Raw genomic sequence first — 136,665 nt, forward strand, 5'->3', positions numbered from 1 at the left:
ATCTGAACTGGTAGAGAGTCTAGGGAACAATTGGAGCTGGAGTTTTGGCTCAGGCTCATTGCGTGGCTGGTTCGTATAAAGATCTCATCACACCCAGCAGTGGAAACGTGACAACGAAAAGATGCAAGATTCGATGAGGACGCAGGTGAGACACCCTTAGCAGGCACCAGCTCATGGGCTGACATCACCTCGAAGAGGTGGCCTGCGAGGAGCTTGAATCAGCACCCTAGACACCTCTGGAAGAGTCTCGCTTTGGAGGTTGCAAACCATCAATCTCCTGCTGTAGGAGTGGCTGGAGGGATACGCAAGGGCCTGACCCACATCCTCAAATGGGTTTAGGCAGGAAGTAGGCCCAAATCTTCAAAGGTATGTAGATGACACAGTGCTCCCCCACCCCAATGTGGGGGAAATCTGCAGCCCCATGTGCACCTTAGGGCCCAGCTCCAGTTCCGTGGGAGGGCCCTATTGAGGGGCTGGGGGTAGGAGATACTTAGGGCTGGGGGTGTGTGCATGGGGAGTTACAGGCAGGGTGCCTTTATAGGGAGGCAGTGCTGGGGGGGAGTATATGGGAGGCTAGGGGCAGGATAGCTTTGGGGGGGGCAGGGCTTGTGGTATGTATGGGAGGCTAGAGGAAGGGTGGCTTTATGGTGGGCTGGGGCCGGGGGGTGGTATATGGGGAGCTAAGGCCAGGGTAGTTTTATGGGGGGGGCAGTGTATGTGAGGCTAGGGGCAGGTTGGCTTGGGGGATATATGGGAGGCGGGTGGTGGGGTTAGGGGGTATATGAGAAGCTAGGGGCAGAGTGGCAGGGCAGAGCCAGGGGGCAGGTTTGGGGGGTGTATGGGAGGCTGGGGCAGGGTGGCTTTGGGCGGGGTGGGGGGGGATGTATGGGAGGCTGGGGGCAGGGTGGTTTGGGAGGGGATGTATGGGGGCAGTGCCGGGGGGTATGAGAGACTAGAGGCTGGGTGGCTTTGGGCGAGGTGGGGGGATGTATGGGAGGCTGGGGGCAGGGTGGTTTGGGGGGGATGTATGGGGGCAGTGCCGGGAGCTGTATGGGAGACTAGGGGCAAGGTGGCTGGGGGGGCGGGGTATGGGAGGCAGGCGCAGGGTGGTTTGGGGGGGGGGGATGTATGGGAAGCTGGGTTGGGGGGGTATATGGGAGACTAGGGGCAGGGCGGGGGGATGTATGGGGGCGGTGCCAGGGGTTGTATGGGAGACTAGGGGCAGGGTGGCTGGGGGGGCGAGTTATGGGAGACTAGGACCCATACATGGTTTGGGGGGGGGATGTATGGGGTCAGTGCTGGGGGGGTATGAGATACTAGAGGCCAGGTGGCTTGGGGCGGGGTATGGGAGGCAGGCGCAGGGTGGTTGGGGGGGGGGGTGTATGGGAGGCTGGGTTGGGGGGGTATATGGGAGACTAGGGGCAGGGTGGGGTGGGGGGATGTATGGGGGCGGTGCCAGGGGCTGTATGGGAGACTAGGGGCAGGGTGGCTGGGGGGGCAGGGTATGGGAGACTAGGACCCATACATGGTTTGGGAGGGGATGTATGGGGTCAGTGCCGGGGGGGCATGAGATACTAGAGGCCAGGTGGCTTTGGGCTGGGTTGGGGGGATGTATGGGAGGCAGAGGAGGGGGCAGGGTGGTTTGGGGGGGTATGAGATACTAGAGGCCAGGTGGCTTTGGGCGGGGTGGGGGGATGTATGGGGGACTAGGGGCAGGGCGGGATGTACGGGAGGCGGGGTTGGGGGATGTATGGGGGGCTAGGGGAGGGGCGGGATGTACGGGAGGCGGGGTTGGGGGGATGTATGGGGGGCTGGGGCAGGGTGGTTTGGGGGGATGTACAGGAGGCGGGGTTGGGGAGATGTATGGGGGGCTGGGGGCGGGATGTACAGGAGGCGGGTGGGGGGGATGTGCGGGGGGCGGGATGTACAGGAGGCGGGGTTGGGGGGTATATGAGGGACTGGGGCAGGGCGGGGAGGGGGGATGTACAGGGTGCTGGGGCGGGATGTACGGGAGGCGGGGTTGGGGGGGATGTACGGGGGGCTAGAGGAGGGGCGGGATGTACGGGAGGCGGGGTTGGGGGGCTGGGGCAGGGTGGTTTGGGGGGATGTACGGGAGGTGGGGTTGGGGGGATGTATGGGGGCTAGGGGCGGGGGCGGGATGTACGGGAGGCGGGGTTGGGGGGATGTATGGGGGCTGGGGCAGGGTGGTTTGGGGGGATGTACAGGAGGCGGGGTTGGGGGGATGTATGGGGGGCTGGAGGTGGGGGCGGGGGGTATATGAGGAACTAGGGGCAGGGCAGGGTGGGGGGATGTATGGGGGGCTAGGGGAGGGGAGGGGCAGGGTTGGGGGGATGTATGGGGGCTAGGGGCGGAGTTGGGGGGTATATGAGGGACTTAGGGGCAGGGCAGGGTGGGGGGATGTATGGGGGGCTAGGGGAGGGGCGGGATGTACGGGAGGGGCGGGGTTGGGGGGTATATGAGGGACTAGGGGCGGGGCGAGGTTGGGGGATGTATGGGGGGCTGGTGGCGGGGTTGGGGGGTATATGAGGGACTAGGGGCAGGGTGTGGGGATGTATGGGGGGCTGGGGAGGGGCGGGGCGGGGGGCTGTATGGGGGGCTGGTGGCGGGGTTGGGGGGTATATGAGGGACTAGGGGCAGGGTGTGGGGATGTATAGGGGGCTGGGTAGGGGGCTGTATGGGGGGCTGGTGGCGGGGGTGGGGGTATATGAGGAACTAGGGGCAGGGCGGGGTTGGGGGGATGTATGGGGGGCTAGGGGAGGGGCGGGGTGGGGGGATGTATGGGGGGCTGGTGGCGGGGTTGGGGGGTATATGAGGAACTAGGGGCAGGGCGGGGTTGGGGGGATGTATGGGGGGCTGGTGGCGGGGTTGGGGGGTATATGAGGGGGGCGGGGAGGGGCGGGGTGGGGGGATGTATGGGGGGCTGGTGGCGGGGTTGGGGGGTATATGAGGGACATGGGGCGGGGCGGGGGGTTGTATGGGGGGCTGGTGGCGGGGTTGGGGGGTATATGAGGGACACGGGGCGGGGCGGGGCGGGGGGTTGTATGGGGGGCTGGTGGCGGGGTTGGGGGGTATATTAGGGGCAGGGCGGGGCGGGGCGGGGCGGGCGCGTGGGGCCGGTACACGAGCCCCAAGGCAGCAGCCGCAGCACAGCCAGAGGCCGGCGCGCGCCCCGCGCCCCCTACTTACCGGACGGCCCCGGAAGCGCGCGCGGTCTCCAGGAAGTGACGCGCTCCCCGGCGATGGCGGAAGCGGAGGTTGCTGGGGGGAAGATGAAGCAGTTTAATGGCGGGGGGGCCGGGCTGGAGCCCGAGCGGGGCCGCTTCCCCTACTGCGTGGTGTGGACGCCAATCCCCGTGCTGACGTGAGTGCGCCGCGCGGCGGCTCCGTGTCTCCGGTGCTGCCCCCCCCCCCGGTTAGACATGGGGGGGCGCCTAGCCTGGCCCCGGAGCGCGGCCATGGGGCTCTTCCCTCCCGGCCTGCCACATGCTGCTGCGCGCCCGGACCGCCTGGGCTGCTTATCCCCGGGCGGGGGGGGGGCTTAAATCCGTTCCGAAGTGACACCAGCCCCGCGGGCAAGCGACGCTTCCCGCCGGAGAAGGGTCCGCGGGGGCGGGGAGTGGCGTACGGATCCCTCCCGAAATCCCTCCCTGGGCTGGGACCGACCCCGCGGCCTAGCGTGACTCCCCCGCTGAACACGGGGGGGGGGGGAGAAACGCGGCGGGCTCGTCGCACCGGAGACACTAACGCGTCATCAGCGGGGGGGCTGTGCGGTGCCACGGGGGCCCCTCCTTGTTTCTGCCGACGCGGCTGCCACTCTGGAGCCTGTAGGGAAAACGTGAGCGGAGGGGGCAGTTCATCCCGCCCCGAGTCACAGGAGAGCCCGCTTGACCGGCAGTAGCTTGATGAGCTCGACAGTGTCCTGGCCCCTTTTCCTAAATACATATAGTAGCTGTGAAGCGTGGCTCTGGGTTAGGGGGTAGACATGGTGCATCCTTGGGGTACAATTAGGAACCATGAAGGTGCTTTCCCCTTGCCTCTCCTATGCTTCAAATCTAATAGAAGCTTCCCACTAAAATGGGCAATCACTAGGGCAGCCAGGAGCCCACTCTCAATCCCTGCTTTCTCTGTGGCTTTTCTCCTCACTGAGACCGTATAGCATGTACCCTTGTGTAGTGCAAACCCCATGACTTCTCAGGGTTTTCTATAAGAAGGCATGGTCTCTTGTCAAAGCTGCTTCTGAGCGGCTGCGTGAATGTTTCCAGTTGGCTCTAGATATGCCTAGTGTAGCAGCATGTGGATTTATTAACGGTTTGAAACAATTAACGTATTTATTAAATGGTTCGAAACAATTTGAGAAAAAATATTTACAATTCCTTTGTAATGATGGAAACAACCCAAGCACAGCCATCTCTAGTATGACGGAACAAGTACATGCAAAATCAGCACACTAGAAAGAGGCATTTGGAAGCAATATAACCTTTTGCTGCAATCTGACTAAAACATCCAAAGCCATAATGAAATTATTTTGATTTGTTTGCTAGTTTTTTTCAGAGGCTAGGGTCTAGTTGTAGCAGAGCTGAGACAAGGGAGAAAAGATTTTATGCAGTGTACTAGAAATCTGAATGATAGCCCTTCAACCTTTGGTGAGGAAGAAAAACCATATTACAGTTTTCATGTTAATGAATGATCTAAGGTTGCAGACCAGCTTTCATTCTAACTTCTGTTTTCACCTGCTTAAACATTCCAGGCTTTGTCTCTTCCCAAAGTACTGTTTAAAAAAGAAAAGTGAGGGGAAAAAATCTTTTCAGCTTTTTAATTAGCTGATTAAGGAGCATCTTTTAACAGACTACTGGGTATCTTTGTTTTCCTCTGGATTTCCCCTCCCATATCAGTATTGACGACTTCCTGCAGGATCATCAGAAATGTCATGAGATAGTTGCGATGCTGTGAAATTTCTTGTTGTTTGGTACAATTATCAAATTTTCCTCCTCTCTTCCCAGTCCCCTGGGCCATTCAGTCCCAATATCTGAATTTAGAGTTGTAAAACTAGGTACTCTTTTTAATGTAGACATGAAAAAGTTCCTAACTGTCAGGGTAGTTAAACACTGGAATAGATTGCCTAGGGAAGTTGTGGAATCTCCATCTCTGGAGATATTTAAGAGTAGGTTAGATAAATGTCTATTAGGGATGGTCTAGACAGTATTTGGTCCTGCCATGAGGGCAGGGGACTGGACTCGATGACCTCTCGAGGTCCCTTCCAGTCCTAGAGTCTATGAGTCTTCTGCAATGTTTAGAACAGAGGTGGGCAAACTACAGCCTGCGGGCCCACCCTGCCCAGCCCCTGAGTTCCTGGCTGGGCAGCTTGCCCCTGGCCCCTCTCCTGCAGCCACGCTGCCACGTGGGCAGCTCTCTGGACAGCAGGGCTGTGCGCTCATGCAGGGCAGCGTGGCAGTGTGTGTAGCTCTGGCCGGGAGGCGTGGCTCCAGACATGCTGCTCTGAGCGACATGGTGAGGGGGTCGGGGCCAGGCGGTTGAATATGGGGCAGGGAGCAGGAGGGCGGTTGGATGGGGCAGAGGTTCAGGGGGAATGGGGAACAGGGAGATTGGATAGGGGGTGGGGTCCCAGGGAGTGTGGATAGGGGTCAGGGCAATCGGGACAGGAGCAGGGGTGGTTGAATGGGGGTGGGGTCCCTGGGGGGCAGTTAGGGGCAGGGGTCCTGGGAGGGGGTGGTCAGGGGACAAGAAGCAGGGGGGTTGGATGGGTGGGGAGTTCTGATGGGGGCAGTTAGGGTAGAAGGTGGGAGGGGTTGGATAGGGGGTGGGGGCAAGGCTGTTTTGGGGGCACAGCCTTCTCTACGCGGCTATCCTTACAGTTTTGCCCTCTGATGTGGCCCTCTAGCCAAAAAGTTTGCCTACCCCTGATTTAGAACTTCAGCCCCAACAACATCAGGGCTGGCTCCAGGTTTTTTGCCGCCCCAAGCTCAGGTGGGTCTGGGGCTCGCAGGCGGTGCTGGAAGCGGAGGGAGTGATGTTACTTTCTCCCGGCGCCTGCAGGGGCTTTTCTGCTCCCCCGCCTGGCCACGCAGAGAAGCCCCAGTATAAGGGGTGGCACAAGGCAGTGCAGCCCCAGCTCCCTGGCAGGACTCACTCCTCCCCAGGTAGCAGCTGGGCCCTGGCAGCTCAGCATTCTGGGGATGGGCCTTTGCCTTCCTGCTGCGGCCGGAGGCACGGCGCCCTCGCCTTGTCTAAGTGGCGCAGCTCCGAGAGCGCAACTGCCCCAAAAAAAAGGATGGCCGGAATGCCGCCCCTGGAAGTGTGCCGTCCCAAGCACGTGCTTGCTTTGCTGGTGCCTAGAGCTGGTCCTGAACACCATCATGCCGGTATATGGCAATCAAAACGTGAAATTGACTATAAAACTCCCCCTGTGTAAAAGTGAAAGTGCCTGATTTGTTTTCATTGTCCAAGTTAGTGAAATGCAAACAATAAACAGTGTAAATGGTGAAAAGTAAATAAAAGTCATTAGGGGGCTGGGGAGATTGGCTTAGCCCAGCCTATAAATATTTAGTGCTAAACAACAACTACGGCCTAGTCTGCACTTGAAAATTAGATCAACCTAGCAACAGTCGCTCAGGACTGTGAAAACAGTTGCACCCTGAATGCTGTGGTTAGGTCAGCCTAACCTCCAGCGTAGATGCAGCTAGGTCTACTGCCTTGTAGAGTGGTGAATTAATAACAACAACAAAAACCCTTCTGTTGATGTAGGAAGCGTCTACGCTACAGTGGCGTAGCAGCAGCGCTTGTAGTGTAGACATAGCGTTAGGGTGGGGGACGTAACTCTGCTAGTTCCTGAAGGCTATAAATACCAAGAAGGGAGGAGAAGATTTTAGGATAGCACAAGATAATTGGATAAAAATATAAAGTGATGTCAAGAAACCTTTGGAACAGCAGGACCGTTTAGGCTAGGAAATATTTTTCCTAGTGGTGGAAGCCCATGGTCCGGGACACACACAACTAGTTTTCAATGCAAAACAGCCCTGGTGTCTCTTGTTCTAGACTTAGATTGTAAACCCCTTGGGGCAGGGACCTGTGTTTGTACGGTGCTGAGCATTGCAGGGACCTGGTCCGTGACTAGGGCTCCTAGGTGGTGGTGGTGTTGAAGTATTTGTATTATTGTAAGTATTGGTATAAAGATGGGTTAGATGACCTAATAATTGTTTTCACTGATAACTTAGGAGATTCAGTTTGTCTTCAAGAAAGCTTCCTTCTAGAGCCAGTGCATTTACCCAGATAAACAAAATGGGATTTTTGCTTCAGAAAGATTGAAGTGCACATTCCTTCCTGGTCTCAGATGGTGTGCGCAGTGGTGTATTTTGAGAGCAGCATCAGGCCCTGAGACTCCTGTCCTTGTAATAACTGCAGTTCATCATATTAAAAGCTTAAAGTCTTGGTGCCAATGCAAAGAAGCCTACATTTGTGGAATTGCTTGTCATGGGAGGTGTGGGTTTGGACATTATCTGCTTTCATATTCTCCTACATGTATGTGTGTGTGTGTGTGTGTGTGTGTCTGTATGACCTAACTCTGCCAATTTGTGCTCAGCTAGTTGTCATGTCTCTTCCCCCAACCCCGCGCACCTACATCTAACTTGCTTCCTCTGTCTATTTTGTACCACACCGATCATTGTGTAGGCATTCTAGCAGGGGCGTGTGATCAGGGCGAGACATTTGACTCAGACATTTCATTTGTTACCTTGGTAGATGGCTCTTCCCTGTCATCGGCCACATGGGTATCTGTACGTCGACTGGAGTCATTCGGGACTTTGCGGGCCCTTATTACGTCTCTGTAAGTAAAGTATGATTCTGGTTGATAAATGAGGAGCATGAAGTTGGCCTGGTTCCTGCCTTCCTCAAATGCTTGTGAACAGTTCTCTCGATGTTTCGCATTTCCAAAGTGAAATGAAAGCTTGAAATAATTGCTGCTTAAATCCCTGAAGAGCAGAGAACTGCTGCATGTTTCATTTTTTCCACTGGCTAACTCTGTATTGGATTCAGGGCAGATACAGCCATGTTAGTCACCTTTGTGTTGAGGGCTGGCCAGCGCAGATAAGCTGGCTACTGCGATCAAGGATGGGCTAATTTGTTTTCTTGAGCAATAAGGGAAGGGTGTCTTTGGACCTCTTGTACTTCCAGAGAAGCATTAGATTCCAGTGGCAAGGGTTAGTCTGATGTGTCCCACAACACGGGTGAATGTTGCCATTTTGAAGTCAAAATCAGGAGTCCAATATTAGTGTAACTTAGAGATTGAGGGGGCTAGGAGAAGATGCATTTTACAATAACATGTTTTCATTGGACTGACTGAAAGTCATGCCCACTTGTCAACACACAATTGTACTCACTCTGTCAGGCTAAATTTTAATGTGATGGATTTAGTCTGTCTGTGTAATTCACACTGGGAGACCAGCAGATGTGCTTTTATCAATAGGTAAAAAACTCTGTTACAATTCTGAAATAAAGGGAATCAAGAAGGAAACAATAAGGTATATGTGCCATAAAGATGGAAGATGTAGCAATGTACATAGAACCGAACTCGCATTCCAACAGCCGTAGAATCAGTATTAATGAGAATCTAAATCTGTGTGCATACAAATATGATCTGTGTCTAGGTAAAATGAGACTACTGAGGAAAGAACTTGATAATTTCCAGTAACTCATACCACTAAACAAGCCTAGAGTCTGGCTTTCCAGGAAAGACACGTGTATTGAATTTTGTGTGATCTGTATTCTGAGAGATCTTTCCCTTTTGTGTAGGAAGACAACATGGCATTTGGGAAGCCGGTGAAGTAAGTGCCACTGTTTCTTTTTATTAAACTTTTAACACATTCACATGGAAATGTCCTTAATTCACTGAAACCAACATAAATGTGTTGTAATATGGGTAATGTTCTCCGAGATCAAAGGCCCTAATTCAATGGGGCAGCTAGCGTATCTGTGCTTCCCAGGAGAGAACATTACATTAAATCTCTGATTAGAAGCATGACTGGAAAGTTATGGTATTAAAATGAGAGAGTCCATATTTACATGACTATTACAGCAGTTAAGACTTCATATTAAAGTAGAATTTGTGGCAATCAGTTGCTGAAAGTAAGTGATATCAAAAATTGAGTGAGAAACAGTTCATATTCACATCTTGGTTTTGATGTTATTTGCCACAATGCAAATCAAAATATTTGTTCATCAGCTGCTGATTTTTGTACTTTTATTCAAATAAACAAGTATGTGGATAGAATTAGGGTTTTAAATTCCACATGAAAACGAGTTCAGAACCTAATTTGTTACATGTACAGTAATCCCTTGCTATCCAAGGTGTTACTGCTTTAGGTTTGGGGTGCAGTTAAGCATAGGCTCCTGATGCAGTTCCTTGAGTTCACTGAGCCTCATTAATGGATGACTGTGGGTTTGTCTGCTGTCTCCTGCTTTAAATAGCCCCTTAGTGGGGAAGGAAAGAAAACTGTGAAAGAGTAGAAGGTCTAGCGTTTAAACTAGGGGTTCTGTTGTCTTCCTTGTCAGGTACTGGAAACTGGATCCTACCAAAGTGTACTCCAGCGGTCCCAATGCTTGGGATACGGCTGTGCATGATGCCTCTGAAGAGTACAAGCATCGAATGGTAAGACTTGATGCCCAGCCTTACTAGTCTTGATTTAACCAGGTGCAGTGGAACAGGATTTGCTTTGTATTTTTTCTTAACAAAATGCTTCTCTTCTAGAGCTTAGACAAATCTTGTAATGTTTCCTGCTCTTCTCCAATCTGTGAAATGAAAGTTCTTGATGGATTGATCCTTTTTGTGAAGCAGTTGATAAGAGCTATGTGCTCAAAGCCAGTTCTTGACTGTTTTCTGTGTCATGCTCATGTCTCTGCATCTTCACACTTGCCTAGTGAAAAGCTTATGTTCTTGCACTGGTCCTCCATCTCTGAGGAAATACGGAATCAGAATCCTGCTGCTTACTTAGTGCTGAACGGCAAGTAAGCCCTGGGGAATATACCCTCTCAGCAGCTGGTTCTGAACTAGCATCCAAAAGCACCAGTAGGATTGGGGTCCTGTTGAGTTCTATTAGATTGTCTCCCTGCCCTGGAGAACTTTCTTATCTGGCTAATTTTAGGGGACATCCTGCCCCAGACAGAAATGGGGTGGACCTAGAGGAACCTAATGGAGACTGAAAAATTCTAACTTCATGTCCCTTTCTATTATAGCACAATCTTTGCTGTGACAACTGCCACTCCCATGTGGCTCTGGCCTTAAACCTGATGAGATACGATAACAGCAGCTCCTGGAACATGGTCAAACTTTGCTTCCTCTCCTTCCTGTATGGGAAGTATGTAAGGTGAGTTGCAGACCAATCCAGGTCGAGCAGACAAGGCTAGCTTCTCAAAGTTTCTGAGCCCTCAGTGTTTCTCTCTACCCCAGAGAGACGAGGTTAAGCTTTTCACCTATATGTCTTTCAGTTGTGTATTGAGAAGGGTAGGGCTCAGCTGGCAGCATACCTGCCCTTGGCAGGATGATTGTGGGCTCAGTGCCCATAAGGAATCCTGACACTAGCACAGAGCTAAGTTGGCAGGCTTGCTGTCCTTTTTACCAGGCTGTTAAGAGCAGATTCCCATGACTGGTGAAAGCTCAAGAGGAAAAAGATCACCAGTGTCCTGAGCAACCCTGTACCTCCGTTAAAGGCCAAGGTGTGGTGTGTGAGGTTTTGCTGAGCTTGTGATCTCCTGAGACACTAGGGTTCAATGCTGTTGGGGGCTTGGCCTATGAAAAGTGCAATCTAAAGCAAATCCTAGTCTATAGCTCCCCAGGAAGTCTTTGGCTGCCTGACCCCCGGGTCTGGCCACCGCTTGTAATGTTCATAACTGTGACCATATTTGGCAGTGGCCTGTGTCAGCGAGTCACCCATTTTATTCTCTCTCTTTTATGTTGTAATAGAACAAGTCCCTTTTTTTAATTAGGGCTTCCACCCACTGCTCTTTGGATTTTTCTCCCAGGCCTTTACCACCAAAACTTCTTTCAGCACCATAATAGCGTTCACATGGGCTTTTTAAACAAAAAAACTTTAGCGTCAGTTTCTCAGTCTTGGAGAATGTGATCCTCTCTAGCCACAGAGCAGGGCAGTAGAGTACAAGCTTCCCCAATGCTGTCCTGCCAATGTGTTTTACCCCTGTTGGGAGGAGGCTCCTGGGGCTTTTAGGGGAGTTCAGTCCCTATGCCTTATTCAGTCCTTGGCCCTTATACTCAGATTGCCAACTGTAATGACATTTCATTGCATTTTTGTAACATGGGAATTTATGCCCTAGGACTGATCTGATGTCACTGTCCCCTTTCATATTAGCCACCAAATAACCAGCCAGTGCTAACTGCTGGGCTGGATTTGAACCGACAGCAGGGACCAAGCTGGAAGGGCATATCAAGTGGGGTCCCACACAGCTCAGTTCTGGGTCTGGTTCTGTTTGATATCTTCATCAGTGATGTGGATCAGGGCACAGAGTGTACTTTTACGAAGTTTTTGGGTGATACCAAGCTGGGAGGGGTTGCAAATGCTTTGGAGGATTGGATTAAAATTCAAAATGACCTGGACAAACTGGAGAAATGGTCTGAAGTAAACAGGATGAAATTCAGTAAGGACACATGCAAAGTGCTCCGCTTAGGAAGGAACAATCAGTTGCACATGTACAAACTGAGAGAGGGCTGCCTAGGAGAGAGTGCTGCACAAAGGGATCTAGGGGTTACAGTGGATGACAGGCTAAATATGAGTCAACAGTTAGGATAATAGTTCCTCTCTTTCTGGCCTGCAACTCTCCAATTATCCCCAAACATTTCTCTCCCTCCCTACCCCCATACACACCCTCATTATCCCTTTTCAACCGGGTCTCTCTTGAATCCTCTTTCTCTCTCTTGCAGCATAGGGGGACTCATGAAGACCTGGCTTCCCTTTGTCCTTTTCTTGGGGGTGATCCTGACGGTCGTACTGACCCTTCACTTGCGGTGATGGATACTGTGCTTCCCTTCCCCTTGGTGCACAAGGGATAAAACTTGCTGGATCCAACAGGCTGGGGACACAGGACCCTGGGAGTCACTACAAGAGAAGATGGCATCTTCACTCGATCGTAACAACTCTCATTTTTGCTTCCTGGGACTGGTGTCTGTCTTTCTGTTTTGTTCTGTCATTGAGGTCTCCCAATGTGGGCCTCTGAATTCTGCTGCTCACTCCCCTGCCGGTTGGTTTTGGGAACGTACTCTGTAAGTGATGATCTCAACACAGGGTGATGTTGCAAGGGCTAAACCTGCCTCCTTAGCACAAGCAAATACTCATTGTAAGGTTTTCTGTGATCCCAGGCTGCCTTTGCATTACTACTTATTTCCTCTCAGTAAACGTCATTGTGTGCTTCTTAACTGTTACACTGCCCAGGTACGGGGCAAGTTCTGAATTTCTGAGTAGGAGAGGAGGGATCCCCTTATTGCACAAATCTCCTCTAGCACACATTTTCAAGTGGAGATTCAAGTCTATTAGTGGCCATGTTCACCTACTGCGGCATGTAATGCCGCTGTGCTCGTGGACACTCTCCCTTGTAGCTGGTAGTGAAACAACAAAGGTGCTGGTGCCAAAGTGTTCCTCTGATAACATTCATGAGCATTCTCCTGTGGCAGGACAGCTCTGCTGTAAACTAGCCGGCTCAGAATGAGGGGAACTGCTCGAAAGCATGCATAGATGTCAGGCTGTGGAATGGCTCGTAGCAGTTTGTGCACTTCCAGTAGCATATTACTGCAGAGATCAGAACGTGCACATCTGACCCATGACGTGCACAATGTAGCTCCCTTGCTCCTGCCTTTGCCACATCTTCCTAAAATTGCCACTCTTCTCCTGCAACAGTTTCCTTTTCTGGAGTCCCTAACCCTTGTGTACCACAGCTTGGCCACGCCCTGGCAATAGGCTTGGTGATGTGACAACAGCAGCAGCATGCTGGTGGGACAGTATGTTTAACTGTGGGTCTCTAAAAACCTCTTTGCTCTGCTCTGGAGTGAAATACTTGAATTCCAAGCCAGCTGGTGAGTATAAAATATTTATTAAAAGAAGTGTTTGAAGACACAAAGTTCCTGAAGTGCAGTTAACTGCTTCCCGTAGGACTGGGGCTGTGAAAGGTCTATCTGTCCCATAGTGCCGGGTGGTGACAGTTTTCCTACAGCTGGTCTCAGGTTAATGAACATGAAGATCTATTCACTTCCAGAGTAGATTCATTATTACACTTTGAAAAGGTGGGGATGCTGCATTACACTACCATGGAAGCACTAGACTGTGCCTCATGGGGCCCCGTATGAAAGCTAAAAAGTGATTATTGGTGAAGCTGCCAACTTGATAGCCCTAGAATCTGCTCAATCGCCAGAGTAGAGAGAGCACAGAATTGGGCTGGGCAAGCTTCTCATAGATGTTGGCCAATAAATATGCCTCAGTCCTGAGCTGGAGGGACTTCCTGGGAAAATCTGTTTGTTCATTCCTTAGCCTCTCTGCTAAGGGTGCCACCCAGGGTACCCATTGTGGTGGCTGGCTTCTATGAGGTGGCCATTTGTCTGCTGTGAACTGGGGCAAGCACACCACCTTAGTTACAGGGCAGGGATTAATTTTTCAACTCTGATGCTTTTAAAAGGACAATTCTGTACCTCAGCCAATGAATTCCAGCCTCAAGTAACTGTCATCAGTTGCTCTCTAAATCCCTTGCTTAGCTTCATGCCACTTTCACTGGTTCCTATGCCTCTTGAAAGACGATTCCAAACCACACTTATGGCTTTGAGCTCTCTGTGTGCTCTCCTCCAGCTAAGGGGGAGGAAAGGGGCTTCTCGTGTGCAGCGTCATCTCTTCTTACTGGCATCCAATTCTCTTTATCACCAAACACTTTCCTTTCTAGCCTAGGAAAGAGGCTGTGTAGACACTGCCTTATCTTTCCCTTACACCTGGAACTGAAATCCTCTTCTCTGTCTCTCTCCAGCATTCGGTTATTTCAAGTATGAATGGAGAGCAGGCTGATGCTAAATAAACTGTAGGCTGGTTGGATATGAAAGGTCTCACATCAAAGTGAACCTTGCAGTGTGGTGTCTTACCAAGTTACCTTGTGCTGCTTTGGTTATTACCTGGCGAAGTTACTACCGAGGTAACAAGCCTAGCCAATTGAATAGGAAGGATTCCTGCACTGCTTTCCTGTGTTACTGTTTGAAGTGACCTGCCAAGAATGGCATCAGGGCAGACCTGGAAATCTCTGTGCCCAGAGCTAGAAGCCAACCTGCTTTGTGCAGTAGCAATAGTCCTGATACGCATTGAGTCAACTTGTAGGAGACCCTGATGTCTTAAGTATACAAGTGTTGCCAAAATTGAAGCTTTAACACTGTCAGTGGCTGAAGCAGGAGCAAGTCTATTGACTCCTGTGTATTCAGAAAGCTTGTTTGCCCCCCCCCCCCCCCCACCATGTGTGCACACACCCAGAATCTCCTCCCTGCGAGGAGCATTAGAGACACATTAATAGCTCCAAACTAGAGGATCGTAGGATCTGAAGTGGGGATTGTGCAGTGCACCAGTCAAGTCCTTTAACTGACTGAGGCATCAGGCTGGAAATGAACGAGAGCACTTCGAGTGATGCAGCCGTGACAGAGCTGGGGTCAGTGACCAGCTCCCGCTCAAGCCTTGACCCTGGTTTCACAGACACTGAAGGAATGTGAAGGGGTCACGGACAGCCTAAGGTGGCTAACAGTCTAGAATGAATCCCAAAGCTTAGGTACACTGCAGCCAGCGGAAATATCCTGCCCTTGAGTGTGCAAAGCTGTCCCACTCAGTAATGCTGGCCAGGGGAAACTGGGAGCAACCGAGCTGTGCAAAGAGACATAAGTAGAAAACCAGGGGCCCTTGTCTCTGCTGGTAAGATTCAGACCCACCAAGCTCCAGAAGCAGCAGTGTCAATGGAAGCCCCAGCGGGGATGGGAAATAGGTGGTTTTTTGTGACCAGCTTGCCTAACCAAGAGCTGCCCCTAGAGGGAGCTGCACATCTGATGTTTTCCCTTGGTGTAGACAAGGCTGGACTGGGTGCCCTTGGCTTGTGGGCAGCGAGTGATCGCTGTGCAGCTTTCCTCACGTTGCCTAAAAGTGCATGTTGCCCCTTTTAGAGTAGCTGTGTTAAGGTTGTGGTAAGGTGGTGCCATAGTTCTGTGGCCCCCTATTAAAAACACTCCCACTATGGTCTAGCCCTTCCCCCCACCCTCTCCGCTGCTTGTTTCAAGCAGGTCCGCTGCAGAACTTCTTGGAATTACCTCTGTTCTTTATCAGGGCCCCTGTCCTTGGCATTTGTTCTCATTATTTCTGAGGAGTGTTGGGCTACTTTGTAAATATATTGAACTCTGCTGCTGTGATTTCATAATTCCAGTGGTGGGGAAAATAAACTCCTTTCTGTGTATGTCTCCACGTGCCAGTTCTTTCATTGTTCTGTCTCCTTTTCTTCCTCTAGCTGTCAGCAAGGAGAAGGGGGTGTATTCCCCAGGCCCAGCTCACTCTGCCTTCTCCCTACCCTGCAGGTCTCAGAGCTGCAGTCTGCAAACTGTGTTTTAACTGCAAGTCTGTGATTTTGGCCCACCTCAGGTGTCCTGACCCAAGGTCATTTGAACGCCATCTGCCATGGGAGAAAATGGGGTTCTTGGCAGAACTGAATAATGGCCCAAGCATTATCCAGCCTCAAATGGGGAGGCTCTAGCTTTTTTTTCAGAACCGAGCTGTGGGCAGAGGGTCGGGTTTACCATGTGCAGGGCTCTAACATCTGATGCTACATAAGCAGTGAGATGCTGTGTTCTGTGGTCCTGCAGCTGGCCCATCTGGTGCTCAGTCAGCACAGGTATGTTCTCTTACATGGCTTGTGCTTCAGGCTGGTGCACTGGGGCCCTTCAGGCATGTCTCCTCTCCTCCCCCTAGCTCAGCCGCTCCCAGTCTGTCCTCATGACAGATACAGGCTGAATTTGGGCAGTTAGTTACAGACTGGTTAAAATGAGGAGTGTAAATGGGCCCTTTTCCCTGTTCTGGACTGGAGCTCAAAACTTGATTGTGTCCCAGTCTTCAGTGCAGTTGAGGTCCCCTCCATGCTGCTGATCCTGGTGGCTGGCCCTACCCCATCCCCTCTGCCTGCTGTTACCACTCAATAGGTTTGAATTGCTAATCCTTGGAGATCCATGACAAACTGACAGAGCAGGCGCTGAGCCAACCTCCTGGGAGAAAAATGCTCTTGATGGAAGAGAAGCCCCCTCTTGCTTGGGCAGGTTTAGCCCACTTAGCTGTGAATAGATTCCCTTTTTCATTGTTTAATTTTTCTGCATCCCTGTTTTCCTAGAAGCCAGGTGTGCGACTCTCTAGTTCCTTATCCCGCTGCAGAGCCATCCTCCACTCCCCTCTAGAAAGGCAAAGGTCCTGGTTCTTTCATTTCACCGAGGGGGCAGTGCTGGGCTCGAGAAGGGGGTTTATTGCAGTTTTGCAATGTGAGCTGCGGTCTAACCACACTGTGGCAGGGCTGAATGGAATAGTAGCATGCAAACAGGCCTAATATTGCCCTGTGTATGCCCCACCGAAGCTTCTGAGTTTGCAGGGTTTAAAATGGACCTTGGAGTTGGATTGCTACATAACAGGCAACCAGTTGCCCACTTAGTCTGCTATCCAGTGGCCAGAGCTGGATGGTAGAAGAAAGGGGGCAACCTGAAAAATCGGTCATGTCTACTCTTCCTGGAACTTTAAAAATTCTCCCTCATAAAATAGTACTGCTGCACAGGGTGAAGTCTTTTCTGCCCCACTCCCCTTATTCACTGTCACCGGCTGTGGGGTCTGAAGCTTCCACCTGTGGTCACGTAGGGCTGCATGTATCCACGGAGCCCATAGTCCGCTGCCAACATCTGACTGTAACTGCTCCAAAAAGAGTGTTGCCCAATGGCTCATACTGCCTTGTAGTCCCTGCTCAGCTTCACTTCCTTCCCCTAGTAAGAGAAGGCCCTGCTCTGTTGCCTGCATTGTTGTTTGTGCTGCTAGCTGGCTTCTCTGTAACTTTTTCCCCATGTACCGTGGAGATCACAGGGCTGGTCATATGTGCAAAGGCATCTGCATGGGGCTTCATAAGTCCTGCTTTGCAAAAGGCCCTGTCAAAACTAGGGCCAGTCCTGAAGTACTAAGCTATTTGAGATCCTGGTGAGAGAAGGAAGGGATCAGTGAGCCAGTACTGAATAAGCCCCTTGGAGAGAGGGGAGGCATACATGGAAACTCTTCTCTTTCTTCCAGAGCTCAAATTATTACCAGCTGCACATTAGCCTTTGATTCCCCTCGCTCAAGGAACTTCACTAGTGAGAAGGTTCTGTGTCCCAGTGATGTCACTGGGCAGGCAGCTTTCGATGCTCTGTTCTGGGTTCTGGTAACCCATGGCTGCCCTTTACAAAGCAGCAAAACTCAGAGCATTTGAAGTGGCAGGTGAAAGACTCTCCAGACGTTACCATGGGCTGTTTGGCCTCGGTGTAATGAGACAGTTTCCGTCCACTTGTGGTCCTCTTGTTTACAGGCTCGGCAGAGGGCGAGGACTGAATTGGGCCATGAATGCAGCCCTCTCCTGTATCCTGAGATCTGTTTTGAGGCACATCATCTGGGAAGCTTGCCCTGCTACTGCCCGGACGTACCGGTTCTGTGAATGGCAAAAGGCCTTCAGCTCCCAGGACTACCAGTCTAGCGCCTTCCCCAGTGCTACTCTCATTAGCTTGCATCTTTAGGGCTGTGTCCTTGGTTGAAGAATTTTTGTGGCTAGTTCTTCTCTCAGCAGGAGCAGCAGATCCTCGGTCTGGATAGTTTCTCCTTTGTTGTTTGTTGCAGGGTGTTGTCTGCTTTATGTGGCAGAGCCCACAACAAGGTGAAGGAACCTCACAGCGGCACCAGGGCTTAGAGGTGCGTGACTGGGTAGTTACCCTAATGAAAAGCAGCTCAGTCCTTCAGGGTCACGGGAGTGGCACCTGCCTTGATCCTCCTCTATTAAATGCTTCTAAGGCTTGTTTGTTTTTGCTGGCACCATCTCTACCACTAGAGGTGATTTCCCCCTGGTGACCAAGTGTGCTGCCAACTTGCTGACCCATGGTGAAGCCATCCCAGTTGCTGCTGCTCCCATCCCCAGCTGCTGTTTGTGCTGCTAGAAAGACGCATCTTGCATTTCCGGGGTCATCTCTCTCTTTCAGATTGAACAGTCTCAATCAGACGTGTCTGGCATTTCAAACCTCAGGGACCGGTGCAGCGTTTCCTGCTGGAGTTAGTGGGCTGGCTAAGCAATTTGGTTCATAGTTCAGCTCGTAAGAGGAAGGGATGCGGGTATTTTAAGCCTTTGCTTTGAGAAATCTCCGCTTTACTGTCTCCTGTGTGTTTCTGGGCTGCTGCAATAGAAAGTGGTGGCACAGTATGGGAATGAGCCATACCGCTCGAAACCCCTTTGTACCAAAATACCTGGGTCCACACTGGGGGATTGTACTGCTCGATCAAAATTGATTTCTAAACCAATAAAGCAGTACAACACCTGTGGGTGGATAAGCTTGAATTCTGGAGGAGCGCTAGCTCCAGTGTGGTTAAGGAGGAGACAAGCTTTACGTTTAATCGGTGCTATTTCAATGGATTCTAACATGCACCTGCCGTAGAAACTGCTGGTTCACATCAGGGGCAGGAAGTGTGTTAGTGGAACAAATTTGGAGTCATTTGGTCATGGGACTTCTGAGATACAGACCCTCCCCCTCAAATATACATAGCTAAAATCACGGAAGGCCTTGTCCTCGGGCAGCTAGCTTGAGCCACCATGGCTACCCTCTTGTTTTTAGTGCGCTAGCTCAATCAAAGGTAACGCAGGTACCTCTGCCTGGGCTGGAAATTATCCCTCCAGCAGCCGTGTAGATGTACCCTCAGTGCCTGCCCTCTCTGGGGTGTCTCTGCTGAGAGTCCTATTTGTGTGATAATCACCAGGAACAAATAAAAAAACCTAGCCGCCTATCTAGCACTGTTCTCAGTAGACCTCAAAGTGCTTTACAAAGGAGGGCGGTATCGTTATCTCTGTTTTACAGGTGGGACACTGAGGCACAGGGAGAAGTGACTTGCCCTGGGTTACCTAGTGGGTTAGTGGCTGAGCTGGGAATAGAATCCAGCTTTCCTGAGTCCCAGGCCAGTGCTCTGTTCTTTAGGACACACTGCCTCCCTAGCCTGAACTAAACTGAGAACTAGTTGGAGGAAGTATGACCTCGTGAGGGCTGGGGTCTATTCCTAGCTCTGCTACAGGCTTCCTGTGGGGCCCTGGGCATGGCACTTAACTTCTCTCTGTCTCAGTTTCCCATCTGTACTGGGTGATCATAATGCTTCCCTACATCCTAGTGTTGTGAGGCTGAATACTGCAATGTGTGTGAGAGTCACAGACACAACAAAGCAGAAATCCATTTTAAAATATCCTGTAAATAAAATCTCTCTTCACAATTACCTCCAAGTAACTGATCGTTAATTTCAATCATTACAGCCCTGGGCTAGATTTGAACCGGCTATTTGCAACGGGAAGGCTCCATATGCAGTTTCCAAATGAGAGTGAAAGTAATGAACGGGCTGCAGTGAAATTCAAGAAAATAGGACCATGGAGACATTGAGATGGCATGATAAGTCCCCAGGGCAGTGTCTGAGTGACTTATGTCATCACCGGAGACCCTACTAGGGAATTCATTATTTTTACAACTTTAATATATGGATCTGAGCTTCCATGCATTTTCCAGTCATTCAGGCATGTACTGCAGTGTGCAGTCAGACTCAATGGTAGCTATTAGTGCAGTTACCATCAGGTTACAAACAAAGGGATTTAAAGTCAGTGTGAATCAGGCCATTTGGACTACATCTCCCAGGGAATGTATGGACATGGATGTGCTAAAATAGCCACACTCCATCACTGCAGTGTCAGGGCATGGGAATGTGACCTTCTGATGCTAGGATGGTGGCAAGGCAAGTTACCATAGTGGTGAACCTGGGGGAGAACAGAGGACACACATGGTTGTTCTGTTTTCTCTCTCACCTTAAAGTTATCTACACGTTGTGCTCCTGATGTGGAAAGGGACTAGGAGCCTAAATACCTTAACTCCCATTGATTTCAGTGGAAGTTAAGAACCTAAATATCTTCGTGGATCTGGGCCGAAGTGCACTCACGTCCGCTGGAGCTCAATGTGAGTTGAAAGTGCCAACCAGCGCCATACAGGATTGGGTGCTGACCTACCAAATGCTCTTTGTCAAATCAGCAGGTGGGTTCTACCACCCTGGCGGGCGCCTCTCGCCTTATACTTGATGGCAATGTGAGAGATTCACCCTGACAACCATCAGTCGCTGAGGGATTTTCCAACACCAGACAGTGGCACTAATCAATTAGAGCCCAGTTTACAAAATGAGCATGTAGAAAGCAGTGGGTTATTTTAGGAAATCATAAGGGGCCAGATTCTCATTTATCCTAAGGCTCCTTTACCCTGCCCCAGTGGTGTAAAGGCACTGTAGTGAAAATGAGATGACCTCCTGAGTGGTTTAGAATACCTGTCTGTAAATGAAGCATTTACACCCAGATCTTCAAAGATATTTAGGTGCCCAACTCCCATTGATTTCAGTGGGAGTTACCTTTGAGGATCTGGGCCTTGGAGAGTAACATGTAGGCTCACCTCTTTGAGGTGTACAGGACCCCCCAATAATAATAAATGCTTAGCTGTTATTGGTAAAAGTGACTTTCAAAGGTAAGTATGATGCACATAGAAAACCTGAAAGGTTTCTCATTATTATTATTAATGTTTAAATTGAGGAATGTTCTACTTACAAAGTTTTTAAACCCCCCCAGATTTCTTTTTCTAGAAGACTCTGTGGATGATTGGAAAGCTAATAGAAGTGTGAAATCACAACTTGCAAGGAGGCGATTGGAGGCAGCGAGAGATTTGGTACATGCACTTCGGGGAGGGGGGGGTTGTTTTGTTGAACTCAGTTGTCTGACAAACAGGGGCGAGATGAAAGATTTAGCACCCCAGCCCCTTCAGAAGGACATCAGGAGCTTTCACACCAGTTCTCTAGTCCCTTAAGGAGACCTCCAGCCACACATTTGTGAAGGCACCAGCATACTAGTTCCCTAGTCATCCATAGAGTCTTCTGGGAAAACATGGTAAAAAAAAAACCTCCAAACCCTGAATTTCTAATATTTAAAAAATAAAACTAAGCCCAATTCCCCCTTCCCCCTGTGACATATTTTAAACAAAATCTTTAAAGCTTTTTTCATCATAGCACAATGAAAAAGGGCCCAAGTCTGATTTCTTTGTTCTTGCAGGTCACTTTTAATTGGTGTTATGGGCGTGAGCCAAAGGCATTACATACTCCTAGTCAGTCTCCTGGAATGTGTCTGCCCTGATTCCTTGAGCCTGAGCTATGACTCTTGCTGCCTTCCTCCTCTGGTGAAACGAGGCAGACAGCGTGACTTTGTGAAAGGGAGCGTTTGGACTGTGACCCCACATTGCAACTCATGCACATTTCAGCATCCTCTCTTGCCTCTATCCAGGAAAGGGATGTTGGTTGCAACCCCTCCTGGCCCTGTTTGTGTTCCCCTGGGACTCTACATTGCAGAACCAGATTTTGCCAGAGATGAGTGAGGATAGAGGGGCAGTTTGAGATTAGATATTTATATATCCCTGCTAGAGCTCAAAAAATCTAATTCTAAACTAACCCCTCTGATTTCCAGAAAGGAAACCATCACTTGCACCAGCATAGGTGCCTTTAACTAGAACTCCCTTGGGTTTGATTGAGCTGAGGTCAGTCACTGCAAACCAGCTAGCCAGCTGCTGCCTGTAATAGTTGACGCTAAGCTGAGCTGTGGCCCTGAAATTAGAACCTGTGGCCCAGGAGTCTAATGCAAAACATACACGCACATACATAAGGAATCCATGCACGAGTGGCCAGGATTCACAAGCCCAGCCTCTGAGTGCAGCGGAATACACACGACACAAATGCCAAGTGCCACACTTCCCGCATGGAAGCGCAGTAGGCGCCAGCAGACCAGCATTGGGCTTTGAACTGGTAACTTGCCACACGTGGCAGCGGGACCCAATCCACTCAGTTTTGTAGCTGAAAGTTTCCATGGCCAGTAGGTCTCCTGTGCATCCCTTTAAACGTTCAATGCCCTGCTGCATCCCTGGGACTGTAGGTCACTGCCAGGGAGAAACCCTGACATTCCCTGTGTGAATTAACATTCCAGGGCAAAAGAGAATTTCTTTCCGGTAGTTGGGGGGCAGGACAAAACACACCCAGCGGGAGAGGCTGTGAAAGGGAGGGAGTGCACTGTGTGCACCAGTGGTCAGGAGCCTAGCTGTGGGGTTAGCTGGAAGGCTGGCTTTGATGTGGGGTCATTTTGTCACAGCTGGATGGAGCGGGATGTCTTTCTCATCCAGTTAGCAGCCCCTGCATCAAAGGGCTCCCTGGTGAATGGTATCAAATTGCACTTAAGCATTAGCACATTAAGAGCTTTTGAAATGACAGCAGCAGTGTCTGGGCTGCCTATGGCCCTGGTGCCTCACGGGCTGCATCCCTCCCCTTGTCATGCAGGGCAACCAAATAATCCGTTTTGTTTTCAGGGGAGGGAGGGGGATGGAAGCCCTGGGGCAGGGAAGGCCAAGGAAGGCTGGGGGTTAGGGCTGCCAGCTGTCTGGATCTCACCAGGAAGGTTTCAGACTTCATCCCTGATCAAAAACATGGTAGAAAAGCTGAGAGATCCCGCTTGGCCATGTAGCTAAAGCCCTTCAGTTCCCAGCACATGGGAGCTCAGTGCTCCAAATCCAGCACAGAGGGAGAACTCTGTGATCGGCACATGAAAGGAGAGAACAGGAGAGGAGGGCAGAGAGCACTGGGAATAGCTCTGGTGGGAGGAGATGAGGGGGAGTTTGGCCCAGATGGTCTTATGGAGGCTTGTTCTCAATCTGCCACTTGAACTGAAGTGATGACAGTGCTGAGCACAGCCCTGGTGCCTTCTACTGTGCCGCAGGATTTGCATTAAAGACACATCACCACACCCCTGTGAGGTGAGTAAGGAGTCAGTTCATCCAGCATTGAAGTGCAGCCTCTTCGGGGTGTGTGCAGGGGGAAGACAGCAACTGTTTAACAGTGCGCATCAACACTGCATCATCATAACACTCCCTACCTCTTAGTGCCTTCCAGCGCTTGATTTCAAAGCACTTTACAAAGGAGGTCAGTATAATTATTCCCTTTTTACAGATGAGGAAACTTGCCCACAGTCACTCAGCAGTAGAACTGGAATTAGAACCCAGATCTCCTGCATTCAAGTCTAGTGCTTGATCGACTAGGGCAGGCAGTGAAGGGAAAGCCTGGATCCAGTTGAAACGGAAAGGGGGCTGAATGTTAAAGTGAGCCCGGCCCCAGGCTTCAGGACCTTACTCTTTAGGAATGTTTGTTTAATGGCTGCCTGCAGTTAGGACCTTAACTTTCCAGCTCATCCCTGGGCACCACGAGGGACTCTGGCTCCATGCTGACTCGGCAGGAAGATTCTCACATCACCTGTAGCGATGGTCGCCCTTCCACCTCCTTACCCAGCCCGATCAGCTTGTGAGATTTAGCAGGATCACGGCAGCACAAGATGGGAGGGCAGAAAAGCAGCCGAGAAAGGAGGCTTTATATTAATGAGATCATACTGATTTGTACCAGTCCAAGCAATACTCTGCCAAATGGTCCCACCCTTCCAACTGGCAATTTAGCACATGGGTGCAAATAGGTTTTGCGAAGAATCTCTCCTGCTGGGTTCTAACCCCTTCATCTGTAACACAAGATGGAAGCACTGACACCTGTCTTCTCCTTTGCAGAGGGTGGAGGTGCCCTCTTTGATCCTGGGGGTCTGGACACCCTGGGTAAGGGTAGAAGTTGCTCTGAGAAGACTCTCAAGTCCTGGGTGTTTGTTTTTCTGCTGGTCAGAGATAACTAGTGCAAGGTCCTTGGGTTGAACGCCAAGGTTCTAACTCAAGACCAGGTTGGTCATGCGTTAAGCTCTGCTTCAGTAGCTTGGTATGTAGAGTCAGCAGAGCTGCTGCTCTGACTCCACTGGGGGCAGGCATGAATCTTGATTTTAGTGATGAGAAATCGAAGGATATGTTCCATTTTAAACTAGGGGAGAGTAGTGATCACTGGTAGTAAGCATGACTTTGGGAAAGTCCGAAACCTTCGCTCTAACACCAAGAAACCCTGCTCTGCCCACTTTGTACCAGCACGGTGCATCGGCGGCTTTCTCGATTCCGGGCGCATTCTGGGAATTGCAGATCAAATTACCTTTATCAAACCTTTTAGCTCGAGGGAAACGATGATCCCCCAAGTACAGGGGAAGGAGGTGGATATGGGTTCATCCTGCATGCCATAGTGTCCAGCTCCATGGGGAGCTGGAGCACTGCATCTTGGCGCATAGGTAGGCCTGGGGAAAGCAGTGGGGGAGGAGGAATGAAGGCGGAAGCATTGATTCACTGGCCCTTGCTGCCTGCGGCAGGTGTTGGGGGTGGCCACTGGTACTGCAAAGGTTACTGATTCCATTGCTGCTCTGTGGGCTGCTCAGGATTCCATCTCCTTCCCCCCCCCAACTTTGTGGGACCCCTGCACCAATCCCACCTATTTGGGCTTGAGGTAGGAAATAGGATTTGCTCCACTTTTTCTAATGTTAAACTCCTGCATTCTTGGATTGTGCATTCGTGACATTCACTTCCTGTTCATATCAAGACCCCTCACAAACTTACACTGAGGCTAATGGGACTATTCATGTGAGAAAGGGCTGCAGGATCAGGATCCTTATTTCACTCTGCTTTCTTTTCTTCACTCATCTAGCACTGGCCTCCTTTCTGTCCCTCCCTGGAAGGTGAAAGAACAGTCTCTGCAGCTCTCGCCACCTGGAACAGCTTCAGCGTCGTGTCTCTCCCCACCTGATCCACTCTCCATCTGTTTTCACATCTCAGCTGAGCACACAGCTTGCGTCCCTTGCTTCTGCACCTTCATTTCTCTCTCCCTCTGCTATTCCTTCTTAGCTGTGAAAGAGGCTATACAGAATGAGGTTATAGTGTATTACTGTAAGGTGACCAGATGTCCCTGTTTTATAGGGACAGAGCTGATATTTGGAGCTTTGTCTTATATAGGCGCCTATTACCCCCCACCCCCACCCCTGGTCCTGACTTTTCACACTTGCCTTCTGATCACCCTACATTACTGGCAGGTCTGATCTGTTTCACTGAGTAGGGAAATTCAGATCAGGCTCTAGGGCTAGGAAGCCAAGTCATTCTATCCCTCAGCATCCCTGCTACCAACTTGGTAACACCTTCTGATCTGAGCAGAGGTGACCCTTACCCTGATTTATAATCCTGGCAGGAAACAAAATATTTGTCATTCATCTTTTCCATCTTCGTGGGACAGTGAGTCACAAAGGAACAGTCTGTGACTCCTACCGGCCTCCTGGACATGAGGCCTTTATTCAGAACGAGAAATCGAATGATATTCAGCCCACCTGCTAATTCATTGGCCTGACACACCCCTTAGTGCTTTGTCATAAATCTATATACCTGAGGGGACTGAACAGCTCGGGGCATTAGTGATCCTCTCTCGGAGACCAGCCTGAGTCCATCCTGGGCTGGGAGTGATTAAAAGTCATTCCCATCAGATGGCTGGTTGGTGGCCAAATGAGTTTGGTGAGTCTGACTTCAGTTCAGCACATCTCCATCACAAAAACCATAGTTAGAATTGGCACTAACTGCTCCCCTGCTTGGCACTTGTTGCAGAAAAGCCAAGGGCTGAATGGCAAATGGAAACTGAACTCCCCTCTTGCTCCCTCCATGTGCTCCCTCCAGGGCAGCCATTAGGCACGCTGGAGGAAGCTTGCCCTACCTTCTCCTTTGCTGTGCTTGCATGACGCATGGAAAAGAGGCCTTCCGTCTCCAGGGCTGGTAAGTACTTCCATGCAATCCTCTGTGTGAGGGAGGCTTTCTGGTGAAGCGTGGGACCCTTCTGGCCCGCGAGGGTCTGTAAAGTGCTTTTCGAGCCTTCAGGATGAAAGATGCTATGAAACAAAAATAGTTATTAGATGCTGCTGCAATGACTTACAAGGAATTCATCTGCCGCTGGGGGACTTTGGGTCACACCAATAAAATGTGAGAGTAGAGACCTGAATTTCTTAATGGAATTGTTTTCTTTAAAAAAAAAATGTAATCCAGCTTTCTGTCCGTGGTGTGACTTCCTAGAGAGTGTACATAGATTCATTCATTACAAAATACTTAGCAGATTGTTTGTTTGTTTGTTTGTTTGAAGAGAAGACACATTGAATTCTATTCCCATCTAATGCCAAAGTTAGCAGTGGTTCTATTTTCATTTCATAACACAGTGGGATCCTGGTCCATGTCTGTGTTACAATAATATAAATAATTTCACCCATTATCAACCAGTCTTTCTTTCTTTCTTTCTTTGGTTGTGTTTTGTCTTTTAACCTAATCTTCAGATGATGTTGGATCTTGGAAGAGCCAAGTTTGGTTCATGGTCTAAATTATGACCATGGTCCAAGGACTAAATGTAGCAAAATGCAGAGGGAGGGAGAGGAAGTGAACATGTCTTTAGGTGCATCTGGTGGTTTAAATCATTGGGATTTTTTATGTGTTTACGTGTGTTGTTTCTATGTGTTCAGCGAAGCTAGAGAAGGATGAGGATGGGGGAATGTAACTTCTAGCTATGGGACTTATCTAGTCTCCTTAACTATAATATCTCAACATCTCACAATTTTTATTGTATTTATTCTCATAACACCCCTGTGACATAAGGCTTTGTTTTGACCACTATTGTACTGAAGAGGGACTGAGACACAGAGAAGCTAAACAATTTCCCCAGTTACACAGGGCGTCTTTCTGGGAAAGAGCAGGGAACTGAATGCAGGTTTCCAAAGTTGAAAGCTAGTATCCTAGTCATTAGATTAGGGCAGGGGTAGTCAATTGTTTTTTGTCAAGGTCCAAATTTCTTGATCAAGGTGTAGTCAAGGTCTGGACTCCAGATAAAATAATAATAAAACAACAATTATGAGAATAAATAATAAAGATTTTGAGGTCCGCTCAAAAGCATCTGGTGGTTTGGATTTGATCCACAGTCTGCCTCGTGACTACCCCAGGTTAGGGCTTTCACTAAATGACACTGGGATACAAATGCCTGCTCCGGTGCTGGCCCATCATCCTCACAGCAGCTGCATTTTGCCATGTAGTAACCTGTCACTGAATCAGAAACAGGCCCAGGGGATAAAACTCTAAACCCAGGATGAAGCCATGTCCTAGGGCAGGTACATACTTGCACTGTAGCTGCTGCTGACAGACCCGGCTCTCTGTCCCTTAGGGATCCCCTGGGTAGCTTGTCCTGCCAAGTCATGATGTGTGTGTGGATGTACCATGGCTTGACCTGCCTGGCTCTGCCCGACTCTCCCATGTTTAATAAGGATGAATTCAAACTGGGACAGGTACAGAGAAAGGCTACTAGGATGATCTGAGGAATGGGTCATGTCTTATGAAAGGAGTCTCAGAGAGCTTAGCTTGTTTAGCCTAACCAAAAGAAGGCTGAGGGGAGATATGATTGCTCTCTATAAATATATCAGAGGGATAAATAGCAGGGAGGGAGAGGAATGATTTAAGCTCAATACCAATGTGGACACAAGAACAAATGGATATAAACTGGCTATCAGGAAGTTTAGACCTGAAATTAGATGAAGGTTTCTGACCATCAAAGGAGTGAAGTTCTGGAACAGCCTTCCAAGGGGAGCAGTGGGGGCAAAAGACATATCTGGCTTCAAGACTAAGCTTGATAAGTTTATGGAGGGGATGGGATAGCCTAATTTTGGCAGTTAATTGATCTTTGATTATTAGCAGGTAAATATGCCCAATGGCCTGATGGGATGTTAGATGGGATGGGATCTGAGTTACTACAGAGAATTCTTTCCTGGGTGCAGGCTGCTGAGTCTTGCCCACATGCTCAGGGATTAACTGATCACCATATTTGGGGTTGGGAAGGGATTTTCCTCCAGGGCAGATTGGCAGACGTCCTGAAGGTTTTTCACCTTCCTCTGCAGCGTGGGGCATGGGTCACTTGCTGGAGGATTCTCTGCACCCTGAAGTCTTTAAACCACAAGTTGAGGACCTCAGTAGCTCAGACACAGGTCAGGGGTTTGTTACAGGAGTGGGTGGGTGAGATTCTGTGGCCTGCGTTGTGCAGGAGGTCAGACTAGATGATCATAATGGTCCCTTCTGACCTTAAAGTCTATGCGGTGTGTGTGGACGTACCAAGGCTTGGCCTGCCTGGCTCTGTCAGACTCTCTGTGTGCAGACCTGGTTTGTGTGTGTGACTTGCGTCAACCTGCCTGGGATCTGCCTGTGACTGATTTGTCACTCGGTGTGGGTGTGTCTGGGTGGGGGGCTGTCCGCCTGGCAGTGTTCGCCTGTGTCTGGGGGTCCGGTCCTGCGTGGGTGGGTGGCAGCACATGACAGCTCGCCCCCCAAGACGCTGCGGGCCGGATGCGGAGCCTTGCCTGCGGGGGGTCAGGTTTCAAAGCGGCCGAGCCCCGGGGCAGCAGGTACCACGGGCCAGGCGGGGGGCGAAGGGGGCCGGCTGCAAGGAGGCGGGGCCCGGCAGCGGGCGAGTCCCCGCCCCGCTGGCCCCGCCCGCTGCCTTTGAATCTAGTTCAGCCCATTGTGCGCTCGGCGGAGCCCGGTGGGAAGGGAGCGGACTCCTGCCCGCGGCGGGGACAGGTGAGTACCAGCGGGCCGGCCCCAGGGGAGCTTCTTTGGCCCCGGGCACTCGGGGGGCCGGATCGGGACCGGCTGGGGGATCCCAGGAGAGGGGCCAAATGCCCAGAAACTTTGGGGAGACGAGGGGGTGAGGGGTGTGCAAGGGGCCTGCAAATGAGCTGGGGGTTCAAAGGAGCCGGCGAGGGTGTGTGTGCAAAGGGCTGGCAGAGGGCGGGGGAGCTGGGGGTGCAAGCGGCTGACAGAGAGAGGAAGGGGGAGCTGGGGGTGCAAGGGGCTGTTAGAGGGTGGGGGAGTTGGGGTGCAAGCGGCCAACAGAGGATGGGGGAGCTGGGGGTGCAGGGGGCTGGCAGAGGACAAGGGAGCTGGGGGTGCAAGGGCCTGGTGGAAAGGGGGCAAGGGGACTCTAAGAGAGAAGTGTGGAGAGGATAGAGTTCATGGGGGTATATGAAAGAGGGGAAGAAGGATCATGGGTGTTGGGATACTGCTTAAGGGGTGGGGGCAGGGAGTGCTGACCAGGGTGCAGTGCCCAGGTCTGGGGTGCAGAGTCCCCGCACAGACCCTGGGCTGAGCCGGTGCCATGTCTCTGTTAACAGCTCTCAGAGAAGGCTTTGGGGTGGGTTGGTTCATTTAGCATCATGCTGGACTCTAGTGGCCCCCCTTTGTCTGCAGGCATGTTGGAAATGTCCCTCCAGCAGCCCCCCCTTGCCAGTCTGGGGTCCTGGGGGCTCCTGCTCCTGAGCCTTCTCCTTGCCCCGCTTGCCTGCCAGGCGTGCCCAGCCCCCTGCGAGTGTTCGGAACCAGCCCGGACTGTCAAGTGTGTCCTGAAGGAGCTGAGCGCTGTTCCGGCTGAGATCCCTGGGTACACCCGCAACCTCTTCATCACCAGCAACCAGATCGCTCGCATCAGCAGCCAAGACTTCCAGGGGCTGCCCAACCTGGTCACCCTCTCCCTGGCCAACAACAGGTAATGCCCCAGACTGCCCGTGAGGCTGGGCTGGGAGATGGTGCTTAGGGCAGCGTAAGATTCTCTCTCCTCCATCTGAGGAAATACTCTTTATTTTTACACTGTGCACTGTGAAACTCACTGCCACAAGATGCCCCTGCAGCCAGAAGCTTAGCAGGATTCCAAAAAGGATTAGATGCTTATAATCAATAGTGAACATCCACATAACCCCCTTGCATAAGGAAAGGTGGGTTTATTTCAGAAGGGATCTAAACGCTCATGCTTCAGAGCATGAGTCAGCTGCTCACTGGTGGGGGTCAGGAAGAAACTTCCCGTATGGGCAGGGCATTCCATAGTTGCCCATTACGTGGTTTCTTGCACCTCTTCTGAAGCATCCCTCAGAGATGGTGCAGCAGGCTAGCTGAAGCACTGATCTGGCATGGTTATTCTGGTATCTGTAACCTATTTGTAAATGGTCATGGCTGTAGCTTCTTGGCACCGTACACCCCGGCCGGTGCATATTTATTCAATAGAAATATGTATGTTGTAAATGTACACCCCCACCCTACCTCTATTTGCATCCAGTGGGAAATCCGCAAGTGCCTTTGGTCTCCTTCTGGTTTTGCTGCATTCCGAGCCCATTCGCCCCTTGAATTAATACAAGGAGCTGACCTCTGAGTGTCTGGACGGGCTAAGCAGGCCTGAGAGGTTAAGCACCATAATGCGGCTGATAAAGATACTATTGCATCTGACTCAGCTAGGAGAGGGGCTTCTGCTGCGCTCCAGCTTTTCCAATGGGTCTGAGTCTTCACACCTAGAAACCTGAGCACCAAGCAGTGAGCTGCTCCTGAACCTTTAATTCTCTCCCAGGGGATTCAGTGGCTCTGAGCCTCAGTCCCATGAAAATGTCTAATTTTTCCATTGTTATAAATATCGAAAGTGCTGCTGGATCCCACTGGGGAAATCTTCGTCTCCCGCTCTCCTGAACCAGAGAAATGGGGCTCCCATGGAATGTGGCAAAGCTCACAGGGCCCAGTCCTGATGAGTGAGTCCGTAGGAAAGTGAAGCTCTCTTTGGCCTTGCAGAGCACCCATTCGCAGTGCAGCATTCGGGGAGGTATTTGGATTTTGGACCTGCAGGGCACATTCAGGAGGCTGTTTGTGTCTAGAGATCCTAGGACCAATGCTGAGAAATCTTTCATTTTACCTTGGTGTGTACAGGAAGCCCAGATAGCAGCCCAGATCAGTGTGGTAAAAATGGGAAGCCTGAGTCCCACTTCCCACCACCCGCAAGGTCTGATGAGCTCAGCGAAGCTGGCACGTGCAGAATTAAATTTGAACTTGTCCTTCGCTCAGTGTGTTGGGAGCCCTTGGTGCAAGATGGCAGGCAGGGCATGCAGCTTTTTGGAGACCCCTGCCCCATGCACTGTGACGGATTTAAGGCAGAGCATCAGCTGAGCCTTGCTGGGAATGAGTTGGCTTCTGAAGGGTGCGGAGCTGCTCTAATGTGACTTTCCTGCAGGCTTCCACCAGAAAAACTTCTTGTGAAAGTAACATGAACTGTTAAAATCCAAAGGCAAAGGAGTGGCCTTAAAATAGTTCTACTGGGAGCTTGGGCCGGGTACTGGAGGATACTGAGCACGTCCTTCCACAGTTGTTGGGTGCAGATCAGGACTTGGGGAGACCCTGTGTGGTGACTAGCAGCACAAACTGCTAGTCCACGAGCCAGAGGGAACCACAGGACCTGTCTGTGCCTAGCAGAGTCAATATCTGTTATAACTAAGTCTTCTTTCGTCCATGCTTCAGGGAAAGAACCAACCTCTAATCCAAGGGTCGGAATTCTATGGCACGTGTGTTGATTTTTAATGGCACGCTGCTGCTTGCCAGGGTCTCGGCCGCCGGCTCCGCTCAGCCCACTGCCGAACCCAGGTAGGCAGCGGGCTGAGCGGGGCCGGCGGCTGCCCCCCGGCAGGCAGCAGCGTGCCTTTAAAAATCCTGCCCGGCCCGGCTTGCTCTTCTCTGCCCCTCCCGCTGGCATTTGCACATGCTTTCCTGACCTCCGTCACTTCCGGTGGGAGGTTGCGTTTCTGGGTTAGCGTGTCCATACCGCTACCTGGTGTCTGCAGAGGCTGAGCGGCCCCGGAAGTGGCCCCGCCGGCGGGGACAGGAAAAGGGACCTGGCCCCACAGGAGTTGCAGCGTCCATGAGGCCTGTAAGTGGGGAAGGGTCCTTGGTCCCAGCTGTGCCATTTGCCTGCCCTGAGCACAGCCGGCTCCGCTCCCTGGGCTCAGGCAGGCTGGCCAGGGTTGGAGCCCCGGTGCCGAGATGAACTCGGCTCTGTACTGGGGCAGGCCGCGTCCCACAGCCTGAACCTGAGCCTGGGGGCTGCGGCTTGCCGCCTGCTGGACCCTGGGAGCAGCTGGGTCACGCCTCTTTCCCCACCCCAGGTCACTGGACCCCGCTCCCCTCCAGCACTGAGGGCAAAACCCAGGAGTCCGGACCCCTAGTCTCTGTCTGCCCCCCCACCCCCTCGAACAACTAGAGCCCAGCTGGAAACCTAAGAATCCAGAGTCCTCGCTCCCAGCACTCCTCCCCCAAGCGTCAGACACCAGACCCTTCCCAGAGCCCAGGAGGGCTCCAGGCCCTGTCCTACCACTCCCCCCACGCACACACACCCCAAGCCCCTGCCCTGATCCCTGCACCCCCCTCACACACACAGCCCTGTGCCCTGACCTCTGCATCCCCACACAATCCCAGCCCTGACTCCAGCACTCCCACACATACCTGGCCCCCCCACACCCCATGCCATGATTCCTGCACCCCTCTTACATGCTCCCAGCCCTCACATACCCCATGCCTTGACTCTTGCACCCTCACCCTGAGCACCAAATGGGAGCTCCTGCACCCCCTTCACATTCCCATCTGCAGCCCTCACACCAAATGGGCGCTGCCCAGGTAAGCACTCCACACCCAAACCTTCTGCCCCAACCCTGAGCCCCCTCCTTCATTCTAGCTCCTGGCCAGACCCTACACCCCAACCCCCAGCCTGCTCCTTCACCCCAGCCCTGTGCTCACTGGACTCCCACCCTCAGGTCAGTGCAGAGAGAGAGGAAGAGAATGGGCTCGAACCAGGGAGACATGTAGGTACCCACTGTATGTGGGCAGGGCCGGGACCCCAGACCGACAGTGGGCTGAGCGGCAGCAGGCTGAGCCGCTCAGCCCACTGCCAGTCTGAGGTCCCGACCACCAGCCCCGCTCAGCCTGCTGCCGGTCCTGGGTTCTGGCTGCTGGCCCCTTGCCAGCTGGGGTCCCGACCACTGGCCCCGCTCAGCCTGCTGCCAGCCCCAGGTTCTGGCTGCCGGCCCTTTGCCAGCTGGGTTCCCGACCGCCAGCCCTGCTCAGCCCGCTGCCGGCCCCGGGTTCTGGCTGCCGGCCCTTTGCCAGCTGGGTTCCCGACCGCCGGCCCTGCTCAGCCTGCTGCCGGCCCCGGGTTCTGGCTGCCGGCCCCTTGCTAGCTGGGTTCCCGACTGCTGGCCCTGCTCAGCCCACTGTCGGCCCTGGGTTCTGGCTGCCGGCCCCTTGCCAGCTGGGTTCCCGACCACCGGCCCTGCTCAGCCTGCTGCCGGCCCTGGGTTCTGGCTGCCGGCCCTTTGCCAGCTGGGTTCCCGACCTCCGGCCCTGCTCAGCCCGCTGCCGGCCCTGGGTTCTGGCTGCCGGCCCCTTGCCAGCTGGGTTCCCGACCACCGGCCCTGCTCAGCCTGCTGCCAGCCCCAGGTTCTGGCTGCCGGCCCTTTGCCAGCTGGGTTCCCGACCGCCAGCCCTGCTCAGCCCGCTGCCGGCCCCGGGTTCTGGCTGCCGGCCCTTTGCCAGCTGGGTTCCCGACTGCCGGCCCTGCTCAGCCTGCTGCTGGCCCGGGTTCTGGCTGCCGGCCCCTTGCTAGCTGGGTTCCCGACCGCCGGCCCTGCTCAGCCCACTGTCGGCCCCGGGTTCTGGCTGCTGGCCCCTTGCCAGCTGGGTTCCCGACCGCCGGCCCTGCTCAGCCCGCTGCCGGCCTAGGTGAACGAAAACCCCAGGCTGGCAGTGGGCTGAGCGGGCCAGCGGTGTAACATCAGCATTTTAATTTAATGTTAAATGAAGCTTCTTAAACATTTTGAAAATCTTGTTTACTTTACATAGGACAATAGTTTAGTTATATAATATAGACAGAGAGAGACCTTCTAAAAAACATTACAATGTATTACTGGCACACGAAACCTTAAATTAGAGTGACTAAATGAGGACTCGGCACAGCACTTCTGAAAGGTTGCTGACCCCTGGTCTAATCTAAGGAGTTAGGAAGAAATTTCCTCTGTGGGCAGGTTAGTCTAGAATGGCCCACTGCAGAGTTTCTTGCACCTTTGTCCAAGGTAGTCGGTGCTGGCTGCTGTCAGAGGCAGGATACTGGGCTGGCTGGCACGTGGGTCTGATCCGGTCTGTCCTTTCCAATGTTCTGTGCCAGGAGAGACACTGCAAGTACTTTGCGGGGTCACTTGAGACTCGGGTTGGCTTGTTGGGTCTGGTCCTGCGCCAGTTTCACTGCGGGTTGAGAATATTTGTACCTGGTATTTCTGAAGAGGCTGATTGAGGGGCCTTGGTAGTGCTGCCAGGGGTCTCTCGGGCGGACGTCGAATAGGTGGGATGCATTGTACGGCTGTGCTCTGAGCAGCAGCGTCTGCGCATGCTGGGACTTGGCCGTCTGCGTCAGAGAGAGTGCATGGACGAGAGGTGAGTGGTGTCTGTAGCAGATGGACAAAAAGGAGTGAAAATCAGGTGCATTCACTTCCTAGAGTGGTACCTACAGGGACAGGCCTGCGCAGTGCGAGAGAAGTGAATTTAGTGTGGCATTGACAACCCTGGAGACTGGAGCACTCGATTTAGCCCCTGAGCAGGCAGCAGCAGGAAGCCAGCTACCCTGCCAGTCTCAGGCATGGTAAAGGGTGTGCAGATTGTCCCTGCTCCTTGATCTGTTTGTCACGACAGCCAGCAGGGCCCCGTTTGTACCAGTGGTTTTGTGAAGGAATTGGGCTGAGGTCCACCAACTCGTGTCATGCCAGCAGCTGAATGCTGTCCGATGTCACTACCAAGCTTGGCTGGATGCAAACCCGCATCCTAGGGGAGGAAGGCTCCTTACAGGGGTCCCTGAGTCTCAGTATGGAAGGGTGAAAACAGGTGGGAAACCAGGAGCTCTTTTGCCAAGGCACTGCCAGACTGGAGCAGACTGTGGTCCACCTAAGCCAGTCTCGTCTTCCAGTGCTTCAGGGGAAGGTGCTAGGAACTGCAGTAGGCACAGGCACTGAGGTAAGCTTCCCCTCTGATCAGATGTCATTTGGGGCGGTATAAACCCTTCCACATGCAGACCTCCTCTGCCATCCGCGCTCCAACTCCCCTTCCATTCGGGGTCCCAGCAAGGCACAGAGCTAGCCTTGAAGATGCAGGGGGCAGGGGGGAAAGGGGGGCTTGCCTGGGTGCTTCACCTCTAATGGCACCCACCAGATGCTGCCTGGGTGGACCAGCATCTGGCCAGTGCAGTGATCCCTACTGGGCTGTGAGGTCTAGTGAGAAGAGTCATGGCCTGCTTTTGAACTCCCACCAGGCACTGGAACCCTGTGGCACAGCTGTGGCCTGCCAGGCCTTTCCAGAACCGGCGGGTTTCTGAAGAGCCAGGGGCTGTTTGGTTCGGTTCAGTAAATTGGGGTCAGGATCTCCCGCAGCATGGAGGTGAAGGGACTGCAGGAGAGAGCGTGGCACCAGCTCCACTTCCAGTGCCCCAGGCTTTTGGGCTGATACGTCCTGCCTGTCCCTGACCTAGTGCTTAGAATAGTGTCGGGCAAGGCTGGCAGAGTTTAGAGGAGCCCATGGCTGCAGCTTTCCCTGGTTATCATCATCCTGTGTAGGATGCGCCTGTCCCTGGGTTTGGGGGTGAGGGGCTCACATCCTCAGGCCAGGGCTAGCTGTGGAGTTACAGGACCACGATCAGGAGCTGCAGGGATGGCTGCAGATGTTCCCTGGAAATGGTGGCCATCTCCTCTCAATGCTCCTTTCCTCTGCCTCTCCCTGTTGTTCACCCAGCCCCTCAGCTGAGTTTCCATGTTCTCACCGGCTCGGACAAAGGCAGGAGCAGCTATGAAAGCCATCTGCAGGGAACGGAGCTGGGAGGCAAGCGGGGAATATCTGCCGTCTCTTACCAACGCTTCACCCCAGCCGCACTGTTGGTTCAGCTGAACTTGGGAGGAGGTCTGGGAAGTGGCTTTGTTCTCATGGCATTCCTTGTTACCCAGGATGCCTCTGGGGCAGACATCTTGCTTGGCCTGGCGGAGCTATTCTGCACTGAGCATGTATCAGGGCCCCACTGATCGGCGACATATTCTGGCACCGGCAGTTGTGCTGGGGCTGGCGTCATGTGGCCCTTATTCTTGGCCTTTCTCCCCTTGTTCTTGGGTCTGGGCTCCCCACATGCAGCTCTGTTGGTGCACTTCAGTCCTGACCCATTTCAGCCTGGGCTGGTGATTTTTGTGATCGGAACAAAATACACTGGGAACTGAGCTGAGTCCGTCCAACTCATGTCACTTGTGTCCTCCGTGACTTTTCAAAGCCGGCCCTCGGAGGAGAAAAGCCCATGGGTTAGATCATTGAATCAGTCAGCCCCTTTTGCATGGGCCTCTTTAAAAGATCCCCTTGGTACCCGCAGCCAGATCAGGTGTGTTCAGCAGGGAGAGGAAGATTTCAGTGTGACTTGGGACCTGTCTCTGCTAGGTTAGTGCAGGCCAGGCTCCGGTCGGCCGCGTGTGACGGGTGCCTGGTCCCCCTGTTCTGTGTCACTCCCACCTGGGCGGTTTCACGGGATCGGCGCTTCTCACCCCACCGCCAGGGAAAGAGAAGTGCTGACATTGCCATGGCAACAAGCTTACAGGCGATGCAGCTTGGAAACAGACCCTGGCGGGGCTGATGCTGTGGGAAACTCTCTTTCTCGGCTGAGACCTGCCAGTGCTCTGCGACCGGCTGGGGAGGAGGTCGGTACCTGAGAATTGGTGCCTGGGTTTTGATTGGGACTGACTGGCTTGTGGACGAGGCAATGGGCGAGCGAGCCTGGATCTCTAACCCCAAGCCAGCCGGCATTGGTGAGCGAGGCTGTACTGTCAGGCGGCCAGTCAGTGGCTTATGCAGATGGAGTCTGAGTGATTCCTGTCCTGAGTGGGCAAGTATCCACATCACTAAAACCACCTGCCCGTTGGCACTAACAGGCCCCATCAACCAACGGACCCAAGGCTGGCTGGACCATGGGCTCTGCTCTTCTCCCACTAGCGCCCCCTCTGGCTCAGAGCCAAGGCATGCTGGCAGGGCTGTGGGGAGCAGGGGGCTGGCACTGCTGTCTATGCTGTCGCTGTTCCCCTGGATAGAAGGCTTCAGCCTCCAGCACCTTTCACCAGCACGTGATCCTGAGAAGCTTCGGGATCCGGCGCTGGACTGAGAAGGAAAGGAGCAGGTGCCTGATGTGGAGCAATGACCCTACCATGCCTCTGCAGCAGATGGCCAGCTGCAGCTCAGCCCTGGAGCAACTCGCAGCGGCCACTGGCCTGTTTGGGGGGCAAAACTGCAGTGCATTTGCTTACGCAGAGGCAGTTGGGGGGTGGGCTTCCACCATTCATGAGTGACCCTGCTCCACCCCACCAATGTGATCTTTGGAGAAGGCTAGCTAGCCCCCTGAAATAAACCAGGCCAGGTCTACTGCTGCCCAGCCAGGCTCTGTACCTGCCCTCCCGGCAGGGGGACGATACAAAGGCCTTGGAATTTATTACCTTCTTTTGCGTCTCTATTCACTCTCCATGTGGTGTGCGGGCGTTTGAGGCACGCTGGCAAACCAGAGCTAGCTAGTCTGCTTGGGGCAAGGAACTCTGAGCCTAGCTCCTGGGTCTTTCACTGGGATCATAGAGCCACGGGGTTAGAAGAGACTGCCAGGGTCATCTAGTCTAACCTCCTGTCCAGATGCAGTATTCGCTGTGTCTAAACCATCCAAGCCAGATGGCTACCCTGGGTAAGCCACTGTCCAATCAAGTCACCTACCTGTTTTCAGAAGTAGCCTCTCATTTTGGCTTTACTCTCTGGGTCTCAGCTTCCTTCTCGCAGGATGGTGGTGAGGGGCTGATGGTACTTCCTGCTGAAGGAGGATTGTGTGGGGTAATGCATCAGCGTTTGCAGAACTCCTCGAAAGGTGCTTGAAGCCTCCTTAGTAGTATCCTCTTGTGATGTGAGCCCTGTGGCAGAGATGGGACTCTCAGCCAGAGAACCAGGCTAGGCTGGGGACGGGGCGGGCAAGGGAGTGTGTTTCCGTGATCATGCTGACAGGTGTGTGCCATGTTTAATACTGTCAAAAGGCTCTCATGTCACACGCAACGTTGCGAAAAGACGACTGGGAAGCAGCATCTGTGTCCTGCTCCTGGAATGTGATCTGCAGCCCATGAGGTCAGTGAAAAGACTTCTGTGGATTCAGTGGGGTTTGGATCAGGCCCTTAGTTGTGAGTCCTTCATGGCACTCTTCCTATGTGTCTGTACAGCACCTGGCACCTGGGCATCTGATTCTGATTTAGAGCCTTTGGGCACCACTGCAGTATAAATAAAGCAAGTTCCATGATCTCCAGGTACCCAGCAGAGTAAGGAAGCCAGAACCTGCTTCCCAGTTCTCGGTGTCCCATTTACCTACCAAAGAAATTAACACCAACTGCCAGCACTGCTTAGTGTCCTTGCTCCTCTGCTGTGTGCAGGCAGGTTGCTGGATCTACTTGCAAAAGGAATGGAGACCTGTGCAGAGGACAGCCCCAGTGATTGTCTCTGTGGGTGTTGTTAGGCTGCAGTTTTCTCCTGGAATATTTCTTTAGCAACTGGACTAGGCAGCTGGGTGCCTTAATGTCTAGGCAGAAATTTTGCTATAGCTTCTCCTTCCTGGGTGGGCCTGCATATGCTCCCGCAGTGGCTGCAAAACTCTGCAAAGGGGCTAAAGCTGGGGTTAGCCACAGGGGCAGTGAGCCTGGGCACAGAACGGGGAGACGTGGCTGCCATCTTAACACAGTTTAGTATTCAAAGGCTGGCCAAATCCAGGCTTGGATGAAGTTAATGGGGGTATGTCTACATGGCAGTTAGACACCCCCGCCTGGCCCGTGCCAGCTGACTCAGGCTAAGGGCTGTTTAATTGCAGTGTAAACGTTCACACTGGGGCTGCAGCCCAAGCTCTGGGACCCTCTACTTTGCAGGGTCCTAGAACCCAGACTCCAGCCTAAGGCTGAAGGTCTACACTGCATTTAAACAGCCCCTTAGCCCAAGTCAGCTGGCACAGGCCAGCCGTGGGGATCTAACTGCAGTGTGACGTACCCTGTGCATCTTGCCATTGGTTTCTGTGGGAGCAGGATCGGGGCCTGTCATCAAAATTCTAGGCTCTAGTTCTGTCTAAGCCAGTGCCTGAGCTACTAGGTATCTTGGCTGTTGGAGCAGAAAGACTTGAACCTGTTGCTTGTGTCTGTTTAAGTAGGAGGGGTGCTTTGCTCAGAGTTCACGTTCCCCCTTGATTCATAGACTTTAAGGTCAGAAGGGACCATTGTGATCATCTAGTCTGACCTCCTGCACAACGCAGGCCGTACAATCTCACCCATCCACTTCTATAACAAACCCCTAACCTATGTCTGAGTTATTGAAGTCCTCAAATTTGTGGTTTGAAGACCTCAAACTGCAGAGAATCCTCCAGCAAGTGACCCATGCATCTGGATTCTGTAAAAATAGCTCCTCTGCATAATAACCCTCCCCCCCCCCCCTTCGGAGCCAGGGGTGCCTAACAAACCGTAGTCAGTTAGCCTCTCGATGCGCTGATAAGGTCACTTCACCCACCTCTGAAATCCAGCCGCCGCTTGGAAGCCCCCCAAAATATTCGCCTGTAGCTAAACAGAGAGGGTTGGATTCAGACCCTACACTGGCGTCCATCAGGAGGAAATGAGTAGAGTAGATGAGGTGTTGGGTCCAGTAACTTCCTAGAGAGGCGGGTCTGACTGCAGGTGTCCGGGTAGGGGAGCAGCTGAGTTCTAAGGCGTGTTCAAACACAGATTTAAAGGGCCAGTGTGTGACAAAGCTCCGCACGCACAAGCCTCGGTTTCTAAGAAGTAATTTCCAGTCTGTTGCATTCTCACCTCTGCCTTTGGCCAATCTTTTGTAGAATTTCAGGCGTTGCAAAGTAAGTGTTAGCGCTGAAGCTGTCCTGAGCTGCTCCATGCAGGAAAGCTGCTCCATCTGGTTATGACTCGGGAGGGTGGGACTGAGACAAACCGCTCTCGTTTTCCTCTAATGATCCCATGAGCCTTGAGGAACTGGGGCTGTTACCTGTGCCTCAAGCAGCCAGAAAACAGGCCTGACTCTCCAGTGACCTGGCTAACTGCAGTGGAGTTACTCCTGATTTACACCCAGCTGAATGGGAGGAGGATCAGCGCTATGTTTTTATTGTGTGGAACCAGAATCGTCCAAGGAACATCCCAAATTCACATGAAAGACCCCTCTGGGATCAGTATGTTCCCAGATGTCACAGGAATGTTACGGGCCTTCAGCCAACTCCTTTGTGGGGGGAACTAGGCCCTATGCTAATAGAGAACTGAGCACCCTCAACTCCTATTGAAGTCAGCGGGAACCACAGATATTCAGCGGTTTCCAGGATCGGGCCCAACGTTAGCCCAGTTAAGGGCAGGAATAATTCATGCTCTTGAAATTGACTTAAAACTAAGTGCCATCCCCCTGCCCCCATCCCCCTTGGAAAGGAGGAGAGGAGTAAACGGTCCATGCAAAGGCCTTTTGGCCACCCCGGGTCCCTTTGTCGCTCACATGCGGGAGGCATGAATGATGAGGAGCATCTGGAGTTAATCACCTTCCTGGAGGGTGGCTGACTCCTGCAGATCCTCAGGGGTGTGTTTCCACCCACAACCATTTGCATTTTGGAGACCAGCATGTGTACATCTGACTGGAATTTGGTTATGTGGGTGTGATTAAAACTCTGCTTCTCTTAAAGGGACAGTGGCAAGTTCCAGAATAACACTAAGTCCTTCTGTGGTGGTGGTCATCCCACACCTCTCAAATCACTTTACAAAGGTGCCTAAGCTCATTCCCATTTTACAAATGGGGAAACTGAGGCTAAGCGGAAGTGATGTGACTTGTCCAAGGCCAGACAGTGACTCAGTGGCAAAGCTGAGAGTAGGAAACTTTTTACTGAAGAATCCAAGGGCCGGGCACATACGACCTGTTGCATGAAATATCTCCAAAGGAAGAACCAATGTGTCCTTATACAAGCAGGTTTCTTGGGATCTATATAGTTGCAACTGGAGTCATTCCCTTTGAGATTCAGGTATGTGTGGAAGAAGGAAAAGACGCAAAGATTCTTGGTGTGTCCCTGGCAAGCAGGAATCCCAGCATTGGTACTGAGAGTATGCAGGCTCCTCACAGAGAGACCCCAGGTGATTAATGAGATTGTCTAGGCCTTCTAACCAATGGCTGGAAAAGCATCCGGAATCGGAGCCCACTGGGCCATGCGCTCTTGTTAAATGCGATGGGACAGTTAGTGCAGGCAGGCGATGCTGCATGCCATCCCTACAGGCTAAATTCTCCATTTGCTACTACATGAGCCTCGCCAATGTATCTTCAGCTTGATGCAGAGGGGAACACTTAGAGGTGCAAAGGGAGTTCTTTCTCCAGGGCCCATTCACACCTTCCCCCGGGGAAATGGACTGAGACCCAGCAAACTCATTGCATACAGGCATTGACTAGTCATGGGGTGGAAAGAGCTTTAAAGCTGGGTGGGAAGGGTGACCAAGAGGTGAAGGGCCCCAGTTCCGAGGTGCTGGGCCATTGCCAAGGGATGGAATCAGAGCCGTTGAGTCGCCTGGGATATTTGCCATGAGCATGACCATTTCTCTCTCCCACCCCAGGATCAGCGCTGTGGAGTCACACGCCTTCTCTGCCCTCCCCAGCCTACGTTACCTGGACTTGAGCAATAACCGCTTGGTTACCATCCACCCCGATGCTTTCAACTCCAGGAACAACTCCATCCGGGAGCTGAATCTGAGCCGCTCATTCTACAACTCCTCCACCATCCGGCCCGTGGCAGCTGCCATAATCCAAGGCGGCTTCTGGAGCCTCTCCAAGCTGGAGCTGACCAACAATGAGATCGTCTATCTTCCGCTGGCCATGTTCTCCAGCCTGCGGAGCCTCCGTCACCTGGACTTGAGGAACAACTCCCTGGTGGACATCAAGAACTCCACCTTTGCTGGCCTTGACCTCGAGCACCTCGACTTAACCTTGAACGCCCTCAAGACCCTGCGGATTGAGGCACTGGCTGAGCTGGGGAGGCAGCTGCGCCTTCGCCTCTTCCTGAAGGAGAATCCTTTCGTGTGCAACTGCGACATTGAGGACCTGGTGAGCTGGCTGAATCAGAGCCAGCAGGTGGCCGACGTGGAGAAACTGGCCTGTGTCTTCCCCCGGCACCTCCAAAACACATCCCTGATGGACCTGGCTGGGGCAGAGCTGGGCTGTCACTCCAGCCAGCACAGCAAGAACACTCTGCAGACTTCCTACGTCTTCCTGGGTGTTGTTTTGGGCATCATTGGCATGGTCTTCCTCTTCGTGCTCTACCTGAACCGCAGGGGCATCAAGACGTGGGTGAACAGCACGCGGGACGCCTGCCGCAACTTCATGGAGGAGTATCGCTATCGTTACGAGATCGACTCTGACCCCCACATCACCCAGGTCTCCACCTTGGACATATGACCACATCCCTCTCGGGAGCCCACAGTGGGGCTCTTTGGATGGCTTTGTGAGCTTTCAGGGGTGGCCTGGTGCTACCCATCTCCAGAACCAATTAATCTGCCTGGTGATGAGCTGTGACGCTCCTTGTGACGGAGTTAGAACTTTTTTCTTCTCCTGTTTGAGGGACCTTGCTGGGGGGAGGCACATTCTCCCCCTGCATGGTCTGTCTCTTGCATTGTATTTCTGGCCCTCGGGGAACCCCTCTGGCAGTGGGACTCAGCCTTGGGCAGATCTCTTTGTGGGCATTAGAAAGCGGACACGAGACAGGGATTTCTGCCTCCCTTTGGCTTCAAGCTTCCATTCAGGTATTTTTGGGGTGGGAGGGTCTATCCAATGCAGGGAGTTGCTGCAGTGGGAACACAGGAACTGCCCCACGGGACCAACCCACCGGCTCGGTTAGCTCAGCATTCCCAACTCTTCTACAGCATCAATGCAAACCTTGGAGCTAACGCAATAATAAACCTCGGGGTTATGTGGGAGATTCCTTGCTAACCCCGGCTGCCGATCAGCCTACGCCCTGGAGCAGGTGGATTGAGAGCCGTGGGGATGGTTCGTTTAGCTTTGAAGCCACTGTTGCCAGTGGAGGGAATGAGCTGTGAAAACCCAGGGTAGTGTCTGGAATGCCCACTAGGGGGCCCCATGCCCGCAGTGGCAGGACAGCTGGGATTTCACAAGTATCCTGGAGTGAAAGGGCTTGTGCGGCGCACTATGCTCCTGCTTTCGGAGATGCTGGCTGAATCCTGGGGACACCAGCAAGTCCCTCCTCGCGCAGGCGTCCCACAGGAACTGGGCCGGGAGGGAGGGGAAGTTTTACATGGGGGGGGGAGGATTCTTTTAGGGGTTTTATTACTGTACATATTGTAAACCAGGGGAATGGGGGAGGGGGGATTGTGTTTTTCTCAATGCATTGAGCACACGGAATAACCATCCCAGCTGCTGGCAAATTCCTGTTATGAACTAAGGCCCAGATTGTTAATGCTGCTGTGGCGGTGCTGCACGCAGTGTCACGGCGCCCAACTGACTTAGGAACCCAATTGCACTTTCCAAAGGGATTTAGGCACTTAGGAGTCCCCATCTGTCGACCGCCAATGGACTTAGGCTCCAGGGCCTAACTGCCTATGGGGATTAGGCTCCCCAGGCAGCCTGGCATTGGGCACTGAGTGGAGCAACGCGATAGCGTCACCCAGCGGGGATCTTCCAGGCAAATCTTCCTCGGGTGTCAGATCGGGGGTTGCTGCACGGGCTAACCGGTGTGCTCCAAGCGGGGCGGCGGCTGCCTTCCCCCCGAGGTGGGGGGAACATGCTCCTATTGGTTTTGTCACCCAATTCGGACCAATAAATCATTTCTCAAACTGTGCCTTGATGTCGGTGTGAAATGAAGTGTCCTCGAGGCCTGGGGGAGCTGGGGACCAGAGAGGGTCCCTTAGCGTGGGCTCTGGGCAAAAATCAGAGCAGGAGCTGCCTGGTTGGACTGTGCCCCTGATTCTGGGGTGAGGCTGACCCTCCTTGTGGCCGCTTGGCATGAGCCTCTACAAGCTAGTCGGGGCTCTTGGCAGCTGAGCTGGCTGAACTCCTCCTGCAGTAAGAGACACTGATCTGCCTTTTGGGACAGCTTGCCCAGCAGCCACAGGCTGTGAGGGTGGGGGTGGGCTATGGCATACAGTAACACACTGACAACACGATCTGTTAGCTTTTGGGGGGGCTGATTCTTTGAGGGGGCACGCACTGTAGTGCAGTATTGGACGCCTAGGGAAACCGAGGCACTGATAGCCCGATTCACCACTGCCGTGCACTGAGTGCTCACCGCCAGCAGGGCAACGGGGACGTGAAAGGCTGCCATGTTGCTCTGCTACCCTGTGTCCACAATGGGGATGATGGACTGGAGCCGGAGCGGTTAAGGCCCATTGAGAGAGAAGGGTAAGGTGCTTCAGCTCCTGGTGGCCAGCTTGAGGCAGCTAGGTGCTGCAGGAACCCTGCCAGGAACCCAGCCTCTCTGAGCACCAGGCCCTAGGTGTCCTGGGCTGGAGACATCCCTGGGCCAGGCCCCTCTTGAAAGTGCTGCTCTAAGACTTGTTACAAGGTCTCTTGGCTGCAGAAGGGAACCCAGGAGTCCTGCGTGACATTCCCACGTTCCAAGCTGCCCCTTTGAGTTAGCAGCTGCTCGATGTTAAGGAGCAGGTGGTCAGTACGTAGCCACGTCCTTTGGGCAGAATTGCTTCATCCTCTTCCTCAGCCTCTGGCCAAGTGTCTCAGGCTCTCCAGCGCAGCAAGGTCCAGAGGGTGGTGGAGGCAGAAGCCCCAGTGATCCCCAACACACTCAGTCCTACTGGTTTCAGAGCCTCCCTCCAGCCCATGGCCAAATGATGCGTGTTCTGGTGCCCTTGGAAATCCAGAATCCCAGCTCCGGGGCTCCCTTCTGTCCTCTCATTCACCGCGTCTGCAGTGGAGGGTGGATACACCCCTCTGCGTGTTTGTGGCATCTCTTTCCGCCCTCTGGTTCTTGGGGTGTGTCTAACCTAGGGGGAAGAAGTGTGTTTTCACCACCGGGGAGCTAACACAGGGTGACGTCCTAGTGCGGACAGGGCCTGGTAGTTGCCACATCTGTTGGCTTCCCCCTTGTCATAACAATAACAGGTGTGAAAATGACGTCTATCCTGTCTACACTAGGATGTTCCCATGGCTTCACCTTGCTTCTTAGCTAAGACAGGGCTTTAGATTGTAATTTGCCTGGGCTGTGCTGGACGTTTGGTGGTGTCAGGGGCTGGGAGATGGGGCAGGGGGAGATGTTGCTACAATTTAAAAACTCCCCTTTTCGAGGCCTGACTTAGACACTGCTGGTATAAAAGGTGGGTGTGTGGAGTGGGGGAGAATGGTTCTTAAGGGGCTTCTCATAGTGCCGCTAGGGGAAAGCTCTGGAGGAAAGCGGCAGCCCTTTCCTGGTGACAGAGAGCGAGCAATGGAGACTGTGTGGGGCACTAGGCACTGGATGTCATCCAGGGGGTGGGGAGCACCTGGGCCTCCATGGCCCAGCTCTCTGCCTTGCTGTAGGGCAGCAGTGCCCCCCTGGCACCAGCTTTTTGCAGCGACTCCCTCACCCCAAGTCCCGGGGCGTTTTCCAGCTGTGCTGGGTGTCTGGATGCCATTAGTCACTAGGAGCAGACTGCCCGGCTCCAAGACGAAGCTGCTGGGAGGGACCGTCAGTTGCTTCCTTCTTCCCCAGTGATCTTCGCGTAAATAGAATGACTCGCCCAGGTCAGGTGAGTGTCTCTGCTTTGGGGGAATCACCTGCTCTCACCTGCATGCCAGCACTGCCTCCACCTCTGCTGCCAGCGCGGAGGGGGCACTGCCAGGAGAATTCTGCACAGCTCCCAGATGGCTCTGACACAGCCGGATCTCCTTGGCCTTTCTTTTAAAGGCCGGGAGCGGGGAGGGATGTGGTTCCCGTGACCCCCCTTGTGGCCTCAGATGACTGGAGCCCAATGCTAGTGGCGAGGCCTTTCCTAGGTGGGGTTGGGTGGGTTTGTGCCCACTGCTTTGTGCCCCCGCAGCCTAGCCTAGTGGCAGAAAGTGACCTGGGGCCGGGGAGAGGCAGGTACCCAGGGCGAGGATGCAGGATCTGAGCAGGCCCTAGTCCGCGTCCCGCAGTCCTGTGTGGAGCAGGGAGCTGTCTGGGAGGTGGGTCCTTGTCCCTCACGTCTGGTGGAAGCCAGCAGGAGGTGATTAATGGCTCCCTTAGAGAGGCAGGGCCGGATTAACGCAGGGGCTGTAGGGGCTGCTGCCCAGACCCTCAGGCCAAGGGGGACCCCACAAGAGGACCACCAACAGGGGGAGCAAAGGGGACAATTGCCCAGGGGCTCTGGCCGCTGCCGGCGGTGCAGCAGGGCTAAGGCAGGCTTCCTGCCTGCCCTTGCTCCACGCCACTCTGGGAAGTGGCCTGAACGTCCCTGGGAGCAGGGGTGTGTGTCTTCACACGCTGTCCCCGCCCTGAGCGCCAACTCCGCAGCTCCCATTGGCCGGGAACTGCGGCCAATGGGTGCTGCAGGGGCAGAGCCTGTGGGCAGCGGCACACCGCAGAGACCTCCTCTGACCCCCCTCCTAGGAGCTGCTGCCAGAGGGTGTGGCAGTCAGTTTTGGGAGCTGCCCAAGGTACGTGCTGATCCCCCGACCCCCTTCTGCACCTCATCCCCCTGCCACAGCCTAGAGTCTCCACTCACTCCCGCACCCAAACTCCCTCCCAGCGCCTGCACCCCCTCGTGCACCCAAATTCCCTTCCAGGGCTTGCACTCCCTCCCACACCCAAACTCCCTCCCAGATCCTGCACCCCTTCCTGCACCCAAACTCACTCCCAGCGCCCGCACCCCCTCATGCAGCCAAATTCCCTTCCAGGCTTGCACTCCCTCCCACACCCAAACTCTCTCCCAGGGCTTGCAATCCCTCCCACACCCAAACTTCCTCCCAGCACCCGCACCCCCTCCCGCAGCCAAACTCCTTCCCAAAGCCTGCATCCCCTCCTGCACCCAAACTCCTTACCAGCACCCGCACCCCCTCCCGCACCCAAACTTCCTCCCAGAGCCTGCACCCCTCCCGCACCCAAACTCACTCCCAGCGCCCTCACCCCCTCACACAGCCAAACTTCCTCCCAGAGCCCGCACCCCCTTGGACAGGGACCCCACGAAATCTAGTAGCCCGGAGCCCACAGGAGAGTTAATCCGGCCCTGGAGAGAGGTGCTGGCCGCTGGGGTCAGGGGATTCTGGAGCCTGACCCCTGCCATGGGACCAGGGTACTCGCCTTCAGAACAGTGAGACAGGAGCCACTGTCTTCAATTTTGCGGCTCTCGAAGGGCCCCAAAGCCACTTTCCAAGGGTGGGCAGAACACTCCTCCTGAACCTCTCGACCACGGTCAGCCCCGGTGCCCTGGGGTGTGCCGAGGGGACGAAGGACCTGGCTGCAGACATCAGTGGGGCTGCATCCCCCTATAGCCAGAGGGAGAGAGAGTGGCGGGCCAGGGGCACCGTGGCCACCTGTGTGTCGGGGGGACTCCCGTGAGCGATGCTTCGGCGGGCACAGCTCATGGAACGAAGCTGAGGCTGGCTCATAGATACCCCCCCCACACACACACACACACCGGGATGGCAAAGGCCTCCCTGCGGGAGTGGTCTGCTGTGCCCTGTCCGGGGGCAGCAGAGCAGCGAGGATGCAGGCTCAGCTCGATTTATCCCCGCCAGCCCTGGGGCTGCTGGGTTAGTGCCCCTGGCTTCAGGCCCAGCCAGCTATTGGGTGCGCCCCCATGGGCCTGGCCTGGAGGGGAACGTGGGCAGCGATTCAGAAGGGAAGGGATGGGGTGGGGTCTCTGTATGGTGCTGGTACCCAGGGCCCCCCGTCAGGATCAGGCCTCCTTGTGCTGGCTGCTGTGCAGAGGCAGCCATGACCCTGCTCTGATGAGCTCCTGGTTCAACCTGGTCTCTCTGGGTCGCAGAGACTCCGCCGGGTGCACGGCTGGGCTCTTAGGCTGTGCCACCCCCGTGTCCCCAGTCCAGTCCGGGGCGGTTCTCGCTCCAGGCCCTAGTTTCCTCTCGTTCTGTGGGTAGGTGTTCCCTCCCCTCTGCGGTTGACTCAGCCTTAGGTCTCCTGCTGAGGCTGCTGCTGAGTAGCTTTGCAAACACAGCAGGGGTGGGGGTGACGGAAGAGCGCAAACTTCTGCTCTGCTCCTCCACAGGAGGCTCAGGGCCCCTGGAGAGGTGCCTGCAAGGACCTCGCTCACCTGGCCAGCGTAGGCGCCCACCTGGACAGGTACCTCTGCCTCCTGTGCTCTCCACCCATGGCCAAGCTTGGAGGGGTTTGGGGTGGCATAAGGAGCCTGATCCTCCAGGGGTACGATGCAGCCACCCCTGCAGGCCTTGTACCTCCCCCCTTCCCTGCAGAGGGGGAGCCCCTGGTCCCTGTGGGGTGGCTGGTCAGGCTGGGGAGGCAGTGCTTTGAGCTGACCTCCCGGTGCCAGCTGGTTCCTCTCCTGGGTCCTGTTCAGACACGAATGCCTGGCTGGTCTCTTGGCAAATCTGTGGTGTGTGTGTACAGGGGAGCTGGCTCCATGGGTGGCCCCGCTGCTCTGCAACATGGCAAGGGTTCCCACCCCATCTCCTCCTTCCTGCCTGGAGCACTGGCCGTGCCACGGCCGGGGAGCCCCAGCCCCTGGTCTCATCAGCAGGAAATGTGACGCTCAGGTGAAGGGGCTGGGGTATAGCTGGGGGGGGGAGTGTGTGTGGATCCATAGTCACTGGGGGTTGGGAGTGCTCAGCTTACTGGGCCCAAAGGCTCCACTTCTGGGGGGACTGGATTTGTGTGGGAGTCGGCGTAGCTGCCATCTGTTGATGCTGTCCGCTGGCTGGGATCAGAAACCATGGTCCCACTCCTGCTATGGCGAGTGCTCAGGGTGGAAAACAAAGACCCAGAGAACTGGATGGAAAGCTGGGATGTGCCTATCTCTGTGCACCTAGTGGTGGTATGTGCTGTGAAACAGCTGCCGCGTTTCACCCCAGAGGTGGCTGCATTGCAGTGCTGGTGCACGGACAGACCCTGGTGTAGGGCCCAGAGTGGTTCGAGCCTGGGAAACGCTGTGGGTGCGGTTTGTGTTTCAGCTCGTGGTGCAGCGCTCGGGAGGGATGGGAGCGGGTTTGCATGGCGCTGGAGGGGGGCATGCGTGGGTTTGCCTAGGGTGTCTGTGCATGGCGAAGGGGCCGAGGGCCAGGGTGTCCGTGTGTGCTGCTGGAGAGCCGGCGCTCCCTTGTTCAGCCGGTTTTATCTGGGGCACTAGACGGAGTGGCTTTCATAAACACACAGGGCTGGCTTCCCCCACCCCCAGACCCACTGTGTGTGTGTGTGCCGCCCACCGGTGTCCCAGCTGGGCATGGCAGCAGAACCGCAGCCAGCGCATCTCTAGAGGGACGCTCAGACCTCAGCCTCTATTTTGATTCCTTGTGCGGTGGGCGGCCTGTCTGCAGGAGAGACGCGTGGGCTTCGTTTGCTGCAGGCAGTAAACAGGATGCTGCCTGTGGTGGAGCCCGGCTTGCAGCCCACGGAGGCAGAGAGCAGTGTAGAATTAACAGGACAGCGGGAACCTCCTCCAGAAGGTGCTCCTGGTGCCCTGGGCCTCCCCAACTCTGGCCCCAACTGCTTCATTCACTGCTGAAATGCAGCCACCTCTGGGGTGGGGGAGCAGGGCTCAGCCAAGCACGCTGGCCCATGCCTCCCCATCCTCTTGATATGTGCCATGAAATCCCGGAGAGCCAGAGAGTGCAGGCAAGGCCTTGGTTCATTCAGTCTCTTCCCAGAGACCCCAACTTCTCTGTCTGGGCCAGGCTGAGCCATCCCCGTGGGCATCATGTCCAGCAGTGGGCTGGGCCAGGAGTCAGCCACTCTTCTCCTCTGCAGTCGCCTTTGCGTTCACCTATCCCAACACGTCTGACGTGCCAGGATCCTTATGCAGAGGGGACCCACCCTCTCCCCTGACTTCTGTCTCAGCACCAGTGGGGCAGCAGCTCCCTGGGGCACCACATAACCCAGAATCCTTCAGGCCCGGGGCATCCGCCGGCGGGAAGGAGAGGCGGGGCGAGGGGTAGCGGAAGGGGATGGGCAGTCAGTGCTTGTGCGTCTGGGGCTATGGGGTGTGCGAGGGGAGGCCAGGGGCTGCGTGCTGTGAGCAGGGCCTGTGTGTGTCGAGGGGCTGACGGGCCCCTGTTCTGTCGGGGGCTCCATGGACCATTCCCCGGGGGATCAGCCTAGCCCCGAGGCCCGGGGTGGGGGGGACTTGTGTAGAGCTGAGGGAAGACTCCCCACTGGGGGAAGCCCATGGAGCCCAGAGCCCCAGCCCTCCCGGGGACAGCACGGGCACGAGGCCCCTACGCGTGTTCGGAGACGGGGCAGCGACAGATTATGGCTTGAGGTCTCCAAACTCTGCTGCTTCAAAGCTGAGGCTTTGGTGAGAGCAAGGCAGAAATAACCCCTGGCCCCCTCAGGGCTGGCAGGGACTCCCGAGGGGCAGCTCCTAGCTAGCCCTGGAGGGCAGGGCCGCATGGCAGGGGAATCAAAGCTAGGTCTCGCTGGGGGGACATGACCCTCTGAGAGGGAGGCCTCAGGTCTGGCCATGGGGGACCCCCGGCCTGGCAGCGGGGCTGGAGGGGGTGTTGGGCCTCTCCCCTGCCCCACCACTGGAGGGATGGTGGAGCTGGCATGCCCGCTTCCCGGTGCCATCCAGCCTGGGCCTGCAGGGGGTGGGGGTGGCAGGCTGGGACCTGCTGCTGGCTTCCTGCTTTCCTTGTCCACCCCCACTCCCCAAGTAGTGTGGGGCACATGGGGGCAGGGAGAGCGCTGGCCATGGGCTGCATGAACCCACTGGCATCGCTGGGGCTGCCCAGCGGTCCCTGCTCCCCACCCCCGTGTGGGCCACACACAGCTCCTGGGGGAAATGCCAGCTCCCCAGTCCTGCCCCCTCCAGGTGAACCAACCCAGGCTGCACCTCCCTGCCTGGCACTGGGCCCTATGCTGCTCTCCCGGGACAGTGGAAGGCAAATCCCGCACTGGATTCCTGGTCTGGACTGGATTCCAGCCCTGCTCCTCCCCAGCTATGGGCTCAGTGCCCAGCCCCCGTAGGCTAGAGGAGGGGGAGCAGCCCTTGCCCAGAGGAAGTTGTCGGGGACTCGCTGTGGCACTGGCACTGGCGCATTTCAGTGTCCTGGCGGTGCCACTGGCCACCCGTCCCTGGCGCGCTCTGCATGACAGAAGTTGCTCCTTTGACTCTGCAAATGTTTTCCTTCTGGGAGGGGTGCTGCATTGGTCCCAATCTCCCTCCCCCAGCTGGCTGGCTTGTTAAATCCTGGCCTGCTCGGGACTGGGGATGGCACAGAGCCCAGTCTGACTAGTGCAACCGCCCAGTGTGGGCATTGCCAGCCTGCCATGGGCCTCACGCTGCCTGCCCACAACGGGCCTCCCCCTCCACTCTGGCTTCCAGCCTTACACTGCCTGTGCCAGTGCAGCCAGCTGGGGCTCGCTGCCCCCAACCCTAGGCACCAGGGGCGCTGATTGGCAGCTCTGGGCAGCATCTCATCAGCCAGCTGGAGTCCTCGAAGCAAGTGAGCCCTCTGATTGGCCCCCGGGCCGGCTCCCCTAAGCCCTGCTTACCTCTGCCCCACTCGCTGCCAGGGGCTATTCTCTGTGCCTCTCGATTAGCTGGTTTTCTCTGGGGGCTGCAGCGCCAAGCTGCTCCCAGCACAGCTAATCCACCCTCAGGGCGATCCCCGTGGGCCCAGAGAGGGGAAGGGTCACGCAGCAAGTGGGGGATGGAGCTGGGCAAAGAACCCAGGGGTGTCTGGCTCCTAGCTCCATGCTCAGTTCACTAGGCCACGTGGGGTGAGCAGAGGACAGGCCACTGGCAAGGGCAAACTCGGAGCCTGGTTCTCTTGCAGCCCTTGTCCTGCCCCAGTGTGATGTGCAATCTCGTTTCCTCATCGCTCCGCTCCATGGCACCCAGCACACTGGGCGATGCCCCTTCTCCCCCACAGGCTGCTTCTGTTGCAACCGTCCTCTGTCCTGTCATGTCAGGCTCTTTCTCAATGCAAATTGCGGGGACAGGTCTGTGCCGCTCGCAGGCTGTGTGCCAAGAGCCAAGCACATCTGCAGCCCAGCGTCTCTCTGCCTGCTAGACCAGAGTAAGGGCTTGGCTCTTGGTGCTGTGTGTCAGATGAGTTTGGAGGGGGTCTCAGTCAGTCCCTGCTGGCTAGTTGGCCACATCCCAGAAACCACCATTGCACTGACTAGCTCCTATGTGGGTGGTCTTGGCAGAGGGCCATGGGCACTGAATGCCCCTCTGGCCCCCCAAGGGGGAAGCCCCAGCCCTATCGTGCGCCCTTGAAAAGTCTCTCTCCCTGGTGTAATGCCGCTGCGCTGCATTGCAACCGGGGAATGTACCAGCCCTTAAAGATACAGCGAGACACTTTAATGCTCCAGGAAAGGTTCCCCTTCCTGCTACCCCCCTGGAAAAACCTGGGGATGACTGGCACTCTCTGGGCCATCACCCCACAGGGTGCAGCCCTGACATGGGCAGAGCTGGCTCTGAGCAAACACCCTGGGCAAACACTGTCAGCTGGCTGCGAGGGGGACTGGCTCCTGGCTGGTGAGTCAGCTGGCCTAGAGGCAGGGACGGGGGTTCCTTTGCGGCGTCTGGCTTTTGGATTTAGTGGGGATCCAGGAGCTCGGGTCTCTCACCTATGTGGCTGGCCAGGGCTCCAGGATGCCACTCTTAGGTGCCCAGCTTGGGCTGATTCTTGGTTTTACTGTTTGGGCCACATAAAAACCAATGGACAAGCTGGGGCGACTCCTACTGACAAGGGTGGGAGTTGCAGCCCCTTCCTCCAGGCCTGAAGCCCACCCAGTGTGCGTCAGTGCCATGTTGAATCCTCTGTATTGCAAATGTCCGGAGAGAGCTGTATGAGACCAGCACTGCGGGGACCCAGTGAGTGACCCAGGAGATCTAGGTTCTGTTCTTGGCTCTGCCACTGCTGCTCTGGGGCAAACTGTTGCCCCATTCTGTGCCTCAGTTTTCCCCCTCTGCAATAAGACCCACCACCGGTGAGGTTCTGCCAACCGATGCTGTGGTGCATTGAGATCTTAGCCTGGAAGGGGGCGGAGAAATTCCAAATGTTTTTTATTATTCCTCCCTTCAGATCTGACTTTGTGGCTACCCTTGTCCTAGTCTGCTTTGCCAGACTCCCGAAATAGCTGGGAGCCAGCCCCTCAATCCCATTCCCGACAGCACCTCCTGCTGGAAGAGGCAGGGGCTGGAATGGTGGCGCTTTCCGCCTTGTGGCCAGTTCACCTGCCCCGTTGCCTCCGGCTGGACGCCAGAGGAGCTGGACGGTTACACCAATCCCGGATGTCTCACTGGGGCGTTTGCTGCAGGCAGTTGAAGTTGCCGGTTTGCTGAAGCAAGCCCTGTGTGGGTGGGTGGGTGGGGTGGAGGCGGGGGAGGCATTGCATCAGGCAGGAAGGACTCTGTTTGCTTCTGTGAGATCTGCCCTGGCGGTGACGGTAAAGAAGCTAACAGAGGCTCTTTCATCCCCTGGAGGGGGTCATCTGCCTGTAGGGGGTCAGAGGCCAGGCTGGAAGTGCCCTGCATGTGCAGGATCAGCCTGGCAAAGGCCAGGGCGTACCTGGCTTCGACTGACTACACCGTGCCCGGCAAGCCCTTGCGAGGGGAGTCCCCAACGTCTGTGGGCTGAGCCCAGCTAGGGGGACCAGACAGCAAGTGTGAAAAATCGGGACAGGGGGATGGGGGGTAATAGGAGCCTATATAAGAAAAAGACCCAAAAATCAGGACTGTCTCTATGAAACTGGGCCATCTGGTCACCCTAACTGCAGCGCTGGCGCTGCCTGGGCACCTTGTGCCTCGCTTTCCCAGCTAGCGGGAAGTTCTGCGGGGTACTGATTGGCATAGCCTGGCATGCTGCCACGAGACCATCAAGGGCTGCTGTGTTGTTATTGACCTGTCGCCAGCGGTGGGTCCTGGAGACTCATTTAGTGGACAGGAGATGGGGGCTGTGTGCTGGGGCGGGGGCCAGGGAGAAGCTGCAGTTGAGCAGTGGCTGGGGGCAGGGACACCAGGGTCTGTGCCTGAGCTGCAGGCCGCAGCCACACCCTGCAGCTCCGGCCCAGCGAAAGGAGGATGGTGTTAGGTGGCTGTGGGAGTTAGTATGCACACCCCAGCCACGAGTGCATGGGAGCAGACTGAGCGTGTCTGACAGCTGGGTTTGCCTGCTTCTGCCCCCAGGGACCCTCAGAAGCCGAGCCCGGGCCCCAGGCCCTTTCATTCCCCGCACGCTCCTGCATCAAGAGGGGTTCTGGGCTTGTCCTCAGCTCCTCTGGCTTGTCTCTGCAGGCAGTCGAGATGGAGCGTGACCTGCTGGCGGGCCCACGCAGCGGGTCGGACCGGAGCTGAGGGCTGCTGCCTGCTTTCCCGCCCCTGCGCTGGGCGCCCCGTGCTACCTTTGGGCCCTGGCAGAGTGGCAGAATGGCTCTAGTGGACAGCTGCCCGTCATCGCCCTGGTTCTGTGGCGGGCAGTGACGGGGTGAAGGCACCTGGGACAGAGGGACCTCAGGGCTCGTTCCTGGACTCACTGTGTCAGGAAGAGAGCCCTGCCGCCGGAGAAGCACTGCCCTGCCCTGCCCTGGGCAGTACCAGTCTGCTTCCTGGGCACAGCCGGCCTCACCATGGCCCAGGACATAGACGCAGACGCGCTGCTGGACCTGAGCTTCTTGACGGAGGAAGAGCAGGAGGCAATCGTGGAGGTGCTGAGCAGGGACTCGCGGCTCAGGGTGCTGGAGGAGGGACGCATCAGGTGAGCCCAGGAGATGTTGCTGGGTGCATGCCTGGTCTGTGCATGCAACTGCAGTGGGTTAGTTCAGCTGTGGCAGGCCCCCACTGGGAGGCTTTCATTCTGCTTTGAGCAGCTTATTTTTTTGTAGCTTAAACTGGTCCCCAGTTGACCTAAGCTCGAGCCAAGCCAGCGGGAAGCTGAGCAGCCACCCAGCCGTTGAGCCGGGTGTGTTAGCGCTAGGTCCTCACGGCGGAAAGATGGGTTTGTACAGAGACATAAGCCTGCTTGTGTCCCCGGGGCCCCAACGCACCAGGGGTCTTTACCTTCAAATAATAATACCTGGCGCTGTCAGCAGCAGAGCTGAAAGCCATTTACAAAGGACATCAGCATCGTTATCCCCCTTTGTAGAGATGGGGAAACCGAGGCACAGAAAGGGGCCGTGACTTGCCCACGGCCACCCAGCAGCGGATCCTGGAATAGCACCCGGGTCTGCTAAATCCAGTCTGGTGCTCTATCCATTAGGCAATACTGCCTCCCAAGTCAAGGGCAATGCTGGACCCCCACCTGGGATTAACCTCAGATAGCTCCATGGAGGTCAAATCTACAGACCCCGGTGCCGCTCAGATTTTGCACTGAGCTGGCGCAGTGGCTGTAAGGACCCACCTCTCTCTGCAGTGAGGAAGGGCAGCTGTGCCGGTTTCCTCGCTGGGAGAAGGAGCCATTTATCACAGCATGTTCACTAGCATCTTCTCGGCCCCTCCACTTGGCACCTTGGCTGCTTCCTCGTGAGGCTCAAAGGTTCATTTTTAGGATTCACCTGGACCAGCAAACACCCGCTGAAACTGCAACTGTCTGATCCACGCTGGGCTCAGGGAACACGTCTTTCAAAAGACACCTTGTTCCCGTCGATGGACGCAGCCCTAGTGTAGACAGGATTTGGCTATCTTGAGGTTTTATCCTGCTGCCCATCACCTTCGTGTCTGAGCACGTAAAATCAATGGCATAGAAGTCCCTAGTGGATTTCATGGCGACTCTGGCTCTCCTCTCTCTAGAGGGTAAAAATTCCGCTTGCGGGAGGATTGTTAGTTTGTTTTTTTAAGATTAATTTTCTGGGAGGGTTTTGTTTTGCTGTTTGGTGGTAGGGTTTTGGGGTGCAGGGGGGTGTCAGCCATGGGGTGCAGAGCAACAAGTGTCATGGAGGGTCAGCATTGGTGTTTGGGGTACAGGGGCATCAGCACTGGGGTGCAGGGGATCTGCATTGGTGTTTGGGCCCCAGGGGTTGCCAGTGTTGGAGTACAGAGAGATCAGCATTGGGGTTTGGGGTACAGGGGGATAAACATTGGAGTATAGGGGGATTAGCTTTGAGCTGGAGGGGGTGTCAGTATCAGGGTTTAGGACAGAGAGGGGATCAGTGTTTGGGTGTTGGAAGATCTGTGTTGGGGTACAGAGGATCTGTGTTGGGGTGCAGGAGATCAGCATTGGGATTTGGGGTACAGGAGGTGCCAGCACTGGGGTGCAGGGGGATCAGCTTTGGGCTGCGGGGGTGTCAGTGTCAGGGTTTAGATCAGAGAGGGGGTCAGCATTGGGGTGCAGGTGGAGGTGTACAGGGGGATCAGCACTGGGATACAGGGGATCAGCATTGGGGTTTGGGGCACAGGGGTGACAGCAGTGGGGTGCAGGGGATAAGCTTTGGGGTACAGGGTTTAGAAGCGGGTGCCAGTGCTGGGCGTCATTCTTACCTTGGAAAGGCTTTTGCAAAGCAGAAAGTTTTCCTTTGCCGTGTTTCTTAAAGCTGCTCAGACTCTGTTGCCTGATCCCCTGTGGAAGTTTGCTCCATTCACCTACGGGGCATGGCCAGGTTGGACACTGGGAAAGAGCCGTGGGCAGCTCCTGTGTTTGTAGAGGGGTTCAGCCCTCGCTGAGACTGAGCATGTCTCCTGGCCAACGGGTGGGTAGAACAGACAAAAGGGAGGGAAATGGAAGCCCAGCTGTTGATCTGAAGTGGACGGGACACCAGCAGTGGACTGTTGTTGCTCATTCCTCCCTGGTGCTGTGATGGTCTGGAAGTGGCTCCAACATTCCCCCTCTCCTCGCCCCCAGCAAATTGCGCGAGTCCGTTTCTGATCCCAACCAGCTGAAGATCCTGACCGGGGACTGGTTCTGCGATGTCCGCTCCAAGCGGCACCGGCACAATCACTTTGGTTCTGATCTCGTCCGGGCCTCCATCCGCAGGAAGAAGAAACCCAAAGGTAAGAGCTGGGACAGGGTCTGGCTTCTGGGACCGATGACCTAGCTGGGATCTCAGGGGCATTGCTACTGGGTGACCGATGGAGGAGAGGGACCCAGCACTAAACGCTGCCTAAGCTGGTGCATGCTGGACAAATCCTCAGGGAGCCTTGCTGCAGTCTAGGGTGACCAGACAGCAAGTGTGAAAAATCAGGATGGGGGTGGAGGGTAATAGGAGCCTATAAAAGAAAAAGACCCCAAAATCAGGACTGTCCCTATAAAGTTGGGACATCTGCAATCCCATCACGTGTTGCGCTGCCTTGCTGCAATTCTGAAAAAGGGGGGAGGCCCTGCCCTCCCAGATCAAAGAAAGGCTTCTGCATCTGACCTATGGTGAGTTGCCCGGCCCGAAATCCCAGGGTCAGTCGCCCTGATGTGTGTCCTGACTCACAGCTGCATCCTGGTGGGTGCCCGCCTGCTGTAGTGTGGCGCTGTCACCATCTAGTGGCTGCAGCTTGCGGAGGGGCTGGCGTAGGACCCAGCTTTGTCCCATGGGGGCGTCGTGCCCTAGACGCCCCGATTTCAGCGGGAAAGCCGATGCCGGGACAGGTCAGGGAGCGGGAGAGGTTGCTTCAGTCCGTTTAGATTTCCATGGTCCCTGTGAGCAGGTGAGCGGGATCCAAAGCACAGTGCCAGCGTGGGGAACCTGGAGGTGATCAGCGAGCCAGCATTCGAGGAGGAGGCCACGTTTGAGGTGCTGGATGGTGAGGGCAGGTGAGAAGCTTTTTGGCTTAGAGGCCCAAAGTGGAAAGGAAGAGCTGTGCGTGGGGGCGGGGGGGGGGGCGGTGCGTGCTTGTGGGTGGGTGTGTGCGTGTGCGTGTGCATGCCTCTTTCCAGTCGTGCGAAGGGAAGGAGAGTGCATTTGTGAGTGTCAGTTTCCTGGTGCCACACGCCCTTTAGCTGTGCGCGTGATGAGAGCAGCGAGCAGGAACGGCTGCAGGCGGTGACTCAGGCTCCGGGAAGAGGCGTGTGGAAGGGGCTGATTAGTGGGACGTAGGGAGGGTTTTGTGGGTGAAGGAGAATCTCCACTGGCCGGCTGGGAGCAGGGTTAAGGGGGGGCCTGCTGCTGCTTGCATCCTCCCTGGCTGTAAAGCTGGCTCTTTCCTTCCATGGGGGATGGGACAGGGAGAAATGGATGGGGCCGGTAGCTGGGCTGATGTGGGAAAGAAGCCGAAACGGAGGGGGAGATAAATGCGAGGGAAGCTAGCTAATGGGGGCGGGGAGAGATAGACGGACAGCCCCAGCCAGAGGGGCCCCCCCTTTGGAAGAAGGGTCTATGAAGAGCAGGGTGGTGCACATGCTCCTTGGGGCAGGAAGCCAGACTTCTTCATAGCCTGGAGACTTGTCCAGAAAGGCTAATCGTTTTCTCCTCTCGCAGGCTTCCCGGAGAGGCTGCTCATCAGCTGCCCCAGCCCATAGACACTCAGGTCAGTTGGGCGACAGGGGATGGGTCACTTGATGACTCCCTGTTCATTCCCTCTGGGGCACCTGGCATTGGCCACTGTCGGAAGACAGGACACTGGGCTAGATGGACCTTTGGTCTGACCCAGTAGGGCTGTTCTTATGGGTCTGGTGACATGGACGAGTTAGAGGCGTCCTCTCAGGAATTCCTGCCCCTATCCTGGTTCAGACCCGACCTTGTCCAATAGGCGCTCGCCAGCAGGGTGGCTGCCCGGGGCCGCGTCTGGGCCTTCGGTCTGTGTTAAATGCCTAAGTGCTGACATTGGGGCTGCCTGGTTATAGTCACAAGAGGCTGGGAAATGCAGAAGCCGGGCTGCCTGCGTGCCTGGCGGCGAGGAAGTAACATACGAAGCTGCACACTGAACCGGACAAGCAGGCTCAGAAATGGCTACAGGCGTCCAACCCGCTGGAGTTGGATTTCCTTGGTTCCTCTCCCACTGCCCCCAAAGGCAGTGAGTGGGGAAAGACATTGAGCTGATCCAGTGTAGGCATTCCAGTGGTCTTCGTAGTTCATCAGCTAGACCTCAGTCCCAGGACGCACCATTAATTCTTCCAGTCGGGGTGACCCCAAAGGGTTAATAGTAGAGGTGGGCTCAGATGCGGATCCAGATAGGAGCTTTCCCAGGGTCTGGGGACCCCAGGTTGGGTCCCTCTGTGGCCAGTGCAATGGTTCAGTGTATTTACTGTGATGAAACTCGCAACATTTGGAATAGCACTAAAATTCCAACTAACATCCTTTAAAGCAGCGGTCCCCAAACTGAGGGGTGTGGAGGAATGTGTGAGGGTGCGTTGGGGGGCCCAGGCCAACCCCCAAGGGGAGTGGGGATGTAGCGCTACCAAACCACACTCCAGGCCCTGCCCCCAGCCTGGGCCCCAGACCCTGGCTGGGCCACGGCTCTGTTCCTGGCCCCAGACCCAACCTCATCTGCGGCCTCAGCCTCAGCCCCCTTACCCCTGTCCGTGCCCCCTCCCCACAAACTATGGCCCCACTCCTGGCCCTGGCTCTCGGATGTGTGTGTATGTGGACAAGGATAAGGAGGGGTGGGGCACGACCGTGAAAAGTTTGGGGATCGCTGCTTTGAAGAGTGTAAACTCCACCTCTAGAACAAACCTTCCTCAGCCTGCAGATTTCAATTTACAAAGCAGCAGTTTTAAATATACAGATTATATTGAAAGTGCCGTGTATGTGTGTGTGTGTTGGTTGCTTTTTTGCTACTGTCATTGTTACTTAGTGAATTTCCTAGTTCTGTAACATCATAGTCTGAAGATCTCGGATAATAATGAGTGTGATTTGCATATGCAGATCAGCCCAGTTAGAATGTATTTCCCCAAAAAGCCTGTACAAGGGGAGTTGGCCTGTCTCTTTACCAGCTCTCTTGTCTCTGTAGGAGAACACAAGCCAGGCTAGCAAGCAGGAGCCCAAGGACAAGGCAGGTAAATGTCCCTGTGGCGTGTGTGACTGGATATGGAAATGGATGCTGTAGGGTCCCCATGCAGTGTGGACAGTGGGGAGAAGGTCAGAGGACCCTGTACCTGCTTAACTAGGGCTCGGCCCCTCTTCTGGATCCCATCGCCCCCCGCCAACCCCACTCACACGTCTGTTCCTCTCGCTGACTTCACCATTCTAAGCCCAGCATTGGGGTCTGAGTCTCTGGAAGGAAACCTCACATGCAGGCTGCGTGCCCCAGGATATCCCGACCTCGTGCCCCGCCCCCCCATGTGCGGGCTGTGTGCCTCGGGGTATCCTGGCCCAGCTCCCCTCCCACGTGCAGGCTGCATGCCCCAGAGTATCCTGGCCCAGCTCCCTCCCCCCGGCTCCATGTGCAGGCTGCGTGCCCCAGGGTATCCCAGCCTGGTGCCCCCACCCCCCCATGTGGGCTGCGTGCCCTGGGGTATCTTGGCCTGCTCCCCCCCCCAACATACGGGCTGCGTGCCCCGGGGTATCCCGGCCTGGTGCCCCCACCCCCCATTTGGGCCGCGTGCCCCGGGTTATGCCAGCCCCAGGCTGCGTGCCCTGGGGTATTCTGACCTCGTGTCCCACAGACCAGCCCAAATGCTTCCTCTTTGTTACCGCAGAGACCACCAACCCGTTCTACCCGCTGAACGCAGAGGAAGAAGAGGCGGATACTGCTCCATCCCCAGACAGCCTGGTCACAGGACAGGTAGGAAGGTGCTTAGGGCTGGCCCTGGGCCTTTTATGTTCTAGACAAAGCCCAGTAAATAAGTCCTTACGCCCAATCCCTGCTCCCCACCCCCACCCGCGTCACTTACTGGCTGGGTCCCTCATGGCTGGGGTCCCCTCGCAATATTCTCCCCATCACATAACTGCAGCAGTGAAAAAATCCAGGTGTCCTACAACTACCGTACTTGGGGGCGGGATGCTGCATCAGTCCCTGTGCAGGGGTGTGTGTGACACTTTTCAGGGCTACCTGAGATGTCGGAGGTGTATCTCCACCAGCTGCTTATAGCCAGAGGGAGCCCTGGCTGTGCCCACTGGTGCTCCACTCTGGGCTCGCCCTGTGCTGTGCAGGCTGGCAATTTATCCCCCCTGCCCCTTGTCTTCTGCACAGCCATGGTGTACCCCGATCCGGGGAATTCATGCACCCCAGTTCACAGATTTCACTTCATTCCGCGCTCTCCTTCACACAAGGCATTTAGCCATGTCTAGAGCCACAGGCTCCAACTTTTGTTGGCACTGGTGGGTGCTCGTGCCCCCGCCCCGACTCTGCTCCCTCCCTGCCCCATTGGGTGCCGGTGGGTGCTCGTGTCTCGGCCTCACCCCTCACTGCCCCTATAGGTCCCCTCCTCAAATCCCTGCCCTTGACCTGTCTCCTCCCCCAAGCATGCTGCGTTCCCCCTCCTCCCCACTTGCTCCCAGGTTTGCCACGCGAATCAGCTGTTTAGCGGCGGCAAGCAATGTGAGGGTGGGGGGAGAAGCAGGACCTGGCCGCATGCTCAGGGGAGGAGGTGGAGGTGAGCTGGGGCAGGGGGATGGGGCAGGGAGCTGCCGGTGGGTGCTAAGCACCCACCAATTTTTCCCCGTGGGTGCTCCAGCCCCGGAGCACCACGGAGTTGGCGCCCGTGTCTGATGTTTCTGAGAGCGTCAGCGGCACGCAGTGCTCGGGGTTGAGAAGCACAAGGTTACAGGTAAAAGGAAACCATAACGTACGGGTTAGAGCTTGGACTTCATAGCCAGGTCCTGGCGTGGCCGATAAAGTGTTTCCATGCAGTGCTCGGCGAGGCCTAGATGCTGGGAACCACCTTTCCTGAGTATCGAATAGCTCCTTCTTCGTCTCATGTCAGTTACAGCCCCTTGTCTCTTACCCTCGGGGTCCCCTAGTCAGACACTGTTTTTGGGGGGGTTCTTTTGTCTCTGTGACACCAGCACCTGGGCCAGACAGTCCAACACCGGCCGTTGTCAGGGCTGTCCATTGTTCTTGGTGTTGAGTGAGTTACGCTGGAGACCTCCCCCTCACTCAGGTGACAAGTTTCACTTCAGCCGCGGGGCCATCCGACCTCCCCCATGTGCCCCATCTCTCAGACCGGTTCCCCTACAAGCACTGCGCACTAACCAGACCAGCCCGCTGGGCTTAGCCTGCGGCCGAGCCCGCACCATGGGCCTCTTGGTAAACTAGGGAGAAGCTGGTGGGATACAGGGGTCATACAGCTGCCTGGGGCTGTGTGCGCCCAGTCGGCCCCTGCTTGGCATGCACTTGGGCTGCTGAAATGTCCAGCACGGAGCAGCGTGGGCATCGGGAGGCTGGACTGGCTGGGCCATTGCTGTGTCTTGGCCCTGGTCCCATGAGGGTTGGGGCTGGTGGGGGCGAGGGGCGTGTCCAGCTCACGTCTCACTAGGGGCCGGTTTGCTCTGTGTTCCCCAGAGTAATGGGGCCTTTCAGAACGGTCAGGAAGCTGGCACCGCGTCACCCCCAAAGAGCAACAGTGCGGACCCCGTGAAAAAACTGATGAGCTCCTCTGTATCCAGCCTCAGCTCGACCACGGTATGGGCCAGGAGTGAGGACGAGGGCTGGGGGGTAGGCTGGGGTGGAAGGCTGTTGGCAACTGGGGAAGAGGGTTGGCTGGAGAGCTGTTGTGGACCAGTCATTGGTTGGAGCGGGACGGCTGAGAACTGGGCCATTGTGTACTCTGAAGCCTACTGAGGTGTATGCCAGGGCCTCTGCTGGGCCTTTTGATAGTCCCTTGGCCATGCAAGGGTCACTGCAGCTGGTGGGTCAGGAGTGGGCTCAGCTCTTGGCCCCTCGGGCTCTGTGGCAGGGGAGTTTTAAGGCAGCGTCCCCATCAGGTGATTCAGGATTTTGCCAGGTGTTTCAAGGGGCCGTTAACGTAGTCCCAGCTTGGGTGCCCCTCTGCATCTCTCCTGTCTCCATGCACATTCCTCCTTCTCTGCCTGTGGGGGGGGCCCTCCTCCTTCTCTGCCTGTGGGCGCAGGGGGGAGGCCTCCCTGCCCCTCTCATTCTGCCCCTCCTGCTCTGACCGCCCGCCCCCGTCCCTGGCTGCAGCTGAGCAGCAGCATGATGAGCCTGTACAGCGACAGCGACGTGGGGAACGTGGAGGTGCGCGGCTGCATCCAGTTCGCCCTGCAGTACGAGGCCAAGAGGAAGGAGCTGCACATCCGGGTCATCCAGTGCCAGGACCTGGCCGAGGCCAAGAAGCAGAGATCGGACCCGTGAGTGCCGTGGTGGGGAAGGGGGGGGCTCGGCCCACCTGTCCCAATGTTCCTGGGCTCAGATGGCCCTGCTAATGCCCAAACTGAGAACACGGTCACAGGGGCTTTCCACCCTCCCCCCCACCCCACTGCACCATGGCTCTGGGCAGCCAAACAGGGTGCTCTGTCTAGACAGCCCTGCCCCTGGGGGACCTCCCCCCATGCCCCCAACAGAGGAGCCACAGCTGGGGCCCACCCAGCTGGCCTTAGTCTGTGATCTCCCCACGGGAGCGGGACTCCTGCCCCAGCTGCCCCTGCAGGCCTGGGGCCTTTGTCCCTCTTTGTTGCCTGCAGCCCCCCTAGGCACCGATCTGGGCTAGCTGACCACCCTGCCCCCAGAGCCCTTAACCCTCTCCTCACTCTGGTGCTTCCCCAGCCTGCTTGAGGCCTGAGCAGCCCAGTTGTGGGTGGGGCTCCGCCCATCTGCCCCACATGGCTTAGGGGCATTGAGGCTACGGGAGCCCTGGGATCTGACAAGGTGCTGGCAGGCCAGTGACTCAGGGAGGGGGCAGCGGGCCCTGGGCTGCCTGTGGAATAAGAGGTAACATACCCCCCACCCCTGCACTTTCAGGTGTTCACAGGGATTCCCCTCCGCCTCCTGGCCTAGCAGCATGCGCTAGGCGCTGTTAAACAGCTGCCTGGCTGCCGCCGAGAGGTGGCTGCATGTCAGTGCTGGGTGAAATGAGACCTGTAGCAAGCCATCGGCCCAGACAGCTGCTAGCCAGCAGCAGAGGCCAAGGCACCCCACTTGCTGTGCTGGGCCAGAGAGAGTGGGCCAGGCCCTAGTCTGGACACAGTTACACCGGTGTAGCGACTCCACAGAGCAGTGCAGCTGGCAAGAGGAGGGGTACGCAGCCCTGCTGTAGGGACCCGTTACATGCCTATACCTGTGTCCACATGAGGGGCTGCCCCACGGTAGCTGTATTGGGGGCAAGGAGCCAGCCTCTAACTGGCAGAGCTACACTGGGATGGAACCGGCACACACCGCCCTGGGTCAGCATCTGCCCCACCTTACCCCCCCAGGTATGTCAAGAGCTACCTCCTGCCGGACAAATCCAACCACAGCAAGCGCAAAACAGCTGTCAAAAAGCGGAGCTTAAACCCCATCTTCAACGAGACCCTCAAGGTACGCGGGGCAGGCGGGTGGGGACTGGGGAAACCAGAGCGGCTTGGCCGGGAGCCGCTGGCCTCGCCGTTCTTAGTGACGCTGGCTCTCTGGCTAAGGGACGCTGGGGGTGGGGACAGTGTAGAGGGCAGTTGGGGCTCCGGGGAGGCTGGGGAAGGGGGAGGTTGCTCTTAGGAAGGGGTCGGGGTTTGGCGCCCTGTAGCTGTTGGAGGCTTGGTCCTTTTGGGCAGTGACACGTCCATGGACTGCATGGGGCTGAGCGCTGGCCTGGGAAGCAGGGGTGGGGGTACATTTCCCCACCACCACCCCAGGGAAATCCACTCAGCCCTGGGGAGGCAGTGGGTTGCATAGGGCTGGGATGCAGCGGAGCACTGCCCACTAGGCCCCGCTGTTCCCAGCATCTTCTCTCTTGCCATCGCTTTGCAGTATAAGATCGAGCAGGCGGAGCTGCAGGGCCGGATCCTGAACCTGTCCGTCTGGCACCATGACGCCCTGGGGCGAAACCTCTTCATGGGGGAGGTCGAGGTCGAGCTCAGTGCCTGGGACTGGAGCAATACGGGCCCAGCATGGTTCAACCTGCAGCCCAGGGTGAGGGACGGCCGGCAGGCACCGGCTTCTCCTTTATCTCCACTGCCCTCCCACAGCCATGGCCGGTGCCTTCGCTCAGGCCCAGGAATTCGCCTGTGACCTGCTGAGCACCCAGCAGCTGCCAGCCCCCTGCAACCTTGCTGGGGCCCAAGCTGGATGAGCTTTAATTAAGACACACACCCGCCCCCGGGACCAGAGAACTGGCACCACCCAGTGTCTTTCCCTGTTGCACGTCGTCCCGTCCCGCGTCTTGCAGCTCTCAGCCCAGGCCTCTCCTGCTAACCTTGCGTCTGCTCCTTCCCCCTCAGATGCGGGTCTTGCCCGACATTCTCAGCAGCAGGGGGAGGCTGTTCTTTGCGATAAAGTTTATCCCCGCGGGCACTGAAGGTGAGCCCGGGCCTGCCCCAGCTGTAGGGGCTCATGGGTGGGCGCTGAGAACCCAGGGACGACTGGGGCCCTCGCTCCTATTTACTGGGCCTAGCCCTGTGTGGGAGCTGTGCTCACCCCCGCGTGCTGGGGAGTCACAGCTCTGCACGGGTAGGCAGGCAGTGGCCCTGACTGGAAAGCAACTGGCCCTGGGGCAGGGCAGATACAACACCCAGGTGCCCCCCACCCTCCAGGAGCATGCACAGGAATAAAAATATGGTCACTTTTGGAGGGGCACTTCCTGTGCCACCCCACAACAGGAGGCAGTGACCCACCCTGCAAAGGATCTGCCCTCCTCCTGCCCCAGCCAGGGAGCTGCCTTCCCCCACCCTGGATGGAGGAGCTGGTTCTCTCCCCACAGCCCCAGGGCCAGAGTAGCTGGCTCTCCCCCCATAACCCCCTCGCTGGGGGAGTTCACTGTACCTGCCCTGACCCCAGAGGAGTGCTGTCCCCCGTTATTGGAAGGGGCATGCCCCTGCTTCCCCCCTCCCTTTGCACACATCCTTGCTCCCTCCCTCACTGTGCCGTCACCTCTCTTCCAGGGGCTGGGCTCCCTCCCACGGGGGAGCTGCACATCTGGGTGAAGGCAGCTCAGAGCCTCATTCCCGTGCGGAGCGGCACCGTGGACTCCTTCGTTCAGTGGTAAGGGCGGGGGGGGGCCTGCAGGCAGCAGCTCTGGACCCAGCATGAGGGGCAGGGCTGGAGCTGAGGGAGACAGGCTGGCGGGATGGGGTGCCCGGTAGCCATGCTGTGCTGCGGTTGGGCTCAGGGTGGCAGAGCCCAGGCTCCCTGCTGCAGACTGTGGGACAGGAGTATGGATCCTCCCCCCACCCCTTCTCCCCTGGCCTCAGTAGTTCACAGGCCAGAGCGGAGCTGCTACCTTCCCACCAACTCCAAGGCCCCTGGTGCATTCTTCCTGCACCCCACACCCTGGGTGCTTGTGCAGGGGAGCAACCCAGCAGCCCCCTCCTGCCCGGTCCTGGCCCCGTGCGCTGGGCTCCCCCCTCAGGCTGCGCTTCCTCCCCCACCCCCCAGCTACGTCCTGCCCGACGACAGCAAGACGAGCTGCCAGAAGACACGTGTGGTGAAGCGGAGCCTGAGCCCCATCTTCAACCACACCATGGTGTACGACGGCTTCCAGGCCAAGGACCTGAGCGAGGCCTGTGCCGAGTTCACCCTCTGGGAGCACGAGACCTTCTCCAAGCAGCAGCTGGGTGGCATCCGGCTGAGCCTGGGCACAGGTGAGCGGGCACCCAGCGGGTGATGCCACGAGGCACAGTCCTGGGCATGGAGCGCCTGCAGGGCTGGTGGGTTCTGCGTGCCCAGGAGGGGGGTGGCTGGTGGGTCCTGCATGCCAGGGGAGGGAGGCACCTGGTGGGTCCTGCGTGCCAGGGGAGGGAGGCACCTGGGGGGGGTACTGGTGGGTCCTGCGTGCCAGGGGAGGGAGGCACCGGTGGGTCCTGCGTGCCAGGGAGGGAGGCAGCTGCAGGGGGCCCGGGGAGGGGCAGGTTAGGCTGTAGTGGCATAGGCGCCTCTGCCCCATGGTGCATGTGTTACTGCTGGGGCAAGTGGCACCCCTCCGCCTGAGGCTATCCCAGAGCGACAGCCACTGCTGCTTCCATAACCCCCTCGCAGCACTTCCAGCACCTCGGCGATGTGCCTAGGCTGTGCACACGCTCCCTGTTTGACTTGATTCCTCTGCTGGCAGCCGCTGTGGGCACACAAGGCCAGGCATGGTGCCGGGGTGAATGCTTAGGGCTGTACCTCACCCATGGAAGGGGGCTGGGGGCTGATACAGGGAGGATGTGGGGAGGCTGTGACCTGGTGCCCTAGGGCAGGGACGGCTGGAGGGGGGCTGTGTGGGAGAGACCCCCGCCCCCCCACAGGGGCTCAGCCGTTGAGAGTGCCGCTTTGTCATCACGCAGGAAGCAGCTACGGGCTCCCGGTGGCGTGGATGGACTCCACGGAGGAGGAGCGGCAGGTCTGGGGGAGCCTGATAGCAGAGCCCCGTCAGTGGGTAGAAGCGCTACTGCCCCTGCGGACGAACCTCACCCCCCGGACTTAGGCCCTCGCCCAGTGCTGGCTCTGAACGCCTGGCCCAGCCCCTGCTTCAGGGGCCTGGGAGCCCAGCTGCCCCACGGCTGGGCCTGGACATATTGGCTAGAGTGGAACTGAGCTGCCAGGGCTTTCCTTGTGTGACTGTACAGAAAATAAACCCCGCTGCAGGCCCCCGGGCCTGGGCGAGCCGCCACGCGGGGGGAGATCTGTGCTCACCTAGCTGATGTGAAGCAGGATTCAGACAGCCCAAGGGAGGGGGGGTGCTGCCTCTTTGGAGACGAAGAGGGATGCCAGCCTAAGCTGAGGTGGGACAGGGCTCCAAGCAGCTGCTGGGCCCCCAGCCTTCCCCATCACCACCCCGGGTGGGAGGAACCTGGCTTCATTTTCCCTTTGCAGACAGGTGCTGCCCCCTCCCCCCCTTCTGCCCAAATGAGGAGGCAGCCGGAGGCACAGCTGAGAGGCTGTTTATTGGGCGCTTCCCAGCTTGCTGGAGGTTACAGTCACAGTGTGTGGAGGGGAGGCTAAGGCCCCCGCAGTCCTGTTAGTTTCACCAGCAAAGCCCCCCTGTCCTGCTGCAGCAGCAGCCTCCTCTCTCCTGCCAAGGCAGCAGCGTGGGCACCTCCTTCTCCACCCAGCGCTGGGGGGGCACCTGGGAGCAATGGGCAGGGCGGCAGCCGTCCCTCAGCACACAGCCCCGCCCGCTACGAGACGCAGGCCCAGGGTCAAGCAAAGCAGTGGGCGTGAGGCTGCTCTGGGCCATGGCACGCAGCAGAGTGATGGTTGGAGGCACCTGCCAGCTCGAGGGGGTGAAGGCGGCAACGTGGTGATCAGCTCTGGCTGAGCGTGGGTGCTTTTTATGGCACGGCGAGGCCAATGCCGTCTGTCACTCAGCTTCCCGCTGCAGCTGCTTGGTGAGGGATTTCCGGTGCTCCTGGATGGCTCTCCATAGCCTGCACACCAGCCCCCTTCTGGCAGGGAGAGACGGAGATGAGTGAGACACGCCCCTGCCCCCCCTTCACAACCGGCTGCAAACAGCCTCAATAATGCCTCGTCCTCTGTCCGGCGCCCAGGGGACGGGACGGGGGCCACGCAGAGGGGATGGTCTCCGTGGGCCTCAGGCCCCACTCAGCGCAGTCTCTTTCTGGGACAGAGCTGCAGTGAAACGCTCCCAGGGCAGAGTCTGCTCAGGCTCCTAGGACGGATTCGTGGTTCACCAAAGCAAATCACCCCATGGACCCCACAGCTATTGTGGCTGGGCTGGGAGGGACAAGCCCTATGCGTGGCCTCTTGGCCCAGCCCGCAGTGCCCCTCCAGGGAAGAGGGCTGGGGCATCAGCCCTGGCTCCCCCTCCTCCCGCCCTACCTGATGCCGGTGTAGAGCAGGTCGTCGTGGGTGGCGCAGGTCAGCAGGTCGGGCAGGGTGAAGCCGTGCTGCAGGAACTGGGGGAGAAAGCGGGCAGCAGAGCTGGTCAGCGAGGGGCGCAGCAGCCAGAGCTAGGATGGGGCCACCCCGCTGGAGTGCTGGAGGGGGACAGGGAGGCGTGTGGGAGGGATGCCCAGGCACCCGGCCCCCACCCCACCAGGGCCTGGGGGAAAGGGGGAGGAGGTGTCCCACTGGAGCCTGCCTCTCCCTCTCCCAACAGGGCTAAGGCCAGGCTCGTAGGGGGGCCCAGGGCTGTCCCCAAGCCGCTGGCCCTTCGGCCAGACTCGCACAGTGCAGGCCACGTACCATCTCGGTCGCATGCTCATCTGCTCCGTGGCTCTGTAACCAGTCAACGAGGAGGGCGTCCACCGCCCCCTGCTGGGGCCCCCGGCGGCGCGCGGCCAAGGCTGTGCGGACAGAAGGGTTCGGACCTGGGTCAGCCTCCCGCAGGACTCTGCAACTCAGCCTCCCCCATGTCTTTGGGCACCAGATGTGTGGCCCGAGGGAGACAAAGCCAGGCCCTTGCTGCCCCAGAGACATGGGCCCCAACGTGGGGCTCAGAGGGAGACCCAGGCCCTGCCCAGATGTGTCAGCTGGAGGGAGACCAAGGTGTGTTCCATCCTGCGATGCCCATCACCCTACCCCTGCAGCCCCACAGAGCTCCCCCGCCCAGCTCCGGCGAGTCCTGGCATCACTCACCTAAGGGCTTGAATCCCTGCAGAGCCCTGGCCTCCTGCTTCGTGGCCTGAAGCGCCCTCCACAGCTGCCTCTGCCACTCCCGCTCCTTCTCCAGCCATGCTTCCAGCAGCCTGCCACGCACCGGGGGGACAAGGCAGAGGGCTGGGAACCGAGGGCCATGCTGGGTGGGAGGTGGGGGGGTAGGGAGGGTGATTGCTACTGCATACCCTCCCCCCTCGCTCAGCCTGGGCATGTCAGAACCACAGCTTGGAGCCCAGCCCAAGTGTGGATCCTAATGCCCTTGGACTGGGAGAGTGGCAGTGCCCTGGTGTGTGGACCCAGGCCAGGAGGGTGGCTGTGGGGCGCTGCCCCCTCCCGCGGGCAGAGGCTGGCACAGAACACGCCTCCCGGACCCAACAGCCAGCTAAAGGCCAGGCTCCCCTCCACGTGGGAGAGCAGCCGGGCGCTCTTACCTGCTCGTCTCCGCGCGGAGGCGGCTGAGCTGCACCAGGAGTGGCAGGGAGTCCGCCGGGGCAGTACGGAAGCCCAGCTCGGTGCTGGTGCTGCTGCCAACACCAGAACTTGGGGTCTCCATGCTGCCCCTCCCCAGGCTGGGCTGGCTCGGTGGAGGAGGTGCTCCCTGCACCTCTGGATCTTCCTCTACCTCCTCTTCGATGCCACCTTCATGGGCTTTGCCCAGGAGGCGCTGCGGCTTCACCCTGAGTTCTGGAAGCGTGGGAGAAACAAAGTGAGCAGGGAGGTGGCTGGCCTGGTGTAGGGCTGATGGGCAGAGGGCAGTGAGCCCTAGGGGTCAGTGCAGCCCCACAGCTCCATGGGCATCGGGCAGGGGTGGGACGAGCAGTAGCATCTGGCTGCCTCTGTTCTCCCAGGGCTCTATGCCCAGGCAGGCGCCCCGTGCTTCCTGGTGGGAAATCTCCCTGCTGGAGCCAGGGAGGGCCATGCCCTGCGGCCTCGGGCACAGAACTCTGCAGGCAGGGGCCCAGGGGTTCTGCCAGCTGATGGGGTGGAGAGAGCTGGGTCTCATGGCCCTAGGGGGGAGCATCCTGCTCCTGCTCCTGCTCCCTCGTACAGTCCGAATACAGAGAGTTACCTTAGCAGCACCCCAAAACACTCCAATGGGACCCCCACCCCAGCCACAAACCCACTGCCGCTCCGCTAGGGAGACAGCTGCTGCCCGGCCAGGCCCTGATTCCCCGTGGGGCTGGATCCAAACGGAACAGAAGCCAGGGCCACCAAACAGCTTCCCACACCCACCCGCCAACGCACCTGTCATGAGGATGGTGAAAGCTGCCTGCACGGCCTGGCCCATGAGGTTATCCAGGGCGAACATCCAGTGCGGCTTGATCTGGTGCTGCCGTAGGAGCTGCTTCACCTGCAGGGATGGGAGAGGATGAGCCGCGCCGGCACTGGAGCCAGCCAGAGACCTTGCCATGCTGACCCCCCCCGCTCCCTCTGGGGTCCCCACAGGGCCTGGGATTACAGAAGCCCCGCTCCCTTTGTTCATTGGCCACACCCTCCATGCTCCTGGGACTGCCCAGGAGAGGCCAGCAATGAAGGAGTTAAAGGCAGTGGGTGCTCAGTATTTGGGGCAATTGAGTTTTAAAGGTCCCGGGCCGGGGGGAGGAAGAAGTGGCCAGGCCCGGCCCAGCCCAGAGGCCTCCTGGGAAGGGCCGAGTACTCACCGTGTCCTGGAAGCAGAAGAGTGGCACCTGCACGTGGTGAAGGCTCAGGCCCTCCGCCCGCAGCGGGGCCTGGAGCTCCAGCAGGTCCTGGCTGAGCTGCCGGTGGCTGGGGGAGCGGATGTAGCTCCTGAGGCAGGACACCAGCTGGGCGATGTGCTCTGAGGACAGCCTCCCCCGGTGCCAGCTCTGAATGGGGAAGGGAAAGGCTCAGCCCGGGGGCGCGAGAGCAGATGGGCTCCCACGCCCGGGAAGCCTCTAAAGGGCACCCGGGCAAGGCTGGGCTGGCAGAGGGAGGGTCTCAGACACACCCCAAGCCAGAGTAAGTGAGTGGAGGGAAGTCGTACAGAAAGCTACTGCAGACCCCCTCCCCCCCCGGAGCCAGGCTGAATGAGCAGCCCCCAGCCCGGTGCAGGGAGTTTAGCCCCTGACCTGCTGCAGAGGGGTCGGAGCCGTGCCCTGTGCAGGGGAGGGGTTGGGCCTGGCTGCCGAGTGTTTGAGGGGCCGGCACTGACCTGGCTCTGGGCCTCCTCCAAGGCAGCCACAAGGCTGGGCTGCTCCTCCGTCAGGATCTGGTGCAGGGTGGCCCTGCGCTCGCTGTCTTTCTTCAGCAGGAACATGCCGCCGCTCTCCTCGGGGACAGGGGAGCTGCTGCAATCCACACCAGCTGGCTCCTCAGCAGTCCTGGGGAGACAGCAGTTGTGGGGCAGGGGGGAAACCTGGCCACTGCAGGGGGGCAGCCCTGTGCTAAACAGCGGATCCAGGACTGCAGCTGACCCACTGTGGAGCCTGGGATGGGAAGGACACCTGGGGCACCCAGCTCTGCTGCCTGTCCAGCCCTCTGGGATATGCACCTCTGGACACTCAGAGTGCTGTGGCTCGCACTGAAAGGGGAGAGTTGGAAGAGAGGAAACACAAGCAGCCCAGTCAGTCCCCACACACCCGTCCCGGGCAGCCAAGCTGTTCTGGAGGACAGCAGGAATTCATATGCTCCAGGGGGAGCCACCCCTCAGCACTGCAGGCCATTTGGGCTGGTAGGACAGGGAGACTCAGGGGCACCCTGAGGGACACCCAGACCAGTGTGGGGGACACTGAATCATGGGGGACAGCTGTGGGGTTTGTCATTCGATCCGAATCTCCCTGGACCAAGAATAACAGGACAAAAAGACCTACAAACAACCTCTCTCCCCAGGCCCCTGCCATCGGCTACAGCAGCAGCTTCCGGCTGCCAGCTGGTAAAGCGGGCTCTGGGAACACCAGGAACAAGCCCTGCTACGCCCATGGAGCAGCCGCTCGTCAGATACCCCTGCGTCACGGGGCTGCGGGGAGCAGGGTGCTCTGGAGAGCAGAGTCTGCGTTCCCCACTCGCCTGCCCCATCCGCCCAGCGGGTGCTGGAGCTGGAGGTGAAATCCCATAAAACTCAGCTGCAGCGACAGCTGATGACCACCAGGTGTCGCCCAATCCCTGCCCTACAAACCCAGCCTGCTGCCCCCCCACCGGTCTGGTCTGGCCCTACATGTAGGAGGGGCTGGGGGAGGCCTTGGGGGGCCGCCTGGGCACATCTGGCTGCTTGATCCCCTAAGGCAGGGGGCTCCCCTTTGACAGCCACCGCCCTGAGACCGTGCGCCCTGCGGGAGGGGTCAGGAAACCCTGCCAGGGATAAATGGTTGGGCATGGGGTTGCCCCACATCCAGGGTGTGGCTAGGGGGTGCTAATGGGGAATGTACCCACCAGGCTGGAGGCGAGGTGACCAGATGTGTTGCTGGGTGCAGTGGGTGGCCCTATGCCCCTCCCCCCGGCTCCTCCCAAGCCTGCCCCTCCTTCCCCCCCCCCAGAAGGGAAGTCATACCCCAGGTAGCTGCGTCTCTGGGCCACCTCGCTGGAGACATGGGCGGGCGAGCTGCTGTCTGACTTGGTAGCTGGTCTGGGGGCCTGGAAGGGCAAGGAGGGGTTCCTGGCCTCGCTGGGCCCCTCTGCTGCAGGGGCAGGAGAGCTGGCTGCAGAGAGACAGGACTGGTTACTTCAGCTCCCCCCGGCAACGCAGCCTACCTGCAAGATACCATGTCCTGCCCCCCTCCCACCCAGGGCTCCCCTGGGCTCCCCCCATCTCCTGCTCCTGCCCCCTGCACCCAGGGCTCCCCCCATCCCCAATATCCTTCTCCTGCCTCCTAGCTCACCCGCCCCTGGTGCGCCTCCCTCTGCAGCTGGCACAGCCTGGCTCCTGGCTTTCCTCCTGCTGGGTGCGGTCAGGAAGGGCTCCTGGAGCAGGGCTGCGGCAGGCGCCCGCTTATCCGGATCCACCTCGAAGCACCGGAGAATGAAGGCCTTGGCTGCCCCCGACATGGAGTCGGGCACCTCGGGGTGCATCTTGAACATGCCCACCTGGAGAGGGAGATGAGGGAGGGGCCATCACAGAGCCCTGGCCCCCGTCCCCCCCAGCAGGGAGTGGGCCCAGAGGGGCACTGCCCCTTGGCTCACCCCCCACCCCACAGCACCAGTTTTCCCCACATCACCCAATGGGCCTTAGCCCATGGCCCAGTCAGGCCTTGGTCTCTCTGCTGAGGCGGCCAATGAGGGGGCCGGTCAGTGCTTATGGTGGCCAGACTGGGACACCGGGAGTTGCAGTGAGACTCACTTCCCCCTTTTGTAGTGGAGGAAGCCATAGCCCTCCCCTGCCAGGAGCCCGGTCAGTCCCCCTCCTCCGACGGTACCAGCGAGCCGTGTCCTCACCTTGAACATGGCAGCCTGTGGGCTGCCCAGCTCATAGAATGGGGGGTTGCCTGTGGCCATCTCGATGATGGTGCAGCCCAGGGACCAGATATCGGCCGGCTTCCCGTAGCCTCGGGGGCCTTGGTCGATGATCTCCGGGGCCATGTACTGCAGGGTGCCTGGAAAGAGACCAGAGCAACTGAGGGAAGCCAGCCCCCAACCCCACGGAGTGCCCCAGATCAGCCAGCGAGCCCCTCCCAAACCCAAATGGGTCAGGGACCCCTTCCCTCCCCTCCTGCCAGGTCCTGAGGATGCCCCTGTGCCTGGCACTGGGCTTCAGTGTCCCCCGTCGGGGGGGGGGGGGACGAGATGGCGAATGGCCCCTTCCCACAGCCCAGCATGCCATAACCCAATGCGGGAGGCTTGCAGCAGAGCCCCTCACCTGTGAAGGTCTCGGCGCAGGGCCTCATCCCAGCCAGCCTCTTGGAGGTCCCAAAGTCAGAGATCTTCAGCACCCCGCTGTAGGTGTTGATAAGGACGTTGTCTCCCTGTCAACCGCCGCCCCCCAATCAGAACAGGTCACAGCTGTGGAGATCCTCCCGGGGCGAGTGCTGGGAGACAGGGTGTGCCCCCCCTGAGATCCGCTAATGCCTCTCACTCCCGCTCTGTCCTGCTCTGGGAGTCAAGGGTGGATCCACCCCATCTGTGCGGCCAGGAGAGGTGGAGGGGGTGGCGAGACCAGATGCCCTAGAACTCCCAGCGCAGGGGGCAGGCCGGGGCCCTGCTTGGGACAGCGGTGGCTTTGCGGAGACCCAGAGCAGCCCACTGAGGTGTTGGAAACCATCCTAGGACTCAGTACAGAGCCCAGTCCCCGGCTAGCAGCCTTGAGGGTGGCGGAGTCCCTGAATTAGCCCAACATCCCCCTCGAGTCCGGGGAAGGCCCCGAGCCCCGTAAGCTGGGTGGTCCCTAGTCGGCTGCTGTTTCTCCCTCCCCGCAATCGCATGGACCAGCCAATGCCCTTACCTTGATGTCCCGGTGGACGATCTGGTTGTCGTGCAGGTAGCGCAGACCCTCCAGGATCTGCTTGGTATAGAACACGATGGTGGGCTCATTGTCCTTCAGGGGCCCCCACTTCGAGCGCAGGAGGGACGAGAGGCTCCCTGGGGACGGGGCAGGAGATGGGAACCCCACTGAGCCTGTGTGCCCACCCCGAGCCCCCACGCCCCAGCACAGAGGTCACCCGGCCCCACCTTGCCGAGCCCCAGTGTCACACCCCAGGCCCAGGGCTGGCCCAGACTGGGGCATCCTGGGTAGGGCAGGAGCCGTAATGGGCTACGGGGAAGCAATGCGAGGCCGTTATGAACCCCCGAGAAGACCCAGGCCACATTAGAGCCAAGGGCCACCAAGGGCAGGAGGCAACTGGCCTGGGACGTGGGATCTGCAACAGCCCAGACAGGCCAGCTGGACGGCAGCACGTCCCCAGGCTGGGGCACCCTGCTCTGTGCAGGAGGCCCCAGGTTTGGCCGCCTCTCTCCTCGGCATCACCAGCCTGGGGCGGGCGCTTGCTCGCCTACCTCCCGGCACCTCCTCCATGAAGATCTTGATGAAGCCGTCCTGGCTGATGGAGCCCAGGTACCGGACAATGTTCCGGTGCCGCAGGCGCTTGTGCAGGGCGATCTCCTCGTGCAGGGGCTGCGAGTACCTGCATGGTGGGAAACGGGGCAGTGAGGATCAAGGGCCACGCCTGCCTGCTCCCAGGGTGCTGGACAATGGGGCCACAGTGCCCCACGATCAGCAAGGCCACCCCCTCCCAGCGGGGCGGGAACCATGCCAAGGACCAGGCAGGGGCCCATCCACCCTGACTAGTGTGCTCACACTGGGACTCTTGCACACCAAGTCAAACTCATCTACCTCCCATGCCCCCGCCTCCAGGGCCCCAGATCACCATGCTGCTGGTACCCTGACTTTCCCAGCAGGCGTGGAAGGGGAGGGCAGGACCCACTGCCTGAGGGTCATTGGTATTGGGCAGGGAGTTTCGGTCATACCACAGTTCACTAATGTCGGATCAGTACCGAATGTGGGGCGGGGGGCGGGTCGCGTGAGGGGCCATCAGCAAACTGGTAACACCCTGATCTCTGATATTTTTGCATGGGGCATGTACGGTAACCCCCCAAAGGCAGGAAACACGGAACTAAAACGTGTTCGAAGCGGACACGGCTGGGGAGTAGGGAAGCAGGCTGCTTCTCGATGTCTCCATCCAGCTGCAATCACAGGCAATTGGCCATGCGCTGGCACAGAGAAGGCTGCAGGGGCAGACCCGCGTGCATCGCAGAAAGCGCCAGCGGGGGGAGAGACCAGCATGGAGACTCCCTGGCACCTTTCTGCACAATGGGAGCACCGGTCTCGGAGGAGGCGACACTGCCAAAGTCCTTGGCCTAGAAAAGACCCCCAGGGATCTCGTTCTGGATTCAATACCCTGATTGGACTTTACACACTGACACGCAGGGCATGCTCGTCTGCTGGCTGGGAGCTATGGGGCACTCAGGGCAACCCAGCCTCTGACTAGTCTGAATCCCAAAACATGAGAGGGGTCCATAGGAAGAACCACCCCCTACCTCCCACGGCTCCTACCTGCTATCCCGCTCCGGGATCTCCTTGATGGCGATGCGCACCTGATTGCTGAGGTCCCGCCCGGCGTAGACGACCCCATAGGTCCCCTTGCCCAGGATCACCCTGTCGCCCGTCTCTGTGTATTCGTAGTCGTACTGCGCAGGCCAGAGCAGGGTCAGAGCACCTGGGGCTAGCTAGCCCTGCCAAGCCCCTCATGCACCCGCAGCTCGGCAAGCTGCATCATGCTCTGGGGCTGCTCCCCAGCATCCACCAGAGACCCCTGCGCCAAGTGCGAGACCACGCCCGCCCCTGGCACTCACCTCCAGGTCCTCGTCCAGGCTGTCACCTGCCTCCTCACCCACCACCGCCAGCTCAGCCACGAAGGAGTGAATCAACTTGCAGAACCTGCCGGCAGAGAAGGGAGAGCGTGCCTAGGTGTGGCCCCACTGCCCAGCCCCTTCAACGGGCTCCCAGGCTGGGCAATGGGCCTGGAGAACCTCCCCATCACCACACACCGGCTCAGCGACCCACTCTGACAGAGCTCCGACCCTGCTGGCTGGCAGATTCATGGGACCCTTGGGCAGACGCAACAATGCCATGTGTGGGGCAGGGCCTAGGGCAGCCCCACAGATGTCTCTTCCGGCTCCCTCCCCTGCCTGGCCCTCCACCCCTCAAACACAGCCCAGAGCAGCTGCTCCCCCAGCCCCAGCAGGGGCTCTGGGTCAGGGGACAGATCCTTTATCCCCTCCCCACAACTCACCAGTGCCATGGCGCTAGGGGGTCCTGCTGCCTCCCCACCCTGCCCCATCAACAGGACCCCCGACCACCAGCAGCAGCAGCGTTGGGGGTCCCTGCCCCTCCCCCTCCCCCCACCCCACTCACCATTGGCAGTGGTGCTGGGTGGGGAAGTACAGCTGGAAGTCCTCGACCGTGTGCAGCACATACAGGAAGCAGCAGCGCTCGTCACACTTGGAGATGCTGGACAGAGAGAGAGGCCAGCACCACACCCCACAGTGAGCGTGGCAGGGGGCCTGCTCCCACCCAAGCCTCACCCCAGACACCCCCCCGCCGGCTCCAGTGTGCTCATGGGCTGCTCGGCTCCTGCAGCTTGGCACAGGCCCCCTCACCAGGCCGGCAGCACCAGCAGCAGGAGCCATGGGGCTGCAGGCCCTGGGGGTGGGTTGGGGAGGGGTGCGAGCACATCCAGAGCTCTGGGGCTGGCACTCCAGCTAACAAGGCTCCTCCGCCTACTGGGGAAGCCTCCTCCCTGCCACGCCAGTCCCCTTGTGGCAACACACACAGAGCGTTCAGGGCCAGCCATGCTCCGTGCCCCGCACTCCACCCCTGCAGGGCTGGGGAGCCTCTCAGAGAAAGCTGGGGGGCTGGTCACTGAACGAACCTGCTGTGCCACGGCCCTTGGAATCTGCTCTGCCAGGCAGCACAGGACCTCCCCAGCTGCCCACCTCCTGCCTACGGGCAGGTCCCTCTCTGGCTCCTTGTGCCATACGCAGCTGGGGAAGCCAAAACCTACTATGGGACCCCCCATGCTCCCAACTAGCCCCGGGCATGGGAACCAAGATGGTCACTTCCACAGTGCAAGGAGGGTGCTGGGGGAGGAGAGGATTTCCGGGTGGACGCAGGCTAACCAGGGAGCGCCTAGGCTGACGGACAGGTTACCCCAAGGGGCAACCAAAGAGTTAAACTCCTCACCTGATTCCACGGATGGAGGAAGCCAGAAAGGTCCAGCTGGAGATCCCTCTCTAGGGGGAAAATAAACCCCCAAAAAAACACGCAGTGTGAACAACAGGAGCCCAGAAAGTCATCACCTTCGGGGGTGGCAAAGGGGTGTTCTCACTCCCTGGGCTCCGAGCCGCCCTACCTCCTCCGTGGGGCAGATGTGGCACAGTGTCATCGACTTTTCAGCCTCGCAATTGCGCACCGTCAGCTGGGCTGGCTGCAGGATTTTGGTCAGCTCCAGAATCAGCACCTGGAAGGGAGGCAGAGAGAGAGGCTGGTGTGGGGGGTCTTTGCCCCCTTCCACTGCATCCTCAGGGGGCTGGAGGAAGGGGACCTTATGACGGGGCTGGGGGTGAGGACCCCAATCAATGCTGATGTTTTTCTCCTTTCACTCAAGGATCCTGCTTCCTCTCCTGGAGCCCCCAGTGTCCCTCTCTGATACACCCCGCAACAGGGACACATTTTAACCTGCAAAGGGCCAGCTCCAGGCTCTGCTCTCCCCCTGCTGCCAGGAGCCTGCTCCAGACCCCCACACAGCAGCACTGGTGACTGAAACCCACAAGCCAGCTGGCCACCGTCACCCCCTGCTCCTGCACACCTGTCTGATTTGTTACCAGGGCAACAGGGCAAAGGTAGCCGCCGGGTCTGTTTTCACCACACATCTGGCCAGGCTTTTCCTTGGGTGTGGCCCCTAGTCCCCTCCCCCACCCACCCACAAACCCCTCCCATCCCATACGCCGACTTGGACACCGATCACCTGGGCTAACTCTGCCCTCACCCTCCCTTATTGTTGGCAGGTGCCAGGCCGGAGGCAGCTCTAGCGGCACGACGGGACTCAACGCACGGAGCCGACTCGCCGAACAGAGCCAGCCGCGCCGAGCACCAGCGGGCTCCTCACCGGGCAGCACTCCGTGGAGACGAAGGGCTGGCAGGACGCCAGCAGGAAGTCCATCCAGAAGTCAGCCTGCTCCTGCTTGGGCATCTTGATCTCCGGGCAGGTCTTGAAGTGTTTGTACAAGAGGAAGGTCTCCATGACGGAGGCCAGGTACCTGCAGGAACAGCCAGGGCAGTGAGATGGAAGGGAGGGACACCCCACCGCGGAATCAGCTTCTGGGTGCTGACAGGCCTCCCGTGCCGTCCTCCATGGGCCCAGGATGGACAAGTTCTCCCACGGGTCACTGGGAAAGCCCAAAGGCCCACGTGAAACCTCCCACACATGGGGCCCCTAGAGAAGACTCTTACTCCAGAAGCTGGCCAAGCTGAACCCAGCCTGGAGAGTCAAACGCCGCTCAGCCCTCCCCTTGCAGAGCTCCCCTACTGAAGGCACAGGCAGGGTGCTGCTGTTTGGGGGGCCCTGATGGGCTCTGAGGGGGGCTGGCATTTCTGCCACCTACCAGACAGGAGCATTGAGCTTGTAGAGTTTCTCAGAGGCCCGGATGACTTTGCTGAGGTCGTTGGCCAGTATCCAGGAGCCCAGGTAGAAGCCCACGTCCCAGTAATGCTGCATCTTCTCCACACTGCCCTTATTGCTCAGCAGGCAGCTCAGCTTGACGCCTGTGGTAGGGGAGCGAGAAGGTTCCTCTTCACCGCTGAGGGCAGGGCGGAGACACGCCCGGGCAGGGCAGGCCCACCCGGCCACCGCCCTGCCCCATTCCACCTTGCCCCATCCCCTCAGCTCACCCCCCCATTTCCCCCGCTCCCACGTCAGCCCCTTTGGCCCAGCCCCGCCCAGTCATAGCCCCACTCCACGCTCTCTCCCTCACCCCCATGGCTCACCACCCCCACCTGTACCCCCTGCTCTCGCTCCCCCTCCCAGCCCAAACCAAAGAACGTCTCCCCATCTCTAGCAGATAAAGTTTCCCCTTCCCTTGCCACTTGACCTGCATAGGACATGGGAGAGAAGCCAGGACGGACAGGGCCCACCTGAATTCCAAGGGACCCCCTCAGTGACTCATCTGGCCACAGAGTGCAAAAGAGACAAACCCATAAACTCCACACACCCCTCAACCCTTCCTTGGGCCATCGTCCAGGGCGTGCCAGGACTACGGGAGAGACAGTTATAATCCCTGGAGGCCCATGGTGCTTTACCCACGGACGACATGGGGAGGGGAAGAGCCACTCACCTATTTGCCGGAGCCGCACGGAGGTTTCGAACTGGTGCCCAGCTGCTATGAGCAGGACGGCAGAGTTAATCCCAGAGTGGAGGCTCGGCTCCGTGTCAAAGGCTTTGCTGTACCTGGGGAATTCAAACATGCAGAGATGCCAGTGACAAAACAGTCACCCGGCTGGATCTCAGGCAGCACCACTGAAATGCAGCCACCTCTGGGGTGGTGGGCACCAAACAACCGATACATGGCAGTGCAGGGAAGGGGCTTTAATCCCAGTGCCAGGGGACCTAGGACTCTCAAGGTGCCAAGAGGGGGGTGTCTCCGATATCCACTTGCTCCAGATAAGTTGCAAAGTCTCATCTGGAAGATTCCATAAACTCAGCTTATCTGCCTCTACATTGTCCCTGCCAGGAACTGAACCTGGGACCCCAGGCTTGCAGAAGCCAGCAAAGCCCACAGACCCTTGCACACGCTCAGGAGTGGCTGCACACTCAGTCCTTTGCACACCCAGCCAAGTGCACGTGCTCCGCGTCTGTGCTCAAAACCCCACGGGCCCAAGGAGCCCACTCCAGTCTCCTCGGCACGGACCTCCCACCCCATCCCCGCCGGAGAGCCCCCCACCCCAGCTCTCACCAGTAATAGGCCTGGTCCCTTTTCTCCGTGTCTGTGAAGCCGGAGCCAATGAACATGTCCTTGTAAATGCGGCCGCACATGCAGTACAGGTCAGGCGCCGCCCCTTCTGGCCTCTCCACCACCGGCAGGAGCACAGAGAGGGCCTTCTCCCGGTCCCCGGGCTGGTTCCGCCTGCCCAGATAACATGCGTGCTCAGCTGCGCCGCATGCACTGCCAGGCACAACGAGCAAACGCCCCAAAGAGGCGCATCAGAGAGAGAGCTGGGGGCCAAGCTCCGCTCCCTGGGCCAATGGCTCTCAGCACAGCAGGATAGAACGCCCCCTTTGTGCTCTGTTGCTGCCGAGGCCGAGGGCTGAATGGACCCTGGCGACTGACCTCCCCTCCTATCCTGACAGGGCAGGGGCAGCCTGGTGGAAGCTTGTTCAGATGCTGCCCAGCGGAGAGAGGATTTCAGGCTTCAATCCTGGCAGCATCCACACATAGGACACCCCGCCCTTCCCCTGCCAAGCACCCGGCCCAGTGCGACAGGTGCCCACCGGCTCCACTGGCACCAGAGGGCGCTCGGCACCCCGGGGGACTGGGAACGGGCCCTGCGCCTGCCCAAGGAAGCATCTCACCTTTCGAGGGCAAAGGTGTAGTGGAAGCGGATGTTGTGCTGCTCGGCCACATCGCAGGTGGGCAGGGCCTGCAGCATCTCCACCAGCCTGATGATGGCGTCGTAGTCCTGCCAAGGAAGCCGGGGGTCAGGCAGAGCAGGCTGCCATCCGCATTCTGTGGGAGGTTCCGGGGGGGACAGGCTGGGCCTGACGCAGCACAGGGGGCTCGGCAGTGGGACGGGCAAACCACGCCACTCAGGATCGCAGCTCCTTCTGCGCCACGCACCCGGAGGTTGTGGTGCACTCGAGGAAACGGCCTTTGTGCCAGGGTGGCATAGAAGCCTGCAGAAGCCCTGTGTCCTGCGGGAGACCTTTCTTCCAGCATGGCCACCCACCCCCAGTGACAGCCAGGCCTGCTGGGCAGCCGGCTGCAGCGACACACCTGCCACACGCTCCGGTTCTGCTGGCCAAGGATGGGGGTTCTGCATCCAGAGACCCTGGTGATCCCCACCAGCTCCCCCTTGGAGAGCCATGTGTCCGCGCTGTGCATGCTCGTGTCTGTGACCCAGGGCCAGCAGCCTCCTGTGAAAGCCACAAGCCAGGGCCTACTCCATGGCATCCCAGGCACCGACCCCACCTCTGCAGCCATCTCCGGTGAGCTTGGGCTGGTGCTCCCAAGGCCACGCCTCCTTTCGAGGACCCAGCCACCGCCCACCTCCCCCATCGTCCCACCTGCCCTACTGGCGCAGGCCGGGGGCGGCTCACCTGCACATCCCGATAGGACAGGAGAAGGTTCATGACGATGTCCAAGCTAAGGAGCTCCACGCTGTCCAGGCGCTGCTGGATGTTGGCCAGCTCCCGGCTCAGCTGCTCCCCGCTGTACATCTCCCGGGCCTTGCGGATGTCCCGGCGGATTGTCTCCCGGAAATAGCCGCTGGAAAACCACCATGCTTAGAGCTGAGTGCAGCCCACTCCTGGATCATAGGCCTGATGGAGAGGGAGCCTTTGTCCTGGACAATTACCCAGTCTCCCCTGGGGGCACTCAGTGGTAGGGGAAGGGGCCGGCTTGACAGCCCTGGGTTCTGAGGGCTCTGGTTATCTGCAGGACAAGGTCTCACCTATCCCACATGAGAGGCGAGCTCCCATGGCCCACTCAACCCTCAGCCCCTCCGCCAAGATAGAGGACAAGGGAGACCACATATCTGAAGGGCGCTACCTCTCATCAAGAGGAAGGGCACATCAGGGGGTGGAAGGAGCAGCAGATGGAGCTGAGCTGGACTGTGGAGAACATAGACTAGGAAGATCTCCCCCTGGCAGTGAAATCTCCTGGAAGGTGGAGTTGGAAAAGGGTGGAAGCCCCATTGCCTGGTGCAGTCCTGGGGCAGGGAAGTGGCCCAGCCCTGGGAGTGCCTAAAAGGGGTCATAAAGGGGACCTCAGACTAGGGTGGGGCCAAGCCGGGAGGGATGGGGAGTTGGGGGAGGGGTGACACAAAGCCCTTCCCCTCACCCTCCGTTTCACTTCCTTCAAGTCCCTCTCTAGTGGCAGTGGGGACCCATGTGCTCAAACAGCTGCAGATCCCACAGCCCAGCGCTGGGGCTCCCCAGGCCTTCACAGCGAACCGTGACTGCAGGGTTCCCCCCACCCCCAGGTTCCCCAGCCTGGGCCCTCTCTCATAGCCATCATCATCCCCCAGAGCCCCGCGCTGGCTCCCTTGGGAGGGCCTTCCACACCTCCAGCCTCAGCAGACATCTCAGGGAGCAGGCAGCAGGCCTCTGGGCTAGCAGAGCCTGCAGGCTCTGGAAGGCAGATTGCACCTACCTGGAAGCAAACCCCCGCCCCCATGACATCTCACAGCCCTCGGCCTTTCCTACTACACCCATCATCCCAGCCCCGTTTCCCACCCCCAGCCTGCATTGCCATGACTGAGAATCCCACAGCAGGAGGCAGAAGGGCCCCTTGTTGCTATCTCCAGAGGCTGACCCATCTCAAAAGGCAGGAAATTGCACTATGGCCAAGTCATTGCATCACAGTTCAGTTCTGCAGCTCCAGCCCCAGAAACAGGTCTTCCTCCGCCCCACAAGGGATGCAGGAAGACAGTGTGATACATGGCTCACAACTGGGGCAGTCAGCGGAGCTGCGCTAGAGCCCAGATCAATCTCGCTGACCCTTGTCAGAACCAGCCCTTCCTGTTCCTGCAAACTAGATTTACTGGCCTTTAAATCTTGACACCCTGTAAAGGGAGTGAGATTTACAGGAGCAAATCTCTGAAATTCAGGCTATTTAACTGGAAACAGGATTGCCACCTGCTTGGGAAATTGCGGGGAGCCTCGGTCTCGAAAGGTTTGCCAACCTCTATTTTTGCAGTGTGGATGGAGGACAGAAAAAGGAGAGAGAAAATGCCTTTAAACAGCTTAAAGTGGCTGCAGCCCACTGGTTTGCCCCTAGCTTGCGCCACTCCCATACGGGCAGGGGGCTGAGGAGTGCAGGGAAAAACCTAGTTTGCAGAATACATATTTCCTTCGAGTGGTCATGTCTGAAACTTGAACGGTGCCTGCTCCAACCAGCACCTTTCCAAGGCGCAGAGAGCTCAAGGCAATGCCTAAGCATTGAAACACCGTGACGTCTAGTGGCCAGGACATTGCTCTGGAGAGCAACCTTTTACTCTGCCACTACTCCCATTGGAACCAATGGGATCGTTCACCGAGAACAGTGCTGGGGAGCTGAAAGAACCCAGCTCTCATGGAGGGAGAGGAGGGCCTTGGACTTCGCAGGCTGGGGAAGCTTATAGAAGATCAGGGTTGGAAGGGACCTCAGGAGGTATCTAGTCCAACCCCCTGCTCAAAGCAGGACCAACCCCAACTAAATCATCCCAGCCAGGGCTTTGTCAAGCCTGACCTTAAAAACCTCTAAGGAAGAAGATTTCACCACCTCCCTAGGGAACCCATCCCAGTGCTTCACCACCCTCCTAGTGAAACAGTGTTTCCTGATATCCAACCTAAACCTCCCCCACTGCAACTTGAGACCATTACTCCTTGTTTTGTCATCTGCTACCACTGAGAACAGTCTAGATCCATCCTCTTTGGAATCCCCTTTCAGATAGTTGAAAGCAACTATCAAATCCCCCCCCATTCTTCTCTTCTGCAGGCTAAACAATCCCAGTTCCCTCAGCCTCTCCTCACCAATCATGTGCCCCAGGCCCCTAATCATTTTTGTTGCCTTCCGCTGGACTCTTTCCAATTTTTCCACATCCTTCTTGTAGTGTGGGGCCCAAAACTGGACCCAGTACTCCAGATGAGGCCTCACCAACGTCGAATAGAGGGGAATGATCACGTCCCTTGATCTGCTGGCAATGCTCCTGCTTATACAGCCCAAAATGCCATTAGCTTTCTTGGCAACAAGAGCACACTGATGCAGATCCACCCAGCCCAGCTCCTTGTACAGGCCACCCCTCATAACACCGCGCCCTGGGCTGGTCATCGGCTGCGAGAATCAAACCTGGGACCTCCGAAGCTGCTTCCCTGGCCGGAACCAACCTAGTCAGTGCAGCGCTCGAGCCCCCCCAGTGCTGGCTGGGCCACATACAGCGGGTGACAAGGCAGCTACAGCTGGCACTCAGAGCAGGCGAAAGAGGCGGCTGCTTGAAGACCCAGTGGTGACAGGCTCAATCAGTTCTGCCAATGACCCACGTAGGGGCACAGTACTGCACTAATCCCCCTGCCCTGCATTCCTGTCACCCCCCGGGCCGGCCGGCGACTCTCCATGGGCCTGGCCATCAATTCCACTCGTCCGGGGAGAGTCGCATTCTGTCATTAGTCCCTTCCATGGCAGCGATGTGCTGAGAGTGGCACACAGACGCAGGCAGCGGTCCAGTCCCTGGAGGAGGGGTAGGCTGAGCCCAGGCTGGGCAGTTTTCCTGTCTCTTTGTGCAAGGCTGACCTCAGCGCTACCCTGGCAGGTCAAGCCAGAATAAAAGCAAAACCAGCGATGGACGTCGGGAGATCCTTGCCCAGGGGAGCAGGGTCTGAGCCGGGGGTGGGCAAACTTTTTGGCCCAAGGGCCACATCGGGGTTGCAAAGGTGTATGAACGGCGGGGTAGGAAAGGCTGTGCCTCCCCAAACAGCCTGGCCCCACCGCCTTCTACCTCCTGCCCCGACTGCCCCCCTCAGAACTCTTGACCCATCCAACCCCCCCTGCTCCTTGTCCCCTAACCGCCCCCTTGGGATCCCCCGCTCTCCACCACCTTACCATGCTGGAGCCAGCCACACTGCTTGGCAGGAGCAGCGGGCCAGAGCCCTGGGGGTGTGGGGCGCTGAGGCTGCGGGGGAGGGGGGACAGCAGGGGAGGGGTCAGGGGCTAGCCTCCCCGAAAGGGAGCTCAGGGGCCAGGAAGGACGGTCCTGCAGACTGGATGTGGCCAATGGGCCGTAGTTTGCCCACCTCTGGTCTGAGCCAAAGGCTGCAAAAGTTAATAGGAGTCTTTCCCTTGCCTTCCATCTGCTTTGGGCCCCCATGCTCGGAGCTGGGTGGTGCCATTCCACACCCCCTCCAGTTCTAACCCCCCAGCGCTGCATTTATGTCCCTGCCTCTAGGTGCCAGCCCCAGCTGGGACCAGGGAAGGCTCCCCCCAGTGGTGGTGGGAGGTAAGGGCCTGTCCTCTCAAGCTCACTGATCAGGGGGCACTGCCACTCAATCCCCCTGCCCTTACTGAAACCCCCACCCCTTTCCCCTCATCCCCCTCCCCCGAGTGCGCTCGGCCGGGCAGTGCGGTACCAGGAGTTGGTGGGGGTAGCCTCCAGCAGCTTGGCGAGCCGCCCCACCAGGGGGGTGAAGAAGGCTTCCATGTTGAAGCTGGGCTGGAAGAACTCAGTCAGGCACTTCATGGTGCTGGCGTCGCAGCAAAGGACTTTGTTCTGGGCCGTCACCACGTAGGGGATGAAGGTGTAAGTGCCGCTGCAGTCCTGGCAGGAAGAGACGGGCCGCCAGGAGTCAGGGGACTGGGCTTCTCCCCTACATCCCCCCTCATCAGCCCATTCTTTCCGAGGGCTCTCAGCACAGACGGCCAGTGAGGGAGACCACGGGGTCCCCTTATAGGCAGTGGTGGTGGTGACAGAGATGCTGCTGTGCTGAGACCCACCTACTCGTTTCATGTAACGTCCTCCAGACAGCAGGGAAAGGAAGAGGAGGGGAACTCTCCCCAAGCTCTGGCCAAACCCCGCCCGCTCGGGTGGCCGAAATACGTCACGTATCATACAGCCCGCACAGGCCTTTTTAATACAATCTGTCCCCCTCCTTTGCTGCATTCTCCAATCAGCAGTGAGAGACTTAAACAACCTTGGCATTTAAATAGCCATTAGTAAGCTCCAGAGTTAACACCCCATTGAAAAGCAGTAAGGCTGCTCATTAGTTGTTGAAACCACTTCCCTGAGCAGGCGAGAGACGTGAAAAGCTTCCTACCTCAGGCCCTCACCAAACAGGTTCCTTGGGGCCAGGGTATTGCCAGGCCCAGGGGCAGGAGTGGGTAATCCGTAGCTCTCAGGCCAAGGGGAGTTTGGGCATCCAAGCAGAGGCAGGTGGTAGTGAACGAAGGTGTCCACACCCCAGCCAGAGCCTGAGTCCACCTCGCGCAGCCAGAAAGCTGCAGCCTTGGTTTCCCAAGCTAAGCCTGTGTCTTCCAGGGGGGGCAATCATCGGGCTGGGGAGACCGAGGAGCAGCTGAACCTGGGCTTTAGGTCACAGGCAGAAACATGTTTGGGGGCTTCAGCTATCATTAGCCCCCCCCCCTTCCCCCCGCCATCTCTGCCTGACAGCAAACCAGGTGCAGAAAGCAGGAAACTGCTGTAAGATTCAGCTGGGCATGTCCCATGTGATCAGCTCCCTGCTACTGAGTCTGGGGCGCAGGGGGCTCTCTATCCTTCCCAGCCCGTTTCTGCTCATGTGGAACAGCGGGGGGGGGGGGAGCGGAGAAGGGCAGCACGTGAACCAGCACTAAGCCGCATCGACAGAGCTGTTTCCAAAATGCCAGGACTGGAACAACAGGGGGTTCGGCAGGCCAGGGCTGAAACCCAGAACTGGAATAACAGGGAGGCGGCTAGAGGCGAGGATTGAGGGGGGGTATGTGTGGGAGAAGAAATGAGCATAAACAGACAAGGTAAAAAAAAACAACAACATGGATTCACAGAAAGTAAATTACACTTACTGAGTTCTTCTGGCAGATATCCTCCTAGAGAGAAAGAGGGTGGATATTTAGCTCTCCATCAACTGAAACAAGCCATTTTGGGAATCTATTTTACATGGTAGGCGGTGAGACACCATGGTGATGGGCAGCAGGAGGACACACCGGGACAGAGAAATTCACTAGGGCCCAGCACTTCCAACACAAGTAGACCTTTAGAGGGACGGGCTCGGTTCTCTTGCACCAACCTCCGAACTGCAACAGAGGTCAGGGGGAATGGAAAAACATATCTGTTTCTGGTGGGATCTGGCTGGGTTTGAACCTTTGCCCTGTACGAGTGCAGCTGCAGCTTTGGAAGCACAGGGTGTTTGCAGAATAGGTCATTAGTAGGTATCATTTCATTAGTGGGAAAAACACCTTTAACATTTTGCTGGCTCAGGCTGACTGGGGGGAGGGCCTGGAAAGGAGGCAGTCTGCATTTTACAGCCAAGCAGCAGATCATCCGTTTGCTGTACGCTCCCTCCCCGCCCCCCGGGGCCCAGCACTGGAGTGCCCTTTAATCCCTGCGTGGGTCAGAAGTGCACCCTAAAGACAGTGCTTGGGTACTGCCTATGGAGGGGAGGTCATGGGAACATGTGGGACTCAGGAATCATAGGTACAGGGGCATTTTTTCCTAAAAGCACCAAGGCATCTATCTAGAGGTTGAAGAGTCCGAAGCAGTTACTATATTTGGGATCCGACCCGAAGTTCATTGGAGTTGGGGGGGGGAGGGGTCTTTCCATCCACTTCAGTGGGCTTTGGATCCTGGACCAGGGCCAAAAGGCTTTGCTGAGCTGACATTTCAGGTCCAATTTTTCCCCAAAGTAGCAGGGCTGGTTGCCAGCACCGGGCCGAGGAACTGAAAGGTGATAGGGTGAAAGTGACACAGAGACTCTCTGAACATATGCGTCTGATTTGAAGCAGAGGCGGCTTGTCCTGTCCCTCCCCAGCTGTTAAGGGTTTATTCCGAGAAGGACAGAGGATTCATGACTATCTCCGAGAGGTCCCCATAGTCCAGAGACTCTAAAAATCACATCATGCCGATTGCTGTCTTGCACTCCCGACTGCTGCAGCAGCTCTCTCCCACTGCCAGGGTTAGAGACGGGGGCTGTATCCCAGGGAAAGCCTTCAGGGCTTGGAGCCGCAGAAAGCGCTCCTGTCTAATGGTTCCTGAGACTGCAGCAGCAGTTTCCATGCTGGAAACAAAGCGAGAGAAAGAAGCATACGGCTAATCGGAAAGACGGGGATTTTAAGATTCCCAACAGCCCACTAGGGCTAGATGCACCAGGATGGCCCAGAACAGATGCATTCAGAGCCAGTAAGATTTCCTAAGCGCCTGACCAATGACCAGAAACAAAATGCTTAGCCCCCCAATAGCCAAGTAATCTTTGTTCAAAATCCCACTCGTTTTGCTGCCATTTAGATTAGCTGTTCAGTTCTGGTTCAAAACTGTGCTTTTGGCACAGGCATCGTTTCAACCCAGGGCAGGAAGGATGGGATTGGGGCTAAGGCACCGAACTGGGCCTCGGGAGATCTGCAATCAGTTCCCAGCTCTGCTACTGCCGCCCCAGGTGAACCTTGGGCAAGTCACTTTGTCTCTGTAGGCCTCAGTTCCCCTCCTATACAAAAAAAAAAGGAAAATCCTCTCTCTCCACCACCCTGGGTGTGGTCCGCTTGGACTGTCAGCTCAGTGGGGCAGGGACTGCATCCTGTGCTCCTGCACAATGGGGCTCGACCTCAGTTAGAGCTTCCAGGTGTTACTGTAATACAAGCAATAAGCAGCAAGTTCAAAACGTCCAGTGTTTGGAACAGCTGAGTTTGCTCTTGCCAGTTTCCTCGTGCCACATTCCAGGCCCAGGCGTTTCCTTGTCACAGGAGACAGATGATGAAGAGGGATCACGCCACGTTGCAAGGTGTTTGCAGCCTCCTCCTGTTCTGCTACCCCGACAGCTCACAGCTGAGCATGATTCCAAGTTGCTGGCGAGTGCTGAAGGCTCAGCGGAGCGCCCACAATCAAAGTAGCGCACGCAGCTTTTGCAAAGGACATGGGGAGCTGCATTCATCTGGCACTTCCTATCTCAAGACCTCGGCCCTCTGAGGGAGGGAAGTATTGCCATTCCGGACTTACAAATGGGGAAACTGAGGCACAGAGCGGCGACATAATGGGGCCAAGCAGAGGCCAAACCCAGGCATCCTGGCCCCAGTCCACTGCTCTAACCACCTGATTTTACCTTCCTAACACTTCCATCTCCCACACGTAACCAGAGACATTTCCTGGCCAACGTGGCCATTTCTCGTACATGCGGTGGCTAAGAGCTCGGACGCGGCTTGCGGGACAGAGGGGCACCGCCCCCACTCACCTTGAGGGCCTGCAGGTCCGGCAGGTCGGTGTGGCAGCACAAGAGGACGTTGTTGGTCATGCTGAAGCTCTCCCGCACCCCGAGGTGGTAGAAGAGCGAGGGCTGGCACAACGAGTTGCTCACTTCCACCACGGCCACATCTGCGGGCAAGGAACAAGGGACCATCGGACACCAGCCGACATCGCTCACGGCCTTTTACGCGCTGACGTGCAGCTGACAGGTCTGGGGCGCTGGGGAATCTCCCTCAATCCCCTCCCCTGAGCCCTAGGGAATAGCAAGGACACTCACTTTGCAGGGTTGGAATGTCCTGGTGAGGAGGATAAAGGGGACATGATCAGGACCAGCCCACAGGGCAGGTGACTAGGCACGTCCCTCACCCCCGATGCTGGGTCTCACCCTCAGCCCGATCGCCAGCTCTCCTGGCCAGAGACTGCTCAGTGCAGTCCCACCACTCTCCTCCATCCCCTGCAAATCCTATTGCCTGCCCTGGCTGTTGCATATAAACCACCAAGCCCAATTACTCAGCACAGCAAGGAACAGGCCTTCCTTTAAGAGGATGCTTCCCCAGCCAAGGACTGCTGGAGGCAGCAGTGTCACTGCTTCATCTCTCCATCCATCTCACATTCCCTCCAGGGGAGCCAAGCGACAGCTGACAGAGGGGACCGAACCCGCCGTAGGCTGTTTAAAGGTCCGGCCCCATCTCCCCTGGGGTAGCCAGGCAGGCCAATCATTGCAACACATACACACAGGCAGGTTTTACAGACCATTTCGGTGGACCAGGAAAAGCCAGACGCCGCCCCGGACCCACAGCTTGAACAGACCAGGGGCGAATATCACCAATACTGTGAGGCACCCCCCAGTGACCATGCAACAACCCATTTTGCACTTCACCATCAGAGGGGTAACGAAAAACAGCAGCACGTCAACCCTCGCAACCTGCCTGCATGCTGAGGTCCAGCTGTATTATAGCAACACTAGGAGAAACTGAGGCAGAGAGAGGTTAAGGGCCCCATTTCCTGAGGTGCCAAGGACCCACATTTCCCGTTGACTTCAAGCAGAGTCATGAGTGCTCAGCAGTTCTTGAAAAGTCAGGCCCTGGTACGGTTTATCCAAGGTCAGAGCCGGGAACAGAACCAGGACTCCTGAGTCCCCTGTCCCTGTGCCTGCTCCAGTTAGTGACTCTGGCCAGCAGCATGGCACCGGAGGGCACATGCCAGAACAACCGACTTGTTCAGCTGGCCAGGAGCGTTGCCCATGGGTTAGCCAGACTCTGACCTTGGGATCTCTTTGTCTCACAAGGCTGCCCGCCAACCTTCTGGCATTATCGATAAAACAGCGTTTCCTCCCCCGAGCCCGGCTGCCTGTGTTGAAGCCAGAATGGAGGCGACAGAGGCTGAAGGTGAGATGGGACCATTCAGACAGAATAAATCACATTAAGCAGAGAACATCCCCTGGTCTAACCTCTCCAAGGGGGAGGGGAGGAATCTTTTCCTCCAGCCCCCCAACCCAATGCCAAAAGCACAAATCCAAGCCACCCTCCCCCCAGCCACAGGATGCAGGTGGCTGTGATCCCTGCTCTGCTCCAGAGGAATTGGGAGCATCACAGATGTCGTGTGAGGAAACCTCAGACCGACAGGAAGTCAGTGACCACACCACACAAGTTATTTCCACATCATTTGACATCCTTCTGCTCCAGTAGCTTCTGACCCCGGAGCCCTTCTTAAAGGGCCAGGCTCTCCAGTCTGATTTGTCCTGGAAGGGCATGCACAGAGCTCGCCACCCCTGCGGTGAGGAGTCTAGCAGGGTGGAATAAAACTGCCTCCCCCCAGAGCAGATTTAAAAGACATTCATCGACTATAAAGCCAGAAGGGAACACTGTGATCACCCAATCTGGCCACCCACATAACAGGCCAGAGAACTTCCCTGAACTGGCTCCTGGTCGATCCAGAAAATCTCCTTTAGAAAAACAGCCAGTGAAGGGAGATGTTCCAGCAGCTTCTCCGACATGTGAAAATAAACGCCAGAGCAAAACCCACAGTCCAGAGAAGGTAGCACACCCAGTAGCCACAGCAGAGTGGCCAGAGAATGATCAGTCCCTTGATAGAGCCCTGCGTGGATACAAAATCTGGTATCCGCATCTGATCCGCACACGGGGTCTATGGACCTGTGCAGATCTGAGGGGCTCTCTCCATTGAGACTGGAAGCCCTCTGACATCCCCTGCCTGGTCAGGATTGCGGTAGTTGGCACTGCCAGGGTTTATGTTGCATCTCTCCTGGTAACTTTCATCACCACTAAATAGGGTGACCAGACAGCAAGTGTGAGAAATTGGGATGGGGGTGGAGATTAATAGGAGCCTATATAAGAAAAAGACCCAAAATCGGGACTGTCCCTATAAAATCAGGACATCTGGTCACCCTAATACTAAATTCACACACACACTCACGCTCTCCTGGACTGTGAGTTTGGAAGGGATATTTTATTGTCTGCTTCCAGGCAGCACCATCCCACAATGCTAATTGAGCAGAGAACAACCGGAGCTGCAGGGATCTGTGTAATAAAGCAATGAAGGTTTGCCATCCTTTCCCCAAGACGGCAGGGAAACAGTAGACAAGACAATGAGGAGGAAGAAACAGGCAGGATGGTCTGGTGCTTAGAGCACAGCACAGGGAATCAGGTGAGCTGGGTTCTAATCCCACCGCTCACACACCTTTGCTCACTGATCTCTCCTTGGGCAAGTCACTCAGGCTCTCTGCAAACATTCAAACACCTGTTAAATGAGGGTAACAGAATAGAGACAAACTTCATTTTAATAATGCAAGATCACAGCTGCTGGAAGTAGGGGTGCTCAGGCCACTGCCGCAACCCCTGGCTTGAAGTCGTTTCCATCATATATAGTTAGGTTCAATGGCTCTCAGCACCCCCACTATAAAAACTGTCCCAGCGCCCCTGCACAAGGCTGTTCATGGGTGTTAGAAATGGAAGGTGCTAAATATTACACAGAATCTATCATTGTCTAGGGACTTCCCTTGGGATGGAGCTCTGAGCTCTGTGTTCCGGAAGGCCAGGCTCCTGCCATGTGAGCTCCAAGAGATAACAGGGGGCCTATGACACACAGATGAGCAGTTCCCACTCCACCTGGCAGAGGGCAGTGGTGAACAAACACACACAGCTGGTAACAGCCTTACTGCAGCTTGCTCCAGGGGCTGGATGATTTCGAGGAAGGAGAAGACTCATCTGCCAACATCTGGCCGCGGCCACGCCCAGAAGCAGCCCTGCTCTCTCCCCTCCCTCACTGACAGCCCTGGGGCTGCTGCAGCTCCCAGGCTGGGGGTGGGGGGGCTGCAAACAGAAATGGGGAGTGTGACTCCCCCCGCCCCAGATCCGGGGGGCTGATGAATGCTGCAGCCTCCTCCGCCCTCCCCAAATCCCGCCCCGCCGGCTGAGGCCGGGCGCAGCTCAGCTCAGCTCACCGGCGTTGTAGAAGCGGTCCAGGGGGCCGGGGTCGCCCAGCGCCAGGGTGCCGAAGGGGACGGTCTGCAGCTCCGCCCGCGCCTCCCGGCAGGCGTCCCGCAGGCAGCGCAGGGGCAGGGACTCGGCCGAGCCCTCGTTGAGGACGCAGACCACGCTCAGCGCCCGGCTCCGGCTGCAGCTGCTGCCCCGGCGGGCCTGGGGCCCGGCCAGCGGCTTGCCGGGGGCGATGGCCATGGCCAGCGGGTCCTGCCAGTAGCTCCCGGCGCGCTCCGCCCGCCGGCTCTCCCCGGCCATGCCCGGGGCTGGTGGGGAGGGGGAGCCCCCCGAGCAGGGCACAGCGCCGGGCACGGCCGTATCCGCCCGGAGTGCGGCAGTTCCCGACTTGGGTCAGTTGCAGCCCACGTGGGGCCCCCGAGCCCCACCCACCAAAACTTTCCCAGAGAGTCGGAGCGGGAGCTGGGTGTGCCCGCTGCTTCCTGTGCAAACGCTGCAGCCACTGGGCGCGGGCCATTGCACCAGCGTCTTCGCTCCAGGATAGGGAGCAGCAAAGGAAACCCACCCTTACCCAGCCCGCCTGAGTCTTCCAGCTGGGAGCCTCCCCCCCCATGGGTTGCATCTTGCAAAGCGGCCTCCAGGAGGCTGTTGGAGGGATTTATGGCCAGGGTCGAAAGCTGTAAAGGAGCCTTGCTTCCACTGGGGGGATTGACGCCAGCTGTGGAGTTGCTGGCCCCATGTTTGCACAAAAGGGCCTCGATCCTGCAATCAGGCCCCCAAAGACCTGCCTTTGGACCTGTGCCGAGGGTGCAAAAATGCATGGCTCCAATTCATAGAAGATTAAAGTTGGAAGGGACCTCAGAAGGTCATCTAGTCCAACCCCCTGCTCAAAGCAGGGCCAATCCCCAGACAGATTTTTATCCTGGTTCCCTAAATGGCCCCCTTAAGGATTGAACTCACAACCCTGTGTTTAATAGGGCAATGCTCAAACCACTGAGCTATCCCTCCCACCCTAAATGTAATTGCAGCAATGGGGTCAAGAAATGGTACCTAACCTCTAAGTATTGGGCTAGCAGCGTTAGCGTGTAGCCACAAAAACAACAAGGTGTCCGGCGGCACCTTACAGACTAACAAATTTATTTGGGTATAAGCGATCGTGGGTAAAAAAACCCACTTCTTCAGATGCATGGAGTGAAAATTACAGATGTGGGCATTACGATGTTGACACATGAAGAGAAGTGAGTTACCTTACAAACCTCGGCGGTTTCTTCTTGCTCTGGAAGGCAGCGAGCGGCCCAAATGGCAGATGCATCTTTTTGCACAAGCAGCATTTCCGATGTGTGTGCACAAAGGCATGGATGTGCACACACATAGTGCAAGGATGTGAGCAAGCGTGCCCCTGCACTACGGAGTGGAGAGGACAGACGCACCCCTGAATTTGGCAAACGCATTTCTGGAAGCGCTGCAAGCGCTCACGTCGCATACAATCTCAAATGCGGCTAAAGATATTTAGACTCCAATACGTCTCTTATTAAAACTCGAGATAAAAGAAGACAAATGTGCAAAGACTAATGAAGGGAACATTGTGCAGTTGAACCTCCATTATCTGAATGTCAGCCATTTGGGTAACTGAAGTTTAGAGCAAATTGCCAGTGCAATTAACATATGTCAGGGGAGACAAACCTGTAATGGAAAACGGGTGGTGCAGACAAATGGAGCTTCAGTTAATTGAAGTTCAGTTTTTTCCATAGCGAGAGATGTGGAGGAAAATTAGTCTAGCAAAAAGCCCGGCTTTCAGCATACAGGATGGTACAAACACAGAGTCTTTTATGACCGGGGAAGGCTTTGAAGGCAGTAGGCAGAGAGGAATTCCCTCTACACTCACCTTGTGGTGTGACACGCTATCGCCTGGGGCGTTCAGTCCCAGATTTACAAAATATATTTCACGCTCTTCAGAGAGGGGCTTAGGTTGTTTCCATCTGCCTGATGTTTGTCCAGCTTTAGGGCTGGCTGCCCTGGACTGCAAAGCTGGCTATAGGCACTTGTGTGTGTGAGAGAGATGGAGAAAGCAGCCCACAGGCCAAGTCTCCAGGAAAAACACAGCTTTCGGCTCCAAAAAGCTGCGTGCACACATCAAACACTTTTGACTAGCATCGCTGTCTTTCGCCCCCCCCCCCCCATGAGCATGTCCGTCCCTGCTCGCTTCCCCCTTTCCTCAGGACTTCCAAAAAGCAGCGAGCACAGGGCGGTTTGGCTTTAGATGGGCTGACTGCTGTGATGGGAGAAAGGACATGTTCTTTCTGTGGAGCTCAGAGATGTAGCGAGTCTGCTGGGAATGGAGTCCGAGGCTGGGAATCTGCAATAGGCCAGAAGTCACTTGGCCCAGAGGGCTGCGTTCCTGGCGCCATTGCTGGTTTTTAATTTTAGGATTTATCATCCGTTCACCTCCTCCCACGCTGGGATAAAGGGCAGAGGGGCGGGGAAGGAAGAGAAGCCTCTGTGTGGAGCTTCCAAACTGCACCAACTCGCTTAGCTGTAAAGAGACTGGGAGCTCGGAGCGGGACGCTTGGCTGCGGGGGTCGGGATGGCATCACTGAGAGGACGTTTTATAAAGGACTCAACAAATACATTGAAGACAATGGAGGATGCTCCTGCTCCAGCCTGGGACCTGACAGATCCATTTGTGACTAAGAGAGGACTAGCCTGTAGATTCGTTCTCCCACTCTGGACAAAGAAATAACATAATATTTACTGACCTCCTGTGGGTATGGGGATCCTGACTTCACTGTGCAGCTCTTGGAGATCCCTGAGGGAAGGGTGCTGAGCGACATATTCATGTTTGTAATAACACGTGATAATTAGTATGATCCAGAGGTGCGAAATGAGCCTGATTCAAAGTGGGCATCTCTGCATTGACTTTAGTGGGCTCTGGATTGTGTCCAACATTAGCTTCATGATGCACCTTTGCCCTGGCTGGCTATATCCAGTCAAATCACCCTGCAGCAGTTCCCACGGGGAAGCAGCCCCCCTCCTCCGGAGCCAAGTCAGCTGTTCCTGCTTCCCAGGCCAGGGGGAACATCCGGAACTGTTCTGCTCATGATGCCATGGGCTGTGGCTTGAAAGCTGGGCCCCCTTCCGGCCCTCCCTCGGCTTCAGGGAATTTCGGCTGCAAACCTAAGAAACAAAACCAAACTGATCGCCCTGAATTGGCCCTTGGTGGTTAGTGTGTTGGAGCTGTTGACCTACAAAACCAGCACCATTGACTTCAGTGAAATTGTTCCTGCGAGACACTGCTCAGCAACAGCCGTAAAGGGTCCAGTTGGGCCTGTAGTGATCTGGGGGCCGTTCTGGGAATAGTGTCACACGTGGGCTCACCCCGTATGTCAAAGCATTCATGGCCCTCTGAGCCAAGTTCTAATATAGAAGCAGATACTTTCCCCCAGGGAATCAGGGACCTGTCCCAGGTTTGTGGGCATGTGTACTTGTGTTGGCTGCCTGCCAGGACTGAACCCTGGAGCTCATAGACTTTAAGGTCAGAAGGGACCATTATGATCATCTAGTCTGACCTCCTGCACAACGCAGGCCAAAATCTCACCGACCCACTCCTGTAACAAACCCCTGACCTATGTCTGAGCTATTTCCTCAAATTGTGCTTTAAAGACCTCAAGCTAATGCTCAAGCTACTACTGCTTTAGCCACAGCGCTGCAGCACTCAGACAGGAAGGGTGGCCCAGTAGTTAGGGCCTGGATTTAATTCCCTCCTCTGCCACAGGTGCCCTGCCTGGCCTTGGGCAGGCCACTGAGGGTCAGATTTTTCCAGAATTGAAGTGCTTCAAGATGTAGAGAGGCACTTAGTGAGCATTTCCCTTAAGGATGTGTGTGACGTCGCTCCCATGAACAGCCGACTGGGGTCAATGGGATTACTAGCTGCATAAAAGTGAGCAGGGTCTGGGCCTTAGGGTATGTCTACACTAGAGGCACTGCAGCATAGACACTTACTACAACATCAGTGTAGTTAGTCCACCTCCCCGAGAGGCAGGAGCTAGGTCAGTGGAAGAATTCCACATTTTTCACAGCCCTGAGTGATGTTGCTAGATTGAGCCAAGTTCTAGGTGTGTAGACCAGGCCTTAATCGCAGGATTGAATCCTGCCCAGGTCAGCTGTGATCATAAACTGCCTGATGTGGGAAAATAGCATGATGGGCCTCAGGCCAAGGGGCCTTCTCAGAGTAATACCTCATTCACAAAAACAAACAGCAAGGGAGAAAACTCAGACACGTGAATTAAACAAAGTCCAGCACATGCTGACTGAAAGTGGGAGAAGATAAACAGATCTTTTCTATGTACACATTATAATTTGGAGAGGCACTGAGCTACCAAAGCGATGAGAATTTGGGAGCCATATAATGCATTAAATCGCTCGATTGATAGATAGATTGATATTTATAAGCTTGTTCTAGGCTGGTTCTTTGCAGACTGACTATTGAAGAAGACCCAGATCACATGCTTCCCTACAGAGCCCCTTAGCCTGCAGGCAGGACCAGGAAACTGCCTGAAATTTCAAGTGGTAGCTCAAGACATGTTTGTAACACAGTTTTCCATATACCACAGGTCACTTTTGCTGGCAGCTTCTGCAGAGAAGCCAAGAACTGAATGATCCACAAATCCATGTCCCCCCTGAGAATGGTCTGGTCAGATCTAGGTGAGCAGTGTATTGCCTGGGCGTGGTGTGCAGGGGCGGGAAGGAAAGGGCGTACATCGTCACTGCCTTGTGCCATAAGCTCCCAGGGTGAGCAATCCAGCGCCTTGCTTCAACTCACACAGGCTGGAAAGGGCATTGCTCTGATCAAACAAGGGGCTGAGGCAGTGGTTCCCAACCTTTTTTGTCTGGCAGGCACCAGACGACAAGCCACGGAGGACCATGGTGGCAGATGAGCATCCGCCGAAATGCCGCCAACAAGTGGCATCATCCAGAGGCATCACTGTCAAAATGCCGCCAAATTTCGGTGGATGCTCATCCGCCGGCCAGTATGCAGGTGCACTTAGATGCCCCTGTGAGTGCCAAGGCGCCAGCGGGCACCGCATTGGGGATCCCTGGGCTGAGGCAAAGTGACAGAGAAGAACAAAGACAAAACACAGCACAACCTCATAGACACACACAGACACACATACACACACGAGGCAAAACATATAACGTGCAAATATACTATAGGGTCCAGAGAGGATTTTCCCTTGCCCCACAAATAGCAGGTACTGGACACTAGATGGACTAGACTAATTTACATAAAAACTCGGGACAAGCGATGGCCTCTGACTGGGGATGACAACGCCTATGGGCCTACAGTCTCTTACAGCCTGAGCCAGAGGCTACTGCAGCCAGGGAGAAGGTTCCCGGGCACTTCGCTGGGCTCTGGACCTGGCCGTAGGTGCACAGACGATTCCCTGGCTGCCGTTGTTTCAATCCAGTAGACAAGGTCACATGAAACTGACAAGCCAATGTGTTTGAACAAACAAAACAGGACGTGGCGACCTTCAGCCCTCCCGAGGGCTGGGATCAAAGCCACCGCCGCAGCTGGGCAAACTCAGCCGGAGCTGCCGAAAAGCAGCTGCAGAGCACGCGGGGAATGTTCAAATGAGCGAGATTTCAAACAAACGACCGGGAGTGATGCTTTTATTGGGGGCACAGAACACAGCAGCCGCAAGTGGAGCAGTATGGTATGAAATACACGCTAGATCAACCCTCCATATGCGTGTAATTGGGTCTGACACGCATACACAGGCCCAACGACATGTATGTACACACACAAAATCTATATCATTCGGTAGTCCTGATCTGGGCAACTCTATTGGAAAGCAGTTTCTGCAGAGGACCACATGCGACCACGTTGTGTGGGTACATGCATTGAGCTCACTGTGGCCTATGTATTTGCCTCTGGGCACGTGATGGCACTAAGCAGCCTCCAGAGAATCTGGACACAACACGACCCAGTGCAACGTCAGATGGCAGGGCCAGGAAAGCAAGGATCTGCCCCATTGCCCTGGGAGTGAGGGGAGTGATTGCATCAGGAGGGCTGTCCTCACGGGACCATGGGGATGCACTGGGGAGCTTGGATGATCCCAGGAAGGAGTCTGTTATTCCTCCAGAGGTGTGGGGGGTGTAATCACTGGAGGCCCCTGGAGCTGCTGCGGGGGAAAGGAAGATCTATGAGGCAGCTCTGTCCTGCTGTCTCAGGCGTGCCGCAGATGCACAGGTTGGACGGGGGCTCCCTTGGCTAACGGAGCTTCATTTCCGTGTGTTTGTAGGGGTTGCCAACGCCCTGGCCAGAGACCCAATCAATGCCGTATCTCTGCTGCTTCTGCTCCCCCACCGCGTAGCCCCCGTTCAGGTTGGCGCGGTAGCAGTTGGTGTACCACCAGGCGCCATGCACAGAGACGGCGCAGTTCTGCGTCCCGCTGTCGTTGTCACGGTCATAGGTGGAGAAAGGCTTCCCGTTGTGGAGGCCCAGGGAGTCACCTGCGGGACACACGAGATCCCAGTGCCACAACCGCACCAGGGCATGACGTTGAGCAGCATAGAAATGGGAGCATTTCCCTTGCAGGCTCTATATCCCTGGAGGCAGCATGGGCTCGTGGTCTGGTCTGAGCCCAGGATTGGGATCCAAGCTCCTGAGGTTTAATTCTATGGCTGTGTCATGCCAGAGAGCAGAAGCAATGTGTGTATCATGGTCCCTTTTGGCTTGACTAGCTGTGAATCTGGGAGTCCTGGGTTTGCCCACGGGGCTAGGGAGCCACATTTTTTCCAAGGCACTAGACTGTTTTCAAGGCCTCAGCACCCACAATCGGGGCCAGATTTTCCACCGAGCTGTCGATGTGCTGAACTCGGTGGCAAATTGGGCCTTTCATGGCTTTGCCTCAGTTTCCTCAGCTGTGAAATGGGGATGATGATAATACACGCCTACGTAGTAATGCTTAGCGTGTCAATAGCACATTAAGTAATGAATCCTCATACACCCCAGGTGGTGCCTTATCCCCATCACATGGTGGGGCACAGCAAAGGCTGTGACCTACCCAAGGTCACGCAGTGAGTGTCAGAACCAGGTTTTGAACCCCAGAGTTCCCTGAATCTGGGCCTGCTGTCAGGCCACGTGGGGGCTAATTAGCTAAAGTCTGTAAAGTGCTTTGAAGATGGGCAAGTTCTAAGTGTTGCTATTAGCAAAGCTGTGCTGTGGTTCAGATCCGTGAGCATGTCGTTCGGGTCGGGTTTTCTCTGCCAGCGGCGCTCTCAGGGGAAACATGCGGGGCTGGATAGGGTGCATCTGCGTAATTCAGGCCAAGGAAATGGATTGCCGAGGCTCCTAGGGATTAATCACCTTAGTGCCCAGGAACCCTGAACCAGCAGGAGACCTGGCAGATAAGACAGACCCATTGCAATCTTCAGTGCTGTCACGGGCTCAGGCTGCATCCCCTCCCACCCCCCCAGCGAACATGGGTGCCACCCAGGGAGAGTTGCACTCACCCTTGGCAGCTAATGGGGTTAATGCCTGGAGAAGGAGGGTGGAGGGGGTTGATGCCGGGCACAGGCAGCTGTGGTGGGGCTTCCTGGGGTTTTGGATGCCAAGTGTCCTGAGCGTGTGCAATCTGCTCTACCAGGAACCAGAGGCTGCGGCGGGGAGGGGAGGAGGCCACTGCCTGAGCCTCGCCTTTGGCAGAGATCCCAGCAGGGAGACAAACAAGGAATGATCCCTCTTCGCCAGATATGGGAGCCCCCCACAATCCGTGTGTGTTTTGTGGGGGCAGCCAGGATAGGCATTTGTATTTCTGTGTGTGATCATTTGAGACCTAGATCTGTCTTTTGCATCCATGGCCATCTCCTCCAATCCTGTTTTGTCTCTTTAATTCCCCGTGTGACAGTTTGAGCCAGATGTGCTGTTCCTCTGCCTACCTTAAATTACTGGCTAGCATTGCTGCGTTCCTTGTTCCCAGAAACAGCTGCATTTCAGTGCTGGGTGCCTGGCTCCCCAGACACCCTCCATCCTTTTCCCCCCTCACAATAGGTTTTTGGGGCGTAATCCATGGACCTACACAAAGTGCTCAGAAAACCCCCGGAGGGCAGCACCAGAGGCGCGCCAAGGGTTAAGTATTAATGCTGATCAGTCATTATCATGTGATTACAAATGGCTGAGCAACCCTGGAGAAGCTCAGCCCATTTCATGCTTTGCTGCATCCCTTGCTCTGGGAGTTTGGATGCATATTTCTTTGTAGGAGAAGCGAAGAAGAGTGGAACGTGTGGTGTCTCTCCCACGCACACACACAATGGGACAGATTCTTTCTCCCGCCTTGGCCTCTTTGTGCTGCTCCCGCAGCGTGCAGGGGCCCAGATCCTGCTGCAAGAGGCTGGGGTGCAGTCCCCTGGAGGATGCACTGTGTAGGTCCCATAGGTCCCCATGAAGCCCCTGGCACAGAGACAGAAGGGGGTGTCTCCACAGTATATGGTGCAATGGAGACTCTGACCTTCTCTGGACTGCAGGGCAGCCCTCGGGAGTTTGCTGGTAAAGCATCCCTGAGGTTGCTCTGATTTGAGCCTCGGAGCAGCCCTGAATCCTGAGGGCATAAAAGTGGCTGAAAGGTGCCTTTGCCCACATCCCCTCGGGCTGCCTCTTTGGGTGGCGCAGTGCAGAACGCCAGCCAGACACACTCTCCTCACCTGCAGAGCCGCCGAGGAACGTCCCTAGAACAAGCTCGTACTTGTCCTCTTCCCCTTTGAGCTTGAAGGACCGGTAGCTGGCAAAGGAGCTGCTGTCATTAAAATTCACCAGGTCCACACGGAGCTGGAACTCGCCTGAGGGAAAGGGACAGAGCCCAGTGTTAGCCAGGGGCCTGTTTTGGCTCCCTCTCACCTCCAGGAGCGGGATCTGGGCTGGGGCTTCTAGTCACAAAGCAGGGAGGCTTGCCCACCGTGACGCCAGCACACCCAGGGGGTGACCATCCCTGTGAGCAATGCCATGTCTTTGCAGGGCACTAGGGCAGAACAGCCAACAATGGGAACTGGCTGAGAGGGAGGGGCGGGGATCCCCGAGGAAAAGGAGGGGATCAGGGGAAAGGGATATTCCCACCCACCTAACCTGGGCATTTCCAGCCTCTCAGAATCCAAGGACTGGATCTAAAAGGCCTCTGATGGGTAATGGCTGCTCGCTTTTGCCCTGTGGAATGACAGCCCGCAGGGCAGGCCAGAGCTCCCCCAGGACAGCTGCTGGGCTTCCTTACCATCCTGGGTGAGCAGGTGGAGGTTCTCATTGCCCAACCAGAACTCGGAAAGCTGGTTCCCGAAGCCCTTCTTGTAGGCGCTCCAGGTGCGGTAGAAATCCACTGAGCCGTCCATGCGTTTCTGGAACACCTGGAGGAGAAGGGAGAGAATGGGGGCTGGGAGCTGACTCAGCTCTCATGCTCCGGCAGCCGAACTTCAGACAATAGCTGGAGCCCTGACTGAACTGGGCCATGGAGGATCCAGATGAGCAGCTATGGGGACACTGGCTGGAAGTAAAGATCAACTGGGCTGTCCAGTCTCAGGCTTCAGGGCACGAGCGTGTCCCTGGCTGGGGTCAGGAAGGAATTCCGCCACTAGGGTAAAATGTTGCACAGTTGGATACATCATGGGGTTTTGATGCCTTTCCTCCCCCGCCCCCCCCGACCCCCAAAGCACCCAGCGGTAACTATGGCTGGAGACAGGCTAGGACAGGAGTCAGCAACCTTTCAGAAGTGCTGTGCTGAGTCTTCATTTATACACTCTAATTTAAGGCTTCGTGTGCCGGTCATACATTTTAACGTTTTTTAGAAGGTCTCTCTATATATTATATAACCAAACCACTGTTATATGTAAACAAGGTTTTCAAAATGTTTCAGAAGCTTTATCTAAAATTAAATTAAAATGCAGATCTTATCAGTTTAGTGTGATCCTTGCTCTTGCTTTTCTGTGCTGAGTTTTCCAATGTCTGGTGGCATGTATTTAGATACTTTAAGCTGCACACAAGCTTCTGAGTGATCAGTTGTCGGCAGCTGAGGTGAGTGGAGCTGGCGGCTGGTAGGGCTGAGCAGGGCCGGAGGCCTGGACCCTGTCTGGCAGGGGGCCTGCGCTGGAACTCCAACTGGCAGCAAGGTGAGTGGAGGCTGCGGCAGGGACCCTGGCTGGCAAGGGGCCAGCAGCTGGAACGGCAGAGCAGCAGCTGAACGGCTCAGCCCATCGCCGCTCTGGGGTTCCAGCTGCCGGCTCCTGCCAGCCGGGGTCTCAGCCCGCTGCCAGCCTGGGGTTCCTTCACCCAGGCCGGCAGTGGGCGCTGAGTGGGACCAGCGGGCAGCGGTGGGACCCTGGGTGGCAGGAGCTGGCGGTGGAAACCCCAGAGCCGCTGAGTCCACCGCCATGTGCCATCAAAAATCAGCTTGTGTGCCACCTTTGGTACATGTGCTGTAGGTTGCCGACCCCTGGGATAGAATGATCTGTCTGTAGGTGGATCCGCAAAGCAAAACCAGCTCCAAACCCCACTCCCCACGTGCTCGGGAAGTACCGAGCTAGAGCGGCTCTGGACTTTGCTGCTTGGCCCCAGCCCTAGCACATTCAGGGCTGGCTGTTAATCTCAGCCAAGCCAGTGTGAGCCTGTGAGTGACACCCCCGTGGCCTCCTTCTCCTCCACTCCCCCCCACAAGTGCACAGCCAGCCAGGACGTTCTGGCACAGCTATCAGAGACAGAACCATGGTCCGCATCCCTCCAATCATCGCCCTTTCAGGGTGTCAGCCTTGCACGCTGCTAGCCACTGGGGACTCACACCATGCCTGGGTGAGCAAAGGGAAATCTTACAAACCAGAGAAAGCCATATCTGTGGGGCATGCCAACAGTCAGGGAAAGGTGAGACGGATGCATCTGCCTTTCAGCGATTTCTCTGCTCCACTAACTCGTGGACTGATAACCCCAGCTAACTCCACAGCCTCTACCTGAACCCCTCCTGTTGGTTCAGGGAGATGCAGCGATCTTTCTTGCTTCCTGCCTTGCACTGTAGCTTTACTGCACAATGTCAAACAGTTGCCCCATCCCTCCCCAGAGGTGGCTGCATTCCAGCCATGGGTGACGTGATTCCCTGTGCAGACAGGCTGTGAAGCCCTTCAGGGTGAAAGGCGCTACATACGGGTAAGGAATGATTCTCTCCTGACCCCTTCCCAGCCCCATCACGGCCACATTCTGCTACCCATGCGTAAATCTCTCGCACCGCACTGGGACCAGGCAGCTCTGGATGTGACCATCGCTCCGGCGCTAGGATATTGTGTTTACCAGCCAGCCTCCGCCATCAGTGTCCATGTCGCAGAAGACCCTCAGCGGTCGGCAGTCCGGCAGGTAGATGGTGTGCCAGCCACTCAGGAACTCTCCTTTGCCCAGAAGCTCCTTGCAGCTCTTTGGCCCTGGAATCAAGGCAGAATTTGGTCCCTGGGGAAATGTGTCTGAGGTCTCGTCCTCTCCCAGAGAGAGGCGCACACAAGTGGGGAAGGGACGGGACTGAGTGGCTCCCGATGCTGAGATCACCTCGCAGTGATAGGGGGTTACCTTGCCACCAAGTTAGCAGCCACAGCAGGTGCCAGGAACCTGGTTTAGGTTAAATGTCATTTCAGGAGGGTTTCATCTCCATGTAGTGCTTAAAGCCAGGAGAGCTGGGAAAGGTATGGGGTCTGGTGCTTAAAAGCAAGGGAACTACCTGTCAGGATCCCTGGATCCTAGCGCCAGCTCAGGGACAAAGTGTGGTCTAACGGTTAGAACGGGGAAGTGGGAGTCTGTACTCATGGGTTCCTCACTGACTCACTGTGTGCCCCAGGGCAGGTCACAGCCCCTCTGTGTGCCTCGGTTTCCCCATGTGGGGCTGATAATACTTTCCCGCCTAAGTGCTTTGAGAGACTTGGAGGAAAGGTGTTATTGGCTATCGTTCCTGCATTACTGGCTCGTGCGCTTTCCCGGCCGAAGGAGAAAGAAACCTTCTAGAGCAAGCGGACAAACACACACAGCCTGCTTAGTCCTCTGATGTGACGGCTACTGCAACTGCACCAGAGTTGAGTACATAGGGGCCGGACCTGAAAGGGGAATGTTCACCGCTCCAGAGCGATGGACTTTTGGTTTCTAGTTCTGCCATAGACTCTCTGTGTGACCTGAGCCAGTCACTTCATCTCTTTAACCAGCTCCGTGGGGTCAGTCTGATGGGGGGGGGGTACCCCGCGCAGCTCTGCGCTGCAGCATACTGACCTCTTCGTCCAGCAACCCCTCTTGGGCCCTTACCATCTCCCCCTGTAAAATGGGGCCAGGGCTGCTTCCTTGGCCTGTCTTGGCTATTCAGACTGTAAGGTCGCCGGGGCAGGGCCCGTCTCCCGCTCTGTGTCAGCACGTCCTCATGCATGGCGGGTGGATGCCTCCAAGCGCTACTCTAATGCAAACAATGGTAAGTCATTTTTTTTAAGCGCCGAGGAGGCAAACTCACCGTTCTGGCAGAGGAAGGAAGGGTCTGGGTGGTCTCCTGCCAGTCCGAGAAACAAAAAAAAACAATGCAGTTAGAAAGCAAAGCTTAGCAGGCACCTGTAGAACTTGGTTGGATGAAGAGTGGAAGGTTCCTGGTTAGCTATTTTTCCTGCTGTGTCACAGCTGCTTCTCTTGTTTGGAAGGGTTGTGTATTTCTGCCCTCCTGCCTTGCAATGTAGGAGGAACCGCGGCCATGTGCTTGTAGGGTCAGTGTGCAACATTCGCGGCCACCTGCTCCCTGGGGACCTGAACCAAACCCCACTGAGCGTGGTGGAAAGGCTTCTCCCACAGAGACCCCACTCAGCCCCCTGCAACGTGAGAGGACGTGGAAATAGGGTGACCAGATGTCCTGATTTTATAGGGACAGTCCCGATTTGGGGGTCTTTTTCTTATATAGGCTACTATTACCCCCTACCCCCTGTCCCGATTTTTCAAGTTTGCTGTCTGGTCACCCTACGTGGAAATGCTCCAGAGAGAGCCATTTCATGCCAGCACAGGGGAAGGGGGCGGGGAGCCGATCCTGGGAGCTGGCTCATCTCCCTGACACTGGCCACCCGTCCCAAAGCTTCATGCTGCCCTGGCTTCAGAGGGCCTGGTTCCAGTGCCCGTTGCAATTGATGGGAAGGGCTGTGGTGATTTGGGGAGTGGGGGGGTCAGGCCCGGGAGCCATATTAGCAGCCCCGAAGGTCCCTCTTGAAAACCACAGGAGAATTTTGGCAGGATGGACTAAACTGGCTGGAGCCAGAACAGATAGGAGTGGACCCCAGCCCAGGCACCTATGCCTCTTGAAACAGGGGTCGGGGGGCTCCTCATCTGAATGCTAAGGCTCCTGCCTGTCTTGAATAACAACCCCCCATCGGGTGTAATCTACACCCTCAGTGCCCCCCCCCAGACCATTGCTACATAGTTACCTCGTTCCCCCTTCGGTCCTGCTTTCCCAGGCGGTCCCACTGTCCCTGAAATCCAGAGCAGACGGAGAGACACAGTGAATGCAGGCAAGTGCTTGAGCGCAGCCAAGGCGCAGAACATGGTCGGGGGGGGGAGTCCCCGGGGACTCTTTTAAAGGGGGACAAACGGACGGACCCAGAGGAAAAAGAAGGGAAGCGCTCAATGTCCATCGTCCATCGCTACTTGTTCCCATGGCAACCATGAGAAGCGGCTCATGGGGGCTGCCCGGCTAATCCCGGTGGACGATGCCATCGGGCCTGGAGGAGGTGAGGGGTGGGCTGCTGCCCAGCCTTACAGGGGCTGGTCAGTTGAGCCCTGTGTGTGGGAGCAAGAGGCACCGGGGGGCAGAGGGTCAGATTCAGGGGGTGGCCTGGCTATGCCAGACGGAAGGGCGGCTGGCCCATGAAGTCATGCCTTGTTCTCCCACCAGCGGAGGGCATGCAGCTCATCAGGGACTAATCGCTGCGCCAAGAGGGGCAGATCCATCAAACACATGCAGTCTGCTAAGGCCCATGCACCAGCCAGAGTGACCACGGGCGATGGGGTCGCACCAGGCACCGCCCAGCGAAGTGCCCAGTTCAATATGGGGTTTGCACCCTTAGCCAGAGATTCCCAGGCTCTGGTGACACCTCTGAGACGTTGGGCCCCAGCCTCTTCCGGTGTAAATGGTGCATTGATGTCAGCGCCGCTGCACCAATTGACTCCAACAGAGGATTTGAGCCATACTGCTCAGTAGCTGCCAGAGTCCAAGCCCCTCCTTGTGACCACTGCGTTCTCCACCTGCCCCACACAGGGCCGGCTTTAGGCCAATTCCACCAATTCCCCCGAATCAGGCCCCGCGCCTCAGAGGGCCCCACGCCCAGGGAGAATCTCTTCCCTGGCTAGAGGCACCTTTTTAATTTTTACTCACCTGGCGGCGCTCCGGGTCTTCAGCGGCATTTTGACAGTGGGTCCTTCGCTTGCTCTGGGTCTTCGGCACTTCGGCGGCGGATCCTTCAGTGCCCCCAAAGACCTGAAGTGAGTGAAGGACCCACTGCCAAAGTGCCATCAAAGACTCGGAGCACCGCCCAGTGAGTACAAGCCCCATGTGGTTTTATGTATATAAATATATATATATATATATATTTAATAGTCATCCCTGCCGGGGCCCCGTAAAAACTGTTCAAATTGGGCCCCGCACTTCCTAAAGCCGGCCCTGGCCCCACCGACTCATTGTGAGCTGGCCCAAGACCATCCCACAGGCCCAGAGGGGCCTGCTCCAGCTTGGGGACAGCGCCTGTTGTGAGAGCCCCTCTCTCATCTCCTACCTCTCAGGCCAGGTTGACCAGGTGCCCCCTTTTCTCCAGGGCTTCCTGCTGCGCCTGGCATCCCAGGGCATCCCTGTAATATGGTGAGTTTCTCAGCACCAGAGAGACCCACCACCTTCACCTCTGTGGAAACACAAAGAGACATGGGAGGAGGCACGATCCCAGCACCTGCTCCGGCTCGACCCCAGCGAGTCACCTGGTGAGATGGTTCCCAGCATCGCTTACCCTGGCCCCTCTGATAATTACCGCTGGCCCCTTGGTCTTGGTCTCTGGAGGGGCTCTGTGGAACCGAGGCTGCCAGACAGGACCTGCCCTGGTCTCACAGGTCAGCACAGCCCAGTGAGGGAGAGGGAAAGGGACCCAAAAGGCATCTACCACCATGTTCACGTTGCCTCTCTGCTCTCAGCGCCCACCGGCCCTGCGATAGCCTGCGTCTTTCTACTCCACTGTCCCTGTGCCATGGCCCACCCCATAGCATCCCCCAGTGCAGGGCTGAGCTAGGTGTGGTGCTCGAAAAGAAATCCTTCCCAGGGGCACCAAGTGGCTGGGCGGGCAGTCGGAGAGCTTTCACTCCATTTTTCCATCCACCCCCGCCACACACACACACACTCTGGGCTGCCCATCCCATCCCAGCCACGTGGCCTTTACAACCAGCTTTAAGCTCGGAGGCAGGGATTCATTGAGGTGCATCAGCCAGCCAAGCTCTTCCCATGACAAGCACTCCCCTGAGGTCCAGCCTCCATTCCTCCTGGCTCAGCTCCAGCCCATCTCCTGCTTGGAGCCCCCAAACTGATCCCAACAGCCAGCCCAACGGGCTCTGCACCCAGGGCCCAGCCGTCAACGCCATGACTCAGCTACTGCCGTGCTGGAGCCAGCTAAATGGCTAGAGAAACACACACACACACCCCCACACACACACCCACACCCGCCATCGCTAGGCAACATGGGTGCCTCAGAGCTCAACCTAGCCCCCCCCCCCATTTACAGCCCCAAAACAGAGATTCTCCTACCTGGGCAGGTGCCTGGGTCCCCGGTTACCAGCATCCAGGTGCAGAGCCAAAGTAGGGCTGGAATAAAGCTCCACATCTTCACTGTTCTCTCGTGAGCCCGTCCCTCCCCAACTGCCTCTCGGTTTATGGACGTTCCAGGAACAATGCCCTTGTGGGGAGCTTTTCCTGGGAAGTAAACCGGGCTTCCCACCATTGTTCCTAGGCACAAAAGCTTGGCACCCCCAGAGACCCTCTGGAGAGGTGGGGCCAGGCCTCTTCCTCCAGCACAGGACAGCGTGTCCTAGCCAGCTCTGGCCGTGGAGTTTAGGGCGCTGACCCCCAGCTCTGGCCATGCAGCCCTGGCCTTCAGCCATGGGGCTTCAGAGGCCAACTCATGGCTGCAGGCTCTGCTCCCTGGCTCTGGCTGTGTGGCACCAACCCCCAATCCTGTTGGCCCCAAGTGTTGACCCCTATCCGTGCGCTCCAACTCTCAGCCCTGGCCGCTGACCCCAGGCACAGATCCCCAGTGGTGGCCTTGGGCTCTGGCGGATGCTGGCTCTGGATGCCAATCCCTGGCCCTGACCATGCGGCAGCAGGCACAGCCTCCAATCCCAGTGGCAGCTGATCCCCGGCCTTGGCCACTGAGCCTGGGCACTGCTCCTAGATGGCGACCCTGGGTTCCGGCGGGTGCTGGCTATGGGTGGCAATCCCCAGCCCCAGTCACACAGCAGCAGGCGCCAATGCCAGGCTCTGGCCCTGGATGCCAAGCTCCAGTCCTGATCATGCTGCAGCAAACTCTGGCAAGTGCTGGCCAAGGACACTGACTCCTAGCTCTGGCTGTGCAGCAGCGGGCATGGACCCCAAGCGCCGATCCTGAGCTCTGATCCCTGGCCATGCAGCTGCAGGTGCCAATCCTGGGCTCCAGTGAGTGCTGGCCCAGGACACCAACCCCCAGCTCCAGGCACCAACTCACACCCCCAACGAGACGGTGGCGGGTCCCCCTGCATCCATCACCCCTGGCTTCTGCTGTCTCACCCAATCTCTCCATCCATCCTCCCTGGCATCCGTTGCCTCACCCCCCAACCTCTCCATCCATCCTCCCTGGCATCCGCTGCCTCACCCCCCTGCCCATCCAGGTCTTAACTTGCCAGGACTTGTTGTGAAAAGTGATATTAACAAACATACCAATATCACTTTTCACAGTATTATTTTTCTTGTTGAGTAAGGAAAAAACCCTACACAAAGAAATGACAATGCTCTGGCTGCGTACATGCGCATATTTATTTGTTTTTCCTAAAGTTAATTAAGTATTTCAGAAAAAAATGTCAGTTCAGCCACCAGCCAGAGTGTTGTGAGACTCCCTGTCCTAGGCCACATGCCATAACAACTCCCGGCAAAGGGGAGACACACGAGCTAGCAGGGGCAGTCCCGCTCTGTGCTGAGGACCGGGTCGGGCTGACAGCTGTAGGCTTTGGTGTTCAAATACAATGTGCGACCGAGCACAGGGCTGGGAGCCAGGAAGTCGTGAGCTCACTGCCCAGCACTGAAACGAATGCCTTGCTCCAGTCGCCTTTGCGTGCCTCAGTTTGCCCATCTGTGAAAAGGGGATAACACCGTTGCCCTCAGGGTGGGGTCCAAAGCTCACATCCCTAAGTGGTTTGGTTTCTCTTCCCAGGAATAACAGGGAGGAGAGCAGAACCCAGACCGCATCCTTCACTCCCAGCGGGGCTAGGCAGAACGTTCCCAGCCCCAGCCATAGCTTCTCCAAGTGCAGCACCTCCCACCCATCGCCCCTGGGGAAGGGGAGCCTCCCCGCTGCACCCCTATGTCTATCTCCACTCGGGCACTGGTTGATCATTGAGCGTAGTAAGAGGATCCCATTGCAGTGACCAGAGCTTTAGTCAGGGCCACCCAGAGGAATGATTCAGGGGGCCGGGGGCAAAGTGGGGGAGCTGCAGCGCTTGTATTCACCCTGCATTTCAGGGGCGGGGGGCCCTTCAGTCACTCTGCATCTTCGGCAGCACTGACGGGTCCCCCGCTGCCAAAATGCCGCCAAAGACCTGGACCGCTGCTGGGCCAGGGCTTGGGGGGCCCAGGGCCTGGGGAAAATTGCGCCACTTTCCCCCTCTTCTGGCCGGCCCTGCCCTTACTGCTGCTCAGGATCAGGGCGTAGAGGCAGGCCTATAGACAGCAGTGCAGTTAGGCAGCCTGGCTCCCTGCTGCTGGCCCTGGAGAAGGACAGCACGGGGGAGAGGCATGCGCCTGCCTCCATCTCCAGACAGCCCCCATTGCCAGCAGGTGGAGGGTGAGAACGAACCACCCACCACCCCATCCCAGGTGTATGCACCAGCCCCCACCACCAGAGCGGGGGGCTTCCAGGTGCAGCAAACTTGCTAGTAAGGCTACAGGGGCACTGGGTGTAACATAGCCCCTGTTGCTCCCACACACGACTCAGACACCAAAGATCCAAGAAAAAGAAAGTGCTTTTATTTGCCTCCTCTGCGTGCGATGACTCCATCCCCCCACCGCGCTGCGTGGCCGGGGCTGGGAGCCCAGCATCCCACCAGCCCCAGGGAAATGGAGCCAGCGTGGAGAATAACACACCCAGCCCCCTCTGAGAGCAGATCGGGCCTGGGGAGGGGAAAAGTCAGCTGGCAGGCACCAGAGAGATGAACTGGGGAGCAGCCGGGGGTGGGGGGTCCTTAGGCCACCTTTAAAGAGGAAACCAGCCATGGGTCCCTTGAGATCTCTGGAAGGAACAGCACGAGGAAGCTCCCCTGCACCTAGGAGAGATCTCTGCTGCTCCCCTAGCCTGGGAAAGCCCTTGTGTCTGAGGATTGGGCCGCCTGACTGACCAGAGGTTACAAGGATGAAGGCTGGTGGAAAGTTACAGGCCAGGATGCGGCAGAGGGCTCAGGGCATGTGTATAGGGAGGGGGGGGACGTTCCCCTAGCAGACAGAAGGTGAAGGCCAAGTGAATTGCTGACCCCAGGCAAGCAGCTGACCCAGCTTCACCCCCCCACCTACTGGAATTACAGCAGGAAATGGGAGCTCACCAGCCCCTCCCACAGGGGGGAGAGCAAAAGGAACAGAGCTACAGGGAGGCAGAGCTGCGCTGTGGAGGGTCCTACCAAGGTGGGTTGAGCCTGTCAACCCTGGGGGGGGCGGTCTGTCCATCCAGAGGGAGCAGGGCCAGGAGGGCACCCTGAGCTTCCTAAACAAGGCAGCGACATTAGATCTTGCTGGGGACAGGCCTGAGCCTTGGGTGGCATGTGTGTGGCCCCAGGGCTCTGGGGCCAGCCCTCCCCATGGCGAGTCTAACGGGCACAACGTGGCTTCAAGCCCGGAAGACCCAGCCTGGCAGCGCTTTGCATAGCTCCGCAGCGCCAGATCCCCTGCCCCGGCGAGGAGGGAGAGGGGCATGTCTGAGAGCAAGCATGGCAGCCGGAGCACTGGCCGCCTCGTCTTCCATTCCTCTTCCCCCAGGAAACCACTTCACCGCCCTGCCCTGGGTAGCAGCCGTCAGATCCTAATGCGGTGGGACAGAGAAGAGAGCTCACCAGCGGGGGCTGAGCGCTACTGCCCTCGCTGCCCCCCGGCGCAGCCATTCCACACCCCAGCAGGCTGCTGTGCCAGACAGGACTGGATGCCCCAGGGGCGTGGCAGCACCAGGAACCCTTCACGGCCAGGTTGCGGGTTCAGTCCCAGCCCATGGGGGGCAATGTCCGAGGGCCACTGTGAAGTAACGGTGCCGTGCCCAGCAAGGAGTCTAAAACTAGCGCCTATCTGGGCCGAGATGCCACGCGGTGAACCAGTCACGGCTCCAGAGGACGAGAAGGCCTCTCCCTCCAGGAGATGGATGCGAGATGTGAGCAAAGCGGACCCAGACTGTCGCTGGGGCAAGGGCTTGCAACGTACCAAAGCAATTATGCTGCCCTTAGGAAAAAAAGACACCCACCCCCCTTCCCATAGCAGCTCCCACACTGCAAGGACACCCCCACTTTCCCAAGGGAGCTCTCGGCTGAGGATCCTCCCCTGTCTCTAAGCCAGGGCTGGCAAGGAGCAGAGACTCCTGCTGTCGATCTGGCCCCAAGCGGGTAATGTAGTTAGACAGGCAAATAAATTGTGGGTGGGGGGACAGACAGATGCAGACAGACACAGGGCTGCTTTCATGGAAACAGGCCAATTATGCGCAGCAGCTGCTCCTACCCCCCTGAAAGCCATTTCTCAGAGGCTGCCTGAAGCACAGGGACATGGCTCCTTGCTTCCTCCAGGCAGGTTGTTCTGCCCCCGCCTTGAAAACCCAGATGTTCTCAGCTGTGTCCCGGCCCCTTAGGATTTAACGCCTGTGGGGGGTGTTGGAGATGGTCTCCCGAAGACCTTTCTCGTGGAGTGTGGGTGCACACCTGGAGAGACATCCATTCCCCCTTGCAGCCCAGTGGGGCAGGGAAACCAGACACCTGCTACTGCAGCACCCACCTAGGCCCAGCAGGTCAGCCCAGTTTGCACGGGCCGGTCTAACTCTGCCAAGGGATTTCCACGCCTTGAGCTGTCCTCAACACACACCCTCACCTCTGGCCCATTCAGGGATCCACCCAGCAACAAAGTCACCCTGGAGAAATCAAACCGCACAGCTTTAATTCCGTGCTCACAAGGCTTCAGCCCACTGCACACAGCATGCCCCCAGCTGCCCCCCCAGGGACCCACACAGCAACACAACGACACAGCAAGAGCACACGGACAGCTGGGGGGGAGCAGGGAGGGGTGGGGTACACGCCCCTTTAACCATCCCACCTGCCCCTCGCCACTGGCAGCCGTGCTGCTGGCCCAGGGTTCAGAGCCATCTGCTGCTAAGCTGCCTGTAGGAGAGACACCGCTCTTAGGCAGCAGCTGCCATTCAGACAGAGCGGGCAGCTGCTGGCTAGAGGGGATGCCAGTGGCCAGGAGGGCCCGGTATTTTAGAGATGGTCCCACAGCGAGCCAGCAATGCCTTGCTCATAGCGTCACCTGCCACGAGGGGGGAGGGAGAATGAAGAGAACAGAGCTCCTCCTGGGGATTTAGCAATCAGGTGAGAAATGAAGGGACAGGATTATTTGGAAACTGTTCGGGGGGGGGGGGAGGACACAAGGGGCAGGCATCTCGCTGCCTCCCCGATTAGCCCCGGCAGCAGGAATCGCCGGAGGGAGAGTTCACAAGACCTCCTCTGAGCTGGACTCGGTTTTCACCCCAGTTGGGGGTGGCTGATGGGCTCGGGGATAAACGCACCAGGCTGGGATTCAGGAGACCTAGATTCCATTCTGGTTGTGCCATTGAGTCCGGGCAGCACACGCTTCAGGCCAGATTTTCAAAAGTGCCCAGCATGTGAGGGGCTGAGCTCACTGGAAAAGTCTGGCCAACAGGCTCGCAAGGAGCCAGTTCCCCCTCTGTAAAGCCAGTATAATCCTTCCTCTCCCAAACCCTTTGTCTTCCCTATTGAAGACAGTGAATGTTTTGGGGCAGGGTCTGCGTTTCAGTGAGCCTCTGTACAGCCCCTGACACCAAGGGGGCCTGATCTTACTCAGATCTTCTAGGCACTACAGTGCTAAGAGAACAGCCCCGCCTGTTTCATTGAGCATACGTGGGACTGCAGGGAGAAGGGCCATGCAGAATTTCTCCCAGCGGGAGACAGAGGCTCTTCTCATTGTTATATGACATGCCACTTCGCCCCTGTAACGGCATCTCTGGCGTCTTCCAGCCAAGGACCCCACAGCGTCTTACAGGTAGATATTACTACTGGATAGCCAGGGAAACTGAGGCATAGAGGTTCTGTAGTGAGCGCAGTGGCACAGGCAGGAACAGAACCATGCTCTCCCATTCTAACTCCACCACTCCACTCCACTCTCCCTCACCAGGGCCACGTGAGCACTGGGGAAAGCACACGCTTTCACCACGGTCTGGCTGCACCAAGCCAAGCTGGAGGCAGACTGAGGACGCTTTGGGGGCGGGGGGAGATTTCCTAGTCCACAAAGGAGCTTGTTTGCAAGCTGCTATGACAGCAGAGAGCCTTGCTGTAGCGCACAGGCTGGGGTGGGGGGAAAAGATGGCCAGACGCCCAAGAAAATGCTTGTGACAGCAGTGGGCCATGGTGGTGGATAGGAACTGGGTAGCGTCCCATTAAATAGCTAGGGAGCATTACCCCGCTCCACCCCCTGAATGGAGCACCTCGGTCCTGCCTTCGGGCAAGGAGACAGCATTTTAATACAAGCCAATGGGCTAGCCAAGGCCTGCATGCCCCCTCCACACAGCCAGGGAGGGGGCAGGCTGGGCTACCACGCTGCCCTGGAGACACCCCCCATCCCCACCCGCAGGCAGCCCCAAGAAAGGGCGAGGTTTTCTCTTGTTGCGGTTCCCATCGCCTTGCACGTGTAAGCAGAGCCACACAGCAACACCTACTGGTTCTCCTCCCTGGTGCCAGGCAGCGTGCAAGGGAAACAGAGAGAGGGGACGGCCCCTGACATTAGAAACAGGCCCAGCTCCCCATCCAGCCAGAGACTCTTCCCTCCATGCTCTCCTGGGGTGGGGGATGAAGGGAGGCAGGGACCCTGCTCCCACAAGAGAGAAGGCCCCTGAGCCAGGCCTGGGGCTGAGAGAGGCCGGGCCCGAGGGGAAAGGAGGCGAGGGCACGCCCAGAGGCCAGCCCCTACATGGGGCATGGCACCTTGGCAGGGGAGTCAGGCCAAGCATGTTCATTCTGGAAAGGGGAAGGGGGCTGTGGAAGGGCCAGCAGGTGGAGGAGCAGCACATAGGCTGGAGAGAAGCAGAGAGAGTGGGTGCTGGGGGGGCTTGAATGGGCCCAGCCCAGAGCTTCTGGAGACATGCAGGGAAAAGAGTGAGAAAGCCACCATTTCACCCAGCTTAGGTGACTCTGGCCCATCCTCTCTCGCCAACAGTCACTTCCCAGCTCCGTCCCATCCCCGCCTGCCCCGGCCAGGCCCTGGACACGATCAGCGTGAGGGGTTTAAACAAGGAGGGCTCAGCAGAACAAGCTTTCCTAGGGGCTGGGTCCCCAGATCCTGTCTCTCCGCTGCAAACGGCGGGAGATGGGGGATGATCCTGGGAGGGGACAAGCCAGCTGGCAGGCACCAGAGAGATGAACCAGCGACAATAGATGGACGAGGCGGCAGAAAAACAACCAGATGAGAAACACACAGATGAGGAGCATCTCCACCAGAGGGAGGGCTGGGGTTTATTGCTCACAGAGCGAGTGCGCTGGGGAGACCTGGCCTCCATGAGGCAGGGAGAGGTGGAGCAGCTGCCCCAGTGCAGATGGGATGGGGGAAAAGAGAGGGAGAACACGGAAAGGTTCACAGCGGGGTTTGCATGAGAGCGAACCAACAGTGCATGGCCATGAGCAAGACAGAAGAGCCGCCACATGCAGCTACGTGTGCGCGGCTGCCAGAGACAGACACACAAGGATCTCACAGCGTGCTGGGGAGCAAGTGCAGAGACCCCAGAGGCTCACGACTGCCTAGCCATGGAAGGGGAAACATACCCCCAGCGGCTGTAGACGGATTGCAGTCGGCGCTATTCTAAACAGGTGGAAAGATGGGAGCCAGACAGTGCTACGGGCTGGATCTAGCAGCTGCCCCATGTACAGCTATGAGTGGGTCAATCCCGAGCCTGTGGCACCAGTGGGTCTCCCTCCACGACCCATCACACACAGCAGGGCTCGCCCCCAGCCACTCCCGGGATCAGAGCTGTTCTCCAGCCCCAGGGCCAGGCCTGGCCGAGGCAGACAGTGTGTGTGTGGGGCGGGGGAACCTTACAGCGTCTGGTAGGTGCTGTCCTTGGACTTGAGGAACTTGACGATGAAGTAGAAGACGGCCTGGACGCTCAGCACGAGGACGATCCCCCCCACGAAGCTGGCTGAGTCGAAGCCAGGCGGGCGGAACTCGGGAGTGGTTGTCAGCGGGGGGCCGGCTGTCATCCCTGGGGGGGGAAGCAGCAACAATGTTACTGGGGCCTGATGCCAAGCACACACCCGTGTGATGCCGCACTCCCTCTCCCAGCCTGCCACCTGCTCCCTAGTTACTGGCCACCTGAGCAGGCTTCTGGGCCCTTGGGGCCCCGAGCCCGGATAAAAGGTACGCTGTCCCCCTCCTGCCCCTGGCTAAGCAGGGCTTCCCCAGGCAGTGATGGAGGGAAAGGGATGGGAGATGCCCCTGACTCTGGAATAGGCTCACCTGAATCTCTCCAGGCACTCGGAGGGGCATTCCACCTAGAGAGAACACTGCCCTCTCAGCCAACGCCCCAGCATAGTGCCAGGGGGACTGGGCCATCAGAGATGAAGCTGAGGTCCTGGCTGTTTGGGACGAGGGTCACTCCAGATCCCATGTCACTTCCCCCATTTTCTTTGGCCAGCAGCATCTCTCCTTCCCTGTGGTGCAATGTATGAGTGGGCAGCTGCCCTCCTCCTCAGAGGTGGCTGCATTCCAGTGCAGCCAACACACTGGGCTTCCTATTGTAATCAGTCTCCCAAGCCCAGATGGCGTGTCATGCACTGAAGCTGCTGGTGACACAGCAGCCTGTTGACCCGTGAGGAAGAACTAGACCCATCTGTAGGCAGAGGTGAGAGGAAGGGGCAGAGACTGCAGAGCAGCAGCAGCGCTCTGCATCCTGACATGTTCTATAACAGAGTGAAATGCAGAGGATGGGGGGCACTTCAGGCCCCCCATGCACACTACAGACCCCAGAAGGGTCCCTGTAAGGAGACTGGTTAGTGAATGGAGTTTAACCCTTTCAGTGCTCTCCCTACGCCAGCCCCTTCCTCTGGCCACACCACCTCCTGTAGCAGAGAGTTTACCGCAGAGCACAGAGTGTGCGTGAGTGTTTGGGAGCAGAGAGAGAACCAGCTGCATGCGGAATGGGAGGACTGGGAAGAGAAGCCGTCGGCTGCTCCGCTAAAGAGAGCAACTGCCCATCGGAGCCTGGGCTGGATCAATAATTCACAAAGCTCCGGGATACAGTTACTCGTTTTAATTAGCTGAAAGCTCTGATTCCTGCTCCTCCTTCCTGGAAAGGAGAGTCCTTCTCATAACATTGCCATCCCGCTCTCCATCCTCCCTCCTGGTTCCCCACCCCAGCAGCAAGAGTCCATTTAGGAGCAAGGGAGTGGAAAGAGAATCTGTTCCTGTTACATTCCGCCTGCCTTCATTTCCCCAGGGCAAGTTCAGCCGGAGGCAGTATTCTCTTCCTCTCCCTGTCTCACCGGTGCTGAGGTCCGCTCCACCCAAGGCTTGGCTGCATTTTAATGGGGAGTGAAGCAATGCTGGGAGAGTCTCTATATGAAAGCAGAGGTGTCTCTCTCACTTGCGCCCAGGCCTGATTTTTCCAAACATTTGGACCCCACATACACGTGCAAATCGAGTGTGCAAGTTGATCAACTTGTGATACGCTACATGAGCGATGACCTTGTTTGCATGAACAAATCACAGCTAACTGTGCCTATAAGTTAGTACACAGGTCTCCCAGCCTCCCACCCCCCTTTAAAAAAAAAAAAAGTCAGGCCCATCATTTAGACATAATATGTAGCACTGGATGCTTCACAAAAGGCAGGCAAGGCACTGCACACAGCACGGTGAGCTCTGGAAGGGAGAGGTGTCAGTCACCCCTGCCTTTGTACATGCTAGGCTTTCACCACCAAAATGTTTGGAGGTCCCCAGCATGGGACTATTCCGTATGTGACAGGGCTTTGATTAATAGAACTCTGCCCTTGCACAGCACTTGACATTTACCTAGAAGCGCTTCAGGCAGTGACTAATAACCATCCAAAGGCTCCCTGGGATGGAAGTAAAAGTCATTAGTCCCCCTTTTAGTACAGGTGGGGAAACTGAGGCACAGAGCAGGGGAGGGAGGAGAGGACTTTCCAGAAGTCACACAGCCAGCGCTGTCAGTAGAACCCAGGAGTCCTGAGGGCCAGGCCTGTGTTTGAATTACAGCACACGCTTCCCTCTTCTCTTTCTGCAGGAGAAATTCTGGAATGAAGAGAAATTCGACTGCTCGGCCCCAGCCAGCTCCTGGCTGACGTGGGAGGGAAGGGTGTGTGTTCTCAGCACAGCAAGCCCCACCAGACTCCTCCCCGCTGACCTGAGCCTGGTGCAAGAACCACACATTAGAACTTGCCTCGTCTCCAGCCTGCCACTCCCGCCCCAGCCCACACGGGTGCCACTTGCCTGGGGTGAGGATCTCAGGCTGCTTGGTGGATGCTCGTGGAGGCTCCTTGGTGGGCGATCTCTGCGCTGAGGGGGCAAGGGTGAAAGAACAAGACGAAATGCTTAGAGGCCAGAGTTCCTCGCTGGCTCTCACCATGGCTGGGACTGGAGCGCCCTCTTCAGCCAGTGCGTCTGCCCCATTCCCTACAGCGCCCCCTGCTGGAGCAGCTGGGACTGGAATAGCTGAGAGCTCCCCCACAGCCACTGCTCCTGCCCCATTCCCTACAGCGCCCCCTGCTGGGAGCGGCTGGGACTGGAATAGCTGAGAGCTCCCCCACAGCCAATGATCCTGCCCCATTCCCTACAGCGCCCCCTGCTGGGAGCGGCTGGGACTGGAATAGCTGTGAGCTCCCCCACAGCCAATGATCCTGCTCCATTCCCTATAGCGCCCCCTGCTGGGAGCAGCTGGGTCTCGTGTAACTGGGGACATCAACTGGCTGTCAGACACATCAAGTCCCCCAGTGGGCTGAGCCCATGGAACTGCCCCTCCTCCCAGGACAGGCAGCCCTGCTTACTCCCTGTGCATGCAGTTGGCTGCAGGCAGAGGCTCCCGACCACGTTTGGGTCAGAGGTGATTACGGGATCCTGGAAGCAGCTGGGACAGGAGTAGCTAGCAGCTGCCTTGACAGCCAGTGCTCCTGCCACGTTCTCCACAGCACCTCCTGCAGAGAGCGGCTGGGACTGGTTTCACGGCTGCCGCTCCTGCAATGGAGCGTGGATTCTCTTCCATGAAAGCAGATAAATAATAATACTATCCCCTAGCACTTACGAGACCATCGGCACGCATGACACCTTGCAAAGAAAGGGGAATATTATCTCCATTTTACAGATGGGAAAATCAGCCAGCCTCTGAGCCAGGGGTAAAATGCAGGTCTCCAGAGGCCTGGTGCTGCGCTCCACCCAGAGCTCACGCTGTTGCATTCATGCCGGGAAGTTACCTGGACACACAGCAGTGACATTGTAGATGGAGCACGTCTCCTTGGTGGCATCACCCTTCCCAATGCAGCTCCCGGGCCCTGAAGGGAACAGGAAAAACCTTTCACAAAACTCCCCCAAGCAAACCTGCCCCCTAGAAAGCCCTGCCATTCCCCCTGCAAAGGGGGCTCTGAGTGGGTGACAACAAGCAAGACCATGTGGCCAGCCTGGTAAGCCACACACGAGAGCTGGGGAAGCAGCACCTAAAGACTCGAAGTCCACACCCGCCCAAATGAGCATCCAGGCTTTGAGTTTGACATGTTCCAACTTTGCATCAGCGGCCTCTGCTCCCCCAGGATCCTGCCCAGCATCACGCCCAGAGCTCGTGCGGACGGCGTCGCACTTGGAACACGATCTCCTGCTGGGACGCGTTCCTGGGCAGCGTTGCGTGGACGACCGGCAAACCCCTCCCCCCCCATCGGATCCATGCAGCTTCCACTAGGACCCACGCTTTGTATTGACAATTCCCCCAGATCCTGGAAGAGCCCCATCGCGGGCTGAGACAGAGACCGCCTCTGACCCTTGGGGATATTTCAGTTCCCGGAGGGTGGAGGAACAGCAAGAAGATCACATCTCCGGTTGTTTTGTCCCTGTAAGTGGTTCTCTCCAGCATTAAACACCTAGGCTGGAATTTGGAGTTATCTGGGATCCATTGAATCCCGTGGCACTCAAATCACAACCCTTGTTTCAGCTCAGCTGCATTAGCTCCATCCCCTTTGGAAAGCCAGTTATTTTACCATTTCAGCTACGGAGCCTTACATAGCGTCACTGCAGACCCCAGTAACCTGGCAGGAGCCCACCCCAGCACATGGCGGCTGGATGAGGATAGCTGGACAATCAAGCAGCTGGACCGAGCACGGCACATCAGAAACCCATTCCTGGAGAGTGAGAGGCAGCCTACCGGCTTGTTGACCACGCAGACAAGCCATTCACATGCCACTTCTGGAGCAAGAGGTCATGGTTGAATTGCAAGCAGAGCAGAATCTGATGCATCTCACCTCAGAGGTGGCTGCATGTTACCAGCAGGTGATGTGATCTCCAAATAGATGGACTCGGGTTACTCTACTTAAAGTCACTGAAGGAGCCGGGGCTTCCCAAAAGAGTTTAAACCAAGTGGCAGGTATTATTAAGCTCCTGGGTTTTCCGCAGGTCCATGTGCTTGGGCCAGGGGGTTGGCTTACCCTTGCCACATGCTCCTCTGTCTCAGTTCTCTGCCCAAACTTTGGGCAGTGGAGGATTTTCAATTCCATTATCTCTGCTTCTCCCACCCCGATGACATCAGTTGTTATTGAAGGTAGCAGCAGAAGCAGCCAGAGCCCCTCCCAAAGCAACAGGACACAGAAACTCAACACCCACCCAGAAAACAAAGATGCCGGGTGCTGTTCTGTTCAGGATTGGCTGGGCCTTGGGCTTTAAGGCACCAGGGTAAGATGTGAAAGAGACAGTCTCCCCCAGCAAAGACCTAGTGTCTTCCATGGGTCACAGAGCAGGGACTTTGCAAAGCCTCCAGCTTAGAGAGCTCACGCCACACCGAAGCGAGAGACTGAATTACACGGACGCGCGAGAAAGCCCCTCACGCAGTCACCGCTCTGTCACTTTTCGTTGCTCGGCTCTGAGAGGGACAACCCACCTCCCCTTGTCCAGCTGGGCCTGATCCCCTGGGTGCACCAGTCAGAGCAATAGGACAGCCGGAGCGGAAAGCGACTCTGCTGGCCACAGTGTGTGTAGGGTGGGATGGGATAGACAACAAATCAGAAAGCAGAGTTTGTTCTTTGCTCACTGGGGGAACTGGGCTGCCGGCCACCAGAGCTTAATTTGTGCCTGGGGTTGGCAGGGCTCAGGCCCAGCATCTCGTCTGTCGGTGGCAGGCAAGGCCATGCTGTGCAGAGGATGCCAGCATTACCGGCACTTCTGTCTTTACAAATTAAGCATCACCAGCTGCGGCTGACAGAGCTAGCAACCTGCCAGCCCTGCACTGGCCACCACGGGGCACTGCTGCTGTCAGCCAGTGGTGGGGCTGGAGGTGTGATGCCTAAAGCCAGAGGCCTTTAAGGTGGGGGAGCAGGCTGCATCCACCAATAGAAGCAGCTGGGGGGGGTGGCACTCAGTACCAGGGAGCATGAGTCACAGAGCAGTGGGAGGTGATGGCTCAGGATAGGGTGGGAAGATAAATGGGATTTTTGGCAGGTGAATGTGTGTGAGATGCTGGGTAATTTTTTTTTTGGGGGGGGGTGATGTAACTGGGGAGGGGCCCCCACTAAGACACTTGTCCCCCATCTTAATTGGAGCACAGCAGGCCAGCTGTTGCCTCTCCACCGCGTTTAGTGGCTCCCTCTGGGCGGGCTCCTCGCTGCACCATAGAGGTTTTCGCAGCAGGCTGCTGAGCCTGACCTCAACCTGGCTTTTGAGCAGGGCACTGCACGGGAAGAGGCAGCTGACTAGCAGCCAGGGAAACCAGGCCTCAGCTCACAGACCCAGCCGGGGCCCCTCCATGCCCTCTGTCTATCCCACCAGGAGGAGCGCTCTGCCCACACCGGGGTGTCACCTCCGCTAGAGGGCTGAGCCGGGGTGGGGAAGTTCCCCAGCATCCAGAGACAGGGAGATTTCTCCGAGACGGTCTCCATAGGGAAGCAGGATGTGACTAGGTGGGCAGGGAAGAAACCTTCTGTCACTGAGTCACTTAGAAAGCTTGGAATTCAGCTATCAAAGCACAACAAACTCCCCACTGATCTGCCAGAGCAAGAGGAAGCAGCCAGGGGTGCCGCTCAGCCAACCCCCCCGCCCGGCTAGCAGAGCCCAATACAACCACAGCACCCTATCCGGCCTGGGGACAAGCCAGCCCCAGCAGACCCCAGCCGGGAAAGGCAGCCAGGAAATCTGTCCTGAAACCATTGCCAGAGGAATCATGGTGATAGGCGCAGCGTGTGACCCATTGCAGGTGTTGGGAGAGAGTGAGCCTGTGGCCTGACCAGCATAAAAGTGCCTGCAGCCGGGGCTCAGCACCCATTTAGGCTCCTGCAGAGCAGGCCAGGCTTTCCAAGCGCTCAATGTGACGCTCACAGAGGGGTTTTCACAAGGGCTCAGAAAACCAGCCCCCGGCTATGGATGCGTAGACTCCAGCTCAAAAGGAACAGGACCCACGAACACTTAGGAGACTGGTACTTTCCAGGCCACCAGCAGAACATTCTTAGGGCCCGTTTCCAGCTGTTTCCCAGGTCACGGGGCTGAGAACCATGCCATGGATTCGCTCCACATGGAGGGCTTGGGATACGGTTTTAAGATGATGATGTTTGAATACAGCTTGATACCTCCTGGCGGGCAGGGCCCATGGGGCCAGGCTGCAAAGGGTTAAGACAGGAGAACTAGAGAGGCTCCCCCAGCGTACCTGGCTCCTCAGTGGCTCCACAGCGCATCCACACGCAGCCGGTGATGTTCTGGGAAGCGTCTCCTTCAATGCACCTCTCACAGGGCTCCAGCTGTTTGCACTCTCCTGCCAAAACCCAGAGGATGCCAGATGTCAGGTCCCAGCAAGCAGCCAGGTAACTAGCCCGCTTGGAGGATGGGGCACAGAGCCATGAGGCTTCAAGGTTGAAGGGCACCTCAGAATTGCTAAATGAAGCCTTCATGGACACAGAATAGTCCCCAGCCCCCTCCCCTTCAGTTCTGACCTGAGCGCACTTGAGCAGGGGGTTTCTTGGGAGCCTGGCCAGCATTCCCTCAAGGACAACACAGTACCAGGGCCTCTGAGCTGACCCTGCCTCTCAGCCCCAGCATGCCGCGGCCCTGGCAAGTGTTTGGAGAGTCAAGACATTCTCGCCCTTGCCTGTTCTTGGAAGTTAGGTGCATTAGAATCTAATGATTAGACCCAGGAGAGGCCGAGTCCCATGGTCTGAGCATGGGACAGAGTCAGACCTCTCCGACACTGACTGCCTCTCTGGCCTCAGGCAAGTCACTTCAGTACCTAAATGGCTTTGCAAATCTGGGCCTCAGTTTCTCCATCTTGGAAAGCAGGATGTTCATTTTCACATATGCTCAGGGCCACAGCCACATGAGGTAAGTGTCCCATGCTGTATGCCCTCCGCAGAGAGGCAGAGAACCCCCCAGCCACGACTCGGCCCTTTAATCACAGATCTCAAAGCACTAATACACAGAGCTGGGCTAATGGCTGGGTTTTTTGGTTCCAAGCAATTTTGGAAAAAACTCACTTCAGGTTGAAATGACTCTGAGGGGTTTTTGAATGTTCAGTGAATTGCAAAGTCTGTTGCAGGCTGTCCCAGAGCAGGGCCTTGGTCCGGGATTCCCTAAATCTCCAGTGGCTGCCCAGAGCACTGGGCTAAGGGCCATGAGGGCGGGTGGGACAGTGGCTGTATCACCACCACCTCTGGTTGTTTTTGTGAATGGCCCAAACTATTTGGATCAACTTCCCTGTGCTCTGCCTGGGCAGTTCCCTCCAGATGCTGGGGCGCTGGGACAACCCTGAAGCACTCCTCACCTGCACCCAGCTCTGGGCTGAGCCATGTTGGCCTTGCAGGATTCCTGTACCCAGGCCCACATTCTGGGGCCGCTGTCCTAAGGCAACAGCCTGCTTCCTCCGGCCTCCTACCTAGTTCCTTGCAAAGCCTGGTCATGGGAGACCCACTCCCATGTCCCTAGGCCCAGCCACAGATACACAGCAGCTGTGGATCCCAATCCTGAAATCGGCGACTGAGAATGCTCAGCACATCCCAGGAGGCGATTGGCACTTGTCAGGATTGGACCCATAAAAGCCATTCAATTAGGTATATCTGGGGTTGATCAATTACAGTGAAAGGCTGGTCTCCTGGCTAACACATTGCACTGGGATTCAGGAGAGCTGGATTCTATTGCCAGCTCTGCTGCTGGGGGACCCCTGGGCAAGCCACTGTAATAGCTCCATGCCTCAGTTTTCCTACCTGTGAAATGGGGGGTCATTAGTTCCTTCCTTTGTCTTATCTACTTAGATTGTAAGCTCTTTGGGGCAGGGACTGTCTGGATACTGGTCCACACAGCACCCAGCCCCAGGGAGCCCTGATCTCAGTTCAGGTCACTATATGGCTATTTCCCCAAACTGGGCCTGTTCGCTTGCTAAAGGCCGGATCCTTGCTAACAGCCGGGGTCCATTCCAGAGACAGCAGCTTGGGGGGGGGGGGGAGTACAACCAGAACCTGGATTTCAGTGGAAGATTAAAAAAAAAAAAAAAAAAAAAAAAGTCAGAGCCCATCCTAGAAGTCCCCAGCCTTTGCCTCCCAGAACAGCAGCCAGGCCAGGCTTCTTTACAAGAGGGGTCTGCTCCCTTCCCCTCCCTTGCTGGCTTACGAACACGGCCTTCTCCACCCCCAGCTGGATAGGAATTAGCAAGTCTAACCACTATCCCGCTTGGGATCTCACTGTGCCTGCCCGTCCCCCGCATTTATTCATCATGGCCCAACATTTAAAAAAATAGCCCAGGGGGAAATAAAGTGAGTCACCCAGGTATCGAATGGGACGTCTCATCTTTATTCTCAGAGGACTCTCCTGCCCCTGCGTTATTTGCTCGAAATGGAAGAAGTGATAGCCAGTAAGGAGGGGGCAGAGGGGAGGCTGTGTGATCTAGTGGTTAGAACAGGCCCTTTAGCGTCACGACAGTAGGATTCCTCGTCAAAGCCCACGTAGGCCTGGGCTGAACTCAAAACACCGGAGTCGAGGGGGCGACTCGTGTGGCGGGAGCTACGTGGGCCGCGTGTTCAGTGTTTGTAGCACTGGGGCCTTGGTACCAAGTTTTCAGGAGAGGTTCATGGGCTCTGGGCACCACCGGCTCTGGCTGTCCACCTCGAGGGCCCGTTGTTCGGAGAGACGGAGTGCTCACTGCCCTGATAACAGCTGGCACTGGAGGCACTCAGCACTGCCAAGAATCAGGCCCCAGATGACAAGTTGAGTGCCCAAAATTAGCAGTCACCTTGGAAAAATCTAGGCATCAATCCCACTGGGGTAAAACCCAGCACACCCATGGAGGTCGCTGCAGGTTTAGGGCCCTGGAGGACCTTAACCTCTGTGCCTCAGTTTACCCCCTTGCAAACTGGGAGGAACACCCGCCATTTCATATCCCTTGGAAAAGCTGGACTGAGAGGCATTACAGGAGCGCAAAGGATTGTTTCGGGACAGCTAACGAGCAGCTTAGGGTCCGAGTTGAAACAAAGGGTCCTTGAAACCAACTGGCCATCAACCACCAGGCAGAACCTGACCCACAGGCCACTCCTGCTCTTGCAAACCAGGAAAATGGAAAAGAAAATAATTAGGCAATTACCTTCCTGCAATAAGCGAAAGGCTGAGTGGCACATTACCATGGATACAGGGTTTTGGTACTAACACTGGTCTTTGCTTAGCAGTTAGAAACCTGTAAGTAACCAATGGGGAAGTAGGACTTTGTTCTCCGGGTTTCAGGCAGGTTTAGAATTGAAGTTATTTTTATCCTGCCAGGCCCAGAGACACAGAATCAGACATTTTGCTGAATGCTGCCTGTTCTGGTACTTTACAGAGGGGATCGGGCAGCCGAAGGGGGAAAAAACAACACACAGATTGTAGCACTCTAGGATCTGAAGCCTCCCTCTCTTCGGCCCTTAGCAGGAAAGTCCCAGCTGCAGGACGGTGAGCGGCTCTGCCAGCGCTCTGCCCAGATTGGCAGGCAATCAGCGGAGCTGGAGAACTCCGTCCGGAATTCTTTAGGTCTCTCGTGGGCCTCAGAGCTAGAAATCTCTCCCAGGCATTTTGTTCAGGGGAATGAAACAAGTGCTGGATTTGCATGGTGAGGACATAGGGATCATGCGAGTCCCCGGGGAGGCAGGAAAACACAAGCGCACAGTTGAAGCTGGAAGTTACAGCAAGGAAAGGGACCTTGCACAAATAGGTACCAACCCCCTGAAGAGAGAACCCCACAAACTGTAGGCTGGATTTTGATCTCAGGTCATACCCACATTTGGGAACATTGTCCATTGTCTGCCCCAGAGCAGGGAGCTTCGGACAAGGGCTCTCTGGGCACCAGCCACAGATCGGCTTGGAGCAGAGCGACAGCCTGGGGTGGGCATCCATCGTGGGTCACTGCTGGCACTGAACTGGCCAGTGGGGGAATGGGTCACAGAACCAGGCCAGCGCAGCTCCAGCCTTGCAGGCCAGGGGGTGACTGCCTGACAGCCCAGCTGACCACAAGCCCCAGGAAGGGTTTGCTGCCTTGCAAAGGGCTCCCCTGAACCCCAGGACTTGGGAGGAGCCTGAGCCACGAGCCAGCAGCGTCCCCAGCGGTAGGAGAGCCAGGAGGGCTCAGCCCCCTCACCTAGGATGGTTTGTAAACGAACTCAGCGCTGCCCTGGCAAGCTGCGCAGGGCGGGGGGCACAGACCTTCGTGCGCTGAGCGGGGAGATTCCCTTTCCAACAAGCCCAGACCGCGGCTCCAGCCTGGGAGCGGGGTCCAGGCTGGCGGGGTACCCCGTGAGGGAGCTCCCCGGTCCTGCTGCGTTCCCCAGAGGCGCTGGCGAGGGGGAGAAGCTGCACCCCCGGTGCCCCCACTTACCTGCCCAGCCGAGAGGCAGCCAGGGCGCGCAGAGCAGCGCGCAGCAGAGCGCAGCCCGCCGCGCCCAGGTGCGCGTCGCTCCCATGTCTCCGGTCTGCGGGGCAGGAGCGAGTCCCCTGCTCTGGCGGTTTGTCGCTTTCGGAGGAGCGAGCGGGGCTCCCGGGAAGCAGCCGGAGCAGAGCGAGCTTATGCGCGCAGGGGCGGGGAGCGAACAGCCAGCGTCCCGGCCGGGGGCGGGGGCACGGGCACAGCCAGGTGCGGCCCCGCCTCGCCCCGCCCCGGAGAGCCAGGTGCGGCCCCGCCCCGCCCAAACCACGAGAGCCAGGTGCGGCCCCGCCCCGCCCAAATCACGGGCTCCTGCGGGTGCTGCCCCGGCCCACCCCGTGGGGGCGCAGCTGCTTCTCCAGATAAGCCCCCATCTTAGCCAAAGGGCTCCCCCCGCCCCCCCTGAGATGCGACCTCCCCCTATCCAGGGCAGAGGCGGCGAGGGGGGCGGGGCAAGCTCCCCCAGGTGCACACAAGCCTTTTCTCCACCTGCTAAATTCCAGGGCTCCTCCCCAAAGAGCCCCCCAGCCCTTTGCCCAGGAACCTACTCCCCCCGCCTCCTTTGGGCAGGGATGTCAAAGGTCTTAGCCAAGGGGCAGCGGTGGGTGACCACTTTGCACTGTGACTAGCGCCCAGTGAACTGTCCCCAGCGAGTTGTGTGGAGCAGCTGCCATAGGAGGAGCAATTTATAAGACTGGGACTTTTCGGCTTGGGAAAGAGGCGACTAAGGGGGGATATAATTGAGGTCTATAAAATCATGCCTGGGGTAGAGAAGGTAGATAAGAAGTGTTTACTGCTTCTCATAACACAAGAACTAGGGGTCACCAAATGAAATTAAAAGGCAGCAGGTTTAAAAGTACAAAAGGAAGGATTTCTTCACACAACACACAGTCAACCTGTGGAACTCCTTGCCTGAGGGTGCTGTGAAGGCCATAGCAGGGTAGGTCCATCAGTGGCTATTAGCCAGGCTGTGCAGGGATGGTGTCCCTAGTCTCTGTTTGCCAGAACCGGGGAATGGACACTTGTTGTTTCTCTGCTCATTCCCTGTGAAGCACCTGGCGTTGGCCACTGTCAGAAGACAGGACACTGGTCTAGATGGACCTTTGGCCTGACCCAGTGGGGCCATTCTTATGAGCTCCAAAAATTCACACCCACGTGCTAAATTCTTGGATTTCTCATGTAGACCAGAGGGCTCAGCCCTGGAACCGGGGCAGAGAGCTCAGCGCGCCAGGTTCTGGCCGGCAACTGAGCTCCCTTAAGAATCTGGCCTTCAGTGTCACAGTAGGTGCTTTGGGAAAATGTCACCTCTTCTATAAAGGCCTAAGCAGGAGCAGCTGGAAAGCTGGTCCATTGGCCCTGGCTCGTTCGCACGGCTGCAGGCATGGCTGCCCTGCAGCGCACACTCGGCGCAGCCGGCATGGACAGGGCCTAAATCCGGAAGTTCCCAAAGTTCCCTTAAACGCTTTTGCAACGCCGCCTGCTGTTCACATTTTGCTCCGTGTTTGCTATTTATTGCGCTAACCGTCAGCCACTTCCCGCTCACTAAAATGAGTCTGACAGGGAACTGAGGTGTGCAAAGAAGGGTGAAGGTTTGGGAAAAAAAAATCCAAACGTATTTGCTAATGCTGCCGGCCAGCTGCCCAGAGGGGAGCCTATGTGAAACCTGCAGAGGAGGGTCCTAATTCTCCCCTACCCTGCAAAGCAGTTGTATGCAGGTGTAAAGCTACCAGACCAGAATAGCAGCACATTTGAGCTCACGTACAGGAGTAAATGACACCAACGCGCGCACAGCCTGTGGGACTCGTTGCCAGGGGATGTTGTGAAGGCCAAAAGTACAATTGGGTTCAAAACAGAATTAGACACATTCAGGGAGATGACGTCCATCAATGGCTATTAATTAACCAAGATGGTCAGGGATGCAGTCCCCTGCTCTGGGTGTTCCTAAGCCTTTGACTGCCAGAAGCTGGGAGTGGGCAACGGGATAAGCACAGCCATACTGGGCCAGACCAAGGGTCCATCTAGCCCAGTATCCTGTCTTCAGACAGTGGCCAATGCCAGGTGCCCCAGAGTGAATGAACAGACCAGAGAATCACCAAGTGATCCATCCCCTGTTGCCCATTCCCAGCTTCTGGCAAACAGAGGCTGGGGCACCTTCCCTGCCCATCCTGGCTAATAGCCATTGATGGACCTATTCTCCAGGAATGTATCTAGTTCTTGTTTTTAAACCCTCTTATAGTCTTGGCCTTCATGACATCCTCTGGCAAGGAGTTCCACAGGTTGACTGTGCATTGTGCAAAGAAATACTTCCTTTTGTTTCTTTTAAACCTGCTGCCTTTTAATTTAATTAGGTGCCCCCTAATTCTTGTGTTAGGAGTAAATAACACCTCCTTATTTACTTTCTCCACAGCAGTCATGATTTTATAGACCTCAATCAGATCCCCCCTTAGTCATCTCTTTTCCAAGCTGAAAAGTCCCAGTCTTATTAATCTCTCCCCATACGGAAGCCATTCCATACCCCTAATCATTTTTGTTGCCCTTTTCTGTACCTTTTTTGAGATGGGGCGACCACATCTGCACACAGTATTCAAGATGTGAGCGTACCAGGGATTTACATAGTGGCAATATGATATTTTCTGTCCTATCTTTCCCTTTCTTAATGCTTCCCAACATTCTGTTCATTTTTTTGACTGTCACTGCACATTGAGTGGCTGTTTTCAGCGAACTATCCACCGTGACTCCAAGATCTCTTTCTTGAGGGATAACAGCAAATTTAGACCCCATCAATGTATACGTACAGTTGGGATTCTGTTTTCCAATGTGCATTACTTTGCATTTATCAACATTGAATTTCAGCTGCCATTTTGTTGCCCAGTCACCCAGTCTTGTAAGGTCCCTTTGTAACTCTTTGCAGTCTGCTTTGGATTTAGCAATCTTGAGTCGTTTTGTATCATCTTCATCTGGGATGGCTCACTCGATAATTGCCTGTCCTGTCCATTCCCTCTGAAGCACCTGGCATTGGCCACTGTCGGAAGACAGACCGGCTATTGTATGCTTAGGTTAGAAAGCAGCATTCCCAGTTGAGGCGCCCCATCTCCATGTTGCCAATCTAGCCCCACCATTCAAAAATCCTGAGTCAGCCCCCCCAAATCACAAGATTTGCTTAAAAATCACAAGATTTGAAATAACAATAAAAGTTAGATTATTTTTATTTGCCTTCCGGTTTTGAGCATTTTGACACTTTTCTCAGCAACCCATGAGAGCGAGAAACGTAATTTCTTTTCATGAAACCTGAAATTCTCAGCTGACTCTGGGAGCTGGGGCTCTAAGAAAACCCTGGAATAGCTCAAGACTTCCGGTAAAATTGCAAGAACTGGCCACACTGACCTCATTACTTCTGACGGGCTGTTCTGTTCTAGTCAGTCAGGCATGGTGGATATGAGAGGAAGGATGGCTCACTGGTTAAATCACTAGCCTGTACCTTTGAGACTGGTTCACTTCCCAGCTCTGACACAGACCTCCTCTGTGACCTTGGTCACCTCACATAGCTTATCTGTGACTCAGTTTCCCATCTGCCCAATGGGAGTCACAGCACTGCTCTGTCTTCTGTAGTGAGGCTAAATACACCAAAGCCTGTGAGGATCTCAGATGCTACGGTAACAGGGGGCCAGATAAGAACCAGAGACAGATTCATTTAGCTCAGTTGCTCTCTCTGACTCGTGTGTTTGTCATTTCATTCCGGGGAAAATGCCAAAGTCGCTCATAATGTTTCTGTGGGAGGTGCCCGTTCCCCAGCACTGTAGTCTTGCTCAGCCCTGCTTTTGCCAACAGCTGATCCAGTAGAACATCTGCGGCATCCTTAGTTATGTTTGCTGTCCCATTAGTTAGAGAGACAGAGTATGTGTGTGTGTGCGTAGGCCTCAGAGACCTGGCCAAACCCGCCAACATTTAGATCAACCCAGGTCATGGAGGGGCACACACACTTTAATCACTGTCTTGCCAAAACTGCTGCTCCCAGGTTATGACAGACCCTCCCTTTTGTTCAGGTCACTCCAAGCACTGTTTCCACAGGACATGCTTTTTGTATTTTGTAAATATCTACCTGTGATGGCCAGGAGTCCGGAAGAGCTTGACCCAAGTCCAAGGGAAACCACTGCATGTTGGCTCAGTCCCTACATGAAAAAGCTCCTCTCTCCCCCATCTTACAATGACTCATGGAAGGAAAGCCCCCCAGCTGTTTCTGTCTTGGGCAGGGCTGAGTGGCATACGTGTTTGCCCACAGTGCTGTTGCCACGACACACCCGTAGGACATGCCCCACAGTTCTGTGGCCCTGGGGGGGCTGCTTCGCAGAGTGCCAAGTTTCCCGTTGAATAGCACAGAAAAGTTTAAAACAAGGAAAGGAGGAAAAACAGCCCTGAAAATCCTGGGCCTCGTGACTGGCTCTGTGTAATCTTAGCTCTGAACGCCGCCTCCTGGGCCAGCTGGAGATTACAGCCAGTCGTTCAATCCAAACTCCCCCACACCTCGGCTTATGCAGCAGGAGGGGTGAGATTTTTTTTTAAAATGCCCAATATTTACCTAACGTAACCCTGCCCCCTAAAGCCTGAAAGCCCAGAAGGCAAAGAAAAAGGATGCAAAAACGCACTGTGTTGTTTTTTTAATCTCATGATTTTTGGAGGCCAGAATCATAATTTTTGCCTGGGTGCGGTTGGCAATACTGGGAATGCCAAATTCCACCTCTGCAGAGTTAAGAGTCTAGGGCAAGGGCCCGTATAATAGCAAATTGTAAATCAATTATCCTGCATCCTAAGAAGGACTTCAGAAACCGCACAGATAAAAGGGGGCAGCTTCTCCATGATACGATGTTGCCTTGACCCCGCTGCCATTTATCACAGCTCCCTGGTTAATCACAAGACTGTGAAGCAATTTATTTGACTTCTGTTTCTGTTCTGAAGCTCTAAGTTTTATGCAGTTCAGATGTCACTCTGTGTACAGACCACACACATACAGAGACACACACAGAGATATACTCCCCTTTTATCTTTTCTTGATCAAGGAAGACACAGAAAGGGAGAACATAAAATGAAGCTGGAGATTTGCCAGAGCTGGCTCAGAGATTTAGCCACTAAAATCCAGGGGAGAGGTATTGCTAAATTTCCCTTTGCAAATTCCAATTGAATATGTCAGGATGTACAAAAAACAAAGAAACAAGCAATAGTCACACTTTGTTTTATTGGAATGGCTGATGCTCAACAACAGTCAAATGGATTCCCCCCCACCCCACCCCATCCCTCAAATGTTCCTCTTTGGGGTAAGACCAGGGGAAGGGTCGGTCAAAGGGTAATTGTGTGGGTGATCAAGGATCAGACCTTGTGAGCCATGTGATGCAGCAGGCAGGCAGAGCTGTAGGAAAGATCTCTATGAAGGGTGCAGAGTGGCTAGCAACACATGCTGGGGGCTAGCAGCCTGTATTCCCGAGGGCCTCACGTCACAGAGCGAGGTCCCTTCTTTCGAACCCTGGCCTCGTTCTCCAGCGCCCCACCTCACGCTACATGGCTCCCATTCGCCAAGCCTCCGCTGAGTTCAGCAGACGCTTTTGACTGAGCTCTCGCCTCAGCCCTGACTGCAAGTGTCTGCGCCTGGGGATAATGACACCTCACGTGGGGGGCACTGGACTATAAGAAAGCACCCAAGTAAGCAAGCGGTACGTGAAGGGTTAACCTTCCCCGGGACAGAGCCATTCCAGCAAGAAACGGTCCCGGGGTTCCTAAGGCAAAGCTGAAGAAAACTCTATGGCAGGGTCTGATCCAAACCCGATGGAGTCCATGGAGCCTCCCAGTCATTTCAATGGGCCTGAGGTCAGACCCAAAGCGTCCTATCTGAGCAAGCGGCTGGTGTGTTGTTGTGGGTCAGTTTTCCCCTTGGCAGTCACCTGCTTGTGCTACTTTACAGGCCTCGCCCTGCATAGCTTCCCATAGCCACTGCCACATTCAAACCAGCTCAGCTCTGCTCTGCTGGGGCTGCCATCCCAGCTCCACCTAACGTGGCCGCGTGTGAGTTTAATGTCTTTCCACCCGGTCATATGACAAAACAGTCGAGTCGCGTGGAAATCCTATGAACTCTTGTGCAGATGGCAGGTTGAAAAGTCAGGCCCTGAGCCTACACCTGGATCTGTGCCAGTTGAAATCAATAGGGCAGCAGCACATGCAGACTGGGGTCTGCCCATCTGGATCCAGTTGGGGGCTTGTTACAGGGCAGCTCCCCTTTATGGGGTGTTACTCATTAGGGCCCACGCTGCCTGTGACTGACTTAAGGTGGCTCCACCTGGGGGTCATTGACTGTCCCAGGTAGCTGATTACAAGCACCTGGACCCAAGCTCAGTCAGAGGGGAACTCCAGAGGGATAGAGGAAGCTCCTGTGGAGAGAAGCTCCCAGGAGAAGTCTGAGCAGGGAGCTTTAGAGGGTGAATTCTCTGGGGAACCCACCAGAATAGAGAGCCTGTCAGAGGTGCTCCTAGACAGGGGTCTGCAGGCAGCCGTCATCCACAAGGGTCTGGTCTCAGCCAGGGGTTCCCCTGACACTGGCTGGAAGTCCAACCCAGCAAGGATCCCCCGCTGTCCCTGGAGAAGAATCCCAGTGGATGGACCTCCCCAGATCCCTGAGAAGGATCTTACTCCAGTAGGGGCAAGATGCCCAGAACCGAGAGAACCCCTGGAGAAGAGCCTGGGCAGAGGCAAGCACTGGACTCAGGTGGGGATAGATGGACTAAGAATGACCTGGCCACCCAGTAGAGATGTTGGGGTGAAAGTTTTGTTTACATTCTGCTCTGACTTTTCTGTTAATCGAGACCCTCCACCGGGGATGGGGTGGGGAGAGGAGGTTCTTGAGCACCTATGGGTCTATCTTGACTTGTTGATACCCTGGGTGAGGGGGAATTCACCTGCGATGCCCTAGGTCAGCGTGGACCGATGCTGGGCCTTCAAGATTATGGCTGGAGAAACAGTGAGTGTTGATCACTGTTCATCCCCTATTAGAGAGTCTGGATCAGGGGTCGGCAACCTTTTGGAACTTCTGTGCCGAGTCTTCATTCATTCACTCTGATTTAAGGTTTCATGTGCCAGTCATACATTTGAACGTTTTTATAAGTCTCTAATATATAACTAAACTATTGTTGTCTGTAAAGTAAATAAGGTTTTTCAAATGTTTAAGAAGCTTCACTTAAAATTACATTAAAATGCAGAGCCCGCCAGACTGGTGGCCAGGACCTGGGCAGTGTGAGTGCCACTGAAAATCAGCCTTTGGCTCACGTGCCATAGGTTGCCTACCACAGGCCTAGATGGTTACAGAGGAACTGCTGGCCGGGACCAGACCCCAGGTCTGTGTAACCTGGTGTCCTGTCTCCACCAAAGGCCAGCACCAGCTCCTCCAGGAGAAGGTACGAGAACCACGCAATGGACACATATGGGATGCTCTGTCGCCCATGAAGGGCGAATCCGAAGCCTCTTGAGGCCCCGTTCTGCACGACACCTGCAGGAGCGGCACATGCATCTCTCCTGCCAAATGCTCCTAAGACACCCAGGCCTGAAAGCTCTCCTGGTTGCTAGCACTGCCATGAGCAGAACTGTACAATCAGACACACCATCCCCCCAGGGAGTACTGCGAGCGTCATCCTTCAGCGTGGGCCACGAGGTGAAGGCGATTGCATGGTGGCTGCCAGTCACAGGACCCCAGCCCAGCAAGACACTTAAGTGCTCTGCCGGATCAGAGGCCCAGCCTGGGAGCTCTCTGGGGAGGGACTGTCTTTTTATTCTGGTCCAGGACTGGTTCTCCTCGGCTCTACCACAAGACAAATAAATAATAGTTTTCAAATGTTCATCATTTAGCTGTGTTCAAGGCGAAAAATACCCACATCCAGGGCAAAGCCAGGCCCTCATCTGGGCCAAGGCTGATTTTTTGAAAGCAAAGCGAGAGTTTTCTTGAGTCATCCGAACACTTTGCTTTGAAACTCTTTGGAACACATTACCTCCACGCCCGATTTCCTTGCTCTGCTCATTCAAACAAATAAACAAACAATAAGTCACGGCCTG

The 136,665-nt window shown here is 56.5% G+C and overlaps 6 protein-coding genes across 14 annotated transcripts; 3 read left to right on the plus strand and 3 right to left on the minus strand.

Annotated features, from left to right (window-relative positions):
* The first annotated feature begins 3,223 nt into the window (after nt 1-3,223).
* Nucleotides 3,224-15,502, plus strand: TMEM222 (transmembrane protein 222). Its single transcript, XM_030538819.1, has 6 exons — nt 3,224-3,382; nt 7,777-7,861; nt 8,827-8,858; nt 9,586-9,682; nt 10,267-10,397; nt 11,966-15,502. Exons 1-6 carry the CDS (start codon nt 3,261-3,263, stop codon nt 12,051-12,053), a joined length of 555 nt encoding a protein of 184 aa, XP_030394679.1. The 5' UTR covers nt 3,224-3,260; the 3' UTR covers nt 12,054-15,502.
* A 13,351-nt stretch (nt 15,503-28,853) lies between these two features.
* Nucleotides 28,854-43,478, plus strand: LOC115637493 (trophoblast glycoprotein-like). 2 transcript variants are annotated; one of them, XM_030538774.1, is made up of 3 exons: nt 28,854-28,885; nt 29,555-29,849; nt 41,815-43,478. In XM_030538774.1, exons 2-3 carry the CDS (start codon nt 29,557-29,559, stop codon nt 42,650-42,652), a joined length of 1,131 nt encoding a protein of 376 aa, XP_030394634.1. In that variant the 5' UTR covers nt 28,854-28,885; nt 29,555-29,556; the 3' UTR covers nt 42,653-43,478. The 2 variants fall into 2 exon arrangements, with proteins under 2 accessions (XP_030394634.1, XP_030394633.1); XM_030538773.1 differs by lacking the exon at nt 28,854-28,885 and having other exon boundaries at nt 29,513-29,849.
* Nucleotides 43,479-48,327: 4,849 nt separating this feature from the next.
* SYTL1 (synaptotagmin like 1) lies at nt 48,328-67,921 on the plus strand. 2 transcript variants are annotated; one of them, XM_030538770.1, is made up of 15 exons: nt 48,328-48,482; nt 54,619-55,078; nt 57,158-57,306; nt 57,952-58,057; nt 58,722-58,770; nt 60,193-60,238; nt 60,881-60,966; nt 62,686-62,805; nt 63,325-63,491; nt 64,554-64,656; nt 65,083-65,244; nt 65,553-65,631; nt 66,213-66,312; nt 66,706-66,911; nt 67,596-67,921. In XM_030538770.1, exons 2-15 carry the CDS (start codon nt 54,951-54,953, stop codon nt 67,733-67,735), a joined length of 1,641 nt encoding a protein of 546 aa, XP_030394630.1. In that variant the 5' UTR covers nt 48,328-48,482; nt 54,619-54,950; the 3' UTR covers nt 67,736-67,921. The 2 variants fall into 2 exon arrangements, with proteins under 2 accessions (XP_030394630.1, XP_030394631.1); XM_030538771.1 differs by lacking the exon at nt 48,328-48,482 and adding an exon at nt 51,620-51,817.
* A 255-nt stretch (nt 67,922-68,176) lies between these two features.
* On the minus strand, nt 68,177-94,328 carry MAP3K6 (mitogen-activated protein kinase kinase kinase 6). 5 transcript variants are annotated; one of them, XM_030538765.1, is made up of 29 exons: nt 93,966-94,327; nt 90,495-90,634; nt 88,120-88,143; nt 86,694-86,881; nt 82,689-82,857; nt 81,945-82,051; nt 81,328-81,498; nt 80,710-80,822; nt 79,981-80,140; nt 79,485-79,635; nt 78,729-78,836; nt 78,560-78,609; nt 77,732-77,827; nt 77,170-77,254; nt 76,871-77,004; nt 75,814-75,941; nt 75,263-75,399; nt 74,681-74,786; nt 74,260-74,417; nt 73,707-73,911; nt 73,379-73,526; nt 72,044-72,212; nt 71,532-71,717; nt 71,116-71,221; nt 70,302-70,554; nt 69,850-69,959; nt 69,457-69,557; nt 69,091-69,167; nt 68,177-68,696 (listed from the first exon to the last, which is right to left on the minus strand). In XM_030538765.1, exons 1-29 carry the CDS (start codon nt 94,258-94,260, stop codon nt 68,612-68,614), a joined length of 3,960 nt encoding a protein of 1,319 aa, XP_030394625.1. In that variant the 5' UTR covers nt 94,261-94,327; the 3' UTR covers nt 68,177-68,611. The 5 variants fall into 5 exon arrangements, with proteins under 5 accessions (XP_030394625.1, XP_030394629.1, XP_030394628.1 ...); XM_030538769.1 differs by having other exon boundaries at nt 90,495-90,758; nt 93,966-94,021; XM_030538768.1 differs by having other exon boundaries at nt 90,495-90,801; nt 93,966-94,017.
* Nucleotides 94,329-95,147: 819 nt separating this feature from the next.
* FCN3 (ficolin 3) lies at nt 95,148-109,898 on the minus strand. 2 transcript variants are annotated; one of them, XM_030539293.1, is made up of 8 exons: nt 109,770-109,898; nt 108,760-108,882; nt 107,416-107,460; nt 106,467-106,502; nt 105,278-105,405; nt 103,224-103,353; nt 102,664-102,798; nt 95,148-97,134 (listed from the first exon to the last, which is right to left on the minus strand). In XM_030539293.1, exons 1-8 carry the CDS (start codon nt 109,843-109,845, stop codon nt 97,055-97,057), a joined length of 753 nt encoding a protein of 250 aa, XP_030395153.1. In that variant the 5' UTR covers nt 109,846-109,898; the 3' UTR covers nt 95,148-97,054. The 2 variants fall into 2 exon arrangements, with proteins under 2 accessions (XP_030395153.1, XP_030395152.1); XM_030539292.1 differs by lacking the exon at nt 95,148-97,134 and adding an exon at nt 99,616-100,473 and having other exon boundaries at nt 109,770-109,897.
* Nucleotides 109,899-112,213: 2,315 nt separating this feature from the next.
* CD164L2 (CD164 molecule like 2) lies at nt 112,214-128,742 on the minus strand. 2 transcript variants are annotated; one of them, XM_030539361.1, is made up of 6 exons: nt 128,536-128,707; nt 124,360-124,464; nt 120,938-121,015; nt 119,961-120,026; nt 117,555-117,717; nt 112,214-113,277 (listed from the first exon to the last, which is right to left on the minus strand). In XM_030539361.1, the coding sequence occupies exons 1-6, from the start codon at nt 128,618-128,620 to the stop codon at nt 113,271-113,273; spliced, it is 504 nt and encodes a 167-aa protein (XP_030395221.1). In that variant the 5' UTR covers nt 128,621-128,707; the 3' UTR covers nt 112,214-113,270. The 2 variants fall into 2 exon arrangements, with proteins under 2 accessions (XP_030395221.1, XP_030395222.1); XM_030539362.1 differs by lacking the exon at nt 112,214-113,277 and adding an exon at nt 114,370-116,193 and having other exon boundaries at nt 128,536-128,742.
* Nucleotides 128,743-136,665: the final 7,923 nt, after the last annotated feature.

This window comes from Gopherus evgoodei, chromosome 20 (assembly GCF_007399415.2).
Source record: "Gopherus evgoodei ecotype Sinaloan lineage chromosome 20, rGopEvg1_v1.p, whole genome shotgun sequence".
NCBI classification, from domain to species: Eukaryota; Metazoa; Chordata; order Testudines; family Testudinidae; genus Gopherus; species Gopherus evgoodei.

Coding starts and splice junctions, on each gene's coding strand:
- CD164L2 (XM_030539362.1), bottom strand. CDS start 128,620: ATGGGAGCGACGCGCACCTGGGCGCGGCGGGCTGCGCTCTGCTGCGCG. Junction 124,465..128,535: donor GCTGCCTCTCGGCTGGGCAG/GTAAGTGGGGGC, acceptor GGGTTTTGGCAG/GAGAGTGCAAACAGCTGGAG. Junction 120,027..120,937: donor TGTCACTGCTGTGTGTCCAG/GTAACTTCCCGG, acceptor TTGCCCCCTCAG/CGCAGAGATCGCCCACCAAG.
- FCN3 (XM_030539292.1), bottom strand. CDS start 109,845: ATGTGGAGCTTTATTCCAGCCCTACTTTGGCTCTGCACCTGGATGCTG. Junction 107,461..108,759: donor TGGTCAACCTGGCCTGAGAG/GTAGGAGATGAG, acceptor TCTGGATTTCAG/GGACAGTGGGACCGCCTGGG. Junction 106,503..107,415: donor AGGACCGAAGGGGGAACGAG/GTAACTATGTAG, acceptor TCGGACTGGCAG/GAGACCACCCAGACCCTTCC.
- MAP3K6 (XM_030538765.1), bottom strand. CDS start 94,260: ATGGCCGGGGAGAGCCGGCGGGCGGAGCGCGCCGGGAGCTACTGGCAG. Junction 82,858..86,693: donor GCTACCCCCACCAACTCCTG/GTACCGCACTGC, acceptor GTGGTTTTCCAG/CGGCTATTTCCGGGAGACAA. Junction 79,636..79,980: donor AAGCTCAATGCTCCTGTCTG/GTAGGTGGCAGA, acceptor CTGTTCCTGCAG/GTACCTGGCCTCCGTCATGG.
- LOC115637493 (XM_030538773.1), top strand. CDS start 29,521: ATGCTGGACTCTAGTGGCCCCCCTTTGTCTGCAGGCATGTTGGAAATG. Junction 29,850..41,814: donor CTCTCCCTGGCCAACAACAG/GTAATGCCCCAG, acceptor CTCCCACCCCAG/GATCAGCGCTGTGGAGTCAC.
- SYTL1 (XM_030538770.1), top strand. CDS start 54,951: ATGGCCCAGGACATAGACGCAGACGCGCTGCTGGACCTGAGCTTCTTG. Junction 58,058..58,721: donor GTGCTGGATGGTGAGGGCAG/GTGAGAAGCTTT, acceptor CTCCTCTCGCAG/GCTTCCCGGAGAGGCTGCTC. Junction 58,771..60,192: donor CCCAGCCCATAGACACTCAG/GTCAGTTGGGCG, acceptor TTGTCTCTGTAG/GAGAACACAAGCCAGGCTAG.
- TMEM222 (XM_030538819.1), top strand. CDS start 3,261: ATGGCGGAAGCGGAGGTTGCTGGGGGGAAGATGAAGCAGTTTAATGGC. Junction 7,862..8,826: donor CGGGCCCTTATTACGTCTCT/GTAAGTAAAGTA, acceptor CCTTTTGTGTAG/GAAGACAACATGGCATTTGG. Junction 8,859..9,585: donor GCATTTGGGAAGCCGGTGAA/GTAAGTGCCACT, acceptor CTTCCTTGTCAG/GTACTGGAAACTGGATCCTA.